Here is a 144,179-nt window from a genome sequence, read left to right as displayed (position 1 = left end):
GGTGTCTGGTGTCAGTGATGATCTTTAAAGGGCTCTTCCAGTTAATCATCAGCAGTGAATACCATGGTGTGCCACCCAGACACCCCTTCGAGACTGAGACACTTATTTCCCAGGTTGCCTGGAGTCCTGGCAGCTGATGGCTCACAGTTAAGTTCCTCCCCAAGAATGACTCTTGGCCCAAGCACATCCCTTTTGCAGGGGCCACCCACAACCATCGACTAGTGGCTTCGGAACGTGTTAAGGCCAGGCCTCATGCTTCAGTTGAGAAAATTAAAAGGCCGTCTCTCTTTAGAATGGTCTCAGGCTCTAATGCAACTATTTCAGAGTCCAATCCTGCCCTCTGCCCACTACTGCTTTCGTTCTTACAGGTAATGTTCAAAAGAGCACGCCCCAATAAACTTCTCACACACAAATCTGAGTTTCAGAGTCTGTTTCCTGGGAACTGGCCTACAATAGCTTCTATAATTCCATGATCTGCTTCTACAGGTCATCAGCCGAGACCCCACTACATTTATCTGATGCCCAAACCCGAACACTTACGGCTCAAGTGCAGCGGGCTGGCAGCCAGAAAGAAAATGGCTTCCTTTGGAATACAAGAGTTCTGAGGCGCAGAAAGCAAAGAGAACCACAGCCAGGCCAAATGGGTATAGCCCAAATTCCTCGAGTCAGATCATTTTCATAATCCTGCACAGCTAAAACTGCCATCACAGTTGTGAACCCAGAAAAAGAGTGTTAGCAAAACTACCTAGAAATGATAAAGGCAACAATGTTTCCATGTAATAACTAACACAGCAGCCAGAGCGAGCCTTTTAAAATTAAAGCCAGGTCATGTCCCCGCAAACTCAAAACCCTCTAATGGAAAGTCATCCTTCTCGTCTCACTCATAATATAATCCCAAATTTCTACCTCAGACTCCAAAACCTAACGTGCTGCTGCTTACCTCTCTGACCTCAAATCCTACCATCCTTTCCCTTATTCAGTCTGCTACAACCAACAATGGTCTTCTCGCTGTTTCCAGAACATTCCAAGCCCTCTCCTGCCTCAGGGTTTTTGCCCTTGAAGTTTCTTCTGCCTGGATTTCTCTTTCCCCCACATGATTCCACCTGCATTTCCTTCTGGTCTATTATCGGATGTCATCTTATCAAGGATGCCTTCCTGCCTTTGCCATAGACGAGACTTCAAAATAAGGTGCTTGCTCCTAAGTTCACAAAATCTTTCGAAGGAATACATGGGTACTTAGGTAGCTTAAGGGAAATAATTTTCAGAGCCTCAGGCTCTCTACCTGTATTCATTTCTAAATGTGAGTATCACTAGGGTCAAGTATCTTACAAGCTCCCATTTCTCACTCCCCCTTTAATAATAGATTCTTTTCCCACTTTACAAAAGATATATTTACCTGACCCTCATTTCAAATCTTATAATGATGCATCGTCCATGCAAAATCTCCAGAGTGACAGGCAAAGGTTTATTTGAATGTTGAGGTTTTTGAGAATGTGCAATGACTCTAATGAGTAGTAAAATATCTTTTTGCAATTCAAGTAGTTTCTAACTCATTACTATCAACATAATGAAAAGAGTCTCTAATAGAGTTATTCACTATAGATACCTAAAAATACTTCTGATGAAAGATCACCCAGTGATTTCTGGCATTTAACTCGGAAGGAATTCAGAGAGTTGAGTAACACTGCTCTAACAGAAACTTTCCATGCTTATCTACTTAGGGATGCAGACAAGATTTCTTTAGCACTTACATCTATAGAAATCAAAACAGTAATTGATGTTGAATCTTGTATCATTCAAGCAGTACGTCACACTCATCCACGGGCATCTGAACTAATTATGTTTTGAAAGGGAGACCTCGACCATTTCATAACCAGATACATTTCCAACAAAATTGTGTTTTTTATGTTGTAAGAAATTATTAAGGTTTTTAAGCATAAAAATAAGTTATATTAAAATAAAATTCTGGGGGAGGAGTGAAATGGAAATACAAGTTCAGGGAGAATATGAGACGATGTTGAACGTTCTCACTACTAAAAATGGTAAGTATGTGAGCTAATGCATACGTTAATTAGCTCAACTGAGCCAACCACAATGTATACATGTTTCAAAACATCATGTTGTGCATGATCAATAGATACAATTTTATTTGTCAATTTAAAAGCAAAATGAGAGAAAGAAAACTTAATGATGTAATATTTCCAATAAAGATGACCTTGTTTATGAGCTTTTAAATAGATAAATAGACGATGGTAGATATCAAATTAATATGGCATTTAGATAATATTAGATACATTTTAAGAAAAGACAATCATTTAATTTTTCAGCAAAAGCAATACATTTTACAATATGCAGGAAGTTAATTCTTCACAACTACTTACGATAAAATTTAGAAGTCCATTTAAAAATGGTAAGAATTGTCACTATTGACCCCATGGAAATTAAAATAATAATAAAGGAATTTTATGAAAAGCTTTATGCCCACAAATTTGATGACTTAGATGAAATGTACCAATTCCTTAAAGTCACCAACTATCATAATTCACAAAAGAGAAACAGATCATTTGAATAGGCTTATAGCCATAAGAGAAATTGAATATTGATTTGCAGTAGCTTTGAAATTTAAATTTAAAAAAAAAGAAAGAAAAAAAAGAGAAATTGAATAAATAATTAATAACCTTCTTCAAAGAAAGCACTAGGCCCAGATGGTGAATTCTACCAAACATTCCAGGAAGAAATGATATTAATCCTCCACAAGCTCTTCCAGAAAAATTGAAGCAGAGACCACTTCCTAACTCATTCTATGAAGTCAACATTACCTTAAGGAAGAATAAGTTCTAGTGTTCTCTAACACTGTAGGATGACTATAGTTAACAATAATAAATCGTTTCAAATAGCTAGAAGGAGGATATTGAATGTTTCCAACACAGGGAAATGATGTTTGAGATAATGGAATGCTAATGACCCTGATCTGATCATTATATATTATATATATTACAACATCACTATGTAGCATAAATATATGTAATTATTATTGTCAATTTAAAAATATTTAATGATTGGCCAGGCACAGTGGCTCATGCCTGTAATCACAGCACTTTAAGAGGCCTAGGTGGGTGGATCAGGAGATCAGGAGTTTGAGACCAGCCTGACCAACATGGTGAAACCCCGTCTCTACTAAAAATACAAAAATTAGCCAGGCATGGTGGCATACACTTGTAATCCCAGCCACTTAGGAGGCTGAGGCAGGAGAATCACTTGAACTCAGGAGGTGAAGACTGCAGTGAGCCAAGATCATGCCACTGCACTCCAGCCTGGGCAACAGAGTAACAGTCCATCTCAAAAAAAGAAAAAGTTTAATTAAAAAAAAAAAGATATTACCAGAAAGGAAAACTACCAACCAATATCTCTCAGGAACATAGATAGAAAAAATCCTCAATAAAACATTAGCAAATTGAATGTAACAATGTATTAAAAAATTATAAATCATGGCCAAGTGGGACTTCTTCCTCCAGATATGCCAGGCTGCTTCAGCATTCAAAACTCAATGTAATGCACCACAGCAACAGACTACAGAGAAAAATCTTAAGATTTTATTAATTGATGGAGAAAAGTCATTTGACAAAACCCAGTACTCATTTATGATTTCTTAAACTCTCAGCAAAGTAGGAATAGAGAGAAACGGCCTCAACTTGTATTTTGTTTTTTGTTTTTTTTTTAACTTTAGGTTCTGGGGTACATGTGCAGGTCACGCAGGGTTGTTGCATAGGTGCATACGATATCCAGCATTTCTCCCCATGTTATCCCTCCCCACCTTTCCCACTCCCGTGCTGTCTTTCCCCTAGCCCTCCCCAACTGTCCCCAGTGTGTGATGCTCCTCTCAGAGTCCACGTGTTCTCACTGTTCAACACCCGCCTATGAGTGAGAACACGTGTTGTTTGATTTTCTGTTCTTGTGTCAGTTTGCTGAGAATGATGGTTTCCAGATTCATCCAAGTCCCTACAAAGGACACAAACCCATAACTTTTTATGGCCGTGTAGTATTCCATGGTGTATATGTGCCATATTTTCTTTGTCCAGTCTATCACTGATGGGCATTTGGGTTGGTTCCAGGTCTTTGCTATTGTAAACAGGGCTGCAATGAACGTATGTGTGCGTGTTCTTTATAGCAGAATGATTTATAGTTCTTTGGGTATATACCCAGTAATGGGGTTGCTGGGTCAAATGGAATTTCTATTTCTAGATCCTTGAGAAATCGCCACACTGTCTTCCACAATGGTTGAACTAGTTTACACTTCCACCAACACTTTGGGAAGCTGAGGCAGGTGGATCACTTGAAGCCAGGAGTTCAAGACTAACCTAGCCAACATGGTGAAACCTCATCTCTACTAAAAACACAAAAAAATTAGCCAAGCATGGTGGTGTGTGCCTGTAGTCCCAGCTGCTTGGGAGGTTGAGGCAGAAAAATCGCTTGAACCCAGGAGGTTGAGGTTGCAGTGAGCCAAGATAGCACCACTGCACTCCAGGCTTAGCGACAGAATGAGACTCCATCTCAAAAATAAATTAATTAATTGTTGCAAGAACATCAGAGCTTACACATTCACAAGTAATGTTATTTAAGTTTACACTAAAAAGGATGAATTTATGATATGCAAATTATATCTCAATAAAGCTGTGAAACGAAAAAAAAAAGGCACTTCCTAAAAATTGAAAGTGACACCTGTCAGGTGGATAACAGGTTTTTTTAATAGCTGAGTGTGAACATCAGTCACATGCTCTGGACACAGAGCCAAAGAAAATCCCTAACATGTTCTTTGGATTTATCTGAGTGAGGCAATACAGCATGGTGGTAAATAACGTGGCCTTGGGGGTTGGACCGATGGGCTCTGTTCAGCAAACTAAAGTAAATGTTTAGCCTTTCCAGAGTCCTCTTCAGGAAATCAGGAATAAAAAGACCTTCCTTGCAGGATAGATGCAGGGATTAAATGCGGTAATACAGTAAAGCTTGGCATCTAAGATTTCAACCCAAACCAGTGGCTATGATTATTTCTAACACCAAGGCTTGGAGGAACATGAACAAGAGGTGGAAACACTCTGTTTCACTGGCAAAAAAAAAATTTTTAATAGGCCAGGGGCGCGGTGGCTCACGCCTGTAATCCCAGCACTTGTGGGAGGCTGAGGCAGGTGGATCACAAGGTCAGGAGTTTGAAAGCAGCCTGACCAATATGGTGAAACCCCATCTTTACTAAAAATACAAAAATTAGCCAGGCATGGTGGTGGGCACCTGTAATCCCAGCTACCTAGGAGGCTGAGGCAGGAGAATCGCTTGAACCAGGAAGCAGAGGTTGCAGTGAGCCAAGATTGCAGCACTGCCTGCCAGCCTGGGAGACAGAGTGAGACTCCGTCTCAAAAAATAAAATAAAAATAAAAATAAAAAAAAATAGAGCACTTGGGCTGCCAGATGACCTGGCAAGGCACGCATCTGACGAACAGAATTTTCCAGTGATGATTCTGAATGATGAATTGGTTTAAAAGAGCTTCAAAGGGCTGCGGCTGTCTCTCCAGCCCACACAGGCCGGTCGACCCTGTCACCTCCAGAGTGGGCCTGGCACCATGGAAAGGGCACGGAGCGGGCTGCCAGGCTGGCCTCGCACCCACGCACAGCACCACCAACCCTGCAGCACCCGGGACCAGCAGCTCCCCTCCATCTCCTCTCTTCAAAATGAAGACCCTAAGATCTCCCTCAAGGAGAGAATCAGAAAGCCCAGCCACAGAGCTGCAGACGCCAACGCCAGTGCCGAGCTGGGTGCTGACACTCCCTGTACTGCTCCAGGCCCACAGCATCTGGAAAACAAGGTTGTCTTACCCTGTTTCGTCCATGAGGAAAGAAAGGCTCAGCTCTGGGAGGACATTTGCCCAGGGTTACATAACTGGTGGGTGCGCCAGCCAGGCCTGACACCAGGTCCACCCAGATGCCAACCCTCCTTAACGCTCCTCTCCAGCGCCTCACCCAGCTCCCGGCCTGGGACCCAGAAAGGCCCGGAGCCTGCGCTCATGCCAGCACACTATGTTTTACGTACTAATCCCTGGATTTCATTAATCCCTATCACAGGTCCAAAGAGGAGGGGTCGCTGAGGCTGGGCTAAGCTCCCTCCTGAGTTTGACTTCCAACTTTCCATGAAGGCCTTAGCCCTATTGCATCCCATGGAACGAAGTAAAAACCTTAGGCTCCCAGAAGATCAAGGGGATATTTATCTGACAGCTAGGGGTCAACTTCTGGGGAAAAAAAAATACAGCAATATAGCTAAATCCATTTCTTCAGGAAATTAATGAATGGAAGGGCTGTTCTTAGCAGAATCTCCACAACTGAATATGCAGAGGGCTTAAGGATTCCTTTTCTAAGTAAGTGCTATCTCAATGCTTACTTTTTTATTTTATTTTTGAGACAGGGTCTTGCTTTGTCACCCAGGCCAGAGTGCAGTGGCACAATCATGGCTTACTGTAGCTTCGACCTCCTTCAAACAATCCTCCTGCCTCAGCCCCAAGTAGCTAAGACCACACACACATGCCACCACACCTGGGTGTGTGCGTATGTGTATGTGTGTGTGTGTCTGTGTGTGTGTGTCTGTGTGTGTGTGTGTAGAGAGGGAGTTTCACTATGTTTCCCAGGCTGGTCTCAAACTCCTGACCTCAAGTGATCCTCCCACCTCAGCCTCTGAAAGTGCTGGGGTTACAGGCATGAGACACCAGGCCAAGCCCTTAAATTATTCAAAACTCAAGTTCTGGTCCCAAGACCCCAAGGTTAACCTAAGTCTGAAAGTCCTCCGGTACCTGAAATACCTCATAGCTGCTAGGCTTTATGGCTGTTGTCAAACTGCTCAAACATAAACAGAGCCAAATATTCTCCCAGCCAGCAGTGACCTGCTCCCAAGAACCATGTGTTATGGTTTCCATCACACTCAGCCATCAAGTCCTGTTTGAGCTTGTCATCTCTGCAAGCCATGTGACTGCTGGCACCTACCTGGGTCACATTTGCCTTTTCCCTTGGGACACAGCTTTTTGCAAAAAGGCCATAGTCACTTGCTAAGGTGAGTCAGAAGTTCCCCAAATCTGATACAACTCAGGGGCAGAGAAAGGAACAGCAAACAGGCCAAGCAGGGGCTGTCTAGCCATGACATAAGAAGCCAGCACATTTCTTTAGAGGAGCGTTCATCCACGAATCCCAACCCGCTTTACAAACACCTGGGGCAAGCTCCAGAGATGGCATTTCCACTGGCGATGACAGGTATTGGACCGAATACCACACATCTTCCTGGACACTCCTGACGTTCAATACATTCACAGAAGCTTACTTGACCACTCCTGGCCCAAGGAGCTGGTTCCCAGAAAGTGAAAGATTCTGACAAGCAGAGTATTTTCTCTCTGGGCAGGTGTGGCTTCTCACTGAAACAGGAATCTTCTTTGTTCCACAAGTGAGGCATGAAACAAACAGTGCCCCAGGCCAGAGAACCGAGGCCAGACCTGCTTCCCAGGTGACCCCAGTGTCCACAAATTAAATGCCCCTATTGGACGGGGATTGTCCGCCTGCCTCTCTGCACACCCTAGTTCCCCTGGTCATTCTCCTGCTAAGGCCTCACCAACCAAAGCCCTTTAAAATATAATATTTTTTCCATCCCCCTTTAATTATCCTGAGCCAATGGGGACAGGTTCAGACTCTGTCCCTGATTACTTCAGTGGGTAAATCCCCTGCTGCTCAGCCGAGAAGGGCTCTCAGTAACCCCGGTTCAGTCTTCTAGCTCCCCACAGCCCTGCCACCATGAGGAGCCTGGCTCCCCTACCCCCTGCCAGGCCCTTGACTTCCAGCCAAGCTTACCCACTCAGTCTTTTCCTGTGCTCTCCTGCATGCCTGCTTTGATTCTGACCTTTAAAAGGCCTGGCATGGGGGCGGATGCCTGTAATCCTGGCACATTGGGAGGCAGAGGCCAGAGGATCTCTTGAGCCCAAGAGTTCGAGACCAGCCTGGCCAACATAGATAGACCCCCATCTCTATATAAATAAATAAATAAATAAGATTCTTGGGGCCGGGCGTGATGGTTCACACCTATAATCCTAGCACTTTGGGAAGCTGAGGCAGATAAATCATTTGAAGTCAGGAGTTTGAGACCTGCCTGGCCAATATGGTGAAACCCCTGTCTCTACTAAAACTACAAAAAAATCAGCCAGGCTTGGTGGCTCATGCCTGTAATCCCAGCTACTTAGGAGGCTGAGTCAAGAGAATCACTTGAACCTGCGAGGAAGAGACTGCAGTGAGCTGAGTTCACACCACTGCACTCCAGCCTAGGCAATAGAGCGAGACTCTGTCCCAAAAAAAAGATTTTTGGGTGTGGTGGTACATACCTGTAATACCAGCTACTTAGGAAGCTGGGCAAGGAAGATTCATCGAGCCCAGGAGTTTGAGGTTGCAGTGAGCTGAGACAGCACCACAGCACTCCAGCTGGGGCAACAGAGTGAGACCTTGTCTCTTAGAGAAAAAAAAGTAGGAAAGCGAGTTTTCACATACCCTTCATCCAGCTTTTCCTAATGTTACACATTCCTAGTGCAATAATCAAAACCAAGAAATTAACTCTGGCATGATGCTGTTACCTATACTTGGATTTCACCAGATTCTCCACTAGTATCTTTTTCTTCTGTTTCAAGATCCAATCCAGGATCCCTTGCTGCATTTATCCTCCTGCCTCCTTCGTCCCCTGCAAGCTGAGACAGTTCCTCTGTGTTTTCTTGTCCTTCAGGACCTTGACAGTTTGGAATAGTCCTAGTCAGGTATTTTGTAGGATATCCTTAACTTGGGTTTGTCTGTTTTCTCACCTTTAAACTGAGATTATACATTTCTGGCAAGATTCCCACCAAGGTGACATGCCTTTCTCAGTGTATCATATAAGAAAGCGCATGAGGAAACTGAGGCCCAGGAGCTTAAATAATTTCCTCAAAGGCAAATGGCTCATATGGGCAGAGCTGGTACTCAGGTTTGAACAACTAAAAGGGCGTTGGTCTTTTTACCTTACCCTGTTACCTTTCAGAACACAGAAATCATACTTTAAGCAATACATGGGTTAGGTAATCCATGAAACACAATATGCTATATTATTGCAGGTACAATATGAATATGCAGGCCAGGCACAGTGGCTCATGCCTATAATCCCAGCATTTTGGGAGGCCGAGTAGGGTGGATTATTTGAGGTCAGAAGTTCAAGACCAGCCTGTCCAACATGGTGAAACTCCGTCTCTACTAAAAATACAAAACTTTTACATGTGTGCACCTGTAATCCCAGCTACTAGGGAGGCTGAGGCATGAGAATTGCTTGAGCCTGGGAGGTGGAGGTTACAGTGAACTGAGATCGTGCCACTGCACTCCAGCCTGGGCAACAGAGTGAGACCCTGTCTCAAAAAAAAAAAAAAAAAAAAAAAAAAAAAAAAAAAAAGTACATGATGTTAATTTATCTTATCATTGGTGACATTAATCCTGACCATTTGGCAAAAGTGGTATCTTCCAGGATTCTCCACTGTAATCTCATTCTTTTCTCCCTTTGTAATTAGAAAATATTTTGAGGGGAGATGCTTTGACACTATGTAAATATCCTATTTCTTCCTTTTGCCCTCTTACTATTCATCAGTAGATCTTTCTATGGCAATTATTGCTATGATATTTTAAGAGTGATCTTCTATTTCCCTCTTATTCAATAGAAGTAAAGTAACAGGTAACTACTGTGTATAAACAGGGTGTCCACATGATTTGTCATTCACACCAGAACACTTTTGAAAGTGAAAGAGGGTACTATTAATAACTACAGTATGGCAGCAAGCGTTGTTTGTCCTGAGAAAATCGGGACGCACAGTCACTGTGTGTGTAAAATTGAGCCTCTAGCGCAAAAGAACAGAGATTGTTCAACATTTACTAAAAGTATCTGTATCTTTGAGAAAGCCAACAGCAATCTTTGGTGAGGTTTTGAGGGGAAATAGATCATCGTATGGCTGAGCGAAATGTGCGAAGGAAAAGAAACTGCTGGCTTGTGGAAAATCATTGTGAAGGAGAATCAAAGGCTAGGAAGCAGAAGCTGTAAGTAGCCTAATATACAAGAAATAATCCCCCTCCTCTGATCAAGTGAGAATCCAAACCTGCCTATGAGCCAGCTGAATGTACCTGTCCCTGCAAAAGGAACTACTACATCACATAAACTCATTAGTCTTTCAAACCCTAAACACTTTCTTCTCTCAAGTCAAAGCCAATTTTAAGTAAGTATTCTCTTTAATAATGTCCTTCACGCATCTAGTCACTTAGATCATTTCCTCTTAGAAGACACTAAGCCACCAAGAAGGTAAAATGGGGAATCTCACCAGGGAGTGTGTGTTCTCTGGAATGTCATTCTATATTTATTTGGAAAAGGTTACAGACCCCAGCATCTGCCCAAGCTGTCTCCAGTTGGTCTATAGTGGGAAACACCTCTTTGGCACAAAGTCATGACCCAGTATTATTTTTTCCCATTCTACCAAGGAGGAAATGAAGCCGTTGTGAGGGGCAAATGATCTGTTTAAATTCCTTATTTGACGCAGTAAGCAGCCAGAGTTGAGATTACTCATGCCGTAGCTATGGGCCTCCTCTTTCAACTTTAATGGGAATAGTCAACATCCTATTATTATTTGAATGTTTATCCTAGTTTCATATTATTTCACACAAGGAAAGGCATTTAATGGGAGAAATATTTTCAAACCTAAAAAGTTAAAGGAGAGGAAAATCTTCCACATCTCCATACTGGAGACAATGGCCCGGAAGAAACCCATTCAGAAGATCAGATTATTTGATAAATCTGTTACCTTATGTGGAAAGCCATAGGGCCTATGAATAATAATTTCCAGCTCAGCCGGGCGCGGTGGCTCAAGCCTGTAATCCCAGCACTTTGGGAGGCCGAGGCGGGTGGATCATGAGGTCAAGAGATCAAGACCATCCCGGTCAACATGGTGAAACCCCGTCTCTACTAAAAATAAAAAAATTAGCTGGGCATGGTGGTGCGTGCCTGTAATCCCAGCTACTCTGGAGGCTGAGGCAGGAGAATTGCCTGAACCCAGGAGGCGGAGGTTGCGGTGAGCCAAGATTGCGCCATTGCACTCCAGCCTGGGTAACAAGAGCGAAACTCCGTCTCAAAAAAAAAAAATAATAATAATAATAATAATTTCCAGCTCAGAGGATCTGAAGAGTGCTTCAGTTAGACACTGCCTCCACAGTGCTCAGAACATAATGATTATTTTTATTGTTGTTATAAATATTAATAAGCAACAATTGTAGCCTAACGCTGTGGGAAAAACTTAAAAACTAGTGATACAAAGTAGATTAATAACGCTAGAGATTATTCCTGGCAATCCTGGAGTTATTCAAGATAGAGTCCATGAGGCATCCAAATAGTCATTTCAAGGAATTATAGTCATAAAAGTTTTCAGCTAATGAATTTAGAAGAAATGGTAGAACTGGGCCAGCCACAGTGGCTCATGCCTGTAATCCCAGCAACTTGGGAGGCAGAGGCGGGCAGATCACTTGAGGTCAGGAGTTCGAGGCCAGCCTAGCCAACATGATGAAACCCCATCTGTACTCAAAATACAAAAATTAACTGGTCGTGGTGGTGCATGCCTGTAATCCCAGCTACTCAGGAGGCTGAGGAAAGAGAATCGCTTAAACCTGGAGGGCGGAGCTTGCAGTGAGCTGAGATCGTACCACTGCACCTAGCCTGGGCAACAGAACGAGACTTCATCTCAAGTAAATAAATAAATAAATAAATAAAATAAAATAAAATAAAAAGGACCAAATTACTGCTACAAACATTATGAATGAATTTCAAAAATAATACTCAAGTGAAAGAAGCCAGGAGCAAAAAACTATACATAGTAAATGATATGATTCCATTTATTTGAAATTCTAGAATGATATCCAAGACCAAAAGCAATCAGATCAGTGGTTGCTTCTCTTTTCTTTTTTATTTTTTCTTTGAGATGGAGTTTTGCTCTTGTTGTCCAATGTTGTGGTCTCAGCTCACTGCAACCTCCACCCCCTGGGTTCAAGCAATTCTCCTGCTTCAGCCTCCCGAGTAGCTGGGATTACAGGCTTATGCCACCACACCTGGCTAATTTTGTATTTTTAGTAGAGATGCAGTTTCTCCATGTTAGTCAGGCTGGTCTCGAACTCCCGACCTCAGGTGATCTGCCCGCTTCAGCCTCCCAAAGTGCTCAGATTACAGGCATGAGCCACCACACCCAGCCCCAGTGGTTGCTCTCAATGCAGAAAACTGAGAAGGGACACAAAGGAATAGATTGAAAAAAATTTGTGAAACTTGATATGCAGTTGTCCAACTGAATGAACAGTACACTTCTGTGCTGATAATCTAATTGTGTGTAATTCACGTGTCAATTTAATAGATAAGTAATTCTTACTTATTATCTATTATATCATAGTTCGTTTACAGAAAAAATTATATGATATGCTGGGATTTCTTCAAAATAATTGTTGAGGATGAGGATCAGTCAAGTACCACATAACGTTTTGGTCAGAGATGGACCACACATGACAGTGATCTTATAAGATTACAATAGAGCTGAACGTTTCCTATCACCTGGTAACATGGTAGCTCTCACAATGTCCTAGAGGAATGCATACTTGCGTGTTTGTGGTGATGCTTGTATGAACCAGCCTACCACACTGCCAGTCATATGAAAGTACAGCACGTACAATTATGTACAATATATAATCCTTGATCATGATAATAAATGACCATGTTACTGGTTTATGTGTTTACTATACTTTTTATGGGTATTCTAGAGTGTACTCCTTCTTCTTACATATATGTTTTTAAATGTTAACTGTCAAACGGCCTCTGGCAGGTCCTTCAGGAGGAATCCAGAAGAAGGCCTGGTTATCACAGGAGATGACAGCTCCATGGGTGTTACTGCTTCTGCAGACCTTCCAGTGGGACAAGATGTGGAGGCAGAAAACAGTGGTATTGAAGATCTTGATCCTGTGAAGGCCTAGGTTAACGGTGTCTGTTTGTGTCTTCGTTTTTAACAAAAACATTTAAAAAGTAAAAATATAGGCCAGATACAGTGGTTCACACTTGTAATCCCAACACCTTGGGAGGCCAAGACAGGAAGATTGCTTGAGGCCAGGAGTTCAAGATCAACTTGGGTAACATAGTGAGAACCTGTCTCTACCAAAAAAAATGTAAAAAATTAAAAATTTTTTAAATACAAAAATCCTTATAGACTAAGGATACAAAAAAGTATGTTTATACAACTATATAATGTATGTGTTATGTTACAAGAGTCAGAAAGTCAAAAAAATTTAAACAAAGTAAAAAACATTACAGTAAGCTAAGGTGAATATATTATTGAGAGGGAAGACTATTTTGTATAAATGTAGTGTAGCCTAAGTGTACAGAGTCTGCCATGTCTACAGTCGTGTACAGTAACATCCCAGGCTTCCACATTCACTCACCACTTACTCACCAGAGCAAAAGCCAGTCCTACAAGCAAATGCATGGTAAATGCTCTACAGAGGTGTACCATTTTTTGTCTTTTATACCGCATTTTTACTGTATCTTTTCTATGCTATGTTTAGATATCTTTTTTTGTTTTTGTTTTTTGAGACAGAATCTCACTCTGTTGCCCAGACTGAAGTGCAGTGGTGCGATCTCAGCTCACTACAACCTCCTCCCAGGTTCCAGCAATTCTCCTGCCTCAGCCTCCCGAGTAGCTGGGACTACAGACGTCCACCACCACGCTGGCTAATTTTTTTTTTTTTTTTTTTTTTTTTTTGTATTTTTAGTAGAGACGGGGTTTCACCATATTGGCCAGGCTGGTCTCAAACTCCTGACCTTGTGGTCCACCCGCTTCAGCCTCCCAAAGGGCTGGGCTTACAGGCCTGAGCCACCGCACATAACCTATGTTTCGATGTCTTTAGATACACAAATGCTTACCGCTGTGCTACAGTTGCCTACAGTATTCACCACAGTAACATGCTGTACAGGTTTGTAGCCTAGGAACTATAGGCCATATCATATAGCCCAGGTGTGTAGTAGGCTGCACCGTCTAGATGTGTCCCAGTCTCCCTCTGATGTCCACACAACAGATTTGCTCAACCACACATTTCTCAGAACACATCCCTGTTGTTAAGCAACACACGACTATGCATGAAGCAAGTTTAGCCATGAGCTGATAATTATTCAACCTGAGTAAGGAGAACTCATGGGGGTTCATTTTATATATATATATTTTTTTTTTAATTATACTTTAGGTTCTGGGGTACACGTGTGGATCACGCAGGGTTGTTGCATAGGTACTTACATTGCAAGGTGGTTTGCTGCCTCCATCCCCCTAATTCTCTCTACTATTGTTTATGTTTCCCATTTCCCATGACAAAGAATAAGTAACAGACAGAGAGAGGAGGGGGTTGAAAGGATTGGGGAAGAGAGAGGGAAGGAAGAAAGGGAGGGAAGGAGGGGGAGAGAGGAGAGAGAGAAGGGAAGGGAGGAGGTAGGACAGGGTCCAACTACAGGCAGGAGCCACAGCCCTGAGGACATCGCTGAATACCAACTCTGCCCCATCAACACATGTTCCTCATGACATCCCTGAGACACCAGCAAAGGTCACATTGTGTTGGATATGATCCTTGATTCTTTTTGCAACAGAGACTGATTTATGTCCACTTTGGGAGACACTTTACAAACAACATAGAAAAATTCCAGGTATCCACCTTCAAGTGCTCCTCAGTGTTACACAGCATGGAACAGAGCTCAGCCTGAGGACACCACCCAAATGAAGTGTCCAAATGTTATCATCAGGGAGTGTCTGGCCCCGCCCCAGGGCGGCTCTGACCTTGGCTACTGCTCCCTCACCAAGGGTTTGCAAGTTGCCCTGGAGCTGCCCGGGAGCAAGGCAGCGAACCCCCAGCCTGGAGTACAGGAAACTCATCTCTGCACCAACAACTGGGTCTAGCTTATGATCCCTCAAAGATATTGCAAGAGGAGCTGCTTCTCTTTCACAGCTTTAAGAAAAGAGACGCCCATTTCCAATGGAAAACAGACCCTCCTCACGGGCTGGTTGTTATTTTCCTCAGACCTGGATGCATTTAGCTCAGCCATGTGGTCCCCCCTGACCCCTGAATCAAATACACTGGTTTCCAGGTCTACCATTTGGCTCAAACGGCTTCACTGCCACTCCACAGTGTTATTCAGGGATTGATCCTGGTGCTTGGAAAGACCAGAGGAGAGGCCGAACGAGGCCCAGATGCGTCAGCACCCAGAGCAGGAGGCCAGGCGTCCAACTCATTTAAGCGGCACCCACAGCAGGTTAGGCAGGGAAAAGCCTCTGATGAATGATCGAATTTTCAGTTGCAGGGCCAGCTATCAGCCCAGTATTTATTTGATCAAAGGAGCCTATTTTTACAGAACACTTCATGACATCTTTCTGCTATAACCCTCACTATGTACTCAAAAGCAGCAGAAGGCTGCAAACCTCACGGAGAAAGACAGTGCGTCTGTCCCTATCACAAAATAGGATGTCCCTAGCATCTTGCATAGGGCCTGCTACACAGTGGATACTCAGTAGGTAAACGCAATTATTGAACGAATGAGTGAATGAATGAATGAATGGCAGAAAACGTTACCACATTTCTGTAGTCTAAGGGCAGTTCTCAAATTTCAGTGTTCATAAAAATCACTTGGAATAATTAAAACACAGATTTCTTCTTCTTGGAACAATTAAAATACCGTCACACCCACTGATCCAAGATTCTGCTTCTGCTTCTGTAGGTCTCAGAGATTCTAGAATTTGTATTTTTTACAAATCTTCCCAAGTAATTCTGTTGCTAATGATTAGTAGCCCACACTTGGAGAAATCCTCTCTGAACTCTCTGAAGTTCCCTTACAACAGAACAGGTTCCCTCAGGCCCTTGGGTAACTAAACTTCACCCTCTTCCCCGCCCCACCTCATTTTTCACTCCCCCCGTGGTCCACAGCGAATGGGTTTGCTCTACTCTTTTTAATTCAAAGGGAGGCTGAGGAATTAGCATTGGCAGAAGTGGTTGGTATCCTTGGATGGAAAGTATTTTAACTGCAAAGCGCTGTTAAAAATCACAAAACCTTTTGAATGAAAAGCCTTTCCTAATAATTCACCCACTTTTCTTAATCATAGTTTTTCTTCTACAAGTCTTAGAAGTGCCCTGGGGAAAAAAAAAAATCAGCTTATTTTGCAGAGAAACAATCCATTCCAACACTTGTTTTATACTGGTCAATAACCAGCCTTGCTGCTTCCAAGCATTTCTTCTATGAGGCCTCTATTCTCTACGATCTACAAGGTGACAGGTGCCTCCCTGTCAGAGGTAAGCCTTCAGGCAGCTCTCTTTCTAGATGATACATTTGAGGCAGAGGGCAGCTTGGTTTCAGAATCTTTATCAAAGTCAAACCAGCACCTTTGGAAGCTGATTCAAATGTCTTCTAATCCCAGAGGACCATTATTGTCTATAACAAAGACTGAATTTTCATTCATTCCATTCATAGCAGGCTCCCCAACACTCAGATCCAGCGACAAGGAACATGGCTGGGTTTTGAGCCAACTCCTTGAACAAGGAAAGGTAACTCAAATGCTAGAAGTATTACATGATAGAATGCCCAGGCCTGGAAACATTCTGAAGTCTTTTTTTAGTTATCCAGAAGTGACAAAGGTAATTATTTACTCCAGTAAGGTTTGCAGATTGGTGTGGCTGAGGGATACAAGAAAGCATTTTTCCTATGGCTTCCTCCCTCTCCCTACTCCTGCCAGTAACTGAGTGACAACAGTATTGCTAGTCATCTATTTTTTTTTTAATCATGTGATTTTCTTACAAAAGACAAGGACAATTGCTCAGATTGTTGTTTCCAAAAAAAGGCACATGATGGTTAGATGAGATTCCATACAGCTGTTAAATGCTTCCAGCCAGCCCTATCCAGGGTTTTGAAAATTATAGCCACGTTTTTAATGGAATACCAATTATTGAAGACAGAAAAAAGGAGTCAGAGGGGAACTAGAAATGTACAGATAATATTAATTTTAAATATAGCTCATAGGGCTCTAAGAACTTTTGAGTCTCACAAGATGTGTTTACAAGTACAAATAAAGTTTTCTATTCAAGGTTTTTGGAGGTTTGGGGTTTTTTTTATTGTTGTTTTTTGTTTTAAGATGGGGTCGCACTCTGTTGCCCAGGCTGGAGCGCAGTGGTGCGATCTCAGCTCACTGCAACCTCCACCCCTCAGGTTCAAGCAATTCTCCTGCCTCAGCCTCCCAAGTAGCTAGGATTACAGGCGCACACCACCATGCCTGGCTAATTTTTTTATTTTTGGTAGAGACAAGGTTTCACCATGTTGGCCAGGCTGGTCTCAAACTCCTGACCTCAAGTGATCTGCCTGTCTCAGCCTCCCAAAGTGCTGGGATTACAGGCATAGGCCACTGTGCCCTACCAACTCAGGGTATGTTTTATCACAACTTCCCAATTATTTTGAAATAGAATTTCCTGACCTCAGGAGGTCCTCCTTTTCACCAAGACATTGTTTGATAGGTGTGGTGAAATAAAATTTTTCTGTCTTGCAAAGAAGAATTAATTATCTTCTTTTCAAAATATTTAATTTCAAAATATTTCAAAAATATTTGAATATTTCAAATGTTTCAAATTAAATTTTTTTTTAAGTCAGAACATGAGGCCAAGAGCAGTGGCTCATGCCTGTAATCCCAGCACTTTGGGAGGCAGAGGTGGGCGGATCACTTGAGCAGGAGTTCGAGACCAGCCTGACCAACATGGTGAAACCTCATCTCAAAAACAAAACAAAACAAAAGAACAAGAAATTCACATATTTTATTCAATCCCATTATGCTGGGGAGAAATGGAGATACCCGCATGACACAACAAAGGCAAAAACTACAAATAACAGTGCCATGTCTTTCTGAGGTGAGGTGGTGTGAAAACAAATCACATATCTATTTAATTAAGGATGGCCAGTTGCCTTGTTAAAAAATAAAAATTAAAATTTAAAAAAAAAAGAACAAAACTCAGAGACTGTAACTGTCCCAAGATGAGCACATGCTAGCTATGTCTGTAGACATGCAACCATTTCCGGGGGAAAGTAGAGAAACTGGCATTTCAGTGTTGCTAGCGGCGATTTTGGAAGTAGGAGCTAAGTGAAAGGGCTGACTCTATCCCTGGAACCCAAAGAAAAGTCTGTATGTAAAGAGGATTCTGCAGCCCTGGAGACGGCTGGCTGGAGGGCAGTCCATGATCCCTTTTAGACATTCCATCATCGCCCATACCTTTCTTGCCTTTGTACTTGCCTCAGTTGAAATAATAGCAGCTCCAGACTTGTCAAAATACTTGGGGCTTCTTGGTCTGCTTTTAATTTGGTGCAATGTTGGCAAATGTGGGCTGGCTCACCAAAGAAGAATGTCTTTGGCTGTGTCCAGTGGTCAAGTACACTGGCCAGTTGCTTCAGGCTCGGTGGGAGGCTGTGGATGACCCAAAGTCAGGCAGGCCTGCCTCTAAACTTTTTGGTAGGATGGCTACAGGGCTGCCTCAGGAGAATTGTTAGCATTTAGCCAGAGCTAAACACAGCCATAAGGCTCAATCTGGGAAAGGAGTCTTGAATGCTTCCAATTCACCTGTGCAGCTACCCTGATACTACGGGTTGGGGTGGACTTGAATGGTAGGTGAAAGCTTTGAGCTGGACTTTGATTAAAAAAAAAAAAGAGGGGGAGAATATAGTCAGTCCAGATAAACAGACCTTCCAGCATGCAAAAAGGCCGCAAGCATAAAAGGCAATGGACTGCGACTGGTGTATGCGGGGGAGATGCAAAGGCGAAGGTTGGTTGGGAAGGACCTTGCATGCTGTCTGAGGACCTTCAGGCTGCTATCATGAAATGCTGCAATCCAAGGGGCTTAGAAACAACAGAAATTTCTCTGTGTTGGAGGTTTGGAAATCCAAGACCAAGGTCCCTCCCTTTCTTGATTCACAGATGGCACTTTGTAGCTAGAGGTACCTAGAGCTAGGTACCTCTTTTGTGAGGGTACTAATTTCATTCAGGAGGGCTCTGCTCTCAAGACCTAATCACCTCCCAAAGGCCCCACCTCCTAACAGCATCACACATGGCGGGGTGGGGGGTTGGGGGTGGGTAGGATTTCAACATTTGCAACATTTAAATGGGGCTGTGGAGGTACACAAACATGTGGATGGTAGTATGTGTCGTAGATTAAACTTTATGCTGAGACACAAGGCTAACATCCCTTTAGAAGAATAACCCTCCAGCCTGTGGATAGATTCTTGCAGGAGGCCTCTGAGTCCTCTCACTCACTGGGTGCTCTTGGTATGCCCATTGTGAGGTGAGGGTTCCAGGAAGTAATTAAAAAGCAGTCATTAGTTGATAGGGTGAAAATATAATTAATCACCCAAACCTGAACACTTTGAGGAACAAGAGGAACTTATAATTGTGCTGGGATGACACCTTTTCCTAAGCAAACTAGAATGTTTGATTGCTCTTATTTTGTGAGCCCTTTCTATATGCCAACTACTACCACAGGGAGTTAACTCAGGTTATTTAATTTCCACAGTAACCCCAGTAAGCAAGTATTAATTCCTCCCATCAAAAATGAGTCTCAAAAGCAGAACTGGCATCCTTTGCATTCCTTTTCCAACTCCAGAATCACCCTCTTGCACACACATTAAAAGCCCTGTGTCCATGCTTACGGCATCAGTCTAACCCGCGGTGTGCCCTTCCCAGTCACTGATATCTAGCCGCTACTCCCTCTGCATTTCTCCCCAAATTAAAGACACTGGTACTTAAATGTGACTCCTCTCCACCCCAAGTCCCTTGGTTAGCTCTGAAATCTAATTTGCATGCTACATTCAATCTTGAGGCCCTATCATCCCTAACCTCTTCTACTCTAGGGCCCTGGACCTCACAGTTCTCACACACCTGATGCCATGACCTCACCCCAGACCCTCCCTCAACCTCCTATTCTCTCTTTCCCTTACGCCCATTCTGCCTGTTATTCTGTAACCAAAATCATGAGTCCTTTAATGCCTTCATACGCCCAGCCAGTGGTGTGCTGGCCAATGTTTAACCACTGCTCTGTGGGGAAATAATGTGTGCCTGTATATATGTACATAAATTAAGAATTTACCGATATAAAAGATGAGTAATGATTTGCAAATAAAATACACAATACTCTTTATTGTAAATTATATTAGGTCAATTGATTCTCACAGAATTCTTTCATTGATTTTTTTGGTGAAGGTTTATCTGTAGCCAACATATGGTAGCCATTCAACCAAGACTTGACTAATGGACTTGCATCTCAATCCACTTTTTTCCTCAATAAATTTAACTGATGTGATTTCACTGTTAAACTATTTCTTAGTCTCACCCAAATTATATTAGAGAAGCTGAAACTCTGCTTAGTGATCGCACAGCAGCCATGTAACAGCGAAACAGAAAAAGAAGTAACATAACTAATTCCATTTTGGTTTGAGTGGTCCTTACCCCTTCCTGCACATAGGCAAGGATAATTTTAGAGTACTATTAATATGCAAAAACAGCAATCACGTAGTTTTAAAAACTCACTCCTGGATTAAAGGAGAAGTATGTAAACAACTATGTTTTTGTTAAAGGTTTATAGGAGCATTGTGACCTGACCAAGGATAAAGAAGTTCCTTGAACTCTTGCTGGCACCCAGATGTCTGTGGTCATGTTACCGCTTGATCTCAATCCCCTCCTCTTCCTTCTGTCTTTAACATAAAAAGAGCCTAAAATTTGTACTGACTTAAGATGGTACTTCAGAAGGCTAGCTCACCATCTTCTCCATTTGCTGCCTCTCCAATTAATCCTGGTTTTCCTCCCACCACCCCTTGTCTTGAGTCTGGCTTTCAAGCAGTGAGCAGCCACACACAGGATCGGTTACAGTGGCAAACGTTACACAGCATCCCCATCATGCAACACAGTGGCTGCCAACAACCTCCACAATGGACAAAACTAACATGAGTACAATAGTTGCAAAGTGAAGAGTTTGGATTTACTATCTTTGTTTTTAAATGCAATAGTTTATCTAGGGCCGCCCGAGGTGGCTCACGCCTATAATCCCAGCACTTTGGGAGGCCAAGGTGGGTGGATCACGAGGTCAAGAGATCGAGACCATCCTGGTCAACATGGTGAAACCCCGTCTCTACTAAAAATACAAAAATTAGCCGGGTATGGTGGCGCAGCCTGTAGTCCCAGCTACTCAGGAGGCTGAGGCAGGAGAATTGCCCGAACTCAGGAGGCAGAGGTTGCGGTGAGCCAAGATTGCGCCATTGCACTCCAGCCTGGGTAACAAGAATGAAACTCTTGCCTCAAAAAAAAAATAATAATAATTTTATCTAACTTGTTGATAATGGAGGTATTTAAAATTGGCTAACAACATTTCTGCAAGTTTAACAATCCATTTTTGTGGATTAGGTGACTGGGCTCCAGCACACACCACTGTGACCCTATTGACCTCAGGATTTTCCTCTCCTCTCCCCTCTCCCTATCTTACAGATGGAGTCCCACAGAGTCTATTCTAGACTGGGGTGAGGTCAAGGTCAAGAAAGCTCATGCCTGTAAATTTTTTTAGTACGGGTCCATGTTGGGGAACTTCTTGGGGAAAAATATCAATACTAGTTTGTATTGGGTGGATATAGGTTTACAGTTTTACTATCAATAATGCTTTAGAGTTGCTGAAGATAAAGACAGGCCTACTTACTCTTGGAAATGGGTCTGTAAACTGTCTACACTCTCCTGCTTAAGAAACAAAACCAGCAAATAAGAATGCAGAAAAACACTGGGGGCCAGGTACAGCGACTCACACCTGTAATCCCAGCACTTTGGGAGGCCAAGGCAGGCATATCACTTGAGGCCAGGAGTTCAAGACCAGCCTGGCCAACATGGCGAAACCCCATCTCTACTAAAAATACAAAAAATGGCTGGGCGTGGTGGTGCATGCCCGTAGTCCCAGTTACTCAGAAAGCGGATAATCGCTCAAACCTGGGAGGTGATGGCTGCAGTGAGCAGAGATCGCACCACTGCATTCCAGCCTGGGTGACAGAGGGGCACTCCATCTCAAAAAAAAAAAAAAAAAAAAAACTAGGGATGAACCAAATATTCTCTCACTTGTTCTACAAGCAGATGCTGTCAGACGCCCCACTAAGGAAACATCCCAAGGCCTGCTATTACCTAAGATGACACCACTCCACTGTACGGGCTTTCTCCCTGCCACAGGAAACCATTCGCAGACATGACCTCATCCCTCTAATCTCCTATCAAACCAGAGGCAGGTTAACAGAAGGTATCCTCAATTTACCTGTGGGGAAATTGCTGCCCAAGCCAACAGAGGTTACCACTCTGCAAGCACTCCAAGCATCCCTGACACCAGCATAGACTAAGAATTGGGCATCTCTGGCTTATTCTGGGACCAAGTGCTGAAGTGCAAACGGACCTCCTCTTTATCCCAGTTCATCAGGGAAGACAAATCTGGTTTAAAATGTGAGCCTTATTCTAGGCCAGGCGTCCCCAAACTTTTTACACAGGGGGCCAGTTCACTGTCCCTCAGACCGTTGGAGGGCCGCCACATACTGTGCTCCTCTCACTGACCACGAATGAAAGAGGTGCCCCTTCCTGAAGTGCGGCGGGGGGCCGGATAAATGGTCTCAGGGGGCCGCATGTGGCCCGCCGGCCGTAGTTTGGGGACGCCTGTTCTAGGCAGTTACCTTAACTAAGGTCATCAGACTTGGGCAGCAATTTTGGTACAAGCCAAGTATGTTTGCAGAAACTCCAGCAACTACAAGAACCCAGAAGGGTTGCAGCCATCTGCAATGTGTTTTTGTAGGAGTTCTTTCTGAAAGTTGCTTGCTCACAGAAGTTAATATATAAAGGACAAAGAGCAAGCAACCTTCTTCCTGAAGGATGTAAATGAGATCTCTTCAGGAAATCTCATTCTTCCTAAAGGATGTAATTTCTTGCCATTAGTACCTTTCTCATGTCATATCTCCCCAAAGTGACATGACAGTCACTTCAGCCTTGGAGTTCGTGGAAATGTGGGGGCAGAAAAGTGTCCTGCCACCAGTCAAGCAAGAAAAGCTGGCCTCAACTGCTTTACTCTTCTTGTAACAGGTGAATGCCTTCTCAGTACAGAGTTCCCTCCTCCACATCGCCAAAGCCAGGCACTTGCCCAGGAAGCCCCTCTCCCCGTTGCCTTCGAAAGTTCTTAACTTCCAGATGCTCCCATGACACTCTGTAGCTTCCTCCCAAGGCCTCTGGCTCCACTTCACGTCTGGTTTCCTGATGTATTTCCTACCAACACCCAGTTACTTGTTTTTCTCCTTTATCCCTGCATACAGCTACCTCCCTTTCCAGTCCACCAGAAATTTCACTTTCCAGTTACTTAAACTAAAAAACACCCCAGAGTCCATGATTTAACAAGTGGACTTGGACCCCAATCTGCTTTTTCCCAATAATTGTCTCAATAAATTTAACTGGTATGTTAAACTATTTCTCACCAAAGCAACTTTTACACCAAAACAACAAAATGCAGCAAGGAAACCTACCATGAATATCCCTTCATACCTAGAATATACCTAGTGGTGGCCCAGAATGAGCAGCACGAGACGATATGAGGTCTGATGTGCACATAATGATGTCTGCTTCAGAGGCTGCCACTTAAGCACGGCATATCCAGTGGAAGAGCCCTCCACCTGCCTTACTCAACCCCATCAACCAGTGTAGTGCCATTGCTACAGGTCACCTGAAACATGGAGAAACAATAGCCAAGGCAAAGTCTTCCAGTGTGGCCAATTCAGAGGCCAAGAAACAAGCCTAGGTACACATCCTGATTCTGCTGTCAGCTCTGGTCACAGCAAGGGCCCAGTTAACTGTCCAAGGAAAGAAGCTTCTCCCCCTACAGAATCTAACACCAAGCTCCTCCTACAAGGTATCCCAGGGAAACCTTCCTGCTCTGTGTCGTTTATCAGCTAATCTAAAATTTGGAATCTGGCCTCATGTCATGACATTAGATGTGCAGCTTTGTATATGTGCGCAGTTATGAAGGCTAACTGGTTAAGAGTTCTGGGGGATAATCATGGGGTTTTTCCTCATTTGGACTAGATCTGCAGTTTTCACACTGAACCGTGCATGGGCCCCAGGGGATGAGGGTAGATGCTTTCCTCTGTTCTATACATTGAGCTTCTGGCTATCGTGTCTTTTAAAGAAAGGGTTTCCACTTCCAAAAGTCGGTAAATTTTAAAATATTCTGAAAGCAGGATGAACCCGCAAGTGTCTACACAGATTAACAGAATAATCTTCCTTGTTTCTCCGGCTCATTCACTTGTCCGGTCAGAAACTCAGAAGTAAGGAGAAACTGGGCTTCACACTGATTTTAAAATGCATTTTAACCACCTTAATCCAATACTGGCTCATTCCTCAGACATCTTCTCAAAAGAGCAAACATAAACTTCCCATCTACAGCCACTGAAAGGAGGGCTGACCCTCCTCCTTCAGCAAGGTGTGCAAGTAAAGGAGCACTTATGACCTCAGCCACAGGGTTCTGCCACTCCATCCTCCATATCTGCTCTGTGACCTCCTAATCAGACCCTCCTAACTTGCCCTCAAGATGTTTTTACCTTTAGTAGAGTCTACTCTAACATAAAATAGAATATGCCTAGTAATCACTGAACCAGATGTAGTTTTCAGATATTCCAAAGATGAAGTACTCCAGGATTGTCTGTTATCAGGGACTGTAGGTGTTCCCCATCTCAGGGGACTATGGTTTGGTCCCAGAGGGGCAGCTCCCCCTTTCCTCCCAAGAAAATACCAAATTTGAACCAACCATGACACTGTAGCTGACAAGACTTGAGTATTTAATAGCTGTACACACACACACACACACACACACACACACACACACACACACACCCTAATAAAGAGCTTATTCTGCATAATTAGAAAAGACACCAAGCCACTTAAACATAATTTATGTACATTTATGGCTTTATACAATTATAGCAAAGATTGTTCTTGTGTCTGTAAGTACATCAACATCATCAGGCACTTCTCAGAGAGTATCGGAACAGGAACATGGAGTCTGCACTGTTACTAAACTCGGGTAGCGAAATGCAGGAGGCATGACTATGCCCTGATGGGACTCACGTGGCCATCCCTGGCCATACTGCCAGGTTGTGCCCACCTAAAGGAGAGGCCAACTGTAATGCCAGGCTGGTCTGTTCACATAAACCACAATGCATTTTTTAAATGAATGATTACGCCCAAACTAAAACCACAAAAAAAAAAAAAAACTTCTCTTTTAAAATTAGTTATAAATTAAGAAACTCTTAAGAGCTTGAACATAAGAATTTTGAGTTGGGGAGGGCTGGGGTATTGGAAGTATATATTCAGCAGTTAACAAGTCCAAAGTGTATATCGCTGGAGAATGATTTCCATTTTAAGTGTCCTTATCCTCCTCTTGGGATGTTCCATTGACTTACTGCTCACTGGGATACAACATTTGCTCATTAATTTAGACTTTGTCAGTTTGTCAAAGCAAAACTTTCCAAGTAATACATCTATTACCTAAATATATTCCATACGTCTATATTATGGAAAAAAAAACATCTTTATATTTAAAATATCTGGATAGCTCTATAATATAATATGCTTTTAATAACAGTACAAACCAGAGAAAATAAATCAAACAAGGCTGCATAGGTGATATCATTTGCACGTTTCACAAAGCAATCATGTACAATAACTGATATATACTCATCACTCCAGAAAGTCAGTATTCTTACAGGAAAAAAGCTACCAGAGGCCACATAATGTTTGCTTTCCAGACAGACCAGATGCTTTTCCCTGGACTTCACTGTTCTCGGAGAGCTACCCATGATTCATGTCAGGATTTCAATACAAAATGGCGGGTTGGGGAGGTATAATTACACAGACTCAGAAGGAAGAAATATTTTCCTAAGAGCTACTCTATGAAGCAGTAAGATTTTAACAGTGATTTTTAGCTGCAGTTGCCTCTTTAATGAACAAATGGGGGCTCTGAGGTTCCTTGTATAATGGTGCAATAATGGCATGGGAGGAAAAGTGACAGTATGCACTAACAGAAATGAGAACACAAGTACTTTGGCACCAAGTTCAATTACATACCTGGGAGGCTGTGCTTAGAGGAACTCGGGTTTCGAAAACCAGCTGTGTCTTGGAGTGCCCATCAGTGAGAATGGTTAGAGTGGTGGTTGTTCAATGAATCTTCAAAACAATGAACATCACAGTGGAAAGCTTACTATACAGCTGGCCTACTATAGGAAATCTTATCAGGAACATTTGTGTTCTTGTGAAACATTTAGGAAATAGCAAGCCAATGAAGATGCAATTAACATACAAGACAAAGCAAGTGTATATGGACTATATATACAGAAATTAGATCCCTCTCAAGAATGCAAGAGGAACAGTACTGTGCACCTGTTCTCTTCATCGTGATGACTTTGCGCTTTCCACGTGACTTGAAAATACTGATGGAATAAATAGGACACAAAGCCAATTAATTTGGCGTGTCAGTTATATGTAGTTGGAAAGTACTAAAACATGATGATAAGAATTATACTTTAGGTTGCTACAGGCTAAAGACATTTTCAAAATCCTAAGCCAAGGCTTTTAACATTATCTCAAGGTACAACTTACAGCTGGTTTGCTGGTCTTCAAATTAATCTCCCCAGTTTGTAAGTAAGTTCTACTCCATCTGCTACCCATCTGAACTTATAAACACATTCTACAAACCACTCAAGTCCCGTTTTTATATTTCCTCCTTCAACTTAAACTTCCACAGTGTGCTAAGTAATCTAATCTGCAGAGCAGAAGGGAGAATGGGATGAAGTGCAAATGTTGACATAATTCCCCAAGGCAAACTACAAAACCTACCTCTACCTGGACTGAAACAAGAGCACAGAATTATGAGGGTAAACTTTTGCTGAAGCTCAACTCAGAATGGTGAAGTTGATCAAAATCCCTCGTTTGACAAATGAGGATTGCTTTAGATGCAGATCTCCCTTTCTGATCTACAAACATTATGGGGCCTCCCAGGACTACACAGGTCTCTAGAGAAGACTTGATGCTATGCAGTGCGCATAGTTCAGCAGAAGCAGATGAAATTTCTTTAAAATACAGACATAAAAACATATTAAGTTATCCTAAATATGAAACGCAAAGTATCCATAACTATACATCACTTTCCTGCCCAAATAGGGCCTGAAACGTTGAGTATGCAAGTACTAATTACAATGATTTAAGATTAGTCAGAAACATCACCAAGTAGCATCCCAAAGTGTACAAACCAGTTAAGCACGTATAAAATTAGTACTAATCCAGTTAGAAATACAAAATGAAAATTATGAATGCTGCCCCAAATACCTGTGGTTCCACAAATTTACAAGCCAACTATGTAACAAAGTAGACTCTAGTTTTAAGAAAACATTATTACAGTTCAATATCTATTCCAAAAATGTTCTTAAGTCCCAACAATAACATCAAAAATCATTTATCTGGAAATTAGAACCATTTAAATGTTTGTACAAATTTGCAAATAACAAAATAAACCAAAAAAAAAAAAAAATAGAAAAGACCTGTACAAAGCTGGCATTTAATCTTTTTTTTCCCCCCCCCAAAAAGTTTTACAAGTCTATTAATTTAGCAGATTGATAACAGGCTACTTGGTTCTCATGTGAATTCTGTGGCAACGTGAACAGGTCCAAAGCTGTTCAGTGGAGGTGCACAATGGAGATTCAGTTCTTTGTGATTCGTCAGTTCCGCAGAAAACAGGTAGTACAAACAAAAATTTAACTTATCAAGACATGAGACCATCACAGTATTACAAAAAGAGTATAAACTTTCCTTGGACCAAATGGATATTTTAAAAAACCAACAACACACACAAATACAATCTGTATCTACTGCTTATATACAAAACTTGAAAGCACACCAGGATCTGAAAATCTTTTCTGCAATTATATGGTGTAGTGAGTTTGGCACTTCATTGTAATGAAATTTCCAATGGCACAGTCCTTATCTACGGCCGCACATAACCTGCACACATTGGGCAAACATCCTGTACAGGAAAAATGTCTTTGCTGCCAAGTTTGACGAAAGAAAAAAAGGAAGGTTAATTTATTTATTTATTTATTTTAAACCAAGAAAACTAAAAGGGAGTTGGTGAAGGACATCTTTGGACTGCTTCTCTCAGTTCCTGCTGTCAGACAATCTGAAGTACTTTTAAGTGTAACCTAGGAAAAAACACATACACACACAATGAAAATACAGCCAAATTAAAATCAATTCAACTTAACATGTTAGAGTGACAGACATTACTTAGGGTCAAAAAGCTAGAGCTTCCCAAACAGCTCTAAAATTATGCAACAGGGAAAATTCTACTTTACAGAAAACCCTTCGGCATTTGATGTATATCAAATATATTGATTTACTGAAGAGCTACTAAAAAGATGCAGCCATCGAACCGTCAAAAAGAACTCTTTAAAGCAGTTAAAGGAAGTTTCCTTATGTTTAAGCTCAGAGGGAAAACTGCTAAGCTGCCAAAAGGACAGAGAATGAATGATAAAAGATCCCACTCTGCAAGAGGCAGTCAGTTGACATCAAAGATGTGCTAACCATGGAAGATATATGGCAGGTTACTGTGTTCCTCTCTTTCAAGTTCTATTTTTCAAAAGGTCTTTTGATATTGGGGTGAACTTACCTGCTCACTAATTCTCAGCCTGACACCCAGCTATGTGTCGTCGTCTTGACACTGTGTGGGAAGCTTTGGTTGGGCAACACATTGTCAAAGTTAAAATCCAATGTATCTCCATCCATGAGGTCATTCCGAATGATGGATTCCATATCACAGTCCAAGCGCTCAATGAACATGCCATCCAAGTCACTTGGGAGCTTCTCCTGGTGGAGAAGGCCCATTCTGCCATAGCCATTGCAGCTGCTCACTGAGGAGTAGCCCCCCAGGGCACTCATCTGCATGGAGTGAGGCAGAGGCACTTGTACAGGTGTCTTCACTTGGGTCAGGCGGTTCATACCCGAAGTGTGGGGCATGGTGCTTACTGTGTGGGACAGGGCACGCCCGTTAACTGCAGATGGCTGCTGAGTGTGTCCAGGGTGGGTATGGGAGCTGGGATTCATCATTTTGTTATGAGACGCCTGGCTGCCATAGGTTGACATGACCGAACTAGGGCCCATCATGACATTCTGGCCCAGAACCCGGCTGTTGGGTTGGGCTACCGCAGGATCAACTGGTGTCATAATGTCATTATGGGGAGGAGAGTCAGAAGTCAGCAACTCCTTCAAGAGTCCGGGTGCACAGTTATACTGATTCATCCCTCCATAACTTGATTTACTGTCCTGAAGTGTTTGCATAGGCATCTGAGGCAAAGGGCTCATGCTGGATTGGCCGTATGTGTATTTTTGGTAGTTTGGGCTGGGCGAATTCAGACTGGTGTTTGGTGGTGCAAATGAGTAGCATGGTGTCTGCTGCATCATAGTGCCAGGTGAGGACTGGGTCGAAACAGTTAATGATGTTGGTGATGAGAGAAGATTGAGATTATCCAAAAGATTTTCCATGTTTTCGGGACTGCTTATCTCAGACAGACTGGGCAAAGTAGAGGCCATCTTTGCAGCAGATGGTGGGTATACCATTGAATGCACATCCCCTTCTCCAAGATCATCCTGTTCGGTCATAATGGGTGAGAGTCTCCCACTGATAGTACTAGCATTTGAGCTAGTTCGAGGGCGAAATGTGCTCCAGTTATCAAAGTCATCGTTGCTGTGAGAGCCAGGGCTTGCAGGCCATTTGGAAAACTGTGATCCAGGGCTGTCCCCAGCACCCTCCTGGCCAGACTGGAGGGATGCTTTCTTCTTGGCAGCTCGGCTTCGGCTCTTAGCAAATTTGCTGTTGTTGTCCATGGATGCAGCTCTTCTCCTGGGAGATTTCCCACTCTTGCCGCCCTCTGGATTGAGCATCCACCAAGAACTTTTTCCAGTTCCTTCATTCTGCACACGAATGAACTTGCTGTGTAAGGACAGATTATGACGAATTGAATTCTGTAAAGCAAAATATCGTATTAAAAGTACAATACTTCTCTGCTTGGAAAACTTACTATTCTACATGTATTACAGGGAAAACAAGTAAAAAATTTTAAGAGTTTGTGGTACAGATTTCCATCTGAACAGTCCCAATGCTTCCCAACCCACTACAAAAGATGGCGAATAGCATAGGATTAAATAGTATCTTAAAAACAGTATCTGTATCTTATTTAATGAAGGGACAAAATTGTAACAAGAACTATTATAAACACCTTCTTTTATACAGCTAAGTTTTATGGAAAAATTGCAAGAACTGGTTTTAATAACTGCTGAAATTTTGCTTAGCTACAATAATACTCTGTAACAAAATGCTATCAAAAACCCTTTCCATTTCAACTATCCTTAAAACTACTGCCAATTCTCTTCAGCTTATACATGTGCTATTTACATAAAAGAGTTTCGTAATACTGGCACCACATACTTATAGAAAACAGAAAAGACAAAAGACTAGAAAGAATATAGGCCAAGCATGGTGGCTCACACCTGTAATCCCAGCACTGTGGGAGGCTGAGGCAGGTTCAAGACCCATCTAGCCAAGGTGGTGAAACGCCATCTCTACTAAAAATACAAAAATTAGCCAGTATGGTGGCAGGTGCTTGTAATCCCAGCTACTTGGATGGCTGAGGCAGGAGAATCACTTCAATCTAGGAGACAGATTGCAGTAGCCAAGATCACTCTAAGATTGCAGTAGCCAAGATCACTCTAGCCTGGGCGACAAGAGTTAAACACTCCATCCCACCCCCACACTCCCACAAAAGAAGAATATAGAGCTGATCAAAAATTAAAGGCCCCCAAACCAGTAAGACTTGGATTCATTCACACCTTTAAAGCCTGTTAAGCAAACACAAGTGAATATAAGGAAAACAGAGTCACTGCTTTTTTATTTGAGAAAGCTGACCTGGCAAAACAATTTTTTTTTTTTTATTCAAGTAGTGCCCCTACCCTCCAGTTCTACCAATAACCAGTAGTACGAGTAGGATACACCAACTAACTCCATGACACAGCCCCAGATAGGCAGGGGCTACACTGTCCAAAGAGACAACCTGGGATGGGAAGAAATGATAAGAGAACGAGAAGAGCTATAACACTCAAGCTAGTGCAGCTTCATGACTAATCATGCCACGTCTATCATCCCTGGGCCAACTAGGGAAGAAAAACCAAACACTTTTCTTTTGAGCACTTGGTGGCTCTGCTACTTACTAACCTACATGACCTTGGGAAGCTGCCTAGCCCCAATGTATTCTTAAGTTTCCTTACCTGTAAAGCAGGAATAAATTACAGTACCTTATCAGGGTTGTTACATGTATTAAATGAGATACATAAAAATGCTCAGTGGCACCTGGCATATAAGCAGTCACTATGAAGGGAATATTAGACCCCAACTTAGAATAGTGATATTCTGCACCCCCAAAGTCCTGCTTCCCTATTCCTATTCAGTGTGGTATGGGTAGGAGCTTAAAAGTATTATAGACATAAACCCACAAGTGCAAATATATGGTGAAAGGGGCCAGAGGTAGTCTTTCAAGCTTCAGCAGAAACAACAGAGCCAGGCTGCAGGTGAGAAAGCCATGGTTTGATTCATCTCCTCTACAACACGTTGTAAGATGGCATTCAGGAGAGCCCAGGGGACACGTGGAAAAGGAGACATGGGAAACACTGTGAGCTCCCCAGGAGGAAGGACGTTGTCTTACAGCATTTTGCACCCCAGCACAACACAGGGCACACAGCCACTGCACCTTGTTCATTCAGCGCCTCTTTCCTCAGAGGTCTGCTCGCAAGGCAAGGAGTGAGATTCTGGGTGCCCTAATCCCCTGGAATGTGCACAGTCTCCCAGCTTCCTTGGCCTCCTCTGCCAACTGGATGCAAGGCTCAGCTGACCAAGCCCCCTGCATGTCTGTGGCCCCTCTCCTCAACCACAAAAAGCTCTGGCTGGATTTGTGGTCACCCAGGGGTGCAGCCACAGTGCCCACATCCTCATGCCATCAACATGGGACGCAGGAGCCCGAGTGCCAACTGCTGCACCTGAGCAGAGCCTCTGCACAGCCAGATGAGGCCCAGCTCCAACACAAACTGGGAGAGAAGTCCTCTCTCATTAAAAAGTGGTAGAAAAGAGAAAACGGAGGGGGCCTCACTTTCTAAAAGAAGATGCAAAAGTCAGAGTAAGGCCCAGCAGTCAGGGCTGAGAAATCCACATTTCAAAACGCCCTCTGACCCTCTGTACTGCATTCCACCCACGGATTTCAACACAGCAGCTACGTGACAAGCCCTCCTGCCAGAGCATACAGCGAGTGGGAGTGCAGGGGCAGACACGGCCAGAGCCCAGATTTCCAGCTGGAGCAGAGCAGGTGTGTGAGTGCATGGCAGTGACTGTCTCCCATTCCCAAGACTCCCCACCTTCCTCCACATCCAAGATCTACCCTCACCTTGAGACATGCTGTGAAGAGGGCCGGGGGCTTAGAGTTGGTTCAAGAATCCCTAAAAGAGGCCAAGGACTACATTTCCCTCCCGTCCTTTTTCATTCCGGTAAGATAGATTCCCAAGCTCCTATGGGAAGGCGCTACACACACACTGCATGCTCACAGAGCCATAGGTCTTGCCCTTGTCTGAGCCCACCAAACAGAGTCCTTAATTCCTCCTTAAGATCAGCAGGCCTGCCCCCGGAGTAGCGCTGGAATGCAGTCATATGCAGTCCTGCACTCTGACCCTGCGACGTTTTCCATACACTGGAAGTCCAGGCATTTGCACAATATTCCATCATGACAGTTTTGTTCTTTGAACACAATAGACACACAGATAAACTCCAATGAAATCACCGGAGGAGAGGAAGCTTGACTCCTGTCCCTGTCACATTTAGTTAATGATAAAGGGGGAAGAAAGATCTTCCCAGATAGAAGCTTCCTGGTTGTTGTACTGACTTGGGGCGAGGGGTTACAGCTCTGTAACATTCATGATGAGCCTGTCAGATCACTGGCAAGCGCAGCTAGGAGTCATTTTTAATAAGACTGCAGGAGACACAATAATAAAATCTTTAAAATGTTCAAGAAGTGTTCACTAACTCAGGTGGGACGTGTACTAATTTAGACATTTTTTTAAAAGCCACAGCACTCTCTTATCAAAACATCATATTACATATTTTTCTAAGAGGACATCTCAGGTCGCTCTTTGAGTAACAGAGCTGTCTCCTAACTTTGCCAACAATTAAAATTTTTTCCGAACAGGAAAAGGTTTGCTGTGCAGGGCTTGTTACATAAATTCCTGTTTTTCACACAGCCAGCAGGACATTAAAGAAGCTACGGTTTTTAGGGGGGTGGGGTTTGACGAGGTAAATCTTGTAAAATGTGTTGCTATTAACAATGTTGTGTCTGCACTCCTCTGCTGGACACAGGAGAAGCTGGATAAAAGAGCAGTTCACCAGGGGGGCCTTCACAGCAGAGCCGCGTGGGACTGAGATATTATGCCCTTGAACTCTCAACAAATATTACCCGAGGACAGAGGCAGAGTGTCAGGACAGAGGCTTATGCCCTGTCAATCACTTGCCTGAATCAAGCGTTTCTACATGACAGCACTAGAGAAACACAGGCCAGCCGATCTCCTCTCCACTAGCTGTTATTTCTCTGCAGCCCCGCTCACAAGCCTCTGCACACATGCCATCTGCCATATGGGTGACTGGCCACCCCAAATGGTGTGGCATATGCTTCTTGGGAAGCCTGACCCAATGAGCTCCACAGATGGGGGAGCTGGGAAATCCTGACACGGTATACTTGCTTGTTCCACCTGCTCTGCTGGGTGTTCTACGTTCAGATTCTGAGCTCCTTAATGGGCACAGGAAGCAAGGCTTGTCTTTAATTTCTAATCTCGTAGCCTCAATAAATATTTGTTTCTTGACATCCAAAAATGTTACAAGGTAGATATGGTGTCTTATACACTACACATCCTTTAGCCATCCAATCAAGTTACCAATTCATGTCAACTAACATTTACTGGAACCTATTTTGTGCTAGGAATAGTGACAAACATGAAGGAAAGAGACACAGAACCTGCCCTCCGGAAGATTTTGATCTACCTGGGGAGAAAATAAATCCACATAAAGAGCAACTTAATAGGACAGAAAATGACACACCCCACAGACCGTCCAGGAGCACTGATTTTTTCCCTCCAAAGGCGCCACCCTGCCCCCCTACACCCCAGCTTCTTTCTCAGTCCAACTGTCCACTCCAGAAGCATGTCTTGATGACCTCATCCTATCCTACAGCTCTGACATGAGACCTTGAGTACTCATCCCTCTACATGATTCTGCTATGTCTGGTCCCTGGGGGGCATGCCTGGCTCCCCACTGTACCATAAGCTGCTCAAGTGAGCACAGGAACCTTTGTCTGTTCTCTTCTACACCATATTCTCACAGCGCCAATACCATATAGGTACTCAAGTATCTGTTGAACAGATTAGTATTTCCTACATTTACAGGGTTGTTGTGAAGATTAAATGAGACAGTATGTGTGGAAAGGCTTACCTCAATCTCTACTAACTAATGTTACTGTTACTGCTACTGGCATATTAGCATCCATAAAATATGTCTGTGTTTTACAGACTTATCTATGTCATAAACACTAGTCTCTTTTCTTTATAACCACACCTTGCACTGCTCTCATTTAACATGAGGCTTTTTAAAATATGTTACTGGAAAGATTGACTGGTTTGGGAAAAACAGTCAAGATACTTTCTCTTCACAATAGACATTGCCTTAGAACTGACTCAAATACTGAGATGAGTCTGTCAATGCCCTGGTCACCAGTGTTACCAGAATCCTTAAGCCTTCTCAAGGTGTTGCTGCCAAAGCCACGTGTGCAGGCATCACACATTGCTGGGATCAGGGGCCTCTGAGCTCTGGACATAGCTAGCATGTGCGCAGCAGGCAGCAGCAGCAGGTTGGCAGAGCAGGGACCTCAACAGGCCAGGCAGGAGGCTCCATGAGGAATGGTTCCAACTGAGCACTGCTATGCTATTCCCTCACTGTTCTGCCTCTGTGGCTGGAAGAAATGAGGTGCTGAGGCTGGTCCCCAGAGACCCCTGAGGACACACGCCATGCCCAGAATGTTCCTAGCCCCACTATCTAAAGTAATCATCAGATAGCCATTGAAGTGCAGGATAAAATCTTTACAACTTTCATTTACTTTAAAATTTTTATATCATTCTTTTAAAATTCTATTTGTGAATGTATTATGTAATGTACATAATATATTTAGAGTGTATACACAAATGTATGTTATATCAAAAAGAGTATGTGATTTTTTAATAAAAACCATTTAGAGACCACTAGTCTATCACGGCAGCCTTCTAGGAGCCTGAGGCCCCAATAAAGATGATCAAGAGAGCAGATCTAGCTCTAAGTCAAGTTTAGGTTGACTTTGCCCCCATCCCTCAAGCCTGTGTTGAAAAAGAGGTCTGGTCCCGCCCTCTGCTTACAGCTCTCAGCCTCCTCAGAGCTGAGCCTGGCCGCCCTCCTGGCCACTTCTCTTCATCACCCTGGCCTGGACCCTTGCATCCCCAAATCCTGCCTTCCAAGCTGAGCTGCCAGTTCACATGCATCTAGTCTGTCCCTCAGCCCATAAGAAGACCACCACCTGTCAGCCAGGGGTCTCCACACCACTGCTACATTCTATAAATCTTTCTGCTTGGCAGTTCTACAATTATCCAGGTCTTTATATTCAACCAAAAACAATGCAAAACCAGCAACTTAAGGTTGACTATGCTCATGAAACTCTTAGATGGCCTTCATACCCTGTATGTGTGTTTTATAGTTTACTGCTGTCAATACATTTCATTCCATCCTTGCAACAGTCCTATAAGGCAGGTATTACTAGCCTCATTTTAGAAATGGAAAAGGAAAAATTAAGACTCAGAAAATGATCTGTCCAATTAGGGCTCAAAGCGAAGTTCTGTGATTCTACCTGCAACACCACTGCTATCTGAAAAAATCTATCCCCTTGGCTTCACCACTGTTAAGAGAAATCAAAGCAACATACTTACAGCTGAGATTACATGTGTGCACTTTGAGGGAGCAGAAATAATTGACTAGTTTACAAAGTTCATTTTCTGCCTTAACGGATGATAAATTTACACAACGTGGCCAGGCATGGTTGCTCACGCCTGTAATCCCAGCACTTTGGGAGGCCAAGGCAGGTGGATCACAAGGTCAGGAGTCCAAGACGAGCCTGGCCAATATGGTGAAACCCAGTCTCTACTAAAAATACAAAACTTAGCCAGGCATGGTGGCGGGCGCCTGTAGTCCCAGCTACTCGGGAGGCTGAGGCAGAAGAATCGCTTGAACCCGGGAGGCAGAGGTTACAGTGAGCCAAGATCGTGCCACTGCACTCCAGCCTGGGTGATAGAGCGAGATTCTGTCTCAAAAAAAAAAAAAAAAAAAAAAAAAAGTACACAACTGATTGCCTTTTATTCTAGTGGGTTCCTCTTTATGGCAGGAATTCACAGCAGTTGAAGTGTGCATTTCAGATGTGAGCATCATCCTAGGGAAAGCCTGTATAAGAGGCTGTGGGGACTTACAAAGAAAGTGGAAAGGACCCCAGAGACCCCCCAGCTGACTAGAACTGCCCACTGCCCTGCATGACGGTGTGAGCAACAGCCAGCAAATCCAACAAAAAGAGCTAAACACTCAGATGAAACTGGAACATATGATCAAATGAACTCATTGTCCCAGAAATTCTAGAAATTCTTTCAAAATGCTAGACTAACTAGATTTTTCCAAAGCATTTTATCTAATTTCTGTGAACTTTCTCAATGTGTGCAATTGTTACGCAGGCTCCCGGCATGGCCTTTATTCCCTCCTCCTTCCTCTCTTTTACACCATCTCTTCCTGCACTTCCACAAGTGAAAATAAACTGAAGAGAAAGTAGGAAAATCTATTCAACAGAGTTCCCATTAAGAGTTACTAATAAAACAACAACTTTTAAAAATAATCCATTTTGTTTGCAAACAGAAGGAAAACATGACCTTTTGCCAACTCTTCTTTTTACAAGAGACGTCAGTAGACATGTATCAGCCACAGACAGCATGTAAATCAATTTTAGAAAGTGTTTAACACAAGATCTGCTGAGAATAGCTAATCTACATGCTTACACTTAGATACTTCCATAAGGCTGGTTCTTCACCTGAATATCCTCAAAGACCACAATATTCCCCACTAATACCTCACAAAGTGCAGAGGCCTTAAAGCGTCTCCACTGATCCCGGGTCTGTGGATCGAGACTCCCGATCTGATAAAACTGGAAGGTACTTCGAAGGTCATCTGGCCTAACACACTTGTTTCATGTTAGGGAAACAAAGTTCAGTGAGATTACAATGCAGGTGGAAAACTTATGGGTGTTCATTTACAAAAAATAGAAACACATGGAGTTTTAATACTAAAAGAAATGTAAAACAAGTACCAAGAACATGGAATATTCTTCCCCTAGCCAAGCCAATCCTTGCCTATAGTCTCAAACTGCTACACAAATTTAGTTCTACCCTGCTTTATCTCTAACTCTAGCCATTCCATAGGAAGAAAAAGATGACTGTCTACCACAAAAAGAAAGTAGGAGATTATGTTTGCATGTCAGACAGTACAAAAAAGACAAGTGAAAGAACTCATAGGTGTCAGGAGAAGCCTCAGAGACTTGGGAAGTACACTGTGAGGCAGAACCCAAGGTGCCGGCTCTGGAGGCAGAGTTACTGCCGGGCCTTTCATAGTAAGTCCTGGACCTCATCACTAAGCCTGTTTTCACATCCGTAAAACAGTCACACATATGGATGGCGTAATATACCTGAAGTTGCCTGGTGTACCACCTGACACAAAGACAATAAACACTGGCTATTTTGTTACAGGAAGTGAAAAAATAAACAACAACTTTTAAGCCATTATAAATTATTATAACTTGATTAAAAGTCAACTCATCACAAACTTCCTATTTAAAGGCAGCCAGCCTTCCTCCGGCCTATTTCCATGTCCTCACAAGTGAGATGCAATCCTTCTCCTCACAAGTGAGATGCAATCCTTCATTTACAGAAACATTGTGTTTTCTCCCCCTTAAAAAAATTTTAAATGAAAGAATCTGAGCATTTAACTAGCATATTCTGATGGCTTTTGAGGTGACCTATGTCAGAACATGTGTGTCTAGGAGGTTGTTCAAGTTAAGGTCGATACAGCAGTTGTCTGATGAGAGATTAATTTTTAACAATTTTTTGAACAGATTAGGTTTTGCTATGCTGCCCATGCTGGTCTCCAACTCCTGGCCTCAACAGATCCTCCCACCTCAGCCTTCCAAAGTGCTGGGATTACAAGCACATGCCACTGCACCTGGCCATGATGACAGATTATATTCAGGATGGTGATTATGAGAATGATGCTCTTTCTTATCTCTTTGCAAACGCTAGTCACCCATGACTGTTTACTTTATGGAAAACAAACTCTAAAAGATCCCCTAAGAGGTAGGAAGGTCAAGGAGTACAAGAACATACTACAAGACAAAATGTTTGGTAAAGAGGTACATTACAAGTGAATGGGCCGATGGTATTAAGGACTGAAGAAGGAAGAAAGGGGCCACCACTAGCCTGAAAGACCAGGGGCAGGAAGCTTTACAAAGGAGGATGCTCTGTGGTTTGCCTCATCTTTAGCCAAAGGCCTAAATATTTCAGAGTAACATTTCTTTTTTTTTTTTTTTGAGACGGAGTTTCGCTCTTGTTACCCAGGCTGGAGTGCAATGGCGCGATCTCGGCTCACCGCAACCTCCGCCTCCTGGGCTCAGGCAATTCTCCTGCCTCAGCCTCCTAAGTAGCTGGGATTACAGGCACGCGCCACCACGCCCAGCTAGTTTTTGTATTTTTAGTAGAGACAGGGTTTCACCATGTTGACCAGGATGGTCTCGATCTCTCGACCTCGTGATCCACCCGCCTCGGCCTCCCAAAGTGCTGGGATTATAGGCTTGAGCCACCGCGCCCGGCTCAGAGTAACATTTCAACCAATAACCTCATATATTTAGGATCGAAGAAAAACCCTTCAGGGACAGAACAGAAAATGTATTTAATGATATTAGACCATATCAAAGCTTTTGCATTTCTGAAGGTAGTAATTAAAAAGAAGCACTACAAAATTTAACTGTGTCTCACAGGAGAACCCTATATTAAAGGAAGCCACAGTTTTGTGAAAAGACGGGCAAAGCCCTTTAATTTTCAGGGAAGTGAAATGGAAGTCTCCTATACCATTCAATACTATGGGCTCTATGCACTATTAGAAACAAAGTACCCCAAAAAGACAAAGCCCAAAATAATTCAGGTGGGGAGGAAATGAGTAGTCCCCTTAGACACCAGCTCCAGATCACAAGACATTTATCTTAATCACTTTTCTTCTATAACCTCTGTATCAAGTGCTAATGTGGACCCCTGTTTAAGCAAAGCCTGGAAAACACGAACTATCTCACAGTCATACACTTGGGTTTAATAACACCATACAACCCAAGAAAGGCCAGCTCTCAAATGAATGTCATCAATCCTAGCTAATAAGATCCCTGTGGTGGATATCCAGACACTAAATTTCATATAGCTAAAATTCTTTTAAATGCCTTCTTTTTAAGAGATCTACCTGTAGGCTACCAAGGATTTCAAAGTGGAGCTTTTATCCCCTGGGATTAATTTAGTTTTGGTGATCCTGCAGTCGCTCCTAGGGACCCTTTAGCCCACTCGCCATCTCCTCCCCAGGGAGGCACAGAGGCCAGGTAGTGCCAAATCCACAGCAGACAGCTACAACTCCCCCACCTTGCCCATCAGTGAGCTAAAGGGGCCTTCCTGAAACTCTGACTGAATTAACTATCTGAAATATCCATGCTTTTTGCTGCTCCTGCCTAATGGTTGTCTCAGATGCACAAGGCCCCGCCACAGGAGAATATTAAGAGGAAACTCATTTGATGCTAAAGTAATTCTGCTGTTCCTAATGAAAATCTTTGTCTATTTTATAGGCCATACAATGTTTCTAATCTGCAATGGTCCTATAAACGCACAGCATTACAATGCAATTAACTACCTTATTTATTTGGCTACAAGAAGACTAAGGCACAACAAAGTCAAAACCAAAAACAAAGAACACATTAGGATCTATTCTCTTCTGATGAAGAATTTAAATTAGGCATAAAATGAAGCATAACCATACCAAAAGTTTGATCCATTTTAAAGCATTCTAAAATTCCAAAGGACTAAAGTGAATTTTAAAGTATTTTTTTCAGCGTTATATTGATGACCCCACATTAATACCGTTCATATAAGGTAAATGTATATTCCAGGTATGTTCCCAAATTGTTTACAGAAGCCAGTGAAAAACTTTACAGATATAAATTCAGAAGCAAGAACACTGAAACTTGGCAGATTAAAATCCCTAGGACAATATCCCACCCACAGCATGTACTGTCTAGAACTGTTTTTATCCTAAACATGTTTACTGTCTGGAAAACATAGGGAAGAATTTGCCTACTAGATGCATAGTCTGTTTACTAAGGATTCTTAGTAAACAGAGTATAAAGTCTAGATTTATGTGTTTGTTTTCTGTTTTGGGACCCAGGTACGATAATCCAGATTGCAAAAACAACAGCAAACTGCATTAAAGTATAACACTCTGAGTTACACTACCTGCAATGTTGGGTTTTCCTGTAGGGTTTACACAGAATCTTGACACCAGCTTGCCCATGCTTCTGTCTAGGAAGCCTAACTCAACAATGACTCTAGACTGCCGAGTATGTACTGTTTGGTGGTTACCGCCCCAATATTATTCAAAGCTTGTCTCAAATCAAATAGCTTTTCAAATGGATTGACCCAATAATAGAAAAACTATTTGGGCCCAGGATTATGTTAAAGTGAAACTCGCCCCACCAAAGACTGAGCCCAAGTCAGGGCTGTGGCCCATCTTCTCACAGACATCAGGGATCTACCTGAGGAGGAAGAGCACAATTACTTTCTAAGACACAGTAGGTCTGCTGCCCAACAGCCCGGTTCTCCACACCCTCCTTCTAAATAACACAAAAGCCATGGTCATCCTCACAAACTGCTGCTCCCTCAGCACCACCAGCCGAGGCGTATTTAGGGACTCCAAAAGCAGCTCACATAAATGTTTCAGTAATGCTTTCATTAACATACCTAGAAGCCTCCAATGCCTCATGGCCCTCTTCAATGTGTCCCCAGCTAAAGCATCAGCACACACCTAACATGAGTGAAGCCTACATTTTGCTTATTTGTAAGACCAAGTTTCCACCCCAGTGGAAGCACCTGTGCTGAGAGCAGCCTTTTCACCTCTGTACAGTCACTGGCACTCCACCAGATATGAGCACATATGTGTCAGGGGTGCCTATGAGGACTTGCAGCTTAAACACACTCTCAGGTCAAAGCAGGCCAGCCCAGGAAGGATGTGCTTCCCCAAGATCACTCCTGGGCTAAAGGAATTCTGGAAGGCTCCAAGTTGAGTCTGCCCTGGAACCACATTTAGATAACGTAAAGACATCCCAATATGAATTCTTTGGGCTCCAGAGAGAAGGGAGAATGACAGGTAGGACAAAAGGGATCCCTGAACCACCTGAGGGTCCCCACTTGAATTACTAAGCAAATGTTAACATGTAGAGAGTTTTTCTTGTATTAAATATTAAACTTTTTATTCTAATGCTGCAGCTAGAATCGTGTCTTTTTGGAAACATGGACGATATTGTTGTCATAAATTAAGACCATAAGACTATCTTTATAAACCTTCAAAGACCGAAAACAAAACAAAACACCCCACAAAAACCTCACAGTTGCCTTCGGAAGTTCTCAATATCATTTTTAGAAAGGTCTTAATCTTTTAAAACACGCTGGCTACATGCAATACACATTTGTTGTTTGAGGATGAAAATACAAATAATTCTATACAGTGTATCTTAGTAACTCTGGGCAAACTAGCAATGGCAGAAGGAATGAACAATCAAATGATCCATTTTTTAGGATGATTCAAACCAATGGAAAATTAGGAGCTCTCACACAAGCCAATAATTTGCGATGGTACACCTTAAACTCCTCTTTGGAATTTTAGTCCTCATTGCTTTCAGCGTTTTCGCTTTCAATTTCCTCCAAAAGGGAACTGAATATCATCTATTATGGTTAGAATCTTGCACACAAGTACCAATGTTTTTTATCTCTTCCAAGATCCTATTCAAGGATACTATGCACATATATCCCAGAACTTAAAATAAAATAAAAAAATTTTAAAAGGATACTCTAGCCTGCTGCTAGTTTTCCACCACAATATATCTATTAGCACATTAGGAGATGCCTTTTCTCTACTTCCCTTTAAACTACAAAGTTGCCAAATATGGTCCAGTAGGAAGAGCACAAGAAGTCAGGGCCTGTATGTCTGTGTTCAAGTTAGATCATTACTGCGCTGTATGGATGGCCTGGTGCCTCCAAACCATGTAACTCAACAGTGCATTGTGAAGATTAAATGAGAACGTATTTGGAAAACAAAAAACAGATTACACATGTGAAGAAGGCTACCAATTTCAAGCATATTAGAGAATTATTCTATAAATTCATGATATTCTAGAACAAAATGCAAGGTTTTTAGAAATTACTGGCTCTACTGTCACACATACTTCTATAACAAAAACAGGAGCAGTAAGGTCAGTTTAACAGATCACTTCAGCATTTCAACTCTCAAAGATCACTTTTCTCTAAACCAACATGTAGTCTCTGGTATTTCAATTTATTATCATTTTTATTACTGATAAAACTAATTTAGTTAAATTCTGACAGCCTAGTTAAGATTAAAACAGATGATTCGGAACCGTTGTTGACCGCACAAAGTGTAAAACAATCATTCTTCAGTGGTACCCTACCACCCCCAAAAGAAAAGTTTTATATTTTAATCATTTTTAAAAATCTATCATGTATAATAAATAGCCAAACCTAGAAAACTCTTTTAAAGAAATATTTTGTTTGAAAATTGCTTGCTATTCCTAGCTGAATTTATAGCTACTTTGAGGACTAAAATAGTTATCCAATATACTGGAGTCTATCTTCATAAAGTCTCTGACAGAAATATGACACACTTTTAAAGGAACATTTGGGCCAGGCATTGTGGCTCACACCTGTAATCCCAGCACTTTGGGAGGCAAAGGAGGGAGGATTGTTTGAGCACAGGAGTTCAAGACCAGCCTGGGCAATACAGTGAGACCACCCCATCTCTACATTGGAAAAAAAAAAATTAGGTGTGGTGGTGCGCATTTGTGGTCCCAGCAACACAGAAGGCGGAGGCAGGAGGATAGCTTGAACCCAGGACGTTGAGCCTGGAGTGAGCCGTGTTCACAACAGTGCACTCCAGCCTGGGTGACAGAGGGAGACCCAGTCCCTAAATAAATAAAGACCATTTAGAGAATCAGGGCAGGAAAGGCACACGTTCAGTTCATCCTGCCCAAGTCAGTGTTAGAGCACTTGCTGGGGTGAGGGGCAGGGCACCAAGGAGGAAGGGTCTCAAAGGACCTTGTCAGTCATTTTTATGGGGAATACAAACCAAAGGTAACTTTTTATCTTCATTTTTGTCACTGGAAAATCTAAGCAAAAATTAATCGGGAACCTGAGCAAAGCCTAGCTAAAGTGGGCCTAATGTAAACTATTTCAGTCCACTAACAATTGCAGAAGTTACTTTCTTTCCATTCAAATTTCAATAACATAAATCAGGATCTTCTGATTTGGTCAAATCAATACCAATCAATGTAATTTTCATCAAACAATTATTTGCTGAGCCCCTATTGTATACTAGGTACTGTGGCAACAACAAGTAAGCATGAAGGCTCAAGGCTCTCCCTGCCTCCCGTGGTCTCACACATACGTACATACGGAAGGCTGACAGCACAAGTGATAACGTGCAGCATACACAAAACAAGAAACAAAAAGCCCTACACTGGAATTGGGACGTGAAGCAAAGGACAACTTAGATTGCTGGATAAAAGGGGACGGGAATTCTTGATGTAGGGGAGAGCATGAACCAATGTTGACAGACAAACTATGTGGTGTGCAGAACACGTGTACTAGAACCAGACGGCCCGATTCAAACCCACTGAGTGCTCTTGGATAAGTGGCTCACCATCTTTGTGCTTGGTTCCCTTGTCTGCAAGAAGGAAATACTAACAGTACTTACTGACCACTGTGCAGAATGCCCAATAAATAGGAGCTATTAGTGTTTGTGAGGAAACTTTTTTAAAAACACTAGTAAGGTATATCTGGAGAAGACAGAAGAGGTCAGTATGGCTATGTATGGGTTTAGACACAGAAAGGGGGAAGAAGAGACAGAAGGTACAGTGGGTGGGGGCTTAATACTCAACACAGGAGCCTGTTTTTTCCCCTACATGCAATGCACAGGAGAGCAAGTGGAAGACCAGAGGATAACAGAATAAAGTTATGATGCAGAACCTAGAGCAAAGTGCCAAACCTGCCTTTCCACCTGGAGGATAGAAGGAGAATTCAGGCGCTGTTGGGAAAGCAGAAAGATATTTCTGATTATCCACAAATGTAACACTGTGTGTGGGTGTCTTTATTTTTGCACACATCTACATTGCTCTTGATAAGTAAAAGCATCTCCAGGAGCCGCTGCCTTTGGCTCAGGTTCTTCTCCACCTAACAAGAAGCTGCTGCAGCTAGTGCTGAGAAGAGCCTCCAGAAACAAGTGTTACCTTCAGGCACTCCTCCCTGTCACCTTTGCTGGAAATGACAGGGTTTTAGATTCATTTCTGTCTCGTGACTTGAAGGATACTTGATTGTTTTCAAACTTATGGCATAATCTGATATTTTCATAGCCAGAGGAGGGCAGGATGCTAGGGCCAGGACCATTTGTTTTGAAAACAGATTTTAAAAGTCTCCCTCCATGAAGTTGACTGTTTTCATACATTTTATCCATCATTCACAACATTTGGCATACAAATTTGGTTCTTACGTTTTGAAGGTTTATTTTTGTTCCTTGAAGTCATTGTCTAGGCTCAACCATAACATCTTTCAGGTTGTTTTGAACAGCTGAAAGGAAATTAAAAGAAATAATACCCTACAATGTAACCCTGGATTGTTCCACATAAACATGGATAAAGCTGCAACAAAGTACTCATGCATTAGTCAGTACCCTGGTGGATGCACAGGAGACTCAGAGATAAGGCTGTGGGAGATTGCAGGGATATCAGGATAAGCTGCAAGGGCATCAGACTCTGTCCCTCTCCATCACTGTGAAAGGCATGATCCCCTCACCCCAATCAAGCACACTAGAAGGCAAGTGGTCCAATTCTTGAAAGCTTAACTTTCAGAAGGATGATGAGCACCCCCCCCAAGAGAATTCGATTATAAACATTTTATGTGATGTTAACCTTACCCTCAACAAATCCCATCCTCCTTCCTTTCTTCTTCCACTAGCCAGATACGCCCTGACCTCTAACTGCTTCCTTTTCTTCCTATTACAAACCTTGCCATGCAACTTATGATGGTCTAAAAGTCAGAGTTACCAGCAAACAAAGAAACCTTAAGGGATAGTTCAAATATTTTGTAGAATGAAGGTCTCAGATTCTAATACTTTGTCCACTTTATGAAGCACATATAATCACTTTATGGAGGACAGCTAAGGGGTGCCTACAGACAGGAATGCCACACCTTAGGTTATTAACTTTTCTTATCTATTTCATAGCACTTCTTCCAGCCCCTCCTACCAGGATCATGTTATTCTCCTCACCAATCCAAACAAAGCAAACTAGTCACCGCCATTAAAGCTTTTGTTGTCAGGATTTAAAAATATTGTACATGAACTTTTCAATCTATACTCAATGCCTAGAACAGAACAGAGCCAAGCACAACAGAACAGAATGGAACAGAAGAGGAGAAAAGATAGACCCAGAGTGATATCCATGACCAATTCTTAAGAGGTTAGACTTGCTTCCCTGGTTTCAGATTTCAGTGCAAAATAATTTGTCCTTTCTGCTGGCCGGAACAAACTTACTTCAAAATAAAAGAGTTTTATCAAGTTCTATTTCTGCTAAAAGACAGAAGAGCTGATTAAGGAGATGAATGCAGAATGTGGCCGCTGGCTGGCCCTTTACCACCAACCTTTCTCACCCTTCCCTCAACTGCCATCTAGTAAGAGCAAAATTGCAAGCAAAGTTGAACATTAAGTACTAAAGAAAGGGCAGTGGAGGGGGCTGATGCAGATGGCCTCATTCAGGGAATGTGCCTTGTCAAAATCCAGCACAAGATGCAGCAGCATCCTGGCTGTTCTGGGTCCACATTTCTTAGGACCATCCTTAAACCAACAAACTCTGCAGCTGTCCCTCAGGCTACAGTTCAAGGATCTTTGCCTGACAAAGCTAACAGCTGGTCCTAGAATACTGATTCTGTAGATGGAGAACTTCTGTGCATTCTGGTTAAATTCCTACTCAGTATGAAATCTTGGAGGCATGGTGCTTACAGTGACATGATGACAAGGATTCCCTGCAGCCAGCCTCCCATCCCATTCCACCTTCAGGACAGTCTTTATTCTCAAAGCATCCCCAGCCACTGACTGTGCATCACCATCCCTGGACTCTTCCCTGTCCCTGAAGATCAGATTTTCCTCTAGCCACTGAGGTCTCCTGTAGAACCTCCAAAGTAATTCCAAGACAAAGCAGCACACTATGGCCTACTAAAGCATTCTTCAGCATGTGTTCCACAAAATAACGGTTCATTTTAGGGTGATTTGAATTCACTGAACAAATACCTTTAGGACACTCTGGACACACAGAATTACAGAGGATTCTTAACTGCACATTGCTTTGAACCTTTAATACACAAAACAAGAGCAAAACCGTCCCCTTAGACTTTGTTTTGTTGGTGGGATCACATCCGTGCACATGCACACCCCTCTACACACACACACTTCTTTGCCCACACTTCTTGACAGACTATACCATGAAACTGATATTCAGCAGCACACATTTTGGAAAACGCTGATCTAATGGCAAGATGGTGGTAATGAGGATGAAGATCTACGTCTGGCTCTAGCCTTCTTACTGGACACATTTTATATCCTTATTCTCAGCTTTCTTGTCTATAAAGTGGGAAAACAATGCCTGTCCTAACTGCCACACAGAGGAGTTGTAATGGATATAACTGCCTCAAAAAGCATAAAGTGCTACGCATTGGTGAGATTTTATGATTATGCCAAGGCAGAAGAAGGGGCTCTCACTGAAAGCCCCCGAGCTGCCCAAACTTCCCACGAAATAACACACCTCTCCCAGGTATCTCAGAAAGCCCAGGTATTCTATGGGACTCGCTGCTAGAAGTAATTGAACCATGCCTTACTCTTTGATGGGACAAAGGAGGAGACAGACTATCCAAGCCAGGTCAGATTACCCTGTGCGAAAGCAAGACCCATAGTAGACCTCTTTCTCCTACATCCCATTCACTGACAGTCAATACCATCTTCAAAAACACACAGACAGAGTTATGAGAGGAGAAGAATGGGCCAAATCTTTTCTACCTCCTTAAATGCTCTGTAAAAAGGCAATCAAGGTACAGGAAGGAACAAGCAAAGAAGGGGAAAAGAAGACAAGAGAAGAGTGATTCAGAAGTTGACTTGCTGAGAAGGAAGCACATGGTGGGGAAAGGGGTACTGGCATAATCCCAAGACTTCTCCCAGGCCAGGAAAACACTCTAGCCTTGACACTACTCCTCATGCTATTACCAGCCATGATGTGAGCATAGAGGCAGTTTCTGGAATCGCCACAGCAGAGTTTGGAGGATGAAGAACCTGTACAGAGGGTTTCCCCATGTTACACAGTGGGACTAGTATAGAACCTGACTGGGCAAGAACACCATCTAGGATTGGAAAGTTTATTTACAACATCAATCAGGACACCCCTGAAGCCTATTACACACTATTTGCAACCAAAATACACAGTGCCCTTTATTACCAATTATACAAGCTCTGTATGGTTATTTCTTTTACAAGACAATTCCGATGAATATAATAATGTTGCCTCCAGGTGGTGACTATAACGGGGCTTTTTACTTTGTAGATTACCTTTGCATGTTGTCTTTTTTGCTACTGTTGTTAAAGAAAGGGCATTTTACCTTTCATAATGTTGCTACCTTGGGGCAACAAACAAAAATCCAGGCATTTTCCTTTCTAATGTATTCATTCAAAAATAAAGCAGTTCCTATCAAGTGGAATATGTTCAAGTAAAACATATATAATGTTTATACACACAAACATACATATAGACAGACACACACACACACTCTTGCATAACCAAATAATTAAGTTGTACTTTGCAAACTATATGCTAACATTTTTTATTTTCCCAGGAAATAACAGATCTCTCCTTACTTAAGCAGGAGAGGGGGGAAGAGAACAATAGTCTTACACAAAACTAGTGCCAAGGAGCATGGGCTTGTTGTCACATGAACCTGTTCTACATCCAGTCCTGAAACTTAGCAAATGTGCAACCTTGGCTGAGTCACTTTACTTCTCCAGGCTTCAATCTCATCTACAAAATGGGGAGAAATAACTTCCATTTCAAAGCATTTTTGAAAGGACTAAAATAAGATAATCCTACAAAGCACTTATAAATACTAGATATTATGGGCAAAAAAATGTCAAGCAAATGTCTAGCCCCTGGCTTCAAGCAAGGCACACCTCATCTGACCTCATGTCACCTCCCTGCACACGTTCAAAGAAAACCCAGTGCTGGTGTGTTCTTTAAGCAAAACATGTAGAGGGCACTTGTCCTTAATGTTTAGGCAACCACTATTAGCAGTAGCAACAAAAGATGCTGTCATTTCAAGGTGAAAGTCATCTGGGGCACAATCAAGCAAAATAAGTTCACAAGTCCCTGACATCTCATGGCCAGAGGCTCAAAGGCACTGAAGAACAAGGTGAGGCTCCAGGAAAGTGTCTACAGCACTGTTTAGCACTCGCCTACACACTTAAATACCCAGCGCTTCCCCTAGCTAGGTGTGGTCCTTATCGGGTTATGGTCAGGGCAGCAACATTGGAAAGCCCACCAAGAGATGGAATTGGGATAAGTAAGAATAACTACAAAAGGAAGTAAAGTGCTCGGGCACTTTGTTTGGAGAATACAGAAAGGACTTTAGACTTTCTGAGACACAACAGGTGTCCAAAGAGCATCACTGAAAACCCTGGCCAGGTCTTGTGACCCTTTAACCCCCTTTTCTGGACAAATCCTGAAGTGACACTGCTTGAAGTCAAAAAAGGGGACCACAAGCAGAGCCACAACAGCCTTCACACTTGTTGCTGAAACACATGCCTTCACCTTTGAAAGACATTTATGAGAACTTGCAGAGGGCTGCCTTCATACAATAGTACAAACTGTGTTTAAATTAAGAAACCAGCTGCTCGCTCCTTGATCAGTCATCCTTTTATCATCAACAGAACTTTAATTAGCCCCCATCTGCTTCCTGTTTTAAGCTACAAATCTTAACTTTCACCTGTTTGAACCAAACTGCAATAACTACACCCATAGTAAATTAGAACAATTAACTTTCCATACAACATGTAATTAATCCTCATTAAGCTGTTATTAGGCTATTCAAAATAATACAGAATTCAAATCAACTAGTTTCCCACAAATGACAATGTTCTACACAAAAATTCAACAGAAACTCTATCCCACCCACTTCTTGAATTTTTCCCATTAAGAAAGTTTTCAAGTTGTCTGGCTTCAATTTCCTGATTTTACTATTAAGTATGAGGCCATATCTGGTCATGTAAGAACAATGAATACATCTCAAAAATATAATGCTGACTTTTAAAGAAGCCCAAATTACAGAATGGTGTTTACATTAAATGATAAAATTTATGTAAAGCTTTTTTTAAAAAGGCAATCCTACAAAGAGTTTGTGGACCACATCTATCAGCACAGCAGGGGGACGGGCTTCTGGCAGGAAAGGTGCCCTTCAACACACCAACTCTGGAATTAGTGGCTAACTCTGGGACAAGGAGGGGAGGAATTCTATTTATAGCCAAAACAGAGAGGTAGAATATGGGTACTAATCATATTAGCCTCTATGCCTTTCTTCATATATGAAATATAGGCATACCTTACAGTTACGTCAAGTTCACTGCAATAAAGCAAACATCACAATAAAGCAAATCACACAAAATTTTGTTTCTCTGTGCATAAAAGTTATGCATTATACTGTAGTCTATTAACTGTGCAATACCATTATTTTTAAGAAACCATGTACACATCTTAATTAAAAACTACTTTATTGTTAAAATATACTAATGATCATCTGAGCCTTCAATGAGTTGTGATCGGTTGCTGCAGGGCCTTGCCTCAATGTTGATGGCTGCAGTCTGATCAGGGTGGCTAATCAAGGTGGCTGAAAGCTGGGATGGCTGTGGTAATTTCTTAAAACAACACAATTAAGTTTGCCTCATTGACTCTTCCTTTCATAAAAAATTTATCTGTAGCATGTGATGCTGTTTGATAGGATTCTACCCACAGCAGAACTTCTTTCAAAAACACAGTCAATCCTCTCGAACCCTGCCACTGCTTTATGTAATATTATAAAGCCTTTGTTTTCATTTCAACAATGTATATAGCATCTTCACTAGAAGTAGATTCCACCTCAAGAAACCACTTTCTTTGCTCATGCATAAGAAGCAATTCCTCATGAGTTCAAGTTTAATCATGAGATTGCAGCAATTCCATCACACTCAGTCTCCTAATTAGAACTAGAACTTCTAATTGTAGTTATTTTGATATTTTCACCACATCTGCAGATACTTCCTCTTCTGAAATCTTGAACCCCTCCAAAGGCATCCGTGAGGATTGGAATCAGCTTCTTCCAAATTTTTGTTAATATCGACATTATGACCTCCTCCCATGAACCACAAATTTCTTTTTTTTTTTTTTTGAGACAGAGTGTTGCTCTTGTTACCCAGGCTGGAGTGCAATGGCGCGATCTCGGCTCACCGCAACCTCCGCCTCCTGGGTTCAGGCAATTCTCCTGCCTCAGCCTCCTGAGTAGCTGGGACTACAGGCACGCGCCACCATGCCCAGCTAATTTTTTGTATTTTTAGTAGAGACGGGGTTTCACCACGTTGACCAGGATGGTCTCGATCTCTCGACCTCATGATCCACCCGCCTCAGCCTCCCAAAGTGCTGGGATTACAGGCTTGAGCCACCGTGCCCGGCAAACCACAAATTTCTTAATGGCATTTACAATGCTAAATCCTTTCCTGAAGATTTTTACTTTGCCCAGATCCATCAGAGGAATCACTATCTATGGCAACTATGGCCTTAACAAATATATTTCTTAAATAATAAGACTTTAAAGTCAAATTATTTCTTGACCCATGGGCTACAGAATAGATATTGTGTTAGCAGGCTAAAAAACATTAATCTCCTTGTACATCTCCATCAGAGCTCTTGTGTGATGACGTACATTGTCACTGAGCAGTTTAATATTTTGAATCTTTTTTCCTGAGCAGTAGGTCTCAACAGGGGACTTAAAATATTCAGTAGGCCATGTGGTAAATAGATGTGCTGTCACCATCACTGAGGCTTTGTTGTTTCATTTATAGAGCACAGAGTAGATTTAGCATAGTTCTTAAGGGCACTAGAATTTTCTGAATGGTCCATGAGCACTGGCTTCAACTTCAAGCCACCAGATGCATTACCCCCCAATAAAAGAATCAACCTGTTTTCTGAAGCTTGCCATTAACTTCTCCTCTCCAGCTATGAAAGCCCTAGACAGCATCTTCTTCCAATAGAATGCCACTTCATCTCCATTGAAAATCTGTTGTTTAGTGTGGCCACCTTCATTAATTGTCTTATCTTCATCTTCTGCATAACTTGCTCCTGCTTCACTTTGTACTTTTATGTTATGGAGATGGCTTTTTTCCTTACACCTCATTAACCAACAACCTCTGCTAGCTTCAAACTTTTCTTCTGCAGCTTCCTCACCTCTCTCAACCTTCATAGAATTTAAGAGTTACGGCCTTGCTCTGAATGTGGCTTTGGCTTAAAGGAATGTTGTAACTGTTTTGATCTTCTATACAAACCACTAAAACTTTCTCCAGATCAGCAATAAGGCTGTTTTGTTTTCTTAAAATTTGTGTGTTCACTGGAGTGGCATTTTAAATTTTCTTCAAGAACCTTCCCTTTGTATTCACAACTTGGCTGACTGGCACAAGAGGCTGAGCTTTTGGCCTGTCTGGGCTTTATACATGCCTTCCTCACTAAACTGCATCATTTCTAGCCTTTGATTTACAGTGAGTGAGATGAGACAATGTGACAATGTGACTCTCCCTTTCATTTGAACATGTAGAAGCCATTGTGGGTTTTTTAATGGCCTGATCTCAATATTGCTTTGTCTAAGGGAATAGGGAACCCTAAAGAAGGAGAGAGAGATGGGGAACGGCAGGTTGGTGGAGCAGTGAGAACAAACATTTATCAGTTAAGTTTGCAGCCTTACATGGGTATTAGAATTTTTTTTAATAAAAAGCTTCCCAAGTGAGTCTAATATCACCCTCTAAAAGTCATCCTGAGAAAGGCTGAGTAACAATCCACATACATCTCCAAGACAGAGAGATCTTGCTCACCCATTTCAAAACTGCCCCCGCTGGCCTACCTAGTCAGTACCCGAGATGTAAATATTATCTGGGGGTGGGCATGGCGGCTCATACCTGTAATCCTAGCACTTTGTAATCCTCGAATTCCTGGGCTCAAGCCATCCTAGCACAAGATAGATGGATGGCTTGAGACCAGCTGGGACAACATGGCGAAATTCTCTCTCTATAAAAAATGCAAAAAAAAAAAACAAAAACAAAACAAAAAAAAAACAAAAGCCAGATGCTGTGGCACGTGTCTGTAGTCCCAGCTATTCAGGAGGCTGAGGTGGGAGGATCATTTGAGCCCAGGGAGGCTGAGGCTGCAGTGAGCTGTGATTGTGCCACTGTACTCCAGCCAGGGTAGTAAAGTGAGGCCCTGTCTCAAACAAACATTAAATATGTATATTATTTGAATGAATCTATAGAGATGATAAGAAGACTTCTTGTCCTGCTATTAACCAGCTCAGTAACCAAGCACATAAATATCCCTTTCCTGGAGGCAGCTAAATAAGTGAGTGGTTATCACTCCAGGCTAACAGACTCTTCTACAAAGCTTTGGGCGTTAGGATTCACTAGGTATGAAGTGGGGCTTGGCAATCTATTAAAACAGTCATGGTACTGGAGCCAGGTTAGGGAACACCTGAACAACTTTCACGTCTAAGATTCTTTTCAGTTCTACTATTCTAAGAAAAGAAGGTAACCATATTATTCCAGGGTTGATTCCAACCTAACAAGAGGAAGATTAAGTCCCAGAATATTCTTTTTTTTTTTTTTTTTTTTTGAGACAAAGTCTCACTCTATCCCCAGGCTGGAGTGCAGTGGCATAATCCCGGCTCACTGCAACTTCTGTTTTCTGGTTTCAAGCAATTCTCCTGCCTCAGCCTCCTGAGTAGCTGGGACTACAGGCACGCACCACCATGCCCGGCTAATTTTCTGTAGTAGAGATGGGGTTTCACCATGTTGGCCAGGATGGTCTCGCTCTCTTGACCTCGTGATCCGCCCGCCTCGGCCTCCCAAAGTGCTGGGATTACAGGCGTGAGCCACTGCGCCCAGCCAGTCCTGGAATATTTTTAACAAATATCTCATATGACAGGCAAGTATGAGAAACACAATGTTAGTGGTACTTTTGGTCATTAACACCAAATAATAAAAGGCAACTCATTAGATATTTATGAAAGGATGTCTAAAAAACACAATTGTAAGCTTATGGATAAAAGCCAGTTGGTTCTGGCATCAAATTTTAAGTCATCATTGTTTTGCAGAAAGAAAAACAGAAGCAAGCGTTAGGGAATGAGGAATGTCAACCTCACCTTCCAATTTCCTGGAATTTTCCTCCCCCGCTTTTCCCCTTCAATATGTATTTCCTTTGCGCGCACACACACAGAGCCAACTTCACAATGGAGTTTTGAAAGATTACTGCTCCATATGCCAACAGGCAAGTCAGGGACTCAGTGGAAGGGACACTATTCCTTCTCCCAGCCAGATTACACCAGCTTCAGCTGCTCCAGCTCTGCAGAGAAAGGGTAATCACTTCTTATCAAATATTGATAACACCTAAAATTCCTTTACAGTTCTGACAACCAGTTTGACTTCAGGGTGGAAGTGCAATTCGTATTTGCCCTAAGACATGAAAAGTGGAATGTACTTTCCTAAGATCAAAGCTTCTGCAGATAGTCGATTCGGGTGAGGTTTACTCAAGTTAATCTCAAAGGAAAGAAGCATGAACTCTCATCCAGGGAAGTGGACCCAGCAGCTGCCCATTTTCAAGGGTTGAATACAAAAGCTAAATGACAAAATGTCCAGATGGGCGAAAAACCCTATCCTAGCTAGCCTGTGCCAGCAGGACTTAAGAAACAAACTGTATCTTTTGGGGCTGTTTAATTTAGTACACAATTTTAACTAGTTCCATGTTTGAGACCAATCCAGAGAGGGGCTACTTAAAAACCAGCTCAGCCTAAATCCTTCAGTGTGTGTTCCGATGACCTGTGAACTCCTTCCTTCTCGTTTCTCACATATGGCCAATTCTCCATATATGGATGTGTCTACCTCTTTCTCCTAACTTCAAGGCTGCTGTCATGACACAAAGGTCTTGAAAGAATGTGGAGAAGCCCTCAAGCTAAAACTCTGGATCACAATCCATAAAGTAGTGAAATCTATTTAGAGAATTGAGCCTAGCATTTAAAAAAAAAAAAATAGAGCAAGCATATCTTACATAAATGGCTAAGTACAGTACGATTTTATAAAACTCTTCTATCATTGTGTGCACATGTGCACTGAGTCATACTGTAAAATGGATTTCTCACTATGCATCAGGATGGGAAGAAACTGAGAAAGCCACAGAAACAGAAGGAAACATACTACTTCCTACAGGATATGCTTTCTCTCTCTAAGAAGGGCTTAATAACAACAAAGCCCAATAAAATGGTGGCACAGTCCCATCCCCGGGTTTCCTGAGGGACCCCAATCCCTTCAAGAACACCTACTCCTTACAGACAACAGAGGTATCCCTCGTGAAGCTGTTGAGCAGCCTGCACAGAAGATGTGACCCTTGTAGTCTGGGATGAAAGGTACCAGCTCGGAAATAACTGTGTAGTATCACTTTTGACAATTTTTGTAACCAAATAACTTTTGAGCAAGTTATTCATTTTCTTATCAACAGAACGATCATGAAATGTGAAACCTCTACAGGGTGCAATTTTAAGGAACTATTACTACTTAAACCCTTTACCTGCACAAAACTGCCCCTCTGTCTTTCCTCTCAGTGGGTACAGAAGTTATTGACATGCAAAGTCAGCACAAGGGAACCATGCATGGCTCAGGCAAGTAAGGAAAAATGAATTTAGATTATGTTTACAGCCAAGGAAAGGAGACACATTGAACAATCCTCTACTGGAAACACTGCTGAAGTGTTTTTAAACTGAAGATTATACCACCACTTAAGATATTTTTTTGTCTGCTATTTTACCCAGCATATTACAAAACTGCATCTAGGACTGAAATAGCAGATTGCCTCAAGAGCAAATGACAATATTTGTACCAGAAATGTTGGCAACCAGCAGCACAGATGGGTTTCTGCACAGCAATCTTCAAACTGGGACTCCAAGAATAACTCCACCTACTGCACCAATGTTAAATTGCTGAATCCAAAGTCAGAAGGGCTCATTATTGCATATTTTTCCACCACCTTCTTCCCAAAGGCACATGTACCTGCCTGACCTCCTCTGCCTGAGAAGGGCTCAGAACAAAGCTTAAAAAAAAAAAAGTCGGGGTGGGCAGGGTGGAGCAGGAGAGCACAGTAAGAAGCAAATAAGAACAGATAGTGAAAGATCGATTATCCATGGGAGGAAGAAACACAAAAATGACTGGAAAGTCCAGATGAGCCAAATGGCCATTTACATGACTAGTTTTAAACTTCCCCTTCAAACACAAATAAAAATAAAAATAAAAATGCACCTTAATTTCATCTCCTCTCCAAGGCTGGGTACCCTTGAGGAGTCAAATAAAAACTTATTTTTACTAAAAGATTCAAGACTAGAGAGACAAGCTGGCATTAACCACAGTAAGTACTAAGATGGCCCCAAAAACAGTCCTTCTATATCCAGAGCATGCCTCAAGTGCTTGGAGAAAATCTTTGGTGCTTCCATGTCTGCTTTTCCTGTCTGCCAACTGAGACACACTGTTTCGCACTCCATTCCTCTGCATTTCTACCAAATGGTCTAGAAAGGCAAATGAAATAGAAGTCTTCACTTAAGGAGACATTAATTATGAAATCCATCCAATTAATGTGCTGTCTTCAGTGTTCACAGTAGCCTTTCCCCACCTTTTAAGAGGACCAGAGGGTTGATGGTGGTAATGGGTCTCTGTCTCTGTGTCACCCTAGGTTAACTTCAGGGGTAAACTGTAAGGCCTTTCATGTGAAAGAAAGTCAATGCACTAACATTTTCAGATTAGAACAGTGCTTTTCAAATGGCATAACACAGTGCAAAGCAATACTGCATTATGCTCCGTATCCTCACATCTCCTGTGGTATGGGAGGAAGCCCAGGATATAAAGCATTCAACTCCATTAACAAAACCTTGGGGAGTTCTGGCAAGCAGAATCCTACATTTAAATAAATGCCCATTTAATCCTGAAGAAACTGAGTAGAGGACGGATAGGGAGTGCTCATTTTCCACCCTTCTTCTCTGATTATCAAGGTGCTCCTTGGTCAGGCTCTAGTTACAATTCCCTGAACTGCACACTCAGGAAGTTTGAGTATATCTGCACAACAGACTTCTCTACCTTCATTACCAAACCTTGAGTCACCTGAATCTGAACAGGCCAACTAATGTTGCAAGTGGAACAAAATTCCCTGCCTACCTTTTCTTTTTCCATTTATTGGGCTAAAAACCTAGTGAAAATGTAGGTGGTTAAACCCTCCATAACCGTCACTAACAGAAGCAAACAAATGTTCACAGATGTACTCCAGCCAGGGTGGTAAAGTAAGGCCCTGTCTCAAACAAACATTAAATATGTATATTATTTGAATGAATCTATAAAGATGATAAGATTTCTTGTCCTGCTATTAATCAGCTCGGTAACCAGCACATAAATTTCCCTTTCCTGGAGGCAGCTAAATAAGTGAGTGGTTATCACTCCAGGCTAATAGACTCTTCTACCGACAGCCAAGGAAAGGAGACACATTGAACAATCCTCTACTGGAAACATTGCTAAAGTCAAGAACAAATATGTTTGAGCTTTCATCCTTATACTGAGTTTAAGATTTTGGGGGGACATTTACTCCAAGTCAAAAAGCTACCCTAAGAAGTCCCCTCTCTTACAGGAGCTGGGAAGCACTATGATTATTTCCCAGTTATCCGTCTAATTTCCTCAACCCACACTGGCAGAGGTCCCAGCCTAATGAGAGCGATCCTGAACCAAATCTTGAAAGAATTCAGAATGAGCAACTATGGAGGCCTCCTTGGTAGAATAAAAGGTCTGTCCCTCATAAAGTCAAGACAAAGAGTCGAGGACACAGTGTTTTAAAAGTGTCACTGAGAGGCAGGGAGTGATGGCTCACTCCTGTAATCCCAACACTTTGGGAGGCCGAGATGGGCGGATTGCTGGAAGTCTGGAGTTCAAGACCAGCCTGGCCAACATGGTGAAATCCCATCTCTACTAAAAATACAAAAATTAGCTGGGCATGGTAGCACATGTCTGAATCCCAGCTACTTGGGAAGCTGAGACAGGAGAATCACTTGAATCTATCAGACAGAGGTTGCAGTGAGCCTGAGATTGCACCACTGCACTTCAGCCTGGGCGACAGAGCGAGACTCTGTCTCAATCAGTCAATAAATCAATGTGTCACTGATGCCAACTGTCCAGTCGAGGGAGACCATCAACAAATGGCTGCAAGAACATTCTACATTCAAAGACATCTCAAAAGTACCTATCTATTCACATAAGCAGTTCAATACAACTCAATCCAATTCTTGCCAATTCGAAAGTAGGAAAGACTGGCATAAAATGTAAATTTTCTCCCCACTCAAGGCCAACAATGACCTGAAATTAAAGAAAACAAACTTTCACATGAGTACAGTCTTGAGATGGAGTCTTGCTCTGTCACCCAGGCTGGAGTGCAATGGCACGATCTCGGCTCACTGCAAACTCCACCTTGTGGGTTCAAGTGATTCTCCTGCCTCAGCCTCCCAAGTAGGTGGGACTACAGGTGCCCGCCACCACACCCAGCTAATTTTTGTATTTTTAGTAGAGACGTAGTTTCACTACATTGGCCGGGCTGGTTCTCAATCTCCTGACCTTGTGATCTACCGGCATCGGCCTCCCAAAGTATGGGGATTATTTACGTGAGCCACCACACCCGGCCAGTCTATATTATTTATAGAAACAATTTTCATATCCATTTCAAGTTACTTAAAATTCAAAACTTGCTAACAATAGAAACAGTATGTAAGTGTCACTAAAACCGGAAGCTGCTGCAAAATAACAGACTATTTCGGAGTCAAATTCAAGGATCTGTGTTGTAAAATATTTGGTCTTTGTTACTCTCTCAGCATTCAATTTGTAAAGAGTGAACATGTTCTAGTTTGGGTAATTAACCACTAACGTAAGTCAAATAATGAATGCTGCTGCCTCCTAAATTAATCAGAATAGATTAACAGAATCCTTTGAGCATATTGTTTCGGAACAAATTTCAAAGCCACCACAGTAACTTTCTGGAAGTTAAGAAAGAGGAAATGTGCTTCTCGTGTCAACAGCAGAACAGTTTTTAGGAGTCCCATTGTTTCAGTGAAGGGAGCTCAGCTGTCCTGGACTGGCCTGAGTCGAGACAGGAAGAGCTGTCAGACTTCTGGGGCTGGTCACTCAAGCATGACCCGACAAGACCAAAAGCAGCAGATGTTTAAAGGGTGATGGGAAACAACTATGCAAAGAAGCAAACACTAGTAACTTGAAGAGTTACCAAAGCCTTACTCTGTTGATGTAATTTGCAATCAATAAATACACTTTAATGAAAATCTGCAAGTTTGTACGATGGGAGCCTCTCTTCTCTCTCTCCCTACTGCTGTAGCCCCTACCCAGCTCCTCTCAGTAACAGTAGAAGTATTTCGCAACCCCTAGAACAGGTCTTAAAATTTAGTAAGAGATTTTTAAAAACCATCATTTCTGTCCAAGAATGACTATTCTGGCATAGTGACGCAAAGAGAAGCCATTCAGATAAACAAAAAACCTATCTTCCAAGAACAAGGAATTGGATTAGACTAGTAATACCTAATAACATCTAAGCTCAATGATGCAAACAAAACAACATGACAGGAATATGTACTATACCACAGCCCAAATGCCCCCAACAGAAACCCTCTCCTTGCTAAGACTTGTTAGGTCTCTTCTTAAAGACTCCAGGCAATTATTGTCCTCAAAATAGCTTTCTTTCCAAAATGACCATTAACCAAATGCCCCTCATGCAGAGTTGCAGAAGAGGGTAGCTGCTAAATGTTCCATCAAGTGGAACAAGAACTAAAAAATGGAACCTTGAAACCACAACTGCTGATATGCCAAAGACGAATCCAAATAACCCAGAAAACTCCCTCAAGATAAAATTTAGTTTTCCATCTTCACAGCATGGGTTACCCCAGCGGTCTCAAAGGCTCACACCTGTTTCACAGGCTCAGCTCTGCTGTCAATGGAGATGTGGAGATAATGCCGAAATGCCATTCCTGTTTCAGTAACATACTGCACCAGACTAATGCCTTCCATGTGGCTCTTTCTCTTAAGAATATCAAAATGAAAAAGAAAAATAGAGAAAAAAAAAAAAAGATATCAAAATGCTAGAGGCTTGGGAGAGATTTAAACATTTCACCTGGGGCCGGGCACGGTGGCTCACGCCTGTAATCCCAGCACTTTGGAAGGCCAAGGCGAGTGGATCATGAGGTCAAGAGATCGAGATCATCCTGGTCAACATTGTGAAACCCCGTCTCTACTAAAAATACAAAAAATTAGCTGGGCATGGTGGTGCGTGCCTGTAATCCCAGCTACCCAGGAGGCTGAGGCAGGAGAATGCCTAAACCCAAGAGGCGGAGGTTGCAGTGAGCCGAGATCGCGCCACTGCACTCCAGCTTGGGTAACAAGAGCGAAACTCCATCTCAAAAAAAAATAAATAAAATTTCACCTGGTACAGTAGCATTAGGACTTTCAAAAATAACAAATTCTTCACATCACAATGTTTCATTTAATGTTACACTTTATGAGTTGGCCATCAAAATCCTCTTCTACTTCATATCTGCTCTCCTCGTTTATCACCTTCTGGTTTCTAAGATATTAAAGTATTCAAAAAGAAAAATGCAGTGCTTGGGTTCTGGAAAGCCTCTCGGGGGATGGGGCCTGGTACAGATGGAGGACAACTTTATACCAAAGGCGAGAGGGGTAGCAGTCCCAAGTGGAGAGGGAGGCCTGCTTCAGAGTTCAACAGAGGTCCATCATTTCTGATTTACAAATCGTCTCAGAAATACAGAGAGACTCTTCCTGCCAGAAAATTCAAAGCAAGAGGAGGAGTAATGAGAAATCTAAGAGCGTCAAACACCTTGAAAGAGGGCAAGCTATAGCTTGCTGCTACTGCCAGGAGGACAGCAGTGTTGAGTTTCCTAACTGGGTGGCTCCCACATTCTGGACACAGCACCAAGAGAATGTCCAGGCAGAAAGCAGCTCCGAGGGAAAATGCAAGGCTCACAAAGAAAAGAAAAATCAATCATCAGCAGTGCACTTCAGTCAAAGTTGGTGCAACTGAATTTTAGCAGCTGATAGCCCGGAGACCTCTAGGAATGGAGATGATGTCTAATAGGTTAGTACAGGCAGCCAGAGGCCCAGAACAGAAATCCTAGTGCCATCCTTACTGGGCAGGCCAACCAGCTAGGGCGCCCAAGAGGGATAATGGGAAAGACAAATAGCAGAGTGGAGGCTAGCAGAGGATACATTCCGGGTGGCTATAAACTGAGAACACTTTAGACCACAAAGGCCAATTGTTTATAATTTTACTAGTCTTTTTACTTTCATAAAATTATAGCAAAGACGATTTTATTGTATGTATGTATGTATTTATTTATTTATTTGAGAGAGTCTCACTCTATTGCCCAGGCTGGAGCACAGGGACTCGATCTCAGCTAACTGCAACCTTCACCTCCCGGGTCCAAGCGATTCTCATATCTCGGCCTCCTGAGTAGCTGGGGTGTTTTTATAGCCGTGTGCCATCACACCAGGCTAATTTTTGTATTTATAGTAGAGACAGGGTTTCACCATGTTGGCCAGGCTGGTCTCGAATTCTGGGCCTCAAGTGATCCGCCCACCTTGGCCTCCCAAAGTGCTGGGATTACAGACATGAACCACCGCACCCAGCACTACTAGAAATTTTTTGTTTCTATAGCTCACTGAGTAAATTAGAGCTCTGTAAGTAGATTAAGCAAAATAAATCACTAGGCTTGCTGAATTCTCACACTGTGACATCTGTATCCTTACCCATCAACACTACCACCTGTGTATTACCTATGCATTACTCTTCCAAACTGGGTAAACCAGAATGTTCAATCCCCATCTTATTCAATCTTTGTGCTACTCTCATCTCTTCCTCCAATCTCCAGCTCTCAGCTTACTAAATTCCAGACAAGCTAATTGAAGACCTGTATCCTGCCTATGATTTTTTAAAAATGACTTCATCAAAACTCAGAACAGAGAAAGTTGCTTCCAGCTCACAGTACAATTTGTTTTGTGAAGTAGGCCTGCAATATCTTTGAAGGAGTTACCTTAAATTATTAAAAGCAAAAGACCAATCTGTATTTCAAAGTTCCAGAACAAAGCTTTTCACTTTCTGAATAGCAGTGAAGCAGAAAAGACAAACCAAAAGGGTGCCCTGATTTCCTCCCGAACATTTTCTGCATATCTCCGATTCTCCTCCCCTGCCTCTTGGAGGAACACAACCAGAACTACAGCGTCAGGTGAACCCTGCCTTGAATGTAAGCTCCTGAAGATCTAAATCTTTTGTCTCAAGCTTTGTCTTTCTGCAGTACTTAGCACAGTCAGGAAACCTGATTTTTAATAACTAAAAAAGAATTTAAGTTACTCCCTCACTTCTTCCAGTTTGAGTAATCCCAATCCCCATTTCCCAAGCCTTTACACTTTACTGCTTCACAATGATGGCAGGCCTCTACTGTCTTCTCAAGAAATGGTAAAGGCGTGTACAGGAAGCATTTCTGGGTCTCTCATGATCAAATATAATTTAAGTGTATGATTCATATTACCAAACCAATAAGCAATCACTTCACAGCCTATATAAGATAATAATTATGTTTATAACACCGCTAAAATACCAACTATGCCTCAAGAATAGAAAGAAGTATTTTGTTTTATTTTGTTTTATTTTGTTTCTGAGACAGGATCTCACTCTGTCACCCAGGCTGGAGTGCAGTGGTGTGATCATTGCTCACTGCAGCCTCAAACTCCCAGGCTCAGGTGATGGCCCCACCTCAGCCGTCCAAGTAGCTGGGACCACAGGCACGCATCACCACGCCCGGCTAATTTTTGTTGTTTTTTGGTAGAGACAGGGTCTCCCTATGTTGCCCAGGCTGGTCTCGAACTCCTGGGCTCAAGTGATCTGCCCACCATGGCCTCCCAAAGTGCTAGAATTACAGGCATGAACCACCATGTCTGGCTAAGGAAAACATTTTGAATAAGACCATTTAAAATCTAAGACGCAAAAGGGGAGGAGTACTGAACCTCATGTCACTGTGCAATTGAAAAACAGTTCACTTCCAGGGTTTTAAGCACCAATTTACAATCATTCCAAGATGTCACTGTTTTCTTCCTAGGTAATGCAAAACTGGCAAAGAAAAGTTCTTACCATTGTAGAGTATGCTTTAAAAATGTTTCAAATTCACACTTGAACTACGGTAATATGTAATACATATTATTTACTGAACATACCAAGCTATGGGTTAGTTCTATTTATTTCAAAGGTAAAGAAAAGAAAATTTTTAGTTTTGTTTTTTGCTATTTTTTCAAATAGTAGTTCAGTAGATAAAAAAATCCTCTGGCTTACAGTAAATCTACCCCAATATAATATAACAAAAATATCAGGACTTTGGATCCTTCTTTGACATCCTTCTCTGCTCCTTAATTAGATATTTTATTGGCTTTCAAGTGCTCAACTTTTGGCTCTGAGATAACGTGCATTTAGTTAGACATTTTAAGCCACCCTGTCACCATTATAGAGAACTGCCTAATGAGGCCCCCTTAGACAAGGTCTGATTTGACAACCACCCACAATTTTAATACTAAATTTAATAATAAAATGATCCAAGGTTTCCTAATTTCTCTGAATTTGAAAGGATTTGGTGAATGCCATTCCCTAAAGATGGGGCAGTGGGGAGGTCATATTTCATTATGGAATATCTTCAGTTTGAAACACCTCCAAGTCAATGATATAATTATCAAGTGAACAGAAATTCAGATAAATTCACAATTTCACCTCTGATTCCTTGAACACAGCATCTCCCTCCTTGAAAATTTAATGGATAGTGGATAAAGACCCACACTGATTACTTCTATGCTCTTCTGGAGTTTAAGGGGTCTCATAGGGGCAGCGGGAGCCAGGCAAAAGTCAGCCAGGATGGAGGAAGAAGTGAAAAGCAGGAAGGAGTTGCAGATCCTCAAGAGCTGGCCAGAGAGCTCAGAGCGCTGGCATCTAACCCTTTCATTTCAGGGTTGAGGAAACAGGCCTAGGGAGACAAAGTTATTTGCCCAAAGTCACAAGGCCAGGAAGTGATGGGTAACAGGCCCAGGTTACCTAAATCTAGTTACTGGAAGAGTAGAATGCATAGACATTAACAGAAACAAACGTTTAATCTGCCACAGTGGGGAGCACCTTTCTATGTGTTCACCTCACATTTCTCTCCAAGAAAGAGCACAAGATGAAAGCAGGGCAAAAGGTGTCAGGGAGGAAGCCTTCTGAATAATACACATAGGCTTCTCTCCTCCACGCCATCTACAGGACATTTTTTTTTTTTAGAGACAGGGTCTTGCTCTGACACCCAGGTTGGAATACAGTGGTACAATCATGGCTCACTGCAGCTTCCAACTCCTGGGCTCAAGCTACCCTCCTGCCTCAGCCTCCCAACTAGCTGGGACTACAGGTGTATGCCACTACACCTGGCTAATTTCTTTTATTTTTTTTCTAGAGACAAGGTCTCACTATGTTGCCCAAACTAGTCTCAAAGTTCTGGGCTCAAGGGTCCCTCCTACTTTGACCTCCCAAAGTGCTGAGATTATAGGCATGAGCCACTGCACCAGCAATGCAGATTTTATATGCTTATTTGGTTTTGATTTTTATACCTTTATGAGAACTAAAATAGAATCCCCGCCCCTTTTCCCTCAGAAAAGCAAAGTCCTAATAGCTTTACACTACAAATGGAATACAATACAACATAAACAGAAAAAACTGAGATGGAGTGATTAGGAGGTTTAATAAGTCAGACTGCTAGAAATGGTAAGACATCCCCGATGCTAAACAGGTACACTTGAGACTTCTGTTCTCTAAGGCCTAGCTTTAAAACAGCTTGACGCACTTTGTAAAGAATAAAGCTTCCATTCTATAACCTTAACCAGTAAGTTGGAGGGGGACTGAGTACCATAAAACTCAGTGCTTCTTATGCTTGAACACACACAGGAATAAAGGATAAAACGCAGATTCTGATTCAGTATGTCTGGGGGTAGGTCTCAGATTCCCTGGTGATACTAATGTCAATGGTACATACTACAATTGTATCTAATTGACACCTAATAATTATACATAATTATGGAGTACTGAATAACACTATGATGCATGTATATACTGTATAATGATTAAATCAGGGTGGTAATATTTCACAAAGGGATGGGGCAGGGGTGGTAATATTTCACAAAGGGTCATATTCTGTTTGAAGAGCCTCTAAGAAAACTACAAAATTATCAAGTGAACAGTAATAGAAATTCAAATAAATTCACATTTCCTATCTGATTCCTTGAACACAGAATCTCCATCCTTGAACAGTTAATGGGTAGTAAACAAAATGACCCACCCTGATCACTTCTATGCTCTTCTGAGCATATCACTTCAAACATTTGTCATTTCTCTGTGGGCCATAAAATACAGGAGGTATTTTATGACTACATTTCAAGGTATGTTTATTTCACAACTTAGACTGCTGGCTACAGACAGTGACATGTGAGTCTTTTTCCCTCTGGTTAATGGTAGGCCCTGTAGAATCGTCAGCTAACTACCCCCCCCCACCCCCAACCCCAGGAAGGAGGTAGGAGTCAAGTCCAATAAATAAATATAAAAGCATTCAGTACATGGTATGGTTATTTAATACAACAAACACAATTTGCTCCGAGTTGGAAGGACAGGGGTTTCAGCCTATGTGTTTATCATACAACAAAGAAACTTTAGGCTGATAAAGTTATGGAACACGAGACTTCAGTCTTCTTATTAAATGGCCAAATGGATCAAGTGTTTGCATGAAAGCTAATCTTTCCCACATGAGAAGGAAATTAAACCCATTTGCTCTCAAATGGGATGCTTTTCAGGGGTCCTAAGCCATGTTCTGGTGGAAAGCTGGGGTCTGTAACCATACAGCAAAACTGCTATAATCCAGCTAACATTGCTTCTTTCTGCAGTCTCACCTGCCTTAGTGAATATGTAAGCCTTCTGAAGACTACCTTACATATAGCCTTTGTGGGCTACTCCATATTTAAGAAATATAATGTTAAAACTAGCTTTAGGAAGAGATGTAGCTTCAGAGATCTTGACTCAAATCCCTGCCAGTTACTGGTTACATGACCTTGGGCAAATTACTTAAGTTTCTGTATCTCAATTATAAAAGGAAGACAATAGATACCCGGTGACGTTCCAGTGAGATCCTGTACTTGTGCCCAGCCAGTGAATGTGTAGGGTTAGAATTATCACGGTTACTATCAGGGCCATCCTTCAACAACTGAGCCAACTGATCCCAGGTCTTACCGTACTAAATTTACATGTCACTTAGCAGGGTCTGTTCTCAATGAGAATGTAAGTTCCATGCCAGCAACATCTAATTTTCAAACATCACGGTAACTCTTGATTTCTGCATATTCATCTAAGCACTATAGTATACAGAAAAGACTGTAAATCATATGCACAACTATTCTCTCCACTGTCCCCAATGCCATCTCATCATTAATCCTCCCCCGCCTTCCCACCACCTCCTCTCATCCTCATTCTGTCAAAAGACAGCAAGCTACCCCAAAGAGGAGGAAGACAGCACCTAAATCCTCATTCCACCTCCCTACATCAAGAAGAATGTGTCCTTCATGAGCCAGCAGCAACTCATCTCCCCAAGCATGGGGTAGTAAGAATGGACTGCTCTTTTGCTGTAGGTCTGGTATTGATCACGCAGGGGAGCCTATTTACTAAAAGCAAAAACCTACAAAACCACTGTTTACAGACAGTTACACATGATTAATGCTTTAATATCCCATCTTTCCTTAAATATTCTCCATCACCACAATAACCCCAGAATGTGTTAAGACTATTATTTCCATAGATAAGAACAAAGGCTCATGGAGTTTGTTGTCAAGAGATGAGTTCCCAGTCACCCGGCCTTGGAGACTGTTCTCTTAATTCTCTAAGGCAGACAGCTTCCTAATAAGAGGGGTAGTGGGAACACAAAAACAGCTTTGTTATCAGAATCACCTACACAATTCAACTACACACATTTCTGACAAAGCCCAAAGCCCATTTTTATCAGTCTGAGCAGCATCCCTAACTGTGATCAGGACCTGTAAACGACAGCAAGGTCTTCTGTATCAAAATGTAAATGGCAATGCTCAGTCAAGGTTGGAGCCTAAACCCTCTCCCTTGGTGAAAGGTCCTGGCCAGAAAGAACTTCTCCCTAGTCTCTTCTGCCAATTCAGGGCAGAAGGCAATGGCCAGCCTTGGACTGCTGCTGACTCGCACCCTGGGAGCTTCTGAGGGGCCCTGTTCACCAGTGTAAAGGCGCCTCTCTCTCACTGCCCACACACTCTTCCTCCAGCTCAAAGGGCCTTTTCAAAGGGATTAGAGGTGTGCTTCAAAATCTTCATTAAGTAATTTAATAATGTGTGCGTCCAGTACTTCAGTCCCCAAACAGAAAGGAATGTGCTCAGGAGACGGCAGGCAGAGCCACATTCTTCCTGTTAACCTGTTATGGTGGCGGGCGCTGCTCAGGCCAAGTCCTCAGAGGCTTTCCCAGCCTCCAAGCATTAGGCTCTTGTTTTCAATTTCCAACTTGGGACTTTTCTCAGTTTCAAATCATAGGCAGACAGAGGTTGAAGACTGACAGGGTATAAAATCCTCTAACAAGTCAAGACTGTGATAGGCAAAAGGGAACAAGGGAATCAAAGAGGCCCTATTCAGAGGAGGGGAATGGAAATCTTCCCATGGTTAAGTGAGAAGACAGAAAGTCAATGAAACTGGCTCTTCAGATGGCATATGGCACAGGGTAGCAACTTTGTCAATTATTATGTGTGAAACACAGTAACAAATAGGCAGAATGGTACTTTTTAGTTCAGTTTTGGAGGTTTTTTGGTTGCTGCTATTTCTTTAAAGAAGGGACATTCACACAAATAAATTTCTTTCCCTAAAATTCTGATTGAATTCAAGACCATTTCTGATATATTATTTGCAAAACAGAACAAAAACAAACTAATGAAATCAACCAGTCTTTTCCACTAGCATAAAAAAAAAAAAAATCACACAACATCAAAACTTTAAGGCAAGTTGACACTTTCTTGAATGGATTCTTTCAGGAATATTTACATAAATGTGGTTCACAAGGTCACTACCCACCCAAATTTGTGGGGTGGTTTTTATGAGCCAAGTTCTTGTTTTGCCCTTCATAATGTCCCATCTATGAACCTGAATACACCCCTAGCTCTGCTCTACTCCCAGTGTGGTTCTAGGGCCAGCAGCACTGGCATCACCAGGAGCTGGTTACAAACACAGGACCTTGGGCTTCAGCCCAGACTGACTTAATCAGAACTGACAAGATCCCAGCTGATTCATACATACACTGAAGTTTGCCATCTTGCAAAAGGGTTTATTATTTCATTTTCACAGCTCAATTAACTCTTCCTTAGTCATATGCCTTCCTAATAAGTCCCATTTACGGATGCTTCTCTGGTAACGAGATGACTTGCAAAAATAAATCTTGTTTGTTACATGAAATACTTTTAAGATAAAGTTCTTTTTTGATATGTGCAATGTTTTGGGAGGAGGGGGAATTGCATAATCCATTAAGAGCTTTCTACAACACACCCCACTGCCACTATTTCTATTGATCAAAAATTTACACTATATACCAACTGAGCAAAACATGACAATAAGTCAAGTGAAAAACACAATGTTAAAAAAAAAAAAAAAAAAAAAAAAAGCTTCCAAGGCCTATTTGCAGTTAAGTCTTGTCAGAGAAGAATACATCTGTTATACGATTCAGAGTGAGAGCGACTGCTTCTGTCTAAAAGAGATGGGATTTCCCCCATATGCATTTTATATAGATTATATATCATTTAAGCCTCACCACACCCTTACATGATATGCAGTGTTTTACTGAGGTCTAACACACAGCCAAACGCTCAAATTGGCTGTGTATGGCTGGATGAAGTTTTGTATTTGCATGCCCTGTGAAACCACCACCCACTGGTATTGCCACTTCTAGCACTTATGTTCATTTTGCTTGTTTATTGCTATTTATACTAATGGAATTGTGAGGCATGTGTCTTTGTGGGCCTGGCTTTTTTCACTGAGTGGTTCTAGATAGGGTGGGTAGGGAAAAGGGATACCCTGCTAAGAGCACAAAAAAGTGTAAAATACCTGAAAGGTAGGGTGTTCCCCTCCTTAGGCCTGGAAGGGGTGGTAGAGGAATCTGTAGAAAGGAAGCTAAAAAGATGGGCCTTTCAGATGGTGAGTGGTCTTGATGCCCGACAAAAGGATTTAGATTTTATCCTCAAGGTAACAGAGTGTCTGAAGATGTTTTGGGAAGTGAAATGTTATAATTAAAGTGATGCGTCATCTTGCCCACAGTAGAGTGAAGGAGGAAACTGGAGGCAGCAAGCCGATGAAAAGACCAGTGTAATGACCCAGGTATGAAATGATGAAATGATTCCAGCCAACTAGGAGAAGGGAAAGAGGAAAACTCTAAGAAGCTTCAACTCCATGCTCCACTGTGGAGGCAGAGGAGTTGAATTGAAGTTTTTCCCACTGATCCCACACTGAAAGCCATCCTTACCTAAAAAATGGTGGTAAGTGCTACTCAAAATCTGATGAACTCAGGAGGAGAAACTGGTTTCAAAGACGAAGACAAATTCAAAGGAAGAGCCAGCTATCTGGTCCCCACTGAGTTGACAAATTAGACCAAAGCTCAGGAGAAAAGATGGAGAGAGATGGATATGAGAGGTGAAGAACAAGACAGCTGGAACTAAATGGGCCTCCAGAAACCATCTATGTGTGTGTCAAGGTGACAGGCTGAACCACTCAGAAAGCACTACCAAGGAGGTGCACAGGGGTGAACCTTCAGGGACACTCACATAAATTTGAAAAAGGAGTGTGCAATATGCCAGGAAGAGGGTAGCAGTAGGAAAAAAATCAAAGGCTGTAGCATTAGCAACAATTTCTGCCCAACAGGCATTCAAAATTTAAAGACGGCTTTTCTCTACTTCAACTACTGCAAATGCTGAGTCAGATTCTCCCCCCAACCCCCTGCCCACCCCCTGACAAAGAAAAACGTGGTATTTCAGAAGCTTCATTAACTCCTTCCAGCATCTTCAAGGTACTGCTTCGGAAATTACTGTCTGGGTATGCTAAACTTAGTAAATTACTATTTGGGTAGACTAAATAGTAGCTTAGTACCCTGAAAGAGTTAATGGAGCTTCCAAACTGTCTAATTTACTCCTAAGGTGCTTTCGATAGTCAAGACTCTAACTCAATTCGCATATTACCAACAAGAATTTCAAAGCAATCTAATAAACTGGGGATTCAAATTTATGTCCAAGTTGGATCTAACAGACTTTTATTTAGATATTCTAATCATCAAAAATCTTAGATGATTTACAACCAATCAACAGGGGTCTTTCCTCAAGCAATCTACTACAAATTAAAGCCGAAAAGCGATAAAAAACATAAAACCAGAGATCAAGGTTTGCAGTTAACGTACGGTTGGAAATATGAGTCTGTGCTATGCCCAGTCTAAGACCATCCCACAGCCACAGATTATACCTCAACGCCCCTCACAACCCCCATTTTCTCTTCTTCACAGCCATCTTCCCCTTTTATCAGACTATAGTAACTTCCACCACATGACAAATTTGTTCATTAAAGGCCAGTCTTTGAAGGATACTAATTGAGAATTCCTAAGATGAGGCATTGATCTCTTCTCTAAATGATAACAATAAATAATATAAAAATAAGAATTTAACTTTTGACTGAAAGGTGATTTTTATGTGCTCAAGTCACTTTCCAGTTATGCTGTCAATGATATTAATAGTATTTTACATTATTCACTGACTGAACTGTTAATCAAAAGCAAGCTGGCAAGCTTTATACATACATTAACCAGTGGTTTCAAAAAGATAAAGCATAGAAAAGAAAGTGGGAGCTCTGCTAAAATAGTAGTGATAATTTTGTCTAATTAAAACAATATGGCTGACTCTTCCCTATTTTTCAAATTTTCTTTAATATTTTTAAGTTATACATACAAATTTGAACACACATTTGTTGTAAAGTCCCCAGGCAAACCTGAATAAATCAATCTTCTGAACTTCCCAATATACTAAACATTGATTTAATATAATACTTTTTAAAATTCCTATTAAAATTCTCAGTGATGAAATGGGTTTTTTGGTCAGATTGGCACCTTTTTAGGCACATGTTTCTTTCTAAAAGATATTACTGTTCTCGCTTTGTTATTCTTTTGAAAAACACAGAGCCATACCTAAGCATCTTTGTACACCGTTTTACCACTAACATCTATGATTTGATAAATACTTTGAAATGGAAATATCACCAAAGATGCCCAGTTCAGACCAGACCGATGAACTAATTTAAAAAAAAAAAGAATTGTATCTACATTTTCAAATGTTAGCATTTTAAAAAATATGGTAATTAGAACTCTCTAGAGAAGTACTTATGTTATCGTTAATAATAAAATTACATATGCATAGCTTTCAGAGCCAAGAGGCACTGGCTGAAATCACATACACAGAAAGATGCATGTAAACCTTAGTCCCACCACTAAAGCAAAAAGACAAGCATTCTTGTTTTCTTAATTATTAATATTTTCAGTTCCATCATGATAGAAACAAACAAAAATTTTAAACTTTTCTTTTTTAACTAACTACAAATTAAGTAGCCAACCTATGCCTTAATTGCAGGTATAATATGCTTAATATGCTTTTCCTCCCTCACTTTCTGAGGGTGAATCTGAGCAAAAGAACTGTGGCATGAACAACCATGGGACAGTGAATCTAAACATATTCTCTGGCATTTAAAATAGCCATTTGCAAGAAACGAAGCTCCATCCACAGGGAAATTTTCAAAAGGATAGGTATATGAGGTAACTAAAAGCTTCCCAAGAAAAATTTTAAAGTCTTTTCTCTTTCTCCCCAGTCTCACTTTTGAGGAAAGAAAATTTTAAAATTCAAAGCATAAAACTCATTAATACCAATTCCCTTAGGGGATTAAATGTGGAGGGTGGGGGGAGATGCATAATCAATGTACCTGAAAAAAAAAATTCATATAAGCAATGTAAAAGATTATTTCCAACATGAAGGAGTAGAGATTTATCTTCAACTGCTAATACAGCTTTCTTAAAGCTTCTGTTTTTCTACCCAAGGTCATTTACATTTTAAAAACCGGTTGTTTTTATTTCATTCCAACACAATGCATTCTATCTAGAGGTCATGATTTACAAAGCCCTGCCACAGCACCTTTTGACACTACCTGCCAATCATTTAAGGCTTTTCCAGGATTTGTGCCAGGGATTTAGGTATAGGTTAGCAGCAAATCCTTCTTAGTTGACACATGTGAAGATGGACCCAAATGCAAAACAAAACAAATTACCAAGCTCACCTACCTGATAAATCTTCTGAAAGTTACACTACAATAAAATTAGTAAAGTTCAAGGTCCCAGTTCAGAAGCAACTTCATGTGGGATGAGTGATGGATGGATGGGAATTAACACCACACACGCTCTGCTCATGCACTCACTGCCTGTCACTCCACAGCTAGGCCCCTAATGCAGATCTCAATCTGGCAGAGCCATTTCCTCAGTTGCAATTTAGGGCATTGGCAATGGTCCTGACGGTCTCTCCCAACTTACTATGCCTGTACCATGTGTTTCCATTTTAGGCTTCACTCAGCGCATGCTTAAGATAAATCTTATTTTATTACAGGGTAATGAGGAGAAACAATATGTATCCCAAAGAAAGTAGGTTAGCTATGGCTTTTGTCAGTCAATGCTCTTAATGCTGTTATTAGGTAGAAAGATGTTATCCAATCCCAATCCAACCCAAACCAGATGGAGACCCTGGTTGGCAGATGAATTAAAAAAAAAAAAAAAAAGGTGAGTTAAAGCACAGGATTTTAAATATATACATATATTATAAATAAAGTATGTATACCTTATACGTGTGTGTATTCCTTAAACATTTGCCTTAGAAATATACAGGTAACTGTGCTTGAGATACAGCAAACCTTTGAACCAAGATACTCTGGCTAGGCTTCCAGTCTTTCTCATAAACCCTAAACCCACCGTATATTGTCACCACAGATTTACAATGTGGGTTTCCTTCAAGTGGAAGAGGAATCCAACTGAACCCCTTGCATATCAATCCAACTACACAGTTCTTCATGGTTTACCCCAACCTTACAGGGTCTGACTGCAACTAATTTATCAGCAACTTAAGTCTTCCAAGGAGTTCAACTTAGCTTTTCCTAAAGATAATTATTTTCACATTCATATTTAATAACTAACTTTTTATTAATTAGAAAAACAAGTATTGCTGCAAAATCATATCTGAAAAAGCCCAACTGAGTTTCAAGAAAACTAGAACTTAACTATTGTACTAGAGCTTAGCTTCAGCAGTCAGAGTGCCATATACAATCACGAACGGTGTTTTGTCAAGGGAATTAAGAGCAGGGGTTGACGTGGTGTGCTGGGGAAGCAAAGATCAGGTGAGAAAGCCACAGTAGATGACAGTGTTACCACAGATATTTATCCCAAACACTTATGTGCCAAACAGGGGCAAAGACTGGAAAAACTATAGAGTGGCTTTTTAACTGTGTGATTTATATTGAATGTGGCAGAATTAGCCTAAATTTTCAACTTCCACTAAAAAAAATACAAGACATGACACCTAGAAGCACTATTAACACTTTAAATGTGTGAGTTTCAGTGTCACTTGTTCTTACAAGTCAATCTTTTGGAAAATCTAGATAGTGATACTGTATATGTATGTGCGTGTACCTACATGTTATATAATGTGTACAAATGACTGAGAGCACTCAACTATCTCATAATTAGCCTGATGTCAGATCTTTTTTTTTTTTTTTTTTTTTTGATTCTTCTTGCCTCTGGAATAAGTCATCTGGTCTGTATGCATTCTCTTGGTATGTTTATCTCCCCATATGTTGTTTACACTTATATTAGAATTGATTCATGTGCATTCAGCCCAGTATCACGCTGGCATCAAGCAAGGACACCTAGCCACCAGCATCTATGACCAGGCAGGCATTATACATAATCTACTACAGACAACTAACTGGAAGGTGATGCTACTTCATCGCAAGCCTTTCTCTGCTGGAAGCTTTCTTCTTTAAACATGCCATGATAACAGGAGTCTAAACCAGACAACTCTGTATTTTCTCACAATTTGTAAATATTATGTTATCCCTAAAAAGTCTTATGTATAAGAACCACACGCTAACAATAATGTAGTAGAATTTACTGAAAGGCATGTTCTACTTAACCAAAATGCTGTAGAAAAAGTTTTTCCAAATGTTATCTAGCAAGATAAAGCAAATGTAAAAATGAAGATCAAAATAACCTCTATCACTTTAGTGACCAAGGTGGTTTTAAACCTAACAAGCTGACAGTTTTCCAAACTGAGTTTCTATCACTCTTCAACACAGACTACACAGTAGCTCTCATCACCCAGAGCTATGTAGCCTAAAATGGACTATTTCAGGGACCAGCAACATTTCAGAAACAGCATACCAGCTTCTCTCAGCTTATGAAAAGGGGGACTGATTGACTGATTGACTGATGGACTGACTGATTTCGAGATGGAGTCTCACTCTGTCACCCATGCTGGAATACAGTGCCACAATCTTGGCTCACTGCAACTTCTGCCTTCTTGGTTCAAACAATTCTCCTGTCTCAGCCTCCCAAGTAGCTGGGATTTCAGGCACGTACCACCACGCCCAGCTAATTTTTGTATTTTTAGCAGAGATGGGGTTTCACCATGTTGGCCAGGTTGGTCTCAAACTCCTGACCTCAAGTGATCTGCCCGCCTCAGCCTCCCAAAGTGCTGAGATTACAGGCATGAGCCACCATGCCCGGCTGGCCATGAAAAGGGGGTTTTAAGTGATGGCACAACATGTTAATTTCTATGGAGGGGCTGGGGGAGAGGCAGCATGCCAAAAGGGACTGAGGAGGGCTTTAAGAGTGGATGTCCATACTGGACACTACTTGCCATATTTCAGCCTGGCTCACAACCCTCCACTGTCCCTCCATCCCCACCAAGTCATAGTGCAGCCTGCAGGTCCCTGTAGCTCCCACATCCAACTTCCTCACTGCCATTCCTAACTGATCACATCTCTGACCTTGCTTAAAACTCCCCAGTAACATCCTTTTCTCATCAGGTAAAGACCAAGGTCGTGTCATGCAAGGCTTCAGATCTAACCCTGCCTGTCTCTGAAGCTTTGTCTCACCCTTGCCTTTCCCTTCAGATTTTGTAGTTAGGCCCCCAAAAATACTGTCTCTTCACCCTTCCCAGAAGGCTCTCTACAAACCCACAGATCCGGCCAACTTCTCCCCACTCCTCAAACAAGACCAGATTCACATTTCTTCCTAGTGAGATCTCCCCATGTTGCCCGCATATCTCTTCTATGCCTTGGTTGGGACTCCGGTACAGAAGGCACGGTGCAATTCTGTTTACACATCTACCTTCCAGACAAAAAACCGGAGGGCAGCAACCATGCTTCCTCATGCTATACCCTAAGTGCCTAGCAAAACGCTGCGGACACAGCAAGGGGTCGAATGTCAATCTCAAACCTGCTTGGACTGACACTCCCAATCCTCACAAGCAGAAAGCTGTCCATCCTAGGCAGTAAATATAAGCACCAGAAAACCATCATTCTTCTTGAACACACTTTCAGGCTAGGGAACTGTTCCCTTACTAATTTCCCACTTGGGGTATCTTCCTTCATCCATTTGTTCCTAAAGTGCTATACTACAAGTCAGGTACCAGTACTCAGTGGGAGGGTGGGAGGGAGGAAGGGGGAGAAGGGAGGGGAAGGAAGCTGAGACGGGGGAGGAAGGGGAAGGAAGATGGGAGGGAGGGGGAAGGGGGAAGGAATGGGAGAGGCAGGGAGGAAAATAAAGTTCTCAGGGAACTCAAAGCCTATAGGGGAGATTCTATAACTCCAAACACAGTATTCGACAGTCGTTATTCCACACTATTTAGTAATATACACATAGATTAAAATATCTCCATACACTCAATGTTTTTATTTAGCCCCATTTGTCTACTAAAGTCATTCTGTTGCCTTTGAGCCTACAACAACATAAAGTAGAAATGGAGGTGCCAATAAATGAAACCTAGATGTACAGAAAAGAAATCAGATCTCAATTTTAGTGGTAGAAAGAAATAAGGAGATGGGCTAGCCCAGTATCTTCATTTTACAGAACAAGAGGCCCGCAGCAGAAAATGGGTTACATGAATTGCCTGGAGTCTCCTAATAGGTATACTCCTGAACCAGATTTTGAACCCAGATCTCTTAAGTTTTGCTCAATTCATGGCCCCTCTTTCCTGCCCCTTAGCTAGCTGATAGTAACATGTCTCTCATGGTATGTTAAATTCAGTCCACATCCATATGAAAAACTGAACTAGTGTTTCCTGGCGCAGAAGAAAAGACAAAAGCCAGAGACAGTAAGACAGTACCATATAATCTCATGACCAAAAGCTACCCTCAGCTGGTAACATTTTTAGCATTTGTGGTAGGATAGAATTATTGGTCCCAATTCTTCATTCACTGTTAGCTGTATTTCTATAGCCTCTGTGGGTCAAGTACACTTCACTCCTTCTTGATCGCAGAGGTGCTATGGCTAATGGGGTGCTAGGGAATGTGATACTGACAGAGAATGGAAACATACTCAAGCAGTCAAGCTTGCCCTCTTGCACAAGACACTACCATGAGAAGAACTTAACCCAGTCACTGACCTTCCAGCCAAGGCCTCAAAGGGAGACACATGGAGTAGGCTGCTGCAGGGAATCTCATACATATGAGCAAGAAATACAAAAGTAGCATGTCACTGCAATTTTTGGGATTATTTGTTATGGAGCAAAAGCTGACTGATACAATGTGTTACCCTTCAAGTCAAAAATGCATGTTTCTCCTTATCTGTCACTGCTAAAAACCCTCAGAGTATTAGCTCGCTGTTAAAGTAGCAATCACCTTATTCTTTTTTTTTATTTTACATTTTACTGATTTATCCAGGTCACCTTTTTTCAAATTCTCTTCAGAAAAGAACACGTCTCCAAACTAAAGTGTCATCTCCAAGGCTTTTCCTGATTCTTAAGGTAGGTATTATAGAAGACGATGGCAGAAAATGTTATCCTTTCAATATCACATCACAAAATGCCTCCTTTTTCCTTCAAAGCAGTAAGATAAGATTTGTCATGATCATGGTTAACTTATTAAAGATAATTTTCAGCTCAGATGATGGATCCTAGAGATGGGAGAGTACATGTATCTTCACTGCAGGCACTACAGATTTTTTAAAGCCTGTTTTAAAACCTTCAGCTGAAATAAATGTTGAAATACAATGACTTTTGATATTTTTAAAGGGCCTCCAAATCAGTGTAACTCTAAACAATGACACTCAACATAAATGTCCTTCAATTGTGCCATTTTCCTATTCCAGCACACAGCTCGATGTTGTTAAAACTACTGAAATTTAATTAATTATCGTTATCATTTGTAATTTTTGAAGCTCAGTAGACCTGAAATAAAATTACGTCTGGATGACAAAACACATTATGCAATGAAGTCATCTGGAGGGTAGAATACCAAACTGGGAGCCTACTGCTGCTTCTTCCTTCTGCTTGCCATGACCAGGTTTTTGATTCCTTTCTTTACTCTTCCTTCTGTCTTACAAAGGAGATGCATATACTTGCTTTGGAACGGATGTAATTTCTATATATATCAGTCTACACAGTATTAATATGCCTACAGTGTGTATAGAATTATGCATGAGTACTTGTAAATTTAAGTCTGTTTACTCAAAACCACAGAAAATACAGGTTTCGGTTCATCCATCTTTTAATGTAAAAGAAGTTAGTGATTTTCTCATGAAAATGAAGGCTAATTTCTTCAATTCTGGTCTATAGATAATCAGAATTGACTATAAAAACAACAGTTAAACATTTCTTCCCAGAGTCTTGCTCTGTTGCCCAGGCTGGAGTACAGTGGCATGATCTAGGCTCACTGCAACCTCCGCCTCCTGAGTTCAAATGATTATCCTGCCTCAGCCTCCCAAGTAGCTGGGACTGCAGGCATGTACCACCACCCCTGGCTAATTTTTTGTATCTTAGAGATGGGGTTTCACTGTGTTAGCCAAAATGATCTCCAACTCCTGACCTTGTGATCCACCCACCTCAGGCCTCCCAAAATCCTGGGATTACAGGCGTGAGCCACCATGCCCAGCCCATTTCTTCCTATTTTTGAACCAAGACCAGTAGAATAGCATGTCTTCAAGAAAGATTTGATTTGCATATGTTCAAACTCATGCCTAAACAAATTCTTCGAGTTGGGGAGAAAAAATAAAAATCCTCAAGGCCCAGGGTTTTTAACCTGGAGCCCATGGACAGAACTCAAGGGATTCATGACCTTGGATAGGAAAAAACACATTTTTATGAATCACTCATTAAAATTTAGCATTTCCTCCAATTATGAATGCAGGCAACACATCACAATATTGGCAGTACCTGTGACTCTAACACCAATAGAAATCGGATGCCTTCACATTATATAGTATCAAAAACTCAAAATACTGTTTTTTTTATCACCACCTCAAAATTATGGTGACCCACCACTAAATATTATTTAATGTATTGATAAAGAAGCACATCTCGCAGCCGGATGCGGTGGCTCACGCCTGTAATCCCAGCACTTTGGGAGGCTGAGGCAAGTGGATCACCAGGTCAAGAGATCAAGACCATCCTGGCCAACATGCTGAAACCTCGTCTCTACTAAAATACAAAAACTTAGCCAGGCGTGGTGGCACACAGCTGTATCCCAGCTACTTGGGTGGCTCAGGCAGAGAAAGTGCTTGAAACAAGAAGGGGAGGTTGCTGTGAGCCGAGATCATGCCAGTGCACTCCGGCCTGGGCGACAGGGCAAGACTCAGTCTCAGAGAGAGAGAGAGAGAGAGAGAAGCACATCTCTTACCTATGACAATTTTGACAACTACATTCTCCATGTAACCACTTTCCTGCAATACGTGTAATTTAATATTATGTACCCTGAGACACTGAGGAGGTGCTGCATCCGCTTGCCATACCCTCATTCCTCAGCTGCCCATCTTTATTAACTAAGGCCATCAGGGTGCTTTTTGTGGAGAGGAAGACCAGCATACCGTACTGAGGGAAGGGAGAGGAGGTAACAACCTATTTATATATGTCTATAACAGTGAAATTAAAAAATGGTAATTATGATGAGGCATCTGTCTATTTGGCACCATCTAAAACCGGCAAGCAATAATTGTACAACAAGGGGGTGTTTAGTGTGTGAGGTTTAGGACATTGTGCCAGAAAACCTAAAGCATCCAAGTTGTAAAACATTGTAATAAGCAGGTAATCCTAGGCCCAGCGTCCAAGTTTCTGCCCTAACCTGTTCCTTATTATTATGATTTTAAAACATCCCAGTGTCAGCAGGTTCACTGTGAGTCAGACCTGAAATAATAAATGGCTTATTTTCCATCCTGATGGAGGAAATACATCATGGCTCATTGTGGCTCACTTAACTGAGGCTGTTTTTACAGGAAAATATAAAAATAACTAAGTCATTCTGCCTTACCATTTTTATTTAAAATTTTTTTATTAACAAGGCTCTATACTACAATCCATTTCAAAAAGAAAAAGCGTGTTTTCAATATAGACTATAAAAACAATAGTTCACAAACATCTAGAAGTAAAAATAAAGAAAATTATGTTTGTAACCAACAAATACCCTGGTTTGCCAAGATAATCAATTAAATGTATTCATTACATCAAGATAAAGTGCTGCTTATTTAAATGGTCAACCACATGGTAATGCTGTTAAAAGATAGCCAAAATCTTTTACCAGTATTCATTAAGGTTGCCGGGTCTTTAAAACTACATGTATTTATACACATACGTATAACATAAATTCTAGAACGCAAAGTCCAGCTGTTGCAACCTCTCAACTGAGTGTTAGGATAAAAGTTGTATCTTCATCTAAAGTAAATGCTTATTCAGTGGCATCAATACTGCACATAGGTTATAAAACTCATCGTCACTGAGGATAAAATGAGTGAGTAATATATTCTCAGAACAATGAATTTTGTTCTATCCTGTTACATAAACAAGTTATATGTGACCTCATGGGTTTTAGAGATGATTTATGACACAACGTCAGAATGCAATCTTACTTGTTACCCAAAACTGTGCTAGAGCACTACCACTATGGTGGGATCAGACATCATTTAAAACAAACAAACTTAAGACAGCATCACTGTAACCAATACTAGGTTACTAGGTATACACAGTGTATATTTCAGGATATGACCAATAAATTTCAAATCATATAATAAGGTTCTCAGTGTGCAATACAAATTTGAAGATAAAAATATTCACAGCTGCTGCTGATTTCGTACATTAGAAGAGTTAAGCCATAATTCTATCCCATCTCCTTGACACACTGCTGAGGTGGGGAAGCCTGCTTGAGGGGTTTCCATGGACTTACCATCCCATTCTTTCCTCACTTGACTCTTCTTGCGCCCCTAAACGTGGATGGCATAATAAGGAAATAACACATCTAAAACACACAGAAGCTGTGTTTGGGGATGAGGACGATGCTCAGCACTGTCTCATGAGCCCTGTTATTTCCCTCTTCCCATCACAGCCACAGTGGTGTCAACAATAAAATACAAAAACCCTAAGACCTAGGCCAGGCGAGGTGGCTCAGGCCTGTAAATCCCAGTACAGTGGGAGGCTAAGTTGGGTGGATCACTCGAGCACAGGAGTTCAAGACTACCCTAGGCAACATGGCAAAACCCATCTCTACTAAAAATACAAAAAATGAGCCATGTGTGGTGGTGCATGCCTTTAGTCCAGCTACTCGGGAGGCTGAGGTAGAAGGACTATTTGAGCCCAGGAGGCGGAGGTTGCAGCGAGCGAAGATTGCGCCACTACACTCTAGCGTGGGCAACAGAGTGAAGCCCTGTCTCAAAAATAAAAACGAAAAAATAAAATAAAAACTGTAAGAACTAGAGGGCTAGGTTTTGCCCTGCCTTTTCACAGGCCTTACTGAGGATACGGTCAATAGGCTGAAAGGCTCAGCAGAAAACGCACTGACTTAAAAGGGTTACAGTTATCCATCTTCCATTTATCAGCTGTTATGCCATGGAGACCTTGAATCACCGCCACAAAATTGAGGCTTCCCACCTCTCCTAGAAAGCTCAAATGAACAGAGCACAGCAGGCAGACGGCGTTATCATAGACACAGCTATGAAGAGAAAGTGCCATGTATGATGGAAAAAATGTTACGGGGTCTCCATGAAATTATCAGGATGACACCTCAGGTTTTCATCCTTAAAGAAGAAAACAGAAGAGACTTGCCAGTGTGTTACACGTATGTACACACAGACAAACACACGGGAGCATGCCTAAGGAGATGTCTTTCAAAAAGAAGGCTGGCCCAACAATTTCAGTGGCCAAGAAATGTTAACATCCCAGGCACAACATTTCTTGTTTGCTTGATGTCAATCCCATGTATGGTCCTTCCCTATCTGAGTTTTCACTTTCTGCTTTTTTGCGTTACCTGCAGTATAATACAATACAGTATTTTGAGAAAGAGAAACCGCAATCACTTGTCTTTTATTACGGTATGCTGTTATTATTGGTCTGTTTTTTATTAGTTATTGTTGTTAATCTCCTACTCTGCCTAATGTATAAACTCTCATAGGTATATAGGTATAAGGGAAAACAGACCCTGTAGCATACACAGGATCTGATACTATCCACAGTTTCAGGCACTCACTCTGGGTCCTGGAACTATCTCCCTCCTAAAAAGAAAGACTACTGTATATCAGCTGATCTACAATTTTCATGGCAACGTTTTAAAAGAATAATGACCCACAAACTCTACTTTCCCTGTCCTTGCATTCCTTTCACCAGCAAGATGGAGGTGAAGAACTAAACTTTAATCAGACACAGAATCAGTGAAGAAGGCTGTAAGATGATCTCCAGTACCTGAATCTTGAAATCTGGGTAAAAAAACACCACATGCCTCTAAATCCTGTTTCTCCATCAGGATTATCACTTGGTCAATAAGAGATAGCAAAGTCAAAAGTGTCCTCTTCTGGGGGGTGGCATGTGTGCTGAAGGGCAAGGTCTCTGTGAGAACGGCTAGAAGTAAGAGATATGGTGAAAGGTCACTGGTCTGTCATCTCTCTCTTCCTGAGGCACTTAAGGATGTGACATAGTTACATGTGGTTTGCAAGAGGCCTCCTCCCTTTACAATTTGCTTCTCCAACGTCCCTAATCTAAATCAATTTTTATTTTCAGTTCGGTGTTTTAAAAAGTTACTATACAGAAGGGACTTTAAGTCTGAAACGTTGATCACATCAAAATCTGGAACTTCAAAGTTGCAGTTCCCACACCAAGAGCAGCTCGGCCCCCATATGCAGTTTGAGTGTTACTGTAGATGGTAGTCTGATTCAAGATCTTGTTATGTGTACAGGGAGTGTGACCAAGTCACAGGCACTACGAATTTGAATTTCCTGACTCTCACTTGGTTTAGTGGACGATAACGGCGTCAACGTGTGCATTTGAAACAGGGCCCCAAAGAGGAAGCACATTCAGGTCACTTGAACAAACATGAGCGTGAGCCACACCAGAGCACTCCGGCTGACTGCCTAGCAGGGGTTACACAGTCTTCTATCAGGATCTTGTGACCAGAACTCCCAGGCAGCTTTCATGGAACTGAAGGTGGGCCCTCATGGCTGGTACCATTAAATGGCTTGTTTTTCCAAGAATCTGTGAAGAGCTTTAACAGACAGAGGAAGGTAAATCAGGCCTCTCATAATTAAAGAGAAAAACAAAGGGAGAGAAAAACTAGCACTCAACCCGGTATTTTAACTACTGGCAGTTGCCTTTTCTTTACCATGAAATACAGTGGTTTCCAAAGGTATTTTCCAGCAGTTCTGGTTCCTGATTTCAGTGGCTACTCTATTTCAGGAATAAGGACAAAATTCAATACAGAGACAAATGTTGGAAAAGTCCCAGGGAACTAACCTGCCACCAGTGGTTCTGTATAAGTCCACCCAGCCAGCCCAGGATGCTTCTAAAAGCCAATCAGTTTGTCGTGTGCTTGGTTCTCACCATATTCGTCTCCACTAGCAGCTGGAAGTTTTAAAGCTAGATACTTCAAACCATCAGGAAACATGCTGACCATGAGCTCAGTCCTCTTCAGAAAGTCAAGAATGCTGCAGGGAATAGGACCTCTTTTCAAAGGGTGATTCTGCAACACAATCGCACCATATGCAATTCATCTGAACATTCTACCCAGCAAGAGGGACCTATAGGACTCAAGGTCACTGGAGTTGTAAGTGGCCTGAAAATATGGTCAATGACATTTCATTTTGTAAATAGGAAAACTAAGGAACTGAGAGGACAGCAAATCTTCATGTAGAAGATTTTGTTACTGAGAACAACGCTAGCAACTTTCTTACACTGCACAGTGAAAGAACTCTTGGTCCTGCAGAGAAGAAAGCACAAGGATAGCAATGCTCCCCTTATCCGGTGGCCAGTCTTCCTACCACCTCAGCCTCTGAAACACTCAAGACTATTTAAACAAACGTGAACGAGAAAGTCAGGGCTAAAAGAGAACAATGAAAACCAAGTGTTAATCCACAGAACTACGGAGCACAGAGACCCTCTCAAATCCTCATCCAGGGCCTGCTAGTTTAACCTGTGTGTAAAATAAGGCCAGTTATCTGACACATTTTGTTATACAGCTTCTCCTGAATGGCTCATCCCTTCCTAGCCTGAAAACCATGCTGAAGTAGCTAGAAGGCAAATCAATGTACACAGTAAGAGGAGGTCTTTGGAAAGCTCCAGAAGACATCATGGCACACAGGTGGTAAGGAGAAAACCAGATGTTCCCAATGATCACTCCCATCACTCCAGTAAGGTAGAAAAGCACACAGTGCATGCAGAGGTGGATAAAAAACATATTCAGGCAGCAAACAGCTGCTGAACACCTACCATGGTGTGGGTTCAAAAGAATGAACAAAACAGGATGCTTTTCCTTGTGGAGCCAGTGCTCTATGGTGGGGGAAATGGGCAATACACACTAGGGTTAGGTGGCAACCAGTGCCACGAGAAATAAAGGAGCAGGGGCCAAGCACAGTGGCTCATGCCTATAATCCTAGCACTCTGGGAGGCCAAGGCAAGCAGATCACCTGAGGTCAGGAGTTCAGGACCAGACTGGCCAACATAGTGAAACCCTGTCTCTACTAAAAATACAAAAATTAGCCAGGCATGGTGGTGCCTACCTATAATCCGAGCTACTCAGGAGGCTGAGGCAGGAGAATCGCTTGAACCCAGGAAGGGGAAGTTACAGTGAGCCAAGATTGCGCCACTGCACTCCAGCCTGGGTGACATGAGTGAGACTTCGTTTCCAAATGAATAAATAAATTAAGCAGAGGGGATGGTGCATGGCATATACTGAGCATGCGGGGAGGCTGTGATTTATCAACAGTGAGGTCAAGGAAGATTGCTTTGAAAGAGACATCTGAGAAAGTGAGGTGAGGTGAAGGACGTAGCCAGGCAGATACCTGGGGAAGAACATTCCCAAGAGAGACAAGGGATGGTGCCAAAGCCCCGAGGCAGAAGGATGCGTGGCATGAAAGGAGGCCAAGTGACCAGAGAGACATGAAGTAGAGGAAAGTGAGGTCAGGGGACTGGGCTATGGACAGCCTTGCAGCTGCTATGGGATCCTCAGCTTTCATGCTCAGGGAGGCAGGCAGCCAGGGGAAGTCCGGAGCACAGGATCCATTTGGCCTTGCTAATACAGGCTGCAAGGGAAGCAAGGGCAGAAGCAGGAAAAGCAGTTAGGAGACACAGCGACCAACCTGCAGAAAAACTACAGGGGCTTGAACCAGACACAGAAGTGGAAGAGGTAAGAAGTAAAGTAACCTGGATATATTTTGAAGGCAAAGATGACAGCCCTGTTAAAAAACTAGATGTAGGATAGTAAAGGAAAGGAAAAAATCCTTCCTAAATTTGAAAGCGCTTTAGTTACTTGGAATATTTACTCAAAATGAAAAACAAGTATCGTTAGCTGAGACAAGAACGGTTAGAAATGATAGTAAGGAGGATTTTTTAAATAAAAAAATTAAAATGCAAAAAAATAATATTGCACACTCTAGCACACAACAAAAAATTAAGTCAGAGAACACTGCAGAGGGGCTCATGTTTAAAGATGTATGAAGGAGAGAAAAAGCTGAAAAGACAAGAATTAAAACATATACTCTGAAAAGTTCTGTAGATGAATTGAGTGTGAAGGATGAGATGATGCTTATCTAATGAAGTCGGGAAAACAGATTTCAGAAGAAGAGGGACAGTGGAGGGCCAAATGCATGTGAAGAAGAATGAGAAGCCCATGGGTACACTCACAGGTAGCAGCAGCAGGAGTGGCCTAAAAAGGCCATGATCAGCAATGGCATTTATTGCTGAAGGTATTAGAAGCTACCATGGGGCAGAACAAGACTGAAATACAAGAGGAAAATGAGGCTGTGTTTCTCTGCTTAGGACAAAGTTGATCTGTGAGGCTGGCTGCAAGGGGTGTGGAGGGAAGAAGGAACAAATAAAATTAAGATCTGAAGCAGACCAAGGAATGAAAAGAAAAACTGGCACTACGTGGCAGTCTGGATTGGGAGCCAGAGCAAAAGGGACAGATGGAGAAAGGAGCAAGGAACCAGGAAACAAGGCTCTACTGCAACTCACCTCCAGTGAGCTTCCCAGGGCTCCTTTTTCAATGGAAAGCTCCCCTGCTTTAGAATCTTTATGCAAACATGCAAATACATACAAAACTTCCCCACACCTGCCCCTCTGGATCCAAGTCACTCAACAAAGAAATAACTGAACAGATATTTTTAAATATAATACCAAAGTATTAATTTCTACATGATTTATAATGGGATGGCAGAAGAGAAATGATAGTTTAGGGAACAATCTATCCCTGACCACTAAGAAAGATGAAAGGTTACTAAGAAATGTTTACAACTAAAAGAGAGAAGGGTGGGAAATCACAGAACTCACATTCCTGTGACCAGGTAATATGTCTCTGGTATCTGAGAGCCAGAAAAGGAACTCTGTCCCATCTACTAGAGGCACAGAGCCACAGTACACAAGCCTCAGTAGGGCAGCACTCCTCTCCTAACTGTATTTCGGTAAAGGAGCAGGTGGATAGAAAGAATACCAAATATGTTGGGGGAGGGGGGAATGACCTGAAAATAGGAAAAAATATTTAAGTAACAATGCTGAATAATAAATAAGAAGAAAGCAAAAACTAACCTCTAACCTGGTATTTCCTTTTTAATTTCAGAGATCCATAACCAATGAAAGCATTAAGTATTCTATACAATTATAATACAATAGATGAGATGTATTACACTGGAAATTCTCTGAAGACGAGGAAAAGCTCTAAAGTACAAGCCTCAGGTGATCAGAAACAAGAAATGGAGAAGTCCAGATCCCACACATACCTCAGACCTGATGCATTCACTGGCAAAACAGAAATCAACATGTGACACGCTTGCCAAAATTACATCATCTGCCGTTTTAGATATTCCTTTAGAGTAATATAATACAAGACCTGAAAACGTTTTTTCTTTAAAGACAAGGTCCTGGCTCTCTTACCCAGGCTAGAGTACAGCGGTGCAATCTCGGCTTACTGCAACTCCGCCTCCCAGGCTCAAGTGATCCTCCAACCTCAGCCTCCGGAGTAGCTGGGACAACAGGCACACGCCACACACCCTGCTAATTTTTGTAGCGCCGGGGTTTCACCATGTTGCCCAGGCTAGTCGCGAACTCTTGGACTCAAGAGATCTACCCATCTTACCTCACCCTCCCCTCCAAAAGGCAGCATTACAGGCATGCGCCATGGCACCCAGCCCTGAAAACTTTAAATGTACATGTAGAATACCACCAATTCATACTAAAATACCCACTCATCTTTCTTATTTCAAGTTCCCAAGAGCTGTTCCACAGAACAGGATGATATTCCGGTGGATGATTTGGCTAGGCCAAGTGATGAGGGCAGAGAGGACAATAATTGCCATTTTATTGAACAGCAGAGTAATGAAACCAAGAACAGTATAGCAGTTTAAGAACCCTCAAGACCAACAGGTCTGGATTTGAGTTAAGAAGAGATGGGAAGCTCTCAAAAAAGGCATGAATAATTGAAGGATGGATACCATGGCATATGTTAAAAACCTGTTAAGGCCGGGCGTGGTGGCTCATGCCTGTAATCCAAGCACTTTGGAGGACAAGGTGGGCGGATCACCTGAGGTTGGGAGTTCAAGACCAGCCTGATCAACATGGTGAAACCCCGTGTTAAAAAAACAAGAAAGAAAGAAAGAAAAAACCTGTTGAAAGGAAAATAAGAAAGCCAGGAATCTGAGGAAGTCTAGATCTAGATGGGATGGTGGTGATGAAGAAACCTTATCTCAAGACCGTAATCGCTGTGAAAATGGGAGAAGATGGCAGCAAGAAGAGTGTCTCCACAGAGAAGAAGCCTATTATCAGCTGACTAATGAACTCAAAGATGGAGTATCGGCTTATGAGAGACCCTAATCTTTTTGGCACTCCTGGAGAAATAACATCAGAAGACTGCACAGCGGTTAGATGGGGGTCAAGGAACAACTAGCTTCTTGGCCTGACTTGAAAAATGGAACAAATCACAGAGACTCAGAAGTCTCTAGAGAAAGTTGAAATGAAGATTCTCTTCTAAAACAGCTGATCACCTTTCGGGGCACAGGAAATGCAACTCGAAGTGGACAAAATGGGAACCAAACTTGGAGGGCTGTGAGTCGAGCAAACCTGAACAGTGGAGAGTTTTGGTTTACTTTGGAAATCTGCATAAATCATGAAAATAGAAGATATGAAATTCATGGAGAAGAATACACAGACATTCCACTTTCAGATAGTAACAGAGATCACACTATAAACAGGCAACAAAGGTCAACTAGTCCTGTGGCCAGGCGAACAAGAAGACAAACCTCAGAGAATTTCAGTGGCGGTAGTTCCAACACTTTGGAGAGCTATTCGACTCACAGCTCATCAGGTTTGGTTCCCATTTTGTCCACTTCAAGTACCAACATTTCAAGGACTAGGCTGGCTTCAAGGGGGCAAAATCCAGCTGAAGGATTTTTCTCAACATTGGGAAGGTTAAGAAATAGAATTGGGGGAGCAGCTGGCATTCCTAGAGCTAGTGCTTCAAGCACTAATTTCAGTAGTCACACAAACCAATCAAGTGGTAGTGAACTCAGCCCAAAGGAGGGGCACAGTTTGGGAAAATGGGGCTAGAACTAATGTTGCAGTGAGAAATACAAACCAAAGATTAGAGCCAATAAGACCTACTTTCAGTAGCCAAAGCCATTCACCAATTCAGAGACAGAGTGGCACTGTTTACCATAATTCACAAAGGGAAAGCAGACCAGTACAGCAAACAACCAGAAGATCTGTTAGAAGAAAGGTATAACTCAAGTCTACAGCAAGATAGAGAACGCAGAGGTACTGCATATACCCCATTCTCTAATTCAAGATTTGTGCCAAGAACGTCAGTAGAAGAAGGAGAAGAATCCAGCAGATCCTCAACTGCTGTACAATGACATCCAACAATCACACTGGACCTTCAAGTGAGAAGGATCCATCCAGGAGAAAATAGAGATCGGGTTAGTACTGCAAATAGAACTCATCCAGAGTAGGGCTAGCAGAAAACACAGTCACTATTAACAAAGGCAATAGTGGGGGCTTTTGCTGAACCATTTCTCATTTAGAGCAGTCATGTATTCAAACCTATATTGGGTACCATAACAGTTCCTCTTCCTAGGATTTCTGAAAATGAGCTTGTTGAGCTATCATCAGTGGCTCTTCGGTAATTTTAAGGCAGATTACGATGGGGTTTGGAGAACCTAGTTCTCTAACGAAGGGCTCAACCATTAGAGAGAAGCTCTGGTTCTCTAAATCAGAGCTTCAGAGAAATGGTCAGCATTTACCAGAGATGCACTCAGAACTGAGTAATGTGGGTACAGTTAATGACAGCAGCCAGGACAGGGAAGGCTCCTCTCAAGACAGACAGGCCCAAGGAAACAGCACTGAAATGCATGGTGAAAATGAGACCACCCAGCCTCATACCTGAAACACTGACAACAGGGGTGGCAGGCAGTTGCGAAATTCAAACGATCGATCTTGGCTCACTGCAACCACTGTCTCCCCGGCTCAAGCTATTCTCCCATTTCAGCCTCCCAAGTAGCCGGGATTACAGGCACCTACCATCATGCCTGGCTAATTTTTGTAATTTAGTAGAGATGGGGTTTCACCATGTTGGCCAGGCTGGTCTTGAACTCTTGACCTCAGGTGATCCGCCCACCTTGGCCTCCCAAAGTGCTAGGATTACAGGCATGAGCCGCCATGGCCAGCCAAACACATGATTTAACCAAAGAGCAAACTGACATTCCTTCCACCCAGCACTAGAGCATAACAGTATTGATAGTGAACCAGGTAAAATCTGTAGTGTTTGTAAAAGTGACTAAGCAACTGAAAACAAGCTCAGGCAATTACCTTGCCTGCATAAATTTAATATTCACTGTACTGACCAATGGCTCTCAGAGAATTTCACTTGTCCGGATCTGTCTGACTGTTTCAGGGACCAACATAGCAACCAATGGTAAAGTGATGGAATCTACCCAAATACTGTATTTTAGAAGAACTGAATGTCCAAGTATTGTTTTGCTGAGTTGTGATAAGCTAACTAGGATGAAAAATAACAAATTACATAGTTTGAACTGTTTTTTGTGTGCTTTTTAAAACGTGTTAAAAAGAGGAAATTTATATAAAATTTAAAATACAAATGTTAAATTATCCAGTAACACAAAATAGTTAACATTGCTAGAACCAAATAACCTCTAAAATGTTTTTATTTTGGCCATTGTGTCATGCTAAGCACTTTTGTATCTGCACAATTCAGTAGGTTAAAGACCAATCTCTTTCCTAATAGCACAGCAAACTTTACTTTCAAGTTTCATAGGCTTAGTACTTATGTCTAGATGTTTGTGTCTAAATAAGCTTTTCATCAACTTTTTAAGAACAGTATCTTTTCATGAAAGAGTATTTGGCTGAATGTTTGCTATATATATATGTTACCTGAAATATAAATATACAGCATATCATATACGCATATATAGGTGTATAATTTTAAGGTTAAAATATTCAGTCTACAAGTTCAGTTCTTATTTAAGCTTTTGGGCTACTACTGCATATGGCACAATGTTTAATATTGGCAAGATCATCTCAGAGAGAAAGGGGATTCAGATATAATTTTTAAATAATTTACTGAAGCATCTCTGACAATCTGACTTATTAGACAGCAAGCAATACATAATACTGAACAAGTATTTATTCAGTTAATGGAAAATTTAGAACATACAGGTTATTTAACTTGTGTTCAGCCTTTTCGTAACTTTTTTGAAAGTGAAAACAATTCTTTCGGTTATTAAATAAGGTATACAATATGGATGATTTCTCAAATTAGTTTTAAAACCCCCCAAAAAAAGTCCATAAAGAATCAATTGCATAGATAATATGTCAAGTTCACTTGGAGGCTAAAAATTTCCAATGAAAACAGAACAAAAACCTTTAAGGGAATGCAGAGTTTATATAAACACAAAGTATGCATTGATTATCTAATTCCACCAACAAACATTAAAACAAACAAAAAAATCTTAGATTTCACAACTGCTGGAAGAGCTAGACTTAAAGAGGGGTGTTTATTTTACAACCACCACTACCTTCAAGTGAACTGGCTGCATCTCCACGACATTCTGAGACATCAGCTTTGAAGTGCTAGCTTACTGAAGGAGTTTCTTTTCTGGCAAAAGGCAAATGTATCTTTGCCAAGCCAAAAAAAATCCAAACAAAAATCACCAAGCCTTCTGCCTGCTCGAGATAATTCCACCATTCCATCAGGCAATGGTGTAAATGGAGCTAATAACAACTTGCTTCAGGCTTGTCATGACGATGAAAGAAATCGTTCACAAAGAGTACACAGCTCTAAGCCTGGCATAACCTGGCTTTTTGAAGTTAAACTGTTTTTTATCATTATTCCTCAGATTCCAATCCCCTAAAAATTATTTTCAAAGTTTACTCCTATTTTGCCCATTCCCTAAGAATTACCAGGGATATAAGCAAGCATGGAGGAAGAAGAGTGGCTTGCTCTCTAAGTAAGAACTCCAGACAAGAGATTCCTTAAGGGTATTATCTGCTTCCAGAATGTGATTCAAAGGTTTAAGTTCATGCCAATCATTTTATGACTGCAAGTCTGCTATGGTGACAAATTTATATAGCCAAATTATCAGCAATATCAATTCCTTTCATCCAAGTTATTACTAAGTCAAAACAAAACCACCTGATTTGCATTTATTCACCTTTCTCTATGTTCTCCAATAGGAACGTTTTTATAAAATAAGTAAATAGGCCGGGCACGGTGGCTCACGCCTGTAATCCCAGCACTTTGGGAAGCCCAGGCAGGTGGATCACGAGGTCAAGAGAGCGAGACCATCCTGGTCAACACGGTGAAACTCCATCTCTACTAAAAATACAAAAAATTAACTGGGCATGGTGGCGCGTGCCTGTAATCCCAGCTACTCAGGAGGCTGAGGCAGAATTGCCTGAACCCAGGAGGCGGAGGTTGCGGTGAGCCGAGATCGCGCCATTGCACTCCAGTCTGGGTAACAAGAGCAAAACTCCATCTCAAAAATAAAAAATAAAAAAAAATTCTTTTTAGTAAGGGAAATGTGTTTGGAGGCAGGCACAGAAATGTTCGCTGACTATGTCATATGAGACACTGTAAGTGACAAGTTCTGAAAAAGGTATGGTGGTCTTAGGCTGCATTAACCAACATACAATTTCTAGATCACAGGAAAATAAAGTCTCGCTACTCTCAGAATTGGCCACACTATATTTAGAGAACTAGATGAGCTCCTTATTAACAAACATTAAGAAGGACATTGATAAATCAGAGCACATCCCATAACGAGGATGGGGTCCAGTTCTGGGAACTATGGTCAAGAAGTTCCCCAGGCCAGGCGTGGTGGCTCATGCCTGTAACCCCAACAATTTGGGAAGCTGAGGCAGGAGAAGTTTGAGAACAGCCCAGGTAACAAAGTGAGATGCCACCAGGCTTGGCATCTTTTAATTAGCCAGGCTTGGTGGCACATGCTTGTAGTCCCAGCTACTTGGGAAACTGAGGTGGGAGGACAGCTTGAGCCCAGGAGTTTGAGGCTGTAGTGAGCTGTACTCCAGTCAGGATGACAGAGTGAGACTGTCTCAATAAATAAAAATAAGAAATAAAAGACTCCTAATCTCTGAAGATAAACAAACCGTAGGTACAGAAACAGCCAAAAGGGGATATGTGGCTTAGCCCCAATTCTAAGATTTCATGCACCTGGGAACTATTGTCATATCAACGCCTGACAGTACCATCAACAGAAAACAGGCCAGGAATATGATCAAAGCTGTTAAAAACTAATATTGCTTTAAAAAAAAAATCACTCAGGAAATTCCTAAGAGCAAAGAGAAATATGGTACTACAGGAGTTTCATGAAAAGTTACCCAGAAATTGCAGCAATGCTTTGCTTTATAGTATCTAGAAATTGTGCTTGCACCTATCACTTATAACAGATTCTAAATCAGTTCTGATTCATACCAATAGCACTCTGACTAAAGGGGGTGAGGTGGGAATCCCAGGGCCAGAGTATTCATCTTATCATAAATTAAATGGTGGCTAGCCAGGGAACTTGAATGAAGGGAGGGGCGGGGGTGACAGATGACACAGCATACCAATTTAATACTTTTCAAAGTTTATCAAGTCCACTCAAATTATTTTTTGGAAATTTTGAAAGTATATGGAATCACCCACTCCCTCAACCTAGAATCGTTTTTGGTAAGCATGTAATGGAACATGCAATCACAACATTCAATGAGTATTTCAAGTAATGAAAATAACTGTCTCACTGGGAATTATACATATAGTTTCTTATGTATATAACACAAATATTTCTGGAATCCATTAGATAGAAAATTTAACAATATACATTGCATATTAAAATCTGTTTTCTATAGCTCTTTGCCAACCAATCATAAAGCATGGTGTTGGATGCTAGGCAAGAGTAACAGAAAGTCTAGTAATACATAAAGTTTTGATTGGATAAATGTAAATCAGTAGAAATGAAAGTACTTTTTATTGTGAGAGATTAAGTGGATTATCAGTGAAGACAAAAATGCTTTAAGCTTTAACGCAATGAAATTACCACACTGAATTGAGAAAAACACAAATTAACATGTTACATTAATTTGGATTCAAAGTGGGGGAAAAAGAGGAAACAAAAGCATTATCTAACTACCACAAATGTGGCATGTTGGTAAGTTATTTATTATGACCTAGAATATGACATGCACAAATATACTAATGATTAAGTACTAAATTCATCATCCAAAAACTCTAACTCAAGGGTCTCTTTCTCCACCTAAAGAAAATAAAAATAAATATGGGTATCAACAATTTTATACTGCTTGTGGGTTCCAATGCTGATGGATTACTTTTCAGAAAGCCCAACAAATTCTAAGCATTGCTCTCTGTAAGTGTCCACAATTTCCCACTGTTAATACTCAAGACAGAAAGAGTAGAAAATTCATAAATGGCCTGGTAGAAAATTCTGCTATAAAACAGAGTTTTTTTAATAATACTCCATTCTCCATTAGCTTAGACTCAAAAAGAGAATCTAGGCTGCTCTGGCTATGGAGTAACCATTCTTCATTCCCATACTTTAATAAACGTGCTTTCACTTTAAAAAAAAAAAAAAGACAGTTTAATTTTCGGGGGGTGGGGTGATTATATGATCTTATCATTTTACATAAGGCAATAAGCACTTTAAAATATTTTAGGAATAAATTAAAGGAAAACATAGCATATGATATGTAATGACCTTCTTCTTACCATGTGAGAAGGCCTTAGCACTTAACATTTTCAAAAGCAATCCAAGGCAATACAGTTTATCAATCCTATTTTATAGAGTCTTAAATTGAAACGAGAGTTTTAAATTATGAACCAGATCCCCAACCAGGGACTAGGAGAGAAAGTCATCTTTGTCTTCACTACTTTCTATTTTATTTTGTGAGACAAAGTCTTGCTATATTGCCCAGGCTGGTCTTGAACTCTTGGGATCAAGCAATCCTCCCACCTCAGCCTCCCGAAGTGCTGAGATTACAGGCATGAACCACCATAGCCAGCCTTAGCTTTTATTTTAAAACCTAAGGCTATTTCAGAAAATGTCTGCTATATGACATATTCTATTTAAATAGAACAACAGAGTAACAATCCTAGCCAGCAAACATTCTGGTAATAGGATATATTTTTAACTAATTTCACTTCTCAAAACATCATAAAAACTTTAAAGGATTCAATTATTCACAAATCTCCTGACAAAGCAACCAAGTAAAAGCACTGGTCTTGGGCAGTTATGATGGTTTAATGTAAGTGATAAACAGTTTACAACACTGAAAGCCTAATGCCTTCTAAAGCTGTCCTACTGGTGAGACAACTCCTGTCCCACACTCTGAAATGCTCTCTACTCATATTTAGTACAACAAAGTATAAATCCATTTTTTGCATTCCAGAGGTTACTGCATGTTACTAAATATGCTTTTTTTCTTATATAGAAGATTCAGAGTTAACTCCTTGTACTTAGTAAACTGTTACACACTTACAGAAATGATAACTAGGATACATAACAAAGATGTTATGTTCCACCAACCTTTGCTTAAAGTGAATGTCTCCACATGCTCTCTCACTGGGGAAAGATGCCTGTTTCACTTACAAAGACACTGGCCCGTGAAATTCCCTAAACTAGGCCCACCGTACTCTACCTTGATGATACCAGCCTCAATTCCTTAAAGGTAGAAGACAAACTTTCCTCTATCTAAACCTATGAACAAGCGCCCAAGGGTGACTTTATTGGCAACTACCCTATATGCACTGAATTTCAATTTGGCCACTGGGTCCCAAACTCCTAAAATTTCACAACCTTTTCTCTAAGTAGTTACGTTCAGGGGTGTCATAGTGTGCGGAAAGAAGAAACGAATGCATAACAATCCCTGAATGTAAAACAGCCCTTTCCCAGTTTTATATTTATAGCTCCCTGTTCTTTAATTTTCCAGAACACAAGCATTAGGACCCTGCAATCACCTCTGCTTTTTTCCATGTCCATCCATGTCTAAGCAATTTTACCAATAATTCCCCCACAACCACGGCTTCCACCAACCTAAGCCTGTGGGAATCAAAGCACAAGGCCATGGCCTCCAACTTCCTCCCTACCACCTGTATCCACCTCACTCACAGCTGTTCATCTTTCCCAAGCCCAGATAGATCACATTCACTCACCTGCTCAAAACCCTTGGACACTGTAAAATTAGTTGGTCTGGTTTCTTCCAAGGTGTCAATGGCATGAAAGACTGAGGAAATTTTTAAATCAAAGGTAACTCAAGAAAGGAAACGCTCAAATGCACTGTATAACCCTGGACTGGATTCTGTACACGGAGAAAAATGTCCTTGCTATTAAGGACATCAACAGAAAACTGACAAAACTGGAACATAAAATAAAAAATATTGTATTAACAACTTTCCTGAATGTGATAGCTGTATTACGATCCATAAGAGACTATTCTTGTTCTTTGGAAACATTCATTGAAGCATTAAGGAATACAGCAGTACCACTTATAAAAGCTACTCTTGACTGGGTTGGCAGGGGAACCATGTGTGTGCACGCAAATTTATGTACATATAAATATATACACATATACATGTATACATATATACATACGTAAAGGATGCAAGTAAATTATCAAAATGTCAAAAAACTGGTGAATCTGGGTAACAGGTACATAAAAGTTTTTTTTTATTCTTCAAACTTACCACTTGAAAAAATGTTTTTAAGAAAAGCCCTTTGGGGGGCAGGAGGAAACTTTTCAGGGTCATGAATGTTCATTTTCTTGATTGTGGTAATGTTTCACAAGTAAACACACATCAAAACTTACCAAACTGTAAATTCTAAATATATGCAGGTGATACATCAGCTATTCCTCAATACATTTGATTCTACACACACACACATACACACACACACACACACACACACACACACACACACACCCCTACCTACCTACCTACCTACCTACCTGTGAGGGTTTTGGTCTTCCTGGGCACTCTCGCAACTTATCTGGACAAACCTGGTCACTGCACAACCCCTCAGCCCTTTCTGCACTTTTCACCCTTCCTTTCCCCAATCCCAAAGAACTCACTGTGCTGAGTCTGTCCTCTTCTACTTTTTTTGTTCACACTACCACTTCCTAGAAAATGTGTAGTGGGATTGACACATATGATTGAGATCCAAATCTCTGTTGCACCAAGTCACGTGAGACCAGTTTCCTCATCTGTGAAATGAGGACATGGCCAACCTACTGACAGAAGCAGATGGGACCTGGTAGGAGGCGTCTAACAATGGTATAGAAGTACTTTGAAATAATACAAAACACCATTGAGAGTCATTACTTTCACACATCCAAAGTGCTGCAGGCTCAACCTTCCTCCCAAGTTGTCCCCCAGGAGCCTGCCTTGAAACTGGCTCACCTCTCACCCACTTGAATCATATAATAACTGTACTACTACAGACACACTGTGAGGCCACCTATGGCCTATCATGTATGTTTTTACAAGTGTATCTCGTGAATAAAATACACTTATGCAAACTCCCCAAGAGCAGGTCCTGTGGATGCCCCACCTTTATGTGCCAGCTCAATGTCTTGCTCATTCATCATAAGAGCTCAATACTTGAATTCAACAACATATCAAACTAAGTGATTAGATCACAATGGTTGAAGAGGCCCAACCAACAAATGGTAATAAGTAGTTAAAACAACATGACTTTTGAACTGCCTAAGATTTCACACCTCTAGAAATATATCAAATACAGGCTGACTATCCCTTATCCAAAATGTTTAAAATGAGAAGCAGTTTAGACTTCGGATATTTTCAGATTTTTGGAACATTTGCATTAAACTTACCAATGAAGCATCCCTAATCCAAAAATCCAAAATCCTCCACTGAGCATTTCCTTTAAGCATCATGTTGCCACTCAAGAAGTTTCAGATTTTGGAGCATTTAGGATTTTAGATTTTTAAATTAGGAATACTCAACCTGGATATGGATGTAAGACCCATTCACCAGTGGCCCTCACTTCACACGCTTGGTGGGCTGTGGGCTTCGGCTAAAACCTGGGAGGAGACCAAAGATTCAATGTTTCCTTACAGAGCATTGCATTCTGTAAGAGGAAGCTATAGTTGAGAAGGTTCAAGGCGACTACATATGTGCCAGTGAAGTGAGTATAAGTCATTCTGAAACCAGCGGACCTACAAGTAGCCCGGTTTGCACTTTTCTTGTGCTCAGCACTCAAGCCCATCAATGTATGGTGTGATAAGAACCTTTAACTACATCACAGCTAACATTTGTAATTTAAGAAATAATGCCCACCACTTCAAAAAAAAATTGATAGCATTTTATCTTGTACCTTTCTACTTCCAAAAAATAAGGGAAGGAGATTATAAGTAGCTAAACCAGGAACTCCGGTCCTGCTACAATGTTAGGCCTTTTGTTCTAGGAATTCAAGTCCTGCTAATTTAAACAGCGAGGGGAACTGAAACTCTGAGAATCTCTAATTATGCAGAAAATCTGGGTGAAATTTACACACAGGGCAAGCCAAGGGGATCCTTCTAAACAGTCTGGGCTGTTTGCTTTTGTATTTTTGTTCCCACTCAAGTGCAAAAGTTATTTGTCAACAGGGAAAAACCAGCCCTGCGCAGTGGCTCACACCTGTAATCCTAGCACTTTGGGAAGCCGAGGCGGGTGGATTATCTGAGGTCAGGAGTTCAAGAGCAGCCTGGCCAGCAGGGTAAAATCTCATCTCTACTAAAAACACAAAAATTTAGATGGGTGCAGTGGCACGCGCCTATAATCCCAGGTACTAGGGAGGCTGAGGCAGGAGAATTGCTTGAATCCGGGAGGCAGAGGTTGCAGTGAGCCAAGATCGTGCCACTGCACTCCAGCCTGAGAGAAAGAATGAGACTTTGTCTCAAATAAAAATAAAAAAAAAAAAAAAGGAAAAACCAGGAAAGGCTTGTCACTTAATGAAGGGCATGGCAAACAGGAAAAGAGCCTAAAACTATTTTTCCCTTGCCATATCGTGAAGACTATGAGCTTTGCCAGCACCACCCCACTATTTTTCTTTGTTTAAATCTTTTTAATTTCTTAAAGGGAAGGAATTTGCCTTAAGGTATAATACCAAGATTCTTCTCTAAGGGCACTACTCTGCTGGAATGTGGTTCAGAAACCAAGACTCAAGAGGCAATGCCTCCACATAGGTGAGGCTTTCCCACAACAAAGAGGCTTACTAAGTTAGGGGGAATTTTCCACCCAACATAAATTATGTTGTGGGGTGGATAAGTGAGAAAGAATAAGTCGTTATGATCAATGAGGAAAAATGAAATGGATATAAAATCATTATTGCCAAGGTCTTTGTTCCAGAGTTCTCAATCGTTCAGGGCCAAGAGGTTGGACTTACGGTCCTGCAGGGTGATGGAGTGGTAGCACTGGGGAAGAGGGATCCTTGAGAAAAATATTTATGCTCCAACTTTTCAGCATAACCAAAGCAGACTAACAACTAGAGCTTAAGTTTAGAGCCGCCATTCCATAAACCATGACTGTAACCTCAAGGCATACACCTAAATTAACTCAAAAGAATCAAAGACCTAAATGTAAGAACTAATACATTAAACTCTCAGAAGAAAACATACGGATAAATCTTTGTGATCTTGGGTAAGGCAACAGTTTCTTAGACATGACACCAAAAGCACAAGCTACCAAAGAAAAAAATAGACACACTGGACTTCATCAAAATTAAAAACTTTTGTGCTTCAAAGGGCATACCACAGTTTGTGCATCCATATTCATAGCAGTACTATTCACAACCCCTAAAAGGTATCTACTGAGGGATGAATGGAGAAACAAAAGATATATATAAATAGAATAGAGTAGATCACATGTTACAACATGGATGGACCTTGAGGACATTGTGCTAAGTGAAATAAACCAGTCACAAAAGGACAAATACTATATATTCCACTCATATAAAGGACCTAAAGCAGTCAAATTCATAGAGACAGAAAGTAGAAGGGTGGTTGTCAAAAGGCTGAAAAAGAAAGAAATGTGAAGTTACTGTTTAACGGACACAAAGTTAACAGTTTTGCAAGATGAAAGGCATTCTGAAGATGGATGGTGAGATTACAATGGGTTGGCCAAACAAAATGAAAGTACCTCATGTCATGGAACAGTATATTTTATGTGTATTTTACCACAAATTTTTTAAAAATAAAGACACTACCACCAAAAAAAAAAAAAAAAGAAAAGAAAAGAAAAGAAAACCCACAGAATGGTAAAGATTTATAAATTATATATATAAAGGATTTGTACCTAGAATATATAAAAAATTCTTAAAACTCAGTACTAAAAGGACAAACACCACAATTTAAAAACAAAGGGATCACTTGAGACCTGATGTAGTCATGTAGACATGAAGACTAGCCTGGGCAACATGGTAAAACCCCATCTCTATTAAAAACACAAAAATTAGCCGGGAGTGGTGGTGGGCACCAGTAATCCTCACTACTGTACTTGGGAGGCTGAGGCAAGAAAATCTCTTGAGCCCGGGAGGCGGAGACTGCAGTGAGCCAAGACTGTGCCACTGTACTGCAATCTGAGCAAGAGCAAGACTCCATCTCCCCCACCCCCAAAAAAAAGGTAGGGGGGAAGTTCCCAGCGCAGTGGCTCATGCCTGTAATCCCAGCTCTTTGGGAGGCTGATGTGGGCGGATGACCTGACATCAGGAGTTCGAGGCCAGCCTGGCCAACATGGTGAAACCTGTCTCTACTAAAAATACAAAAAAATTAGCCAGGCGTGGTGGCACACACCTGTAACCCCAGCTACTGAGGCAGGATAATCGCTTGAACCTGAGCCAAGTCGCAGCACTGCACTCCAGCCTGGGCAACAAGAGCAAAACTCTGTCTCAAAAAAAAAAAAGGAAACCAAAAAAAAAGGGCAAATGATCTGAGTAAATATCTCTCCAAAGAAGATATACAAATAGCCAATAAGCACATAAAAAGATGCTTAACATGTGGATTTCTTTATCCATTCCATACTAAAAGCTACATAGTCATCGTAACTTTATAAATGCCCAAGGAAAGAATTCACAAGTCTCCTTAATGCTCAAAACTTTCCTCACCACAGGCACACATCAGTAGAAATCCATGCTATTCCTATTTTGCCAAGCACCCAAGCACCAAGTTTATTTTGTCATCAAAATAAACTTACCAAGTACTGTACCAAGTAAAGCACTCACTATCAGGGTTGGAAACTGAATTATGAGACGTTTCATACCTATTCTCTGGATGAGGTACTTTACAATCTAATAACTGACAAAAGTTCTTCAACATCAAAGTGTTAGCATGATAGGTATATGACAGCGTACCAAGGCTGTGTGATTTTACAGTAAAATTTGAAGAAGTTTCACTTTGCTAATAAAACCACCCATGACAAAGTCCCTTTAGTTTTTCCCAATGACACCACAAAGCCTTGCTTTGTGTTGGAATAATCTGCAGCAGAGAACTCAACAATTTAACTGGTTCATCTCCACACGACTACATACAAGAAAATGTAATTATTATACTTTGCTGTACAGACAGTACCAAATCTCACTTAGGCATTAACAAATGAACACTCCCACATTCAATGAACTGAACACAAACCTAAGAAGCTGCAGAATATACACAATTTAAGTCACTCTAAGTGTGTTAGTAAGAAAAGTAAGTCTGAGCAACATAGTTAGACCCCAGCTTTACAAAAAATTTACACATCAGCGCCTGGGAAGCAGAGGTGAGAGAATTACTTAAGGCAGGGCGATCACTGGAGGCTGGGAGGTCAAGGCTAGTGATCCGTCATTGTGCTGCTGCAGTTTAGTCTGGGCAACAGAGTAAGACCCTGTCTCAACAACAACAAAAAAAGAAAGCAACAATGGTGGCTTTGGTACCTTTTTTTTTTTTTGAGATGGAGTCATGCTCTGTTGCCCAAGCTCAAGTGCAGTGGCACCATCTCGGTTCACTGCAACCTCCGCCTCCCAGGCTCAAGTGATTCTCCTGCCTCAATCTCCCGAGTAGCTGGGATTACAGGTGCCTGCCACTGCCCCCAGCTAATTTTTGTATTTTTAGTACAGACAGGGTTTTACCATCTTGGCCAGGTTGGTCTCGAACTCCCGATCTCATGATCCACCCACTTCAGCCTCCCAAAGTGCAGGGATTACAGGCGTTAGCCACTGTGCCCAGCCTCAATTTTAAAAAACAAAACAAACAACAATTCTCTACAATTTCAACATCAATTTAGCATTATTCATTAAAATGTAAACCTCTAAACCCAACTCAAATCATTTATGATTCATAAGCAATCATTTATATAAAAATCTATCTGGTAAGGTACATGGCATTGTTCATTACTGCCCAAAACAAAGTATTAGATATCAAACAAAGTAATCCTAACACCTAATTCTGCATTAACTAATCAAGAAAATTTTTAGAAAAATACTGGTTCCCATTCATTGTTTATTCCTCCTATGAAGAAACACAAGAGTAAATTTAAGATAAATTTTTTTCTGTAGGCAACTAAGTATACAAATAATACTGTAATTCTGTAGCATTATAGAATCAATAGAAGCTTCTTTTAACATTAAGGGGGGGAAAAACTGCTCCTAATAAATAACACCTTAACCCAAGAAGTATAACTTTTAGGGACTGAATTTCCAGTTTAATACTGCATCCATGGGGACCAGGTAGAGGCATTGTTTACATCACTGAGTCAGTTTTCAAAATATCATCATCCTGGTCAGCTTTGCTTTCACTCAGCTTTATAATCTGTTTGTAAAATACTTTTGAAACAAATACCCTGCTAAGACTACAATGAAAATATTTTCATCACCACGAGTCTGGCAGACTATTTTTACAGTGAAAAATTTAGATCTCATGTCTGGGCAATTCCTTAAGCTAAATTTCTTACCTCTAATTACTGCCCTCTAAAGTCAGTGAGGCCGGTCCTTTGTGCAGGAAGGGCCTTCGGACGTCAAGCATACCACTGAGGAGAGTGAGTCCTCTGCCCTCTGAGGGCCTGCCCTGACCACTTCTAGGGGCCTGACAGAGGTCCCAGCCATCAGGATGAGCTGTACTCTACCTGCTGACCCTCCCTGGGGACCACATGCATGCATGTGACAGACTCACAGTAGCACACATCTGTAAAACACAGTGGGACCCGGGAGCGGTGGCTCATGTCTGTAATTCTGGCACTTTGGGAGGTTGAGGTGGGCAGATCACCTGAGTCAGGAGTTCAAGACCAGCCTACCAACACGGTGAAACCCTGTCTCTACTAAAATACACAAATTAGCTGGGCATGGTGGCACACACCTGTAGTCTCAGCTATTCCGGAGGCTGAGGCAGGAAAATCACTTGAATGTGGGAGGCAGAAGTTGCAATGAGCCAAGATCTCATCACTATACTCCAGCCTGGGCGACAGAGTGAGACTCCATGTCAAGAAAAAAAACAACAAAAAAACCAACCTCTAGCCTGGGCGGCAGAGCAAGACTCTATCTCAAAGGAAAAAAAAGGGTACCAAAGCCACCTTTGTTGCTTTCTTTTGTTGTTGTTGTTGTTGAAACAAGGTCTTGCTCTGTTGCCCAGACTGGAATGCAGTGGCATGATGACAGCTGACTACAGCCTTGGTCTTCGAGGATCAAGTGATCGCTCGGCCTTAAGCAATATTCTCGCCTCCGCTTCCCAGGTGCTTATTTGTAAATTTTTGCCACACAAGCTCTACAACCTCAAGCAAGGTCCTCTACCTCTCTGGGTCTCCATTTCCTGACCTATAAAATGTTGATACTTACACCTTGAAACACTGCTGTAAGAATAAAATAATGGGCTGGCCCCAGTGGCTAACACCTGTAATCTCAGCACTCTGGGAGGCCAAGATGAGAGGACTGCTTGAGGCCAGGAGTTCAAGACCAGCCTGGTCAACATAGCAAGATCAGGCTGGGCATGGTCGCTCACTCCTGTAATCCCAGCACTTTGGGAGGCCAAGGCGGGTAGATCACGAGGTCAAGAGATAGGGACCAGCCTGGACAACACAGTGAAACCTGTCTCTACTAAAAATAGGAAAATTAGCTGGGTGTGGTGGTGCATGCCTGTAATCCCAGCTACTGGGGAGGCTGAGGCAGGAGAATCACTTGAACCTGGGAGGCAGAGGTTTCAGTAAGCCAAGACTGGACCACTGTACTGTATCCTGGAGACAGAGCGAGACTCCATCTCAAAAACAAAACAAAACAAAAACAACAACAACAAACCATAAGATCCCATTTCTATTTTTTAAAAATAATTTTTTAAAGAATGAAATAACAATAAACCTAGCACAGTACCTGGCAGAGTACAAGTGCTAGGCTGAATAAACTACTGTAATTATAAACAATGACATTTCCTGAATACTATGTGCCAGATACTGTTCTTTCGGCACCTTACCATGCGTTATTAATTTATGTAGTTCTCATAACCCTTGATCATTATTGCCCCAATTTACAAATGAGGAAACTGAGGCACAAGGACTGAGAATGTCATTCACAAGTTGGGGGAGGCTGGATTCAAACTTGACAGAAAGATCACCCACTCAACACAGTGGCAGCCTTTCTGGTAGCAGCAGCAATTGATCCCATATAAAAAGCCTACAGCTGGGCACAGTGGCTCATGCCTGTAATCCCAGCACTTTGGGAGGCCAAGGTGGGCAGATCACAAGGTCAGGAGATCAAGACCATCCTGGGTAACATGGTGAAACCCCATCTCTACTAAAAATACAAGCATGGTGGCACATGCCTGTAGTCCCAGCTACTGAAGAGGTTGAGGCAGAAGAATTGCTGAAACCCAGGAGGCAGAGGTTGCAGTGAGCTGAGGTCATGCCACTGCACTCTAGCCTGGGTGACAGAGCAAGACTCTGTCTCAGAAAAAAAAAAAAAAAGGTCCTACTGGGATTTCACCCTTGACCTTAGGTCTTCCTATCTATCAAATTTTAAGCAACTCAAAAAATGTCAGCCTATTTTCTGCTTTCTATATAAATCTGTACTTTGCCAAAGTCATGATAATAATAGTTACCATTTATAAAACACTTCCTACACGCCAAACACTGCTCTAGAACACATTTTATGTTTTGTTCCTTTCTCACAACAACCTGTAAGAGTTACTATTTACATTCTTCATACAAGTAAAGAGCAGCACAGTGAGGTCAACTGCCCAAGTGACAAAGTTGGTAAGCACTGAAGGCAGGACTCCACCCAGGCAGTGTGACTGGCAGACCCAAGCTCTTAAGCACTCTACTGTATTGACTTCCTCAGCAACTACTCACCTTATGGGAATAACTGGTTATTTAGATAAGCAATACTATATAGAACTGCAGAAAAGGTTCAGTGGTATTTATCTGTATTACAAGTAAGACTAAGATACTGGAGGCACCACACTTAGGGTTATTTCCAAGTTGCAGTACACATTTTATTACCAATGGTCCACTACTGAATTAACAGCAATATGTCTACCCACTTAAAACTTTTTGTATTTCAAAAAATTCTTGAAATTCGCTTTTCTGTCAGCAGAGTTCAGTGGCAGAAAGGCTGGAATGTTGTAAAGAGTTCTTTTCCTCTCTAAATTTAGGAACAGTAAGGATTGGTTTAGGGTCAGTTTAATACAATGACAGCAGTGAACCAGATAATTTAATTTAGGGACCTAGTAATTTAAAAGGTTGCACTAGAAAAACATGTCAAGCCAGATGAGAACCTCTGGCATCACCATCATCATCATAATGAGATAACTTATAGAGGAATGTTAAAGTGATGTAAGGAAGACATATGAAAGAATACATTGTTTTTGCTTCTCCAACAAAAAAAAGCTATAATTTCTCATTTTTAAAGGTCTGTTTCATTCTCATCATGTGTGAGAAACTATACTAAAATGTTTCCAGGGACCATGAAGGAAAAGTGAATAGAATTCTACCCTTAAAAGCCTACAGGTTCAATGAGATTTGGGGGCGAGAGACTAACTCGCAAGAAGTTCCAAAAGAGAGCACACCTGTTATGGGAAATCAAAGGAAACAGAGAAATCCCGTTCAACTGGGGAGGAAATTAAAACAACAAGCTTCATGAAAATAGCCGCAAAACAGGCAGTCTGGGAGGATGAGGGGAAGGGCCTAAGGTTTCAGAAGGTGACAACGGCCCTAGGAAAATACATGCCCGCTTAATGACAGTGGTGAGAAGGGGTCATCAGAAGGATGTACATGGAGGCACTGAAGGCAGTAGAAACTTCACACCATCACTGGAAGTTCTGAAATGGAAGGAATGGGGTCAGGGCAGCACATGACCTCTGTAACTCCAAAACAGTAACTTAGGCCAGGCACTGTGGCTCACGCCTGTGATACCAGCACTTTGGGAGGCCAGGGCGGGTGAATCACCTGAGGTCAGGAGTTCCAGACCACCCTGGCCAACATGGTAAAACCTTGTCTCTACTAAAAATACAAAAATTAGCTGGGTGTGGTGGCATGCACCTGTAATCCCAGCTACCTGGGAAGCTGAGGCAGGAGAATCGCTTGAACCCAGGAGGCGGAGACTGGAATGAGCTGAGACCAGATAGTGCTACTGCACTCCAGCCTGGGCGAAACTCCATCTTAAAAAAATTAAAAAAAATCAAAAAAAAAAATAACGCAGTTACTAAGACAATGAAAAGGGAAGCAGGGATACAGAGAAGGTTCAAGAATCTGGGGAGCGACTCTTTCATCTCTTCAGAGGTCACATGCCTCAGGGCTGATGGAATAGGAGGTCTGACCCTCTGACAGTCTAACCCTGCTTGACCCTACCAGACGGTCACCTGTAAGCAGTCCAGAGCCCTACACATCATTCTTCTAGTTTCAGGTGCAGTAAATAAAGACAGTAGGAACTAAGTTAGGAATTCTCTCGGTTTTTTATTCCAATAGTTTAAAGTCACTCAGTAAGCAACAAAAGCATTTTCATGCAGGCAAAAAAACAGACAATAATTTGGCCCGGAGCACAAAGGGTTTCACAATCTTAGCACTACTGACATACATAGTGGCCAGCACTACTAATCAGATAATTCTGTTATGGGAAGGCAGTCCTATGCATTACAGGGTATTTAGCAGCATCCCTGATCTCTAATCACTAGATGCCAGTAGCAACATACCTCCCCACCCAAGCTGTGACAATAAAAAATGTTTCTTGAATTGCCAGATGTCAGAGGGACCAGGTGAGAACCACCTGCCGAGTCTTTAGCAGAGGAGGAATTGAGATCTAATTAGTTTTTTCCTTTCTCCATTCTACATGAAAAATCTTCGAAAATAAAACGACGGAGGACAGGGAAGACAGCAACTTTTGCCTTATGAGGCAACCTCAATCCCTCAACCCTGACAACAATCCCAGAAAGTACTATCCTCATTATACAGAGGAGAAAACCTATACTTAGATGTTAATTTGTTCAAGATTAAATTCAACAAGCTTGAATGGATTTGGTGACAACACTCAAGGTTCTAAACGCTACAGAACCTCTGCCCACAAAGGGCCATAGATTCCACTCCTTGAATAAAACAAATATTAATAATGCTAGATAATTCTACACTAAAATAGCACAAACCCCATCATCTATTAGGAACCATTTACTCAAAAAAAAGCTTAAGAGCCACCACTTCATGCAAGCATCATATGTAAAGAGATTTAAAAGAATAACTTTACAGTCATCAGAGTGAATTGGCAACCAACAGAATGGGAAAAAATTTTTGCAATCTACCCATCTGACAAAGGGCTGATATCCAGAATCTACCAAGAACTAAAACAGATTTACAAGAAAAAAACCAACAAGCCCATTCAAAAGTGGGCAAAGGACATGAACAGACACTTAACAAAAAAAAGACATAGATGAGACCAACAAGCATATCAAAAAATGCTCATCACTGGTCATTAGAGAAATGCAAATCAAAACTACATTGAGATATCGTCTCACACCAGTTAGAATGGCAATCATTAAAAAATCTGGAGACAACAGATGCTGGAGAGGATGTGGAGAAATAGGAACACTTTTACACTGTTGGTGGGAGTGTAAATTAGTTCAACCATTGTGGAAGACAGTGTGGCGATTCCTCAAGGGCCTAGACATAGAAATTCCATTTGACCCAGCAATCCCATTACTAGGTATATACCCAAAGGATTATAAATCGTTCTACTGTAAGAATACATGCACATGAATGTTCACTGCAGCACTGTTTACAATAGCAAAGACCTGGAACCAACCCAAATGCCCATCAATGATAGACTGGATAGGGAAAAACGTGGCACATATACACCATGGAATACTATGCAGCCATCAAAAACAATGAGTTTGTGTCCTTTGTAGGGATATGGATGAACCTGGAAACCATCATTCTCAGCAAACTGACACAAGAACAGAAAATCAAACACCGCATGTTCTCACTCATAGGCAGGTGTTGAACAATGAGAACACATGGACACAGGGAGGGGAGCATCACACACTGAGGTCTGTGGGGGGAAATAGGGAAGGGACAGCGGGGGGTGGGGAGTTGGGGAGAGATAGCATGGGGAGAAATGCCAGATATAAGTGATGGGGATGAAGGCAGCAAATCACATTGCCATGTGTGTACCTATGCAACAATCTTGCATTTTCTTCACATGTACCCCAAAACCTAAAACGCAATAAAAAATTATTATTATTTAAAAAAAAAAAAAGAATCACTTTAGGCCACCGTGAATTCTTTTAAAGGATACGTAAGAAAGGGAGGAAGAATGAACATTATTTGGAAGCAGAGCCCTAAGCCAAGCAATGTCTGGCTCTGAAGGTAACCCTGGCTACCACCACCTCTGAACCACACTACACTCTATGTGTCGTCCAAAGCAAACCAAAAGATTTTCTCAACGAAGGCCCTCCTGGGAGTTATGCTGCTCATCTGATGATCCATTTAGAAGGGCGGCTTTCGCATCCCCCCCAAGCCTTGAGTCTCAGGAGCTCAGTCTGGAACAGGTCACTTCACTTCAATTGGCCTGTTTCCTGTCCATGCAACAGAAGCAGTATCCAATGGGAAGGACTGACCTGTTCTTACTAAAATGTGAATGACAGCTTAAGGATTTCATTTTGTCCTTGTCCCTTAACTAAAGAATCACTAGCCTTTCTGAAGCTTAAACTCACCCCAAGAACAAAGTCTTTCCGTTCAAACAGGTCCGTGTTTGTTATTTTTTTGTTTTGTTAATTTTGAGACGGAGTTTTTGCTCCGTTTCCCAGGCTGGAGTGCAATGGCGCAACCTTGGTTCACTGCAACCTCTGCCGCCTGGGTTCAAGCAATTCTCCTGTCTCAGCCTCCCAAGTAGCTGGGATTACAGGCACACCCCACCACACCCAGCTAATTTTTGTATTTTTAGTAGAGACAAGGTTTTACCATGTTGGCCAGGCTGGTCTTGAAGTCTTGAACTCTTTTTTTTTTTTTTTTTTTTGAGACGGAGTTTCGCTCTTGTTACCCAGGCTGGAGTGCAATGGCGCGATCTCGGCTCACCGCTACCCCTGCCTCCTGGGTTCAGGCAATTCTCCTGCCTCAGCCTCCTGAGTAGCCGGGATTACAGGCACGTGCCACCATGCCCAGCTAATTTTTTGTATTTTTAGTAGAGACGGGGTTTCACCATGTTGACCAGGATGGTCTCGATCTCTCGACCTCGTGATCCACCCGCCTCGGCCTCCCAAAGTGCTGGGATTACAGGCTTGAGCCACCGCGCCCGGTCTGGTCTTGAACTCTTGACCTCAAGTGATCCACCCGCCCCGGTCTCCCAAAGTGCTGGGATTACAGGCATGAGCCACCCACTGCACTAGCCAGTGTTGGTTATTTCTATGTGCCAACCCCACAGCATCAATAAGGACAAGTTTCCATTCCCCATAAAAGGAGGTTATTTTCCTTCGTCTTCCAGGCAGTATGTGCAGGGGGTGACAGAGCGAACAGTGAAGCCAACTAAATAGAGCCTTCCTATCCATCTGATGAGGCAACGTGGGCAACTCCTCTTCACCACACCGTGAACCACGATAGGGTTACTTGGTCAACTCCTCCCAACCGCTCATTAGTCATCACCACAAACACACCTGAATTTTCTCCTCAGAGAACAAGAGAATTCATTAATACTTTGATATGAATATCATTATATCAAAGTGTTGTGTTTTTTTCATCTTTAAGAGTCTAGTTAACTGGCTGGATGAGCCAGTACGACTTCTCTATCATAGGACTGTATGTCCGTTAATTGTTTAGATTCTGTTACTTAACTGATTATCTGTTAATTTATTTTACTTTAGTATTTCCAATTTCAAATTTAAGTCCTAGTTTTCTTCTCCAAAATTCCAAAAATAATTATTCTCTTTGATGTAGCAAACTGAAGTAGTTAAGAGTCAGAGACCTAGGTTAAAAACCCATTGCCAGCCAGGAGCAGTGGCTCATGCCTGTAATCCCAGCAACTTTGGGAGGCCAAGGAAGGCAGATCATTTGAGATCAGGAGTTCAGAACTAGCCTAGCCAACATGGTGAAACCCCGGCTCTACTAAAAATACAAATATTAGCTGAGCATAGCGGGGCATGCTTGTAATCCCAGCTACTTGGAAGGCTGAGGTGGGAGGACCACTTGAACCTGGGAGGTGGGTGCTGCCGTGAACTGAGATTGCACCATTGCACTCCAGCCTGGGAAACAAAGCAATACTGCATCTCAATAAACAAACAAACATAAAATAAAAACCCATTGGCATCTTGAGAACATTTACTGTGGAATATTCAACAAACTACTCAACTTTTTGTCTGTTTCCTCATCTACAAATTGAGGATGGTGGGAATATCTACATTATATGTTTATGAGACTAATACATAAAAAGCACTATAGCAGTGCCTGTTACAGTAAACACACAACAAATACCAGCTTCTTTTTTATAGATAGTATAACTTCACTGTTTTGAAGACAGCTCTAATTCTATAGATTTTTTTTTTTTCACATTCTTAAGCATTGTTAGGATACGTAGCAAGTGCAACCAAACCCCAATCTAGACATACGGTCAGCAAATGCCCTCTCAAAATGGATTGTACACTGTGTACTCCCCTCAACCAGTGTCTTCACCTTTGCAACAGCAACTATACTCCAGAAAGGTATCTCTCATGCCTGTCACCACATATAAATATAAATTTCAGTTTCAGTGCAAATTTACATCTATACATTTAGACTATCAGATGCCAGATATAAACTTGGCAAACTTACCCTCTGGAATCCTAACGTGATCAGCTCCATCCTATCTCACTGCCTATCCCACAATGACCCTCAAAAGTTTAATTCCAGCCCTCTGCTCTTCCCTTTAACAACATAAATAGGCTGGGCAGGATGGCTCATGCCTGTAATCCCAGGACTCTGGAAGGCCAAGGCAGGTGGATTGCCTGAGTTCGGAACCAGCCTGGGCAACATGAAAAAACACCATCTCTACCAAAAATACAAAAAAATCAGTATAGCCGGGCGCGGTGGCTCAAGCCTGTAATCCCAGCACTTTGGGAGGCCGAGGCGGGTGGATCACGAGGTCGAGAGATCGAGACCATCCTGGTCAACATGGTGAAACCCCGTCTCTACTAAAAATACAAAAAATTAGCTGGGCATGGTGGCACGTGCCTGTAATCCCAGCTACTCAGGAGGCTGAGGCAGGAGAATTGCCTGAACCCAGGAGGCGGAGGTTGCGGTGAGCCGAGATCGCGCCATTGCACTCCAGCCTGGGTAACAAGAGCGAAACTCCGCCTCAAAAAAAAAAAAAAAAAAAAAAAAAAAAAAAATCAGTATGCCATGGTGGCATGCACCTGTGTCCCAGCTACTTAAGAGGCTGAGGCAGGAGGATCGCTTGAGCCTGAAAGGTGAAGGCTGCAGTAAGCTGAGACTGCACCCACTACACTTCAACCAGGGTTAAGATGGAGTGAGATCCTGTCTCAAAAATTAAAAAAAAAAAAAAAAAAAAAAAAGTAAAAATAATCTCAAGTTTGACTTGCTTGAATCCAAACTCTCAAGGAGGGGAACGTAAAAACCACAAACTGCATTTTCATTTCAAAATTCTTAATGTTCTATTAGAAGTGTTTGTTACTTAAAATGTAATATAGGGCGGGGTATGGTGGCTCATGCCTGTAATCCTAGCACTTTGGGAGGCCGAGGTGAATGCATCACTTGAGGTCAGGAGTTTGAGACCAGCCTGGCCAACATGGTGATGGCTAAATGTAAAAATTAGCCAGGTGTGGTGGCAGTTGCCTATAATCCCAGCTACGCAGGACGCTAAGATGGGAGAATCACTTGAACCCAGGAGGCAGAGGATGTAGTGAGCCAAAATCACTCTATTGCTCTCCAGCCTGGGTGACAAAGTGAGACTCCATCTCAAAAAGAAAAAATGTAATACACATATATAAAACTTACCCATACGCTCCAAATACTGCAAACTTTGGGTGTATTTCCTCCCAAGTACAGCTATACAACAGAGCCTAAGATACTTCACACAAATGAAATCAGTTGACATACAATTTTATATTCCACTTTTTCATGCTGCCAGGCTATTTTTCCATCCCTTAAGTTCTTCTGAAGCACAAAAACAATGTAAGTCTTCAAAAGCGCCCTTATCAAACCAGCTACACAATTACTAGGAATGTTAGGAAAGACAGGTCTAAAGCAGGTGTCCCCAAACTTTTTACACAGGGGGCCAGTTCACTGTCCCTCAGACCGTTGGAGGGCCACCACATACTGTGCTCCTCTCACTGACCACCAATGAAAGAGGTGCCCCTAGGCCGGGCGCGGTGGCTCAAGCCTGTAATCCCAGCACTTTGGGAGGCCGAGGCGGGTGGATCACGAGGTCGAGAGATCAAGACCATCCTGGTCAACATGGTGAAACCCCATCTCTACTAAAAATACAAAAAACTAGCTGGGCGTGGTGGTGCGTGCCTGTAATCCCAGCTACTCAGGAGGCTGAGGCAGGAGAATTGCCTGAACCCAGGAGGCGGAGGTTGCGGTGAGCCGAGATCGCGCCACTGCACTCCAGTCTGGGTAACAAGAGCGAAACTCCGTCTCAAAAAAGAAAAAAAAAAAAAAGAAAAAGAAAGAGGTGCCCCTTCCTGAAGTGCAGTGGGGGCCGGATAAATGGCCTCAGGGGGCCGCAGTTTGGGGGCGCCTGGTCTAAAGGTTTTCTTTCTTTGGTTCTTATCTTATGATTTTATCTAAAAACATTCCATATAATCCTAATATCCATAAATATTTTTAAAAAATGAAATCCCCAGAATCTCAGGTCCGCTAAGTTTTAAGTCCAAGTATTTTGGCTAAAGGCAAAATATGTAATACAGCATAATTACACAGCTCCTTCCTCTGAGCACCTCAACTTGTCCTACAAATTCTTCTCAGCAGTATCATTAACCCCATTTTACAGATGACGACGCTAGTACAGCAGTGATATGACTTGTCTAAATATGAATTACCTGGTTACCAATCTAGAAACAGAACCAAAAACTCCTAGTATTTACTGCAAAATTACAGATCTAGGTTAGGCTCATGAGGGCATTTTGAAGAGCAAATGCTAGAGGGAATTCTGATAGTTCTAATGTGACCCCAACATGGGTTTTGGAATACTGTAGTGATCTAAGGACATTCTCCCAGGGCATGCCAGAAAATACATCTAACCAGCACCTTTCATCCAGTGATCTCAAAGCAAGTTTTCCATTGTTGTTATTGTGTTGGGTTCTTTTTGGGCTTGAGACAAAGGATCTCTCTGTTGCCCAGGCTGGAGTGCAGTGGTGGGATCTCAGCTCACTGCAACCTCCACCTCCCGGGTTCAAACAATTTTCCTGCCTCAGTCTCCCGAGTAGCTGAGATTGCAGACATGTTCCACCACACCCAGCTAATTTTTGTATTTTTAGTAAAGACGGGTTTTCACTATGTTGACCAGGCTAGTCTCGAACTCCTTACCTCAAATTATCCACCTGCCTTGGCCTCCCAAACTGCTGGGATTACAAGCGTGACCCACCATGCCCGGCCTCAAGGCAAGTTTTGCAGGCACTAGTACTGACTGGCCCATTATCATGCTCCAAAATTACAGGTGAGGAAAGTGAGAAAAAAGGAAATTAAAACAAACATCCCCAACAATCTGTGATTAGCACAGGACTAGACTCTTTCTCTCACCTCACCCCACCCCACGGGGAGCCAAGTAGGCAGAGCTTCCCGGTGGACCAACAAGGAGAGTGACAACTTTACTGCCTTTAACAGAAAAGAAAAGTCTACTGGGAGGGAAAGGCAGGGTAGGAGAATGAAAAGAAGACCAATTAGAAGCCAGAGACAGAGTATAAGCCAAATCTAACTGGAGCCAGAGAAAAAAATTACAATGTAAGATCTCCACATTAGTCCAGCGGGATATACCAGGTCACACATACAATAATGGCTCAGGAGCTTCTAAAGCATTTTATAGGCACTTAGAGGCCTTGCTTGGTATATACAACGCGTGGTCTGACTAGGTTAAACCTCTGTACTCTCAATATATAAAATGTCTTTGGGATTATTCGCCCAAAACACAGAGAATGGCAGTATTGTCTCCCATCCTCATTCAATCACAAAAACCAAACAACCCTGAGAATTAAACTCCTCTCACTAATGTTAAGAGACTTCTCCCGTCCATGGTCTCATATTCTCTAAGCCATAAATTAAAATTAAGAACTTTGCAATGTGAAGGCAGCCACCAACACTTCTCATCTCAAAGTTACTAATGTTAGCATTCAACACAGATGAGGCAGGAAGGTTGCAAAATTTGCTAAACCAGACTACAGCTGGAGACAGAGTTGAGACAACATTGAAAACACAAAAGCATTTAGTTCAGTGAGAATAGCTGGTGACATGCACGTCTAGAATACTGAAATGAATATAGTATCTTATCTCTCGCCTTGATATTTCTGCATTTTGTAGTTCTCTCTTCTCAAAAGTCAAATATGAGTTAACTACATGTCACAGTATGAAATGGATTGGGTAGGTGCAGTTTCAGTGGAAATTTATATCTATACATTCAAACTATCAGATGCCAGAAAAACTGTTTCTCTCCCCTTCCCTGCCCATTTTAAAGGTCCTAATTACCAGAACACAATGAAAGTAGCAAAACTACGGTAAGACAAACACACACTTACACACTTCCAGTTTAAAAGGTGGAAATACACAGAGGTAACTTCCATTTAGCTCACACCCCTAAGTCATTCTCCTTGTGGATCTCCTCTTTATGGGCCTTGTTTAAGGTGACTTGCAGCATGTTCACACCCAGTGTGAAGTGTATCATAATCACCTGCAAATATTTCTAAGTGGGATCAGTTCTGTTAATAACTTAATGACTATTTCTAAAGGTAATAATAACTACAACAAGATTGTTGTAGCAAACCTAAAACTCACACCAGCAGCCAGCAATGACCTTTAAAGAAACTTTTCATCTAATGAAACTTAGAGAAATTTATTCAAGTCAAATATTTAAAATGAGGGGGCTGAAAATAAGAAGGAAAGCAAAGAAGAGATGAAAAACTAGGGAGAGTAGGAGGTGATATAAAAAAGTACTCATTTTTAATATCAGCCATTTAGCTGTGTACCCTCAAAAGTCATGACACTCTTCATTTAGTGAATAATTGAGAACAGAACAGATAGACTTCCCACAATCTATATTTTTAACTAGTCTACCATGGATATCAGCCTTAGATGGGAAATGAAAAAAATTAATGAACGAAAAGTAAGCCTACTAATTGATTATCTGGGGGGGTGAGAAGGAACTGTGCTTTTCTTGTTAAAGCAAAAGTTGAATTCTAAAAGGTAAATACTAAATTCTAGCTTCAACAATTTCTCTCCACTTCATCAAATTTTGGATATTTGAACTTCATAACATTTCAAAAGGAATGTTGGGGCCCAGGACACACTACCCCAAAATATGACAGCAGGAGATCAAAATATGCCTCCCCAAAATATACTTCCTTGGCATATTTTGAGCTGGTTGAGATACTACAGACAGAGATATGACAAGAAAAACTGTCCTTTTTTTTCTTTTGTAAAAAGAAATTTGCATCTATAAAGGAAATCTACATCAGTAAAATATCTGTACCAGGAATAGGGCTGCTCCACACAACTTTTATTACTTGAGAGACTTTATTTCCAAGAGCAAGACAATTTTTATTTATCATATAATTCTTCCCTTCATCCTCGTACAACTTGTGTAGCCACTCCCCTCCGAAAATACCCCAAACCCTAATTCTTTTCTGTAGCTCAGTATACAATACAAGCTTCAATCAAGCAACTTGCATTATATTTTGTGGGACTCTTGTGCAAACTTAGGTATAAATAAAATGCTTTCTTTCTCCTGTTAGAGTCTACCTTGTATCAATTTATTTCTTCCTTCCCCTACCCCCAATAGAATCTTGCTCTGTCACCTAGGCTAGAGTGCAGTGACACAATCTCAGCTCTCTGCAGCCTCTACCTCCTGGGTTCAAGCAATTCTCATGCCTCAGTCTCCCAAATAACTGGGATTACAGGTGTGCACCACCACATCTGGCTAATTTTTGTATTTTTAGTAGAGATGGGGTTTCGCCATGTTAGCCAGGCTGCTCTCCAACTCCTGAGTACAAGTGATCCACCCACCTGGACATCCCAAAGTGCTAGGATCACAAGCATAACCCACTGTGCCCACTCATCTTGTATCAATTTAAATCATGGTCCAGCCAAAGAACCTAGAATGATGGGGGGAAGCAATTTTTCCCTGTCATATAGCTTCTGGTGCCCAATTTGGAGCATCCTTCACTGGCTGGGACACTACCAGGACTGCTCCAGCTGCACGACCCTGAGACCCTGGACAAAACGCCAGCTGCAGCTAAGACTTCTTACTACATCGGGCTCCCACGTCTCTGCCTGTAAGGTCTGGTCAAAGCAAGAGTGGTAAGAGCCTCTTTGTCATTTTCTCTATCTGTATAATCCCCATTAACTTATAGCTGAGGATGCTCCATAAGCTTCAATCATCTGACTCTTCTTCAAGTCACCAGTGCATACAAAACTACAATTTTTTTTTTATCCTGTTAAGTCTGTCTTATATCAATTTAATTCATGGCTCAGCCAAAGAACCTAGAGTAGAGGAAAGCCATTTTGTGTTCCCCTACAGGGATAATTATTGATGAAAGTTCTGATTACATTCAGAAAACAGAAGCACAGCCATAAACTTTTAGTTAGTAGCAGCAGAACATGCCCTTCCTCAGGTTGAAATAGAAATACGAATGGGCTAAGGGTTTCCCTTTGCAGCTCTTTCCAACTGTTACTTTGTACTGGCGATACTAGTAAAGGAATCACAAAAAATTCTTTCTATCATGTATACTTAGATGCAAAACAGTTCAAACACCCCAAAATGTCAAACTAGTCACACACAAAAAAATTCTAATTTAAAAACACAAAAACTAAATGTGATTTTTAGCATTTTCTTATTATTGTGCACTATTTTCATAGGCTCAGGCTTCCATAAAAAGCATGTGCATTCAACTACACCCAGCAGAAATAAAATTATTAATACTTTCTTACCGCATTCCAATTTTACTTTTTTCCTGTCTTCCTCCGCTGAAGGAGCCAAAATGTGTATTTCCCCCACACTATCACAGGAAACAAAACAAGGGAATTCCACCTAAATTGAAGGATGTCAAATTCCCAGGCTTCGCCAAGCAGGATGTCAAAGGTCATGCCCCATATCTGGCCAGCCCGAAATACTATTAATATATTTATAGACAGAATGAGTAATCACAAATCCAAAAGCTTTAGCCTGATGAAAGATAGAAGGGGCATTAAAAATTAAGTTTAAAAAAAATGAAAAAAATTAAGTTTTCCTAATTTTTCTTCAGCCTAGGTGGATATGCTGGCCTAGTAACATTCAGGTTCATCTGCACAATAAACATGATCTAACAAGTCATTATACTCTAATCAGCAGCCCTTGATGTGATGTGCCTTGTGCAGGTCTGCAGGAAGGTGGCTGTTAACTTGTTTCAGGCCAGAGTAACAAGATAGCAACCTGAGGGAGCAGGGACACATCCTCTGGAGAAGTGGGCTTTTGTGCAAAAAGCCCATCACAAACCTTAAGGTTTAATAAAAGTCAATGTCATTTTAAGTGAGTCTCAGCAAGCCACACAGAAACAAGCTTCATAAGGGCACATGACTAAGTGGGAAGGGGATGTCTTCATTTCAAATCCCTGGAGTGTAGTCACACAGTTAAGGATCACAGACAATTCTGTCTTGAAAAGAATCCCTCTGATGCATTACCCTAGATTCTGAAGTGTTTTAAGTTCTCATTTTATCTCTCTGACTTAGTTACTTCTTCCTCCCGATATCCTTTAAAATGAATTCTCTGAAACAAAAATGGGGGGGGGGGGGTGTAAATGAGGCTTAATTGGAGGCCTCCAAGTTGTCAATCATGACAGAATTGATGAGTTCTGTGGATAAAAGTGTTTTCCTTTTCCCGTCTTGCTATAAACACAGGAGGAAGTCATGGTTAGTCTAAGAAACATAACCATCAACAGCTTGACTTTGATTAAAATGTGCCCGTATTTTCATTACCAGGGAAATTATTAAGTAAGTTAAGCATTTAACATAACCCAAGATCATTTACATTGTTCAATGAGATCACAGGGTGCAATAATTATTTTAATTTTTTTCTTAGAAATACAATATATCAGGGCTGGGCGCGGTGGCTCAAGCCTGTAATCCCAGCACTTTGGGAGGCTGAGGCAGGTGGATCACGAGGTCAAGAGATAGAGACCATCCTGGTCAACATGGTGAAACCCCATCTCTACTAAAAATACAAAAAATTAGCTGGGCACGGTGGTGCGTGCCTGTAGTCACAGCTACTCAGGAGGCTGAGGCAGGAGAATTGCTTAAACCCAGGAGGCGGAGGTTGCAGTGAGCCGAGATCGCGCCTTTGCACTCCAGCCTAGATAACAAGAGCGAAACTCCGTGTCAAAAAGAAAAAAGAGAAGAAATATAATGTATAAGGCATATAATCAAATTAGGTAATACATTGAGAAACTGATTAACTTCAATCATACATCCTCCAATTGTTTGAGACAGGAGAAATTCACCATAAATTATGGGCTCAATCTGTACTGATATATTCCCTTCCTTTTATTCCACATCCCCCATATTCTCTACCCCTAGTTCAAAATAAAGCAATCACACTAAAGAATGCAATGGCACAAACTTTAACATTCAAACTGTTACAGGAAAGGGGTCCCCGTCCAGACCCCCAAGTGACGGTTCTTGGATGTCGCACAAGAAACTTCTGAGCAAGTCCCTAGAGTAAAGTGAAAACAAGTTTATTAGGAAAGTAAAGTAATAAAAGAATGGCTACTCCATAGACAAAGCAGCCCTTAGGGCTGCAGGTTGCCCATTTTTATGGTTATTTCTTGATGATATGCTAAACAAGGGGTAGATTATTCATGCCTCCCCTTTTTAGACCATATAGGGTAACTTGCTGATGTTGCCACAGCATTTGTAAACTGCCATGAGGCTGGTGGGAGTGTAGCAGTGAAGACAACCAGAGGTCACTCTTGTGGCCATCTTGGTTTTGGTGGGTTTTAACCAGCTTCTTTACTCCAACCTGTTTAATCAGCAAGGTCTTTATGATCTGTATCTTGTGCTGACCTCCTATCTCATTCCGTGACTTAGAATACCTTAACCATCTGGGAACGCAGCCCAGTAGGTCTCAGCCTCATTTTACTCAGCTCCTATTCAAAATGGAGTTGCTCTGGTTCACAAACCTCTGACAAAACTACTTTTTAAAAGGTCTGAATCTCAATTAAGCTGAACAGATTAAGAATATTTATTTCTGTAGGCCGGGTGCAGTGGCTTACGCCTGTATCTCAGCTCTTTGGGAGGCCGAGGCGGGTGGATCACGAGGTCAGGAGATCAAGACCATCCTGGCTAACACAGTGAAACCCCATCTCTACTAAAAATGCAAAACATTAGCCAGGCATGGTGGCACACACCTATAGTCCCAGCTACGCAGGAGGCTGAGGCAGGAGAACCGCTTGAACCCGGGAGGTGGATGTTGCAGTAAGCAGATACCTCGTCACTGCACTCCAACCTGGCAACAAAGCAAGATTGACCCTCAAAAAAAAAAGGATATTTATTCCTGAATTAGACACCACAGAGAGAACTGCAGGCCAAAAAAAAAAAGATCACAAAGAAGGGCAGTGACAACCTGAAGGTCCACTCCTCAAGCACAGGGACAGGTCCAAGCGCTCAAGAACAGGCAGGTAATTCTTGAAGCCTGTGACAATCATGCTTTTTAGATTTTTTTATTTTAATAATCTGGATTCTGCTTTTGTTTAGCTTTTTTTCTTTTGGTTTTTTTTTTGAGATGCAGTCTCAATCTATCACCCAGGCTAGAGTGCAGTGGCGTGATCTTGGCTCACTACTTCAAGCAATTCTGTCTCAGCATTCCATAGCAGGGACTAGAGGCTTGCCCAGCTAATTTTCGTATTTTTAGTAGAGACTGGGTTTCACCATATTGGCCAGGCTGGTCTCGAACTCCTGACCTCAAGTGATCTGCCACCTCTGCCTCCCAAAGTGCTGGAGTTACAGGTGTGAGTCACCATGCCCAGCCTAGTTTTTTTGTGTGTTTTGGTTTTTGTTTGTTTGAGAGGGAGGTGTCGCTGTCACCCAGGCTGGAGTACAGTGGCTCTATGCAACCAGTACAGAGTGCTCACTGCAACCTCCGCCTCCCAGGTTCAAGCAATTCTCCTGCCTCAGCTTCCTGAGTAGCTAGGACTACAGGCGCATACCACCACACCCAGGTAATTTTTCATATTTTTAATAGAGGTGGGGTTTCACTTCACCATATTAGCCAGGATGATCTTGATCTCCTGACCTAATGATCTGGCCACCTTGGCCTCCCAAACTGCTGGATTACAGGCATGAGCCACCATGCCTGGCCTGGTTTTTTTTTTTTTTTTAAGAGACACGGTCCCGGTGTGTTGCCCAGCCTGGCCTTGAACTCCTGAGCTCAAAGGATTCTCTGGCCTCAGCCTAGTGAACAGCCAAGGCTATAGGCACACACCACTCTCAGCCTGGCTTGGCTGGACTCTTGCTTTCTTTTTATTTATGAAAAGTACAATTTAGGTATAGCTCAGAACATTGAAAGTATCAAAATGGCATTTCAAAAAATACAAAGCACCTTAAAGAAACATCCAGGGCCGGACATGGTAGCTCACGCCTGTAATCCAAGCACTTTGGAGGCCAAGGCGGGTGGATCACCTGAGGTCTGGAGTTCAAGACCAGCCTGACCAACATGGTGAAACCCCATCTTTAAAAAAAAAGAAAGAAAGAAATATCCAGAATTACTGGAATATAATACCCTAGGAGAACAACCACAGAGCACAGAGGTCATAGCAGGGAAAATATCCACTCCAAAACCAGAAAAGATGTCAGTAACATCTAAACACACCTAATTACGGGTATCTTTAACCCTGATAATTTTCCTTAGCATTTATCTTTTTTAATTATACCAAATACTTCAAGAGAAAAAAAAAAAACAGTAAAATTTTGATGATTTCTAAAACGTAGTTGTCACCTAAGTGTTTTATCATAACCAGAAAGCTTTCATGTTAATACAAATGCATGACATATATACATATAAATATACATTTATAATATAATTTATTGTAAATCAATCCAGGTCCTACAAAATTCATTCTATCTCACAAATGTCACAAATCGCACAAACTGCTCCAGGCACACCAGTAACAGAAGACACTGAGTATAGGAATCTTTCAAATTCAACGTATGTAAATGTCATAATGGGCCACTAAAGAGAAAATTAAATCCTAAAAGGCTGAAGGAGACAGACCAATTCAGACACAGATTACAGAACTCTCAGGGTAGGATGATCCACAGGAAGCTTTCCCATTCATCACATGTAAATTTCATGATGGCCTACATACCTACCCATCCAGAGAGAAAAGTTTCCAATGCAACCAGCTTGGTGCCAAGTACACAAACAACCCCAGTTGATATTTACAAGTTTTGCAAGTTCCCCTCTCCTCCCTCCCCACTCCCCGCTTAGGAGGTAGCCCTGCAGAGAGTTCTGCTACAAACAGATGAGGTAACTACAACTCAAGACAGCCGGCTTTCTCCTATATTCAAATCACAGTATAGTATGATGGCAGGATGAAACCTACTGATGTGACAAATTGGTGATTTTTTTTTTTTTGAGACTGAGTCTCCCTCTGTCGCCCAGGCTGAAGTGTGGTGCTGCAATCTCAGCTCACTGCAACCTCCACCTCTCAGGTTCAAGTGATTCTTCTCCCCTCAGACTCCCAGAGAGCTGGGATTACAGGGACCTGCCAACACATCTGGCTAATGTTTGCATTTTTAGTAGAGATTGGGTTTCATCATGTTGCCCAGGCTGGTCTCGAATTCCTGACCTCAGGTTATCTACCCGCCTAGGCCTCCCAACGTACTGTGATTACAGAGGTGAGCCACCATGCCGGCCCAAATTGATGATTCTGCAAATTAAACCTCACAGCTCATAAAGCCACATCATCTCAGACACAAAACTATGGTGACTGAACATACTTATCTTGATGTTAACTATGCAACCCTACCCTGAAAGTTAGAGAAGAGAAAAAAACTTTTTCATGTCAATATAGAACAATTAAATCCACATTGTGACTGTCACTGCCTCAAAAATCCGCCAAAATAAGAGCTTCTGGCTAAATCATATGCAAACCATTTCCTTCGATCTTGCTTCCAAGCAACCAAAATGTCTCAAGTATTTGACGTGTACTAGTATGGACCACTCCCAAACGTTTATGTGGTTATTTTGTTTTCAAGTTTTGAAGGACACAATATTTATGAGGCTGGGAATTAGTTGTTCAATTATAATTTCTCTCTCCAAACTAAATTTGAAATCTAAATGCATTTCTTCCCCCTGAGGCCTGCCCCCCAAGACAGAGTCTCTCTCTGTCACCCAAACCAGAGTGCAGTGGCACGATCTCGGCTCACTGCAACCTCCAACTCCTAGGTTCAAGCGTTTTCCTGCCTCAGCCTCCTGAGTAGCTACCGTAGTAGCACACACCACCACGCTCAGCTAACTTTTATAATTTTAGTAGAGACAGGGTTTCACCATGTTGGCCAGGCTGGCCTTAAACTCTTGACCTCATGATCTGCCCACCTTGGCCTCCCAAAGTGCTGAGATTGCAGGCGTCAGACAGTGCCCAGCCTCTAAATGCATTTCTTTTCAGATACAGAATGCAGGGTGCCTTTTCACTCTCACCCGTGCCACCACTGCAAAGATGAAGACCCTCTTATTCTGTGCTGGGGATTCCTCACTCAAAGAGGGGTTTTCCCTCAGCCACTTCCACGGCAGGCTTCTGAGCATGGTAGGCTTCTGAACATGGTACCAGCGGAGGAAAGACACTAATTTTTTAATTAAAAAAGGAAAACCAGTATGAAAGGAGAGGGCAGAAACACTGAGGAGACAAAGCCCAGTGCCTCCAGGCCTTAGCCAACTCTTCAGAATGCCAAGCCATTGAAGAAATCTTTATCTTCCCACATAATCCAAATGTGGATTAGCCAGAAGCTCTTATTTTGGCAGATTCTTGAGGCAGTGACAATCACAATGTGGATTTAATTGTTCTATATTGACATGAGAAAGTTTTTTTCTCTTCTCTTTTTCTCTTCTCTTCCTCCTTTCCTCATTAGGCCCAAATAAGACTTAGAGAATTAATCACGCACTTTGGCTTTTTTACTGCAGTTACAAAATGCAACCACTGAGTTTCCCTCCCTTTCCTGATGCCAGGTTCACTTAGCTACTTTCACATTTTTAACGGAGCAAATTTGGCCCCTCACCAGTATGTACTTTTTAAGTGCTCACCAGTACTTACAAAGGCAGTACTCTTAACAACTTCAATATGGGGGAACCATAGTTGTAAACAGAAACACATCTTTTTCCCCTCAACTTGGATGCTTTATCATATCTCTAACATAGAGATATGGTAATATAGAGATTCCCAAAACCATGACTTATTTTCCAGATTGTGAGGAACAGCAATTGAGGAAAAACTGCTTATCCAAGAAATATCTTTAATCAAATAAAAAAGAACAAAAGGATACAAGGGAAATCTTCCCTTCCACCCTCTTTCTCATCACAGGTTCGCTTTAATCAGGTAAGATGGGTAGGAGCTCCACGGCTGTTAAGTTCATGGGATATATAATTAGAACCAGCTTTGTAACTGGAATTGCACGAAGAATGAATGACATTGTTATTAAGGCAAATGCCATCTAGGGAGAAAATACATCAAAGCAGAAAAAGATTTTCTCTTTAGGTCTCAAAGATCTGTACAGAGACGCTGGAACCAAGTAACACTGAAAAAGTTGGCAGCGTGGAAATTTCTGTGTGGCTGGCCAGAGATACATAAAAGATAGAGTGGGGCTTGTTGGAGATAACAGCACTTCCCAGATGAAGGGCGCTGCAGTGTAGACCAAGGGGCCACAACACTTCAGAGGTGGTACTGGCCTCTGAGAAGGCAGAGGTCTCTAAGAATTAAAGAACTCATATGACTCAAGGTCAGCAGAGATAGGCTACCTTGGAAGAAATGATCTACCTCCCCTCCCTAAGGGAGGTAAGACCCTACTACATTTCTACCCTTCAAAATTAGAACCAAGATGAGAAACGAGTTGAAGGATGATGATGTTTTACATAATACCTTTACTTACGGAAATGAAAAAAAACAAAGATGAGCGGTTAATTCTGAACTTCACTGGATCTACAAACATCAGTAGTGGTCGGCAGGGCATGGGAGCTCACACCAGTAATCCCAACACATTGAGAGGCCAAGGTGGGCAGATCACTTGAAGTCAGGAGTTTGAGACCAGCCTGGACAACGTGATGAAACCTCATCTCCACTAAAAATACAAAAATTAGCCAGGCATGGTGTGCCTGTAATTCTAGCTACTTGGGAGGCTGAGGCAGGAGAATTGCTTGAACCTGGGAGACAGAGGTTGCAGTGAGCTGAGATTGGACCACTGCATTCCAACTTGGATGAGAGTGAGACTCCATCTCAAAAAAAAAATTAGGCTGGTCAATTCCGTGTCGTTTCCTAGTTGGTTTTGACTAGTTTTCCCTGGCATCATTAACAATCATGCAAGTGTGAGATCCTAGTATGCTTTGAAAGCTATTTTTTCCACATGGAAGGTAACTGAGACATTTAATAAAACCTCATGGTAGTGGGCTTTTTCATTTACTTTAACTGTCTCCCATGACTGAGCAGCAGTGTATCTTTTAAATAAAATGTTTGCTTCTACGGATACAAACATATTAGTAAAATAGCTTTCTGCATTTTTTTTTTTAAGGCAGAGTCTGTCACCTAGGCTGGAGTGCAGTGGCACAATCTCAGCTCACTGCAGCCTCCACCTCATGAGTTCAAGGGATTCTCATGCCTCAGCCTCCTGAGTAGCTGAGGCCACAGGTGTGCACCACCACAACTGTTTTTGTATTTTTAGTAGAGACAGGATTTCACCATACTGGCCAGGCTAACCCCTGGCTTCCAGTGATCCACTCACCTCAACCTCTCAAAGTGCTGGGATTACAGGTGTGAGCCACTGCGCCCAGACAGCTTTCCTCAAAACTTGTCATTTCTAAATGGCTGATAAGTTTTAATTAATCTGTATCTGTGCCTTCTGATGTACCACAATGCTGTTTTTATTGCATAAACCTTTTGGTTCAATATGAGCTAGTCAGACTCACTCCAAGTATACTTTACACTGAATACATTCAGTCCTGTTGGCCTGCATGGTGTCAGTTTTGGGTTTGGCCTAAATTTAACCTCTTCTGGATCTACTGAAATACCCCACATTTTAATCTTCATTCTTGCACTTGGGTTGGTTGGAAGAGAAATATTACAATGAGAAAGCTATTAAGAATATCTAATACTTAGCTAGTGCAATATTAGAACTGACAGTTAAATTTTGAAGTATCTCTTCAAGCCAATATTCCTTTACAATTGCCTTACATATATTTTGAAATTCCTGACTTCAGAATTTCTCATTTTTCAAAAAAAAACAAGAATTATATTTAATAGTGATCTTTCTTTCTTTGAATCACTGTTATCAGGACACTGGACCTCAATGAAGTTAATTTTAAAGAACAGATCAATCAAAAAGCTAAATACATTGTAAATGCCAATTATTCACATTAAGTCAATTACATAATCGGTTCTATGTATAACCAAATTCCATATGTTAGTTTCAAAATTGGCTATAGTACACTGGCTTTAAATTGCATCCCATAGGTCTCCATATTTACACAAGTGTGTTCCTAAGAAGCTACATTTTAAAATGTTTTTAATGTAATCATATTTTCATTTCTTATGATGCAAAAGCAAAAATATCATTTCGTAAGTTTGATCTATAACAAAACATTATTTTCATATGTCCTTCCTACCTAGACTTTTTTTTTTTTTTGACACAGAGTCTCGCTCTGTACCACTCTGGAGTGCAGGGGCACAATCTCAGCTCACTGCAACCTCCGCCTCCCAGGTTAAAGAGATTCTCCTGCCTCAGCCACCCGAGTAGCTGGGACTACAGGCATGCACCTCCATGCTCAGCTGATTTTTCTATTTTTAGTAGAGACAGGGTTTCACCATGTTGGCCAGGATGATCTCGATCTCGTGACTTTGTGATCCGCCCGCCTTGGCCTCCCAAAGTGCTGGGATTACAGGTATGAGCCACCGCGCCCGACTCCAACGTAGACTTTTCAAACTTTGTATATATTTCATATGTCTATCACTCAGAGAAACTGATGCTTCCTGTATTTTCAGGGCTTTATGAATTCCAGTCTACCATCCCAAAAATGTATCTTGAAAATCAGATCAACTGATGGACAGAAAGGTGGGCATTTACACAAATATATGATCAAGCAAGTATAAAGAAACAATAACAGTAGAAAAGGTAGTAGGTATTAGAGCGTTCAATTTAAGATTCTTCCAACTTTGCTGAATGGCTGAAAATATTCATAGCAAAATTGTAAGGGAACAATCTCTCATCCCATTTTCTTTCTCTTTTTTTCTTTTTTTTTTTTCCGAGATGAAAGTCTTGCTCTGTCACTCAGACTGGAGTGCAGTGGTGTGATCTCGGCTAACCACAACCTCTGCCCCACAAGTTCAAGCGATTCTCCTGCCTCAGCTTCCCAAGTAGCTAGAACTACAAATGAGTGCCACCACACCCGGTTAATTTTTGTATGTTTAATAGAGATGGGGTTTTGCCACGTTGGCCAGGTTCGTTTCTAACTCCTGACCTCAAATGATCCGCCCACCTCAGCTTCTCAAAGTGCTGGGAGTATAGGCATGAGCAACTGTGCCAGGTCCATTCTCCCATTCTCAATGCCTGGTTCACTGGCCAATACAGAACTCCATTTTTCTCTAAGACACTTAACTCTTCCCACTGTGTACCACAGTTATTTACGTGTCGCATCTAGTCTTCCTACTCGGTCTACGTTTTGAGTCATTGCTACCACTCAAAAGCACCTAGTACATTTTGTACACAGTAATCAATCAACAAATAAATGGGAAAAAAAAAACTATGACAATCTGTTGAAAATAAAATAATCACTGTTCTTTAGTTATACTACTTCTTAAACTATTCTCACATGATACAGATTGTGATACTCTCAACACACAGGAAGCTGAAATATAAAAGACTCATGTTTCAAAAAAGAATTTTTTTTCCTAACGTTATTTACAATATAACTGAGAAGCCAAGACATGCATACATTAAAGTTAAATTATACATAATACACAGCAGCATGTATTAAAAGATTATAAGATATTCACTCAGAGGGCAAAAATTCCTCTGGGCAGGAGCCAAGATTGGAAGTTGGTGAACTGACTTGAGCCTTGCAGACTGAGCAAGATCTGCAAAATTTGGGGACACAAGATGATCTAAGCTCTGGGGACAGGATGGTCTAGGCCCAATACTAAAAGCTAAACTAGGGGAATGGTTAGAGGGTGGGAACTTAAAGTCTCAGCAGACCCTGAGAAGGAAGAGTTAAAAAAAAAAGAGAGAAACAAGAGTTAACAGACTTGGGAACACTAAACACCAGGAGAGTGCTGAAGAGGACATTAAGGTTTGCGAACTAGGGAAAGAGCTAACTAGACCATTAACCCAACTGGGGACCTCGAGATGAGCCATCTGAGAGCATGGGGAAATACAGTATGTTTGGTTTTAGACATACTGGATTTGAGGCAAAAGTGGGACATCCACAGCCGTTAGGTAATTGGACACACAAGGCAACAGAGAAGTAAGTTACTTAGGAAAAGACCAGAGAAGAAGTCCATGACTAGTCCTGAGGTATATTTATGATTGAGGATAGGAGAAGGAAAAATAAGTGAACCAACTGGAGAAGCCAGATGACAAGACGACCAGGTAGTACATTGTAATCAAATCCAAGAAAAGAAAGGATTTCTCAAAGCAAAGTTAAGAAAAGGAAGACAGACACACACACACACCCAACTCCCATAAAGCGTACAGCTTTAGTGATCATCAGAACAAAAACCAGAACTGGGGGCTACAGAGGCTACTTCCCTGCATAGTTCTTCCGCGACTTTTTTTCCTCTAATGAACATGGCTTGAAATAAAGGACACATTTTGAATTTATGCCCCTATTAAATTAATACATGAAGGTAAAAACTCACTAAATGATATGATAAGGAGCTGCAGATTTACCATTTCAGTTGTGTTAGGCTTAATGTCAAAACTAAATTGCTTTTTTCTTTTTAACTTTTATCAAAAACTATGCAAAAATGGTAAAAGGAAAAAAAAAGCAGCCCAAATGCCTGCCAAGTGGCAAGAATAAGTCAACACTTGACTCAATTATTTGCAGTGCTTAACCTACTAAGTTGATAAGCCATAGGCAGACTGAGTGGAGTAAACTGGGATGCTAATGAAAAAAGAAAGTTTTTAAAAAGCTTGAACCACATAAAATAACCAACGTACAAAAAGGTATTTTTCAGGTTTCATATGTTCCTTATAGACTACAGATATCAAGTAGTAATATCTACAAAGAATTTCTGTGCCACTGACTTGATTTTTGTTCATCCTCATCAGCAACTGGCAAAGAGGAAGATGTCTTCCACACTTAAAGTATTTGTACACAGTATATCCCTTAGGCACCAAAATAAACACTTTTTCAAGTGCATGTGGTCTACTCTGTTTCACAACTGAGGAACACCACCAGAAGTATCAGAATTCTGTATGCACCAAGAAAAGGTGGAAGGTTATATGACGCCAGTGAGATCCTGGGAGGTTGAGCGAGTCTCTTCAAGTTGTTGCTACAAAGGCAAAGGCAAATCTTGAACTGCAGGGAAGCAGACAAACTCCCACACAATCGAAAACTCTGCTTTCCGCATTCACTATGTGGTATTTACACTGCCTTTCCAAGAGGAAGCCCCAAAGCTACAGCACACATAGGCCAAAAAATGGCTGGGTAAATTCCCATGATGCCAGAGAACTGGGTAGTTTCCAAGGGCAGAGTGTTCCAGAAAAATGCAAATCATTCAGGCTTCCCCAAAGAAATTCCGGCCAAACGCAGCTGCTATCTTAGAAAGTCTAATACAAAACTGCAGTTTAGATGCTTGGATGAAAGGGCTAGAAGCACAGGACAGGCAACATGTTTACACTCTACAAGGATTCTAACTCACCACTGCATATTCTTCTCCCTCATCCCCATTTCATATCGCCTCTGAAAAGATTCCCTGTGTGTGCAGAGCATGAAATCCATCAATACCTGTGTTTGCCGCCAATGTGATACCTTTCAGCAATTCTGGGGTCCTGAAGACCTTTAACTTTTTCCAAATTTACAGTTAAATTTGAGAATTAAAATGCTTTATTTTCAGTAATCAAGTGTTTGTCATAAAAATTTAAAAAATTAAAAAAAAAAAAAGGGCCTGGCTCCCACCTGTAATCCCAAGTACTCTATACTCAGGAGGCTGAGGCTGGAGGATCACTTAAGCCCGGGGCAGGCAGAGGCTGCAGTGAGCTGAGATCAAGCTACTGTACTCTTACCTAGACAAGAGTGTGAGACCCTCTCTCAGAAAAACAACAACAAAAACAGTATCACTTAAAAACAGTGGCCAATCTTCTCAACCATCCCCTGAACCAAGGACTTGCCACAAAACCATCTACAAAAAGTAAAGTTCTTGGGAATCTGAAATAAAGTATTCTGATTTGGCATCTATCTTGGAATTTCCGAACAAAATGTTTCAGGTGTCACAAACATTCAGGTAACTTTCAGCCTTTAATAAGACGCTACATTTACTGCATAACCCCCTCACCCACTTTGAATTCTTTCTTCATTCTCATTTCCCCAAATACATATAAAGGATTATCAAGGCTTTCTTTAAGGTAATTTCAGTGACAATCCAGAAGTGAGAAAGATGGCTCAGATACCACTCAATCTCACCAGGATTCTCTCAAGTCTAATGTGACCATGCAACAAAAAAAGCAGCCATCTTTCTAACGGGATCTTTGTGGCTGGTTAAATTACCTACAGATTATACTCAAATTACAGAATATTTATTTTAAAATATAAGAAAATCTACTGTCAGTTCCTAGGCCAAATATAAGAAATGTCACTCCAAATTAAAAATTTATGTTAAAGATAAAAAGCTTTGGAGCCAGGCATTGCCGACTTTGGGAGGCCAAGGAGGGTGGATCATGAGGTCAGGAGTTTGAGACCATCCTGGCCAACATTGTGAAACAGTCTCTACTAAAAATTTAAAAATTAGCTAGGCGTAGTGGCACTCTCCTGTAGTCCCAGCTACTCGGGAGGCTGAGGCAGGAGAATCACTTTAATCCAGGAGGCCGAGGTTGCAGTGAGCCAAGATCACACCACTGCACTCTACCTGGGCAACAGAGAGAGACTCGGTCTCAAAAAAAAAAAAAAAAAAAAAAAAAAGATTAAAAGCTTTATCTTCAATTAAAATCAAAGAGGCATCCTCTAGTAAAACAATTTCTTTATCCAGAGTTAAGTGGTATAGTCAAAGTCATTCTTTTAACCTAAACAGTGCTAAACAGTGTTCCAAATAATATTCAAAACAAGAGGGCCAGGCGCCGTGGCTCACGCCTGTAATCCCAGCACTTTGGGAGGCCCAGGCAGGTGGATCACAAGGTCAAGATATCGAGACCATCCTGGTCAACATGGTGAAACCCCGTCTCTACTAAAAATACAAAAATTAGCTGGGCATGGTGACGCGTGCCTGTAATCCCCAGCTACTCAGGAGGCTGAGGCAGAAGAACTGCCTGAACCCAGGAGGCGGAGGTTGCGGTGAGCCGAGATTGCACCATTGCACTCCAGCCTGGGTAACAAGAGCGAAACTCTGTCTCAAGAAAAAAAAAAAAAAAACCCTCAAAACAAGAGTCAACTCAAAACTGCCATTTATTTTAAAATTAGGAGTTCACAATACCACTTCCCAAGTTTTAGAAGGCTTTCTATGTGAGAAAACAGGTCATGGAAATGAAGTTTCACTATTTATAAATACTGCACTAGATTTAGAAGATCCCGGGTTTTCCAAAAGCCTTAGGTTTCACCTTGTGTGTGACTTTATGGCAATTCAGGACAATATTAAAACAAGTGTAAGACATTTAACTTATCATTCCCACAAACACAAAATGCATATCCTTCAAATATAACCAGCACTTAACTATCTAAAGAATGACATTAAAAGTTTTCGAATTCATTAACAGCTTCCTAACTAGTTTGTCCTATGCAAATGACTCAAACTTTCAGGCAGGCCCCAGGAAGTAGCACACAAGAAACTATTTAAGATTCAGTCTAATTCCCAGTAGTAAATCACAGGAAATAACTTTGTTCCAAAGCAACTTCTCCTCGGTCCTAAAACAGGTAAGTTTTGGTTGATTTGCATTTAAAAACTGGATTTAAGTTAAAAGTCATAATAAAATTTCTCTTTTATGAATCTTAGAACAGGAATCTTTCAGATCTGAGAGTGAAACTTAGTTTTAACAAGTAACTCGTTTTTATGAAACTCTAACCAGAAGACTAGTTATGAGTTAGAACAGCTCAGGTTGTTTCTTTTCTTCTTAAAATACTCTTTTACTCAAACTGAAAAAGCACTTGCTGTAATCCGACTTAAATCAACCGACAGTACACCTGAAACATTTACTCATTTGAGAAAGGCAGCCTGATCCAGAGCAAAGCCCCATTAGGCTCCCACTGGGAGCTGCCCGCCGGCCTCCAATTCCAGACAGTTAGTCCTTAACAGGTCTCCTAGCTCTGGCAATTTAAAACAACAAAAATAAAAAAAATAAAATAAATAAAATAAATTATTCTCCCATTTAAAAAAAAATAAAAAAAAAAGAACAAGAACCTGGTAAAATGGTTGCAAAGATGATTTAACATCAGAATCTATTTTTTAAAAACCTAAATCTTAAAAAGTATAAGTTATATTCCTAGTTTAAGATTAACACACTCTGACAATGCCATTTGAGACGCAAAACTAAAAATATCCCAAACACTGCCTTTATCTTTAAAGAAAGGCACTCCAGCAAGTTGAAGTAGGTTGTATCCATTTCCAAAGAGTAAAGAATGGTGTAAGTATACACTGTACTTTGAATGTAAAAAAAAAAGGGGGGGGGGAGGGGGCGGGATTTTATTTAACGGCTAATACTCTGTAACAGCTGAATAGATTTGATAGATGAGCAAGTAAGTCAAGTACTTAAATTCAAATGTTAAGTAAAACAAGACTTGGCAGACAATTTCGATTTTGTGACTTAGAAGAATATATGCCGAGCTTAAAGGTAAGTAGACACTTTACGTTTTCCAAACACTTGGTAAAATTGCATGTAATGCCTGGTAATGAAGCGATAAGTGATACCTTTACTCTGAAACACACTTTGGAAAAAATAAAATGTATCTTGAACTCCTCCAGTAACTTCAATATGGTGTGAGTAACTTAACCTTTTTGACACGCATTAACCACAGGGATGACACTGTATGTAAAATAACCTCGGTTTAACAACTGCGCAGCAAACACCAATCTTTATTATACTATACAGTCGACATGAGAGGCGAGGAAACTTTGTTTAAAAAGGTGTTTAGCTCGGCCGGGCGCAGTGGTTCACGCCTGTTATCCCCAGCACTTTGGGAAGCCGAGGTGGGTGGATAACGAAGTCAAGAGATCGAGACCATCCTGGTCAACATGGTGAAACGCCGTCTCTACCAAAAATAAAAAAATTAGCTGGGCGTGGTGGTTCGTGCCTGTAATCCCGGCTACTCGGAAGGCTGAGGCAGAGAATCGCTTGAACCAGAGAGTCGGAGGTTGCAGTGAGCCAAGATCGCGCCACTGCACTCCAGCCTGGCAACAGAACGAGACTCCGTCTCAAAAAAACAGTGTTTACTCAACTAGTCAACCTTTACAGCAATTCTACCACCGGTGACAGTGAGAAACTGTCAGCTTGGGGAGGCCGCGCGGCGACTGGACCTCGCCCCCGGGAAGCCTCCCCGGACCTGGCCGAGGCCCTCGGAGTCGGGAAGTGCCTACCCCAACGCTGAAGTGTCTCCTGGCCACCTTCTGAAAGGCAAAAATCCTTTCAGGCTTCGCTCCCTCAACGCGCACCGCCACTCCGACTCCGTCAAAACACTGGTCGCAAATCCTCCCGCCTGGGCCCCCGCGCCCCCATCTGGACCTCCACGCTCAAGAATAGGGTAGCAAGGCAAGAAAAGACGCACACATCCCAGCCACTGGCACCCCAGGGCAGCCTCTGTGTTTCTAGCTAAAAGCCTAGTACCAGGGGCAAGACCGGATTCGGGCGCTCCCCCACTGGGGAAGCGCGGGCCCCACGGCGCCCGGCCCGGACGCGCTGGCCCTTTAAAGGCGCTAGCTTCCTGCGCCCAGAGCCCCTCCCTTGTCACCGCCCGCGCCCGCCCCCGCCGAGGGTCACACTTGAACTTTAGCTCGCCCCGCGCGGCCGGGCGCCGGCGCTCCGCAGGCGGTGGCCGCCCCTTCGCACGTGTCGGAGGCGCCACCTCGGGATCGGGACGCCCGGCCCCCTGAACTCGAGGCCACTCCGGAGAAAACCAAAACAAAGCAAAATGCGCACCGCCTTCAGAAACTGCCTGGCCGGCCTTACACCGTCCCCAGCCGGTCGCGCTCGGCCTGTCCCCTCCACCTGCAGCCCGGTCCCGGGACAGAGAGACTCCGGGGACCCTTGCTGCGCCCTCCCCCGCCGCGCGCGGCGGAAACAGCTCCGCGGCGCGGCCGGAGAGGACCCGCCCTCGCCCCGCGGAGGTCCAGGAGGGAAGGGGCAGCCGAAGCAGTCAGCGCGGGCCGTGGGGGTGCCGCTCCCGGCGAACCCCTTTCTCCTTTCACCGGCAAACTTTTCGGCCGCTCTGACGTCCACTTCTTGACGCATTCTTTACTTAGTTCCCCAAAGAGCCCCTTTCCGCGTCCCACGCGGACTCTAACTGGCGTGCGCGCACACCTACTGCGGTCTCGGACCGACCCGGGCGAGCCCACCGCGACCACCGATTCTCGCCCGCCCTCCTGGGCACGCGCTGCCCTCCTGCCCCGCACCCTCGGGCAGGGCAAACCTGCACAGCTGCGCCCTCGCCTGCCCCACCGCGCCCCCAAGGTCCGGGCCGCGCGCAGAGGCCGCTCACCTTCCAACCCGCGGAGCTGTTGCTGTCACCTTTATCCTTGAAGTAGGGCACGCTCTTGACCATCCACTCGTAGATCTGCGACAGCGTCAGCCGCTTCTCCGCCGAACTCTCGATGGCCTTGGTGATGAGATCGGCGTAGGACAGGTTGCCCCACGCGTTGCGGCGGGACGAGCTGCTCTTGCGCGGCTGTCCCGCGAGCGGCCCGGCGGCGGCGGGAGGCACCGGTGGGTGCTGCGGCAGCGGCCCGGGCGGCGGGGGCTGCGGCGGCGCTGGGTGCAGGCAGCCCGCCTCTGGGCCCTGGAAGTCCCCGCACAGTCCCCCGGCGGCGGCTACGGCAGCCGCCGCCACCGCCGCCGCCACGGAGCCGGGCGCCTGCGGGAAGTCCTCGTTCTCCTCCAGCAGGCTCAGGTTGCTCATGAAGTCAGCGCTGACAGCGGCCGCCGAGGCTGAGGGCAGGCCCGCCGCGGCGTCGGGGTTGGCAGCCGCGCCGCCCGACGGCGCCGGGCTGGAGGTGGCCGAATTGGACTGGCTAAACTCCGGCCTGGGCAGCGGCCAGGTGCACGAGCGCGGCCGGGGCAGCGGCTCGAAGTCCGGGTCGATCTCCACCACCTGGGGCGCTTCGGCCATGGTGACCCCCGCCCCTCCCCCAGCCGCGGGAGAGCCAAGAAGGGAAGAGCGCAGCACTGGGGGCGGAGGGAGAGGGGGCGCGAAGAGACGGTCCGAGATTTGGGGGGACGAAGCCGGTGCGGCGAGCGGACGGAAACTGGGAGGAAGGCGCGGCGGAGTGCAAGCGCGAGCCCAGAACTTAACTTCGCGGGGCCATCCACATCGAGGCTCCTCGGGGTCCGCCTCACGGACTGGACGGCGGGCCAGAGCCGCCGAGCCGGGGCAGAGCCTGCGCCGCGCTCCCGCTGACACGGCCGCGGACGGAAGGACGGACGGACGCCGCGGGCCGCTCGCTTTGCCCGGCGGCGCGCCCGCTGCGCTGCTGCCTGTTGAATGTGGCGGCGGCGGCGGCGGCGGCTGCAGCAACTACGAGGCCGCCCGACTTACGGGATCTGCCGCCGCCCCCCGCCCGCGGCGGCGCGCGCGCCGGCCCGCCCCTGACCGACAGCTCACGCAGCCAATGGGCACGCGGCGCCGCCGCCCGGGCAGCCAGTGGGCTCCGGGCTGGGCGGGGCCCGATTTTCCACCGGGAGGCGGCAGCGGGCTGGTGGGGGTAGTGGGGTGTTTTTCTCTTTCACACACCTTTTTTATTTTTTTGGATCTCTATTATTTTCTGGTAATTCTCGAGTGTTTCTGTGATTATCTCGCCTTCTCAGTGTTTTAATTGCTAGGAAGCAAACCAGCGTGGAGGTGGCGGCGACACTTTGTTTACTACGGAGCTGCAGAGCCGAGTCCTCGGGAAGCCCGGGTGGGACACGGCGCTCGCTACGCCCTGACCTCGGCTGCGGGCCGAGTCCGGCGAGCGGGCAGGGCCCGGGGCCGGGGGCGCGGGGGCGCGGGGTGGACGGGCGGAGGCGGCCGCGCGGAATTCTACTCAATAGCTCCCTCCTGACTCCACCCACGATGTCTTTGCTGAGCAACGTGGGGAATCGATGGGTTTTGTTTTGGTTTAATGTTTTCTTTCGCTGCGATCTGTCAAGTCCTTCGGTCCCCGCACGGGCGGCACACGCCCCCCGCCCCAGGCGCCGCGGCCCCCTGCGGTCGAGTCCGCGCCTAGGGTGCCTTCTCCGCGCCCCGCGCCCACCTGTCCGCACCCCCCGGGCTCAGCCTGTGCCTTTCTGTCGCCCAGCCGAGCAGACCGCAGCCGGATTCACTATATTCTTGACCTTTTTTAAAGGCCTAATCGTGAGGAACTGGGACTCCGGCGCGGGGAGGAGGTACTCCCATCTCAATGCACACACGGATCCAAAGACTCCCGCAACTGCCTGCCCTCCGTGGGAACTTCTTCCCCTGGGCGGGAACTTCCAGCTCCATCCACTGAGTTCAGGGCCCGCAGCGAAGGGCTTAGGAACGCAGTTAGCGAGAACCAAGTCACTTTACTACCTACCCGTAATTAAATTTAACTGTTTGTTATTTTTTATTTACAACGGAAGCGATCGTGTGTTAAGTAAAAACGGCAGGGGAGTGGGGGGATAGGACCAAAGCCTTGGGGCGCAGCCTGCCCCACCCCCAAGTTCTTGAGGCTACTTGCTGTGTGCGTCAGTCAACCCCCCACCCACACCCCACCTTTCCTCATCTGGGCTGCAGGTCCAGGACATCCTGTCAAGGATCAGTGGGGCCAAAGGTAGGAAGATAATGGCCTTTGTGTCTCAGGGAACAGAAGAAACAGTTTTCCAGTTTTGTTCTGTTATGCTTTCGCTTTTTTAGGAAGAATATGGAAGGCATTTCCTTTTAGAGGGATGGGACTACTTAGGATGGAAGATGGGCAGTAGGTTTTTAATATCTTTTCCAAAAGGACAGCTTCCAACTCTTTTAAAAAAAAAAAAAAAAAAATCCCATTTCTTTCTTACTAGTAATTCTGCAATAGAAGAAGTAGCATCTAGGCAGAGCGCGGTGGCTCACGTCTATAATCCCAACACTTTGGGAGGCCGAGGCGGGTGGATCACGAAATCAAAAGATCGAGACCATCCTGGTCAACATGGTGAAACCCCGTCTCTACTAAAAATACAAAAATTAGCTGGGCATGGTGGCGCGGGCCTGTAGTCCCAGCTACTCAGGAGGCTGAGGCAGGAGAATTGCCTGAACCCAGGAGGCGGAGGTTGTGGTGAGCCGAGATCGCGCCATTGCACTGCAGCCTGGGTAACAAGAGCGAAACTCTGTCTCCAAAAAAAAAAAAAAAAAAAAAAAGGAAAGAAAAAGAAAAAGTAGCGTCTAGAGAAAATTAGTCTGTTGGACAAGAGAATTTTGAAAAAAAAAAAAGAAAGAAAAGAGGAGAAAATGGAAAAATTAGGCCTTTTAACTTTTTACAAAAGTTAAAAAGATTTAGAGAGATCTGTTTTTTCTTTTATATTCTTACTATCCTCTCTCTAGTCCAGGCCCCTTTTTCTTCATAATCCATTTATCACAACAGCTTCTTACTGATACTAGGAATGGGTGGGGTGGGGATCCTGAGCCGGATGGATTGGGGACGGGCGGAGACTGGTTTCCACCCTTGCCTAGTGGTCTCCACGTTTACTGTCAAATTTGGACGGTCTGGGCCTCTTCTGCCAGCCGCTAGGGGACCTCAGTAACCCAGATGATGAGCTCCAAGGCAGGCCCCAAAGTACAGCTATTGCCTCCCCCAACCTTTCCAATTACAGTCCGCAGAAGCAGCCCCCGATCCAGACAGCCGCACCCTAAAAATAGGCGGTGCCCTAGTGGATCATTCTTGGCAAAGGAAGCCAGCTTCAAATTTGGCCTTGCCTTCATTTCTATTCCGGTTTTTCAGGGCGTCAATCAGAGAAGAATATTTATTTGGTTAAGGGAGTCTTCCTACAGACTTTCCCCAAATCCTTGAAATCTTTTTTTTTTGAGACGGAGTTTCGCTCTTGTTACCCAGGCTGGAGTGCAAGGGCGCGATCTCAGCTCACCGCAACCTCTGCCTCCTGGGTTCAGGCAATTCTCCTGCCTCAGCCTCCTTCCTTGAAATCTTTGGGGCTCTCCCGCTCAATTGTTTCTTCAAATGTTATAGTTTGGTTTTATTTGGTCTTTAAAAAAAAAAAAAAAAATTGAAGAGGCAGGCACAGAGAACGTATAGCACCAATGTCCCTGACATATAGGTCCAAAAAATATATATTGAAGGGTTTTTTACCACACTGTTGTATCTAAATATCAATTTCCTGAACCCCAGGATGTTGGTGAATATGTGACTTGTTTCCAGTCTTGAGCTATCACAGACTATTCTATAAGAAATAACCTTGCATAACTTCATTTCACATCTCTAAAAGTTTATCTACAGGAGGAATTTCCAGATATGGGAGTCACTGGGTCAGCAGGTATACCCATGCATGATTTTGAAAGGCACAGCCAAATTGCCCTTCACCAGGGTTATATCAAGCTAAGTCTTCTTTTCCATTAGACCCACAGAATGTTAAACTTGAAAGTAAACTTGGAGATCACCTTGGTGACCCCCTTTAACTTAGAAAAAGAGAGGTACAAAGAGGCTGATTTGCCCAAGCTCACATTAAGAGTGGTGATGCCAGGGCTGCAGCTCTAATTTCTCACTTTCCCATCAGTAACCTCAACACACAGATGGAAAATTATAAATATCCTGTAATCCCACTATAGCTATAACCATTATAACTTTGTAGTGTATTTCCTTCCAGTCAACCCGCAGATCTTAGTAATAGATGAACTCCACTGAACCGAATAAAGATTTGATGTAGAAGACCAAGTAGGCCGATCGCAGTGGCTCATGCCTGTAATCCCAGCACCTTGGGACGCTGAGGTGCGCAGATCATCTGAGGTCAGGAGTTCCAGATCAGCCTGGCCAACATGGTGAAACCCTGTCTCTACTAAAAATACAAAAACTAGCCTGGCATGGTGGTGAGTGCCTGTAATCCCAGCTACTTGGGTGGCTGAGGCAGGAGAACTACTTGAACCCCGGAGGCAGAGGTTTCACTGAGCCAAGATCTCACCGCTGCTCCAGCCTGGACCACAGAGCAAGATTCTGTCTGAAAAAAATTAAAAAATTAAAGATAAAAAAAAACAGACATAAAGCAATGATAGTGATAATAAGATAAAGACTAGATTACAAGATAAGTGGTTTTTGTTTTTGTTTTTGTTTTTTTGTCAAAAATGTAAACAGTGCTCTCTCTGAAGGGTGACAAAGTATTTAGGTCATCCCTGGTTCTGCTTAAGAGAAAAAGTTATTTTCTCCTTCGTTGTGTTTTGTGGTTGCAGCTTGCTTTGAAGGCTTTTTCTGCTGATTATCACTTAGTTGCTGCATGTGGCTGAACTGGAAAGAAAATGGGGAAGAAAAATGTCTCATGTCAGGTAAGGACAATTAAAATGAAAAAGGAAATTTATCCTTACAAAACTCTGTGATGTTCTTTTCTGTGCCTGGTTTTCAGGGTAACTATTGCCTCATCCTTAACAGGAAGACTGAGGGAAGGTTCCCTTTGATCAACTCCCAGGCAGAAACTTCTACATTTACCCCTAACCAACACATGATGGATCTCTGGTTTAAATTTTTACTTGTCTAAATAGATCATTTAAGTTGCATTTAATGAGCAAGTGAAAAACTTGGATGCTGATTTTTCAGTCAGGGCACTTTACTTCATATTTCACATTCCCTTTCCCCAAAATTTTCCCATTCCAAAATTTTGTCTGAATTATTAGCAGGTACTGCTATCATCCTGAAAGCCTTTCTTCACTTGGCCCACAGACAGTAATAATCTGGGCCAGGCGTGGTGGCTCATGCCTATAATCCAAGCACTTTCGGAGGCCAAGGCAGGTGGATCACTTGAGGTTAGGAGTTCAAAACCAGCCTGACCAACAAGGGGAAACCCTGTCTCTACTAAAAATAAAAAAATTAGCTGGGCATGGTGGGGCATACTTGTAATCCCAGCTACTCGGGAGGCTGAGGCAGAAGAACTGCTTGAACCCAGGAGGTGGAGGTTGCAGTGAGCCGAGATCACACCACTCCACTCCAACCTGGGTGATGGAATGAGACTCCATCTCAAAAAAAAAAACTAATAACCTGAAAAAAATATGTAGCTTTGGGTCTTCTTTAAACTAATGTCCTGAAAGCTAGCATAACAACTGGTAGCTGTAGTAAGATTAGAAGTAATCATTCGTTTCTCTCAAGAAATAATTTTCTTTGGATTTTGTCACTAATTCCACAAATATCTACAGAACACCTCCTACATATATGCCACGTGCTGTGCCTCTTAAAATCCATTGTTCTGATGGTAAATTCCTTGGGCTCAAAAATGGGTATTTCCCTGGGATATTTTCCCTGATATGATATTTGCTGTCAGAGTTCAAAATGCTGTTCTTTTCTAATCAGCAATGCATAGTGACAATATTTATTTGGAGGAATTACACAAAAATGTTTTTGATAGATAAAAGAAATGCTAAGGCAGGAAAAAATGAAATATAGTCACCATTTTGGAGGAAAATAATGAGATGAGGTGGAAAAGATTAAAAAATGCACCATCCACAGGCACTGGGAGTATGAGTTCTGGCCACTAAGCCTTTGGGTTGCGATGATCTTACTCCAAACTGACAAAAGAGGGAGACTGCCTCTGATTATCTGTCTACTAACCTGTAACAGAAAAGAAGCACTGGAGAAGCAGTGAACCACTTCTTTTGTCAATTCTGTTGTGAAGGGCCAATGTTTGTCAACTTCAGTAAACTATTCCTTCACTTTAGGTATTAGTGAGTAAACTACTTGTGGGTCTCTGCAAGAATGCTAACACCTATTTGTAGATAATCTAAATGACCAAATATAGAAAATGGTTAAATAAATAATGGCATATCTATACGGTGGAATTTCATACAGCTATTTAAAATAAAATTTGGGGTCCGGGCGTGGTAGCTCATGCCCGTAATCCCAGCACTTTGGGAGGCTGAGGCTGGTGGATCACTTGAAGTCAGGAGTTCCAGACCAGCCTGGCCAACATGGCAAAACCCTGTCTCTATTAAAAATACAAATTAGCCATGTGTGGTGGCACAAGCCTGTAGTCCCAGCTACTAGGAAGGCTGAGGTGGAAGGATCATGTGAACCCAGGAGACGGAGGTTTCAGTGAGCTGAGATCACACCACTGCACTCCAGCCTGGGCAACAATAAAATAAAATAACTTTCCCAAACTGCAAAGGGCATACACATTAGAATTAAAATGCTTTCTAACATTGAGAACTCATAGAATTGCCATAAAATTAATGATGGCATATGAAATTTCAAATCCTCTGAATGTCACAAATCTGAATCTTATATTCATGGTTGAAACACAATGTGTTTTCACTATTTTATTTCTGTTTCTTGTCATATTAAAGCTCTTAACACACTTCCAAAAATGGGGGGACATATGTATTAAATAAGAAAATGCTGCCATATCGAACACAGATGGTAGAACGTTTCTGGCAGAAAGGAAGTTTAACAAGGCATTTTACTTATTTACTTGGAAAACTAATATGCATAAATGTTCAAGTAAAGCAGTAAGTAATTAATTGCTGTTTTACAATAATCAGTTTTTCCAATCTAATCGCCCCGTTTCCATACCGCGATAGTAGAGAAAGGGAGTCAAGTGTGATTGTAAACAAACTACTGACTAAGAGAATCCAGGATAGTAATGAAGAAATGAAGGACGAAACTGTTAGCATTTTGTGGTAACCAACCAAGTTGCTTATCATTCGTTGATAAAAATCAATAACAAGAGGTAATGACTGTGTAGTTAGAGTACATGTGTTTTCCGTATGATATATACAGTCACTGACTGTGTCGGTTAGGGTGTAAAAACAGGAGGCAAGAGTTTATCAAATTTCAGATTTGGCTGACTCAAAGGGCCCACCCATAAGCAAAGTCTACTCTGGCAGAGAGTCAACATAGATGAATAGTGAGTATTTCCCTGGGATATCAGGTTTCTACTTTGTGGTGAATACAGTCTTTAAAACACACTGAAATATTCTATATTCTAAGGTTTAACATTTAAAAATGGAATTTCTAATTAGCTGATTACTGATATAGTGCTGGAGGAAAGATTAATTTGTCTCATATGATGCCATGTGTACTTTAAATAGTTTTGTGTTTCAACAACAAACTGAAAACAGAACATTTGACGGCTATGTTGCATGCCTGAGCTCTAGAGCATTCCAACCTGGAAAAATTCTTTCTATAATCCAAGACTAGGCTCCAATAGCTCTCTTCCTCATTTTTCAGATTTACAGGTCATCTGACACAAGATAAGCTATAAGTCAATAAATATACATATAAGTTTACTTTTAAGATATTTTCAGATATAAGCTATAAATCCTTTTGTACCCAGAATGAGGATATACACATGAAAGTTTTCTTTATGCTCCAATGTTAATAAAAACTGCTATTTTTTCAACAATATGGACTTTACAGCTATTATCTGAATCAGTCCTCCAAACCATCCAATAATGTAAGAGTTATTATGACTCACATTTTACGAAAATTGAAACTAAGGTACAAAACGCTAAGAAACTTACCTGAGGTCTTATCTTAGAAGGGTATCTAATTATAATCAGACTTGAACCTACTGTTATCCAAATTCAGAACTCATCTCCTGTTTAACTTGACACTTTCTGCCTCTGTAAAATGTTGGGTTTTTCTAGAGGACCAGAAATTAATGAAAGATTAATTTGAGGTTTCGATATTCTTTTTTTCGGAAAATCGACATTTGGACTTTTTTGGCGGCAGTCTATATCAGCAATCATCTCTGCCAAAGCCAATTCAGTTTATGTTAATGAAAGAAGCCCAGAGACATAATGTAAATAACAATAGTAATGCTGATGTTTGCATGTGTATAAGACAAGCCATGTAGGGGATTTCAAGCCATTAGCACTTGCTTATTTAAACAGCCAACCTAAGACCCAATACAATAAGAGCAGCCAGCTCTTCCAGAATGTTTGGTTTATCTGGAGCTCTTTCCAGATCTCTCCTCATCCTGAATAAAGGCACATCAAACCATATTGAGCTCTACCCCCATCAAAAAAGGGACTCGCATTGGATATTTATCAAAAAGCCAGTCCTCAGCTGAGTTTCAGAAGCTTGGAGTGAGATTAGAACAAATGAACATGTATTTTACAGTTAGAAGGTGGGCCTTATTTCAGTAATATGTAATCCACCCCTACTGCCTGGACCTGCTCAGGAATTCGGCAGAGTTATAAGGTTTACTTTCGTGAGGCAATAAACTAAAGCAAAACAAACAAAACCCTTGTGTTTCTCTCTGTTTTGAAGTTGGCTTCAAAGCTGAATTGCAGTGTCCCTCTCTACCACCAAATGAGCATAAAATATCAGAAATATTTTTAAAGCATCTTTGGAAAAAGTTAACCGCCTCAGACATAGTGGTGTGTGTCTGTAGTACCAGCTACTGGAAAGGCTGAAGCAGGAAGATTGCTTAGGCCCCAAAGTTCCACATACCAAGACCTTGTCTCAGAAAAGAAAAACCTGCCTGGAGGCTGGGCAAGGTGGCTAATCCCAGCACCTTGGAAGGGCAGGGCAGAAGGATCCCAGCACCTTGGGAGGTTGGGGCAGGAGGATGACTAGAGGCCAGAAGATCAAGACCAGTCTGGCCAACATGGTGAAACCCCATCTCTACTAAAAATACGAAAATTAGCCAGGTGTGGTGGTGCATGCCTGTAATCCCAGCAGGAGAATTGCTTGAACCTGGGAGATAGTGAGGAGCCGAGATTGCACCACTGCATTCAAACCTAGGTGAGAGAGTAAGAATCCATTTCAAAATAAACAGGATGGAATCAGATGTTGATGTCCTCAGTTATTATGAAAAGCATAAATAAGACTTCCCTTAGCTAAGAGTTGAGCTTGTATTCTCTTTCCTTCAGTCTCACATCACACAGACGCATGGGAAGCCCCCATCAATTCCAGACGAGAGGCTAGTACTAGTCAGAAGAGCTTATTTGTGGCTACTTTCTGTTCAGGTGGGAACAGTTTAAATTGCCAATAAATCACAAAAGGAAAATAACTCCTTGGTGTTTTCCCATCTCCAGGAGATGTGCTAGTTTTTTTGTTTTTTCTTTTGAGATGGAGGCTCCCTCTGTGACTCAGGATGGAGTGCAGTGGCATGATTTAGGCTCACTGCAACCTCCGCCTTCCAGGTTCAAGTGATTCTCCTGCCTCAGCCTCTCAAGTAGCTTGGACTACAGGCACACACCACTACGCCCAGCTAATTATTTGTATTTTTAATAGAGACAGGGTTTCACCGTGTTAATCAGGATGGTCTCAATTTCCTGACCTCGTGATCTGCCCACCTTGGCCTCCCAAAG

The 144,179-nt window shown here is 42.2% G+C and overlaps 1 protein-coding gene and 1 pseudogene across 1 annotated transcript; one reads left to right on the top strand and one right to left on the bottom strand.

Annotated features, from left to right (window-relative positions):
• Positions 1-25,086: 25,086 nt before the first annotated feature.
• FOXO1 (forkhead box O1) lies at positions 25,087-135,279 on the bottom strand. The gene is made up of 3 exons (XM_010345010.3): positions 134,223-135,279; positions 28,861-30,212; positions 25,087-28,393 (listed from the first exon to the last, which is right to left on the bottom strand). Exons 1-2 carry the CDS (start codon positions 134,847-134,849, stop codon positions 28,875-28,877), a joined length of 1,965 nt encoding a protein of 654 aa, XP_010343312.2. The 5' UTR covers positions 134,850-135,279; the 3' UTR covers positions 25,087-28,393; positions 28,861-28,874.
• Positions 64,052-88,909, top strand: LOC104652402 (uncharacterized; annotated as a pseudogene).
• Positions 135,280-144,179: the final 8,900 nt, after the last annotated feature.

The sequence above is a fragment of the Saimiri boliviensis genome, chromosome 16 (assembly GCF_048565385.1).
Source record: "Saimiri boliviensis isolate mSaiBol1 chromosome 16, mSaiBol1.pri, whole genome shotgun sequence".
NCBI lineage: Eukaryota > Metazoa > Chordata > Mammalia > Primates > Cebidae > Saimiri > Saimiri boliviensis.
Note: the sequence above shows the minus strand (reverse complement) of the source record. Positions and strands in the feature narration are given on the sequence as shown.

Excerpts from the sequence above, each read along its gene's own strand:
- FOXO1 (XM_010345010.3), bottom strand. The coding sequence starts at position 134,849 with ATGGCCGAAGCGCCCCAGGTGGTGGAGATCGACCCGGACTTCGAGCCG. Across the intron at positions 30,213-134,222 it reads ACAGCTCCGCGGGTTGGAAG|AATTCAATTCGTCATAATCT; the intron begins GTGAGCGGCCTC and ends TTTGCTTTACAG.